General features: G+C 40.5%; 22 protein-coding genes across 24 annotated transcripts in view; 8 read left to right on the plus strand and 14 right to left on the minus strand.

The window, feature by feature from the left end:
• The first annotated feature begins 2964 nt into the window (after nt 1-2964).
• Nucleotides 2965-7164, plus strand: LOC104449806 (agamous-like MADS-box protein AGL12). The gene is made up of 7 exons (XM_010064074.3): nt 2965-3540; nt 3927-4014; nt 4903-4964; nt 5937-6036; nt 6168-6209; nt 6336-6377; nt 6478-7164. The coding sequence occupies exons 1-7, from the start codon at nt 3359-3361 to the stop codon at nt 6580-6582; spliced, it is 621 nt and encodes a 206-aa protein (XP_010062376.1). The 5' UTR covers nt 2965-3358; the 3' UTR covers nt 6583-7164.
• Nucleotides 7165-12484: 5320 nt separating this feature from the next.
• Nucleotides 12485-15136, plus strand: LOC104452011 (GDSL esterase/lipase At1g71691). The gene is made up of 5 exons (XM_018875801.2): nt 12485-12806; nt 13308-13429; nt 14004-14243; nt 14525-14774; nt 14890-15136. The coding sequence occupies exons 1-5, from the start codon at nt 12539-12541 to the stop codon at nt 15108-15110; spliced, it is 1101 nt and encodes a 366-aa protein (XP_018731346.2). The 5' UTR covers nt 12485-12538; the 3' UTR covers nt 15111-15136.
• Nucleotides 15137-15682: 546 nt separating this feature from the next.
• Nucleotides 15683-18392, minus strand: LOC104449807 (GDSL esterase/lipase At1g33811). Its single transcript, XM_010064075.3, has 5 exons — nt 18054-18392; nt 17711-17835; nt 16866-17114; nt 16272-16530; nt 15683-16179 (listed from the first exon to the last, which is right to left on the minus strand). The coding sequence occupies exons 1-5, from the start codon at nt 18361-18363 to the stop codon at nt 15956-15958; spliced, it is 1167 nt and encodes a 388-aa protein (XP_010062377.1). The 5' UTR covers nt 18364-18392; the 3' UTR covers nt 15683-15955.
• Nucleotides 18393-21222: 2830 nt separating this feature from the next.
• LOC104449808 (hypothetical protein) lies at nt 21223-24233 on the plus strand. Its single transcript, XM_010064078.3, has 7 exons — nt 21223-21291; nt 21401-21467; nt 21665-21741; nt 22116-22260; nt 22824-22949; nt 23085-23309; nt 23873-24233. Exons 5-7 carry the CDS (start codon nt 22887-22889, stop codon nt 24041-24043), a joined length of 459 nt encoding a protein of 152 aa, XP_010062380.2. The 5' UTR covers nt 21223-21291; nt 21401-21467; nt 21665-21741; nt 22116-22260; nt 22824-22886; the 3' UTR covers nt 24044-24233.
• Nucleotides 24234-24670: 437 nt separating this feature from the next.
• On the minus strand, nt 24671-27788 carry LOC104449809 (hypothetical protein). The gene is made up of 3 exons (XM_010064079.3): nt 27503-27788; nt 25804-25918; nt 24671-24995 (listed from the first exon to the last, which is right to left on the minus strand). The coding sequence occupies exons 1-3, from the start codon at nt 27725-27727 to the stop codon at nt 24922-24924; spliced, it is 414 nt and encodes a 137-aa protein (XP_010062381.1). The 5' UTR covers nt 27728-27788; the 3' UTR covers nt 24671-24921.
• A 2714-nt stretch (nt 27789-30502) lies between these two features.
• Nucleotides 30503-32098, minus strand: LOC104449810 (glucuronoxylan 4-O-methyltransferase 3). Its single transcript, XM_010064080.3, has 2 exons — nt 31310-32098; nt 30503-31158 (listed from the first exon to the last, which is right to left on the minus strand). The coding sequence occupies exons 1-2, from the start codon at nt 31847-31849 to the stop codon at nt 30775-30777; spliced, it is 924 nt and encodes a 307-aa protein (XP_010062382.2). The 5' UTR covers nt 31850-32098; the 3' UTR covers nt 30503-30774.
• Nucleotides 32099-34222: 2124 nt separating this feature from the next.
• LOC104449812 (hypothetical protein) lies at nt 34223-40460 on the minus strand. 2 transcript variants are annotated; one of them, XM_039316212.1, is made up of 10 exons: nt 39939-40460; nt 39500-39538; nt 39118-39241; nt 38674-38716; nt 37695-37762; nt 36812-36861; nt 35810-35879; nt 35092-35215; nt 34702-34818; nt 34223-34585 (listed from the first exon to the last, which is right to left on the minus strand). In XM_039316212.1, the coding sequence occupies exons 4-10, from the start codon at nt 38698-38700 to the stop codon at nt 34490-34492; spliced, it is 552 nt and encodes a 183-aa protein (XP_039172146.1). In that variant the 5' UTR covers nt 38701-38716; nt 39118-39241; nt 39500-39538; nt 39939-40460; the 3' UTR covers nt 34223-34489. The 2 variants fall into 2 exon arrangements, with proteins under 2 accessions (XP_039172146.1, XP_010062383.2); XM_010064081.3 differs by having other exon boundaries at nt 38674-38735; nt 39939-40455.
• A 4297-nt stretch (nt 40461-44757) lies between these two features.
• Nucleotides 44758-48523, minus strand: LOC104452012 (lysine histidine transporter-like 5). Its single transcript, XM_010066552.2, has 9 exons — nt 48506-48523; nt 47056-47184; nt 46794-46963; nt 46156-46539; nt 45627-46026; nt 45404-45509; nt 45164-45255; nt 44968-45036; nt 44758-44856 (listed from the first exon to the last, which is right to left on the minus strand). Exons 1-9 carry the CDS (start codon nt 48521-48523, stop codon nt 44758-44760), a joined length of 1467 nt encoding a protein of 488 aa, XP_010064854.2.
• Nucleotides 48524-49344: 821 nt separating this feature from the next.
• LOC104449813 (UPF0301 protein MAB_4928c) lies at nt 49345-53959 on the plus strand. The gene is made up of 3 exons (XM_010064082.3): nt 49345-49879; nt 52137-52264; nt 53018-53959. The coding sequence occupies exons 1-3, from the start codon at nt 49621-49623 to the stop codon at nt 53690-53692; spliced, it is 1062 nt and encodes a 353-aa protein (XP_010062384.2). The 5' UTR covers nt 49345-49620; the 3' UTR covers nt 53693-53959.
• A 396-nt stretch (nt 53960-54355) lies between these two features.
• LOC104449814 (probable serine/threonine-protein kinase At1g09600) lies at nt 54356-59057 on the minus strand. Its single transcript, XM_010064083.3, has 8 exons — nt 57905-59057; nt 57298-57582; nt 56560-56877; nt 56184-56411; nt 55815-55915; nt 55524-55635; nt 55159-55446; nt 54356-54831 (listed from the first exon to the last, which is right to left on the minus strand). The coding sequence occupies exons 1-8, from the start codon at nt 58355-58357 to the stop codon at nt 54667-54669; spliced, it is 1950 nt and encodes a 649-aa protein (XP_010062385.2). The 5' UTR covers nt 58358-59057; the 3' UTR covers nt 54356-54666.
• Nucleotides 59058-61646: 2589 nt separating this feature from the next.
• On the plus strand, nt 61647-64329 carry LOC104449815 (11-beta-hydroxysteroid dehydrogenase B). Its single transcript, XM_010064085.2, has 6 exons — nt 61647-61829; nt 62728-62920; nt 63079-63164; nt 63256-63387; nt 63708-63872; nt 64006-64329. Exons 1-6 carry the CDS (start codon nt 61647-61649, stop codon nt 64327-64329), a joined length of 1083 nt encoding a protein of 360 aa, XP_010062387.1.
• Nucleotides 64330-68404: 4075 nt separating this feature from the next.
• Nucleotides 68405-69084, minus strand: LOC104452013 (ethylene-responsive transcription factor ERF020). The gene has a single exon (XM_010066553.3). The coding sequence runs from the start codon at nt 69002-69004 to the stop codon at nt 68537-68539; it is 468 nt and encodes a 155-aa protein (XP_010064855.1). The 5' UTR covers nt 69005-69084; the 3' UTR covers nt 68405-68536.
• A 3465-nt stretch (nt 69085-72549) lies between these two features.
• Nucleotides 72550-75178, minus strand: LOC104449816 (hypothetical protein). The gene is made up of 3 exons (XM_010064086.3): nt 74678-75178; nt 73014-73274; nt 72550-72911 (listed from the first exon to the last, which is right to left on the minus strand). The coding sequence occupies exons 1-3, from the start codon at nt 75104-75106 to the stop codon at nt 72723-72725; spliced, it is 879 nt and encodes a 292-aa protein (XP_010062388.2). The 5' UTR covers nt 75107-75178; the 3' UTR covers nt 72550-72722.
• A 1555-nt stretch (nt 75179-76733) lies between these two features.
• LOC104449817 (tRNA modification GTPase MnmE) lies at nt 76734-82131 on the minus strand. The gene is made up of 10 exons (XM_010064087.3): nt 81675-82131; nt 81255-81556; nt 80403-80541; nt 80128-80249; nt 79781-79984; nt 79106-79165; nt 78118-78256; nt 77613-77731; nt 77246-77470; nt 76734-77114 (listed from the first exon to the last, which is right to left on the minus strand). Exons 1-10 carry the CDS (start codon nt 81856-81858, stop codon nt 76920-76922), a joined length of 1689 nt encoding a protein of 562 aa, XP_010062389.3. The 5' UTR covers nt 81859-82131; the 3' UTR covers nt 76734-76919.
• A 537-nt stretch (nt 82132-82668) lies between these two features.
• LOC104449818 (pentatricopeptide repeat-containing protein At1g71490) lies at nt 82669-86259 on the minus strand. The gene is given in 3 exon segments (XM_010064088.3): nt 82669-83662; nt 83665-85250; nt 86037-86259. Coding segments are annotated over 2 exon segments (2151 nt in total). The 5' UTR covers nt 85193-85250; nt 86037-86259; the 3' UTR covers nt 82669-83039.
• Nucleotides 86260-89771: 3512 nt separating this feature from the next.
• Nucleotides 89772-98865, minus strand: LOC104452014 (protein ABHD11). 2 transcript variants are annotated; one of them, XM_039316008.1, is made up of 13 exons: nt 98471-98865; nt 97710-97841; nt 97563-97589; nt 96592-96682; nt 95298-95341; nt 93918-94016; nt 92376-92433; nt 92234-92286; nt 92012-92113; nt 91628-91693; nt 90867-90985; nt 90359-90530; nt 89772-90223 (listed from the first exon to the last, which is right to left on the minus strand). In XM_039316008.1, exons 1-13 carry the CDS (start codon nt 98585-98587, stop codon nt 90158-90160), a joined length of 1146 nt encoding a protein of 381 aa, XP_039171942.1. In that variant the 5' UTR covers nt 98588-98865; the 3' UTR covers nt 89772-90157. The 2 variants fall into 2 exon arrangements, with proteins under 2 accessions (XP_039171942.1, XP_039171941.1); XM_039316007.1 differs by having other exon boundaries at nt 96592-96689; nt 98471-98609.
• Nucleotides 98866-99914: 1049 nt separating this feature from the next.
• LOC104449819 lies at nt 99915-102545 on the minus strand. Its single transcript, XM_010064090.3, has 5 exons — nt 101965-102545; nt 101462-101576; nt 101276-101357; nt 100965-101016; nt 99915-100380 (listed from the first exon to the last, which is right to left on the minus strand). The coding sequence occupies exons 1-5, from the start codon at nt 102313-102315 to the stop codon at nt 100318-100320; spliced, it is 663 nt and encodes a 220-aa protein (XP_010062392.2). The 5' UTR covers nt 102316-102545; the 3' UTR covers nt 99915-100317.
• A 585-nt stretch (nt 102546-103130) lies between these two features.
• On the minus strand, nt 103131-104568 carry LOC104449820 (ethylene-responsive transcription factor ERF021). Its single transcript, XM_010064091.3, has one exon. The coding sequence runs from the start codon at nt 104442-104444 to the stop codon at nt 103908-103910; it is 537 nt and encodes a 178-aa protein (XP_010062393.1). The 5' UTR covers nt 104445-104568; the 3' UTR covers nt 103131-103907.
• Nucleotides 104569-117925: 13357 nt separating this feature from the next.
• Nucleotides 117926-118809, plus strand: LOC104449822 (ethylene-responsive transcription factor ERF021). The gene has a single exon (XM_010064092.3). The coding sequence runs from the start codon at nt 117992-117994 to the stop codon at nt 118553-118555; it is 564 nt and encodes a 187-aa protein (XP_010062394.1). The 5' UTR covers nt 117926-117991; the 3' UTR covers nt 118556-118809.
• Nucleotides 118810-124307: 5498 nt separating this feature from the next.
• On the plus strand, nt 124308-125140 carry LOC104452015 (ethylene-responsive transcription factor ERF022). Its single transcript, XM_010066555.3, has one exon. It carries the CDS (start codon nt 124328-124330, stop codon nt 124892-124894), a length of 567 nt encoding a protein of 188 aa, XP_010064857.1. The 5' UTR covers nt 124308-124327; the 3' UTR covers nt 124895-125140.
• Nucleotides 125141-129353: 4213 nt separating this feature from the next.
• Nucleotides 129354-131704, plus strand: LOC104449823 (cytochrome c). The gene is made up of 3 exons (XM_010064093.3): nt 129354-129574; nt 130297-130430; nt 131360-131704. Exons 1-3 carry the CDS (start codon nt 129463-129465, stop codon nt 131453-131455), a joined length of 342 nt encoding a protein of 113 aa, XP_010062395.1. The 5' UTR covers nt 129354-129462; the 3' UTR covers nt 131456-131704.
• Nucleotides 131705-132656: 952 nt separating this feature from the next.
• The window catches only part of LOC104449824 (protein phosphatase methylesterase 1), a 7119-nt gene continuing 3119 nt past the window's right edge, over nt 132657-136656 (minus strand). Inside the window, exons 8-12 of the mRNA XM_010064094.3 lie at nt 135802-135896; nt 135628-135678; nt 135062-135142; nt 133847-133997; nt 132657-133165 (exon numbers count right to left, since the gene is read on the minus strand). Coding sequence (XP_010062396.1) covers nt 133136-133165; nt 133847-133997; nt 135062-135142; nt 135628-135678; nt 135802-135896 — 408 coding nt within the window. The 3' untranslated portion in view covers nt 132657-133135. The remainder of the gene's footprint in view (nt 133166-133846; nt 133998-135061; nt 135143-135627; nt 135679-135801; nt 135897-136656) is intronic.

Here is a 136656-nt window from a genome sequence, read left to right on the forward strand (position 1 = left end):
AAGCGAAAGAGGGACGGCAAAGCACCGGTGACGACTTGTTCGAAGATGAGAAAGATGTTAAGAAGGCTGCATTCCTTACGATCAGAAGTGCATCAATAACAACCGTCCGGAGATTGATGCTTCTGAAGTTTCAATCTCAAAGGTTATTTGCGAGCCCCCCGCGATTTGTGCAGCTTATCCAACTTGCGGCTGTCAAGTTTTTCTAATGGGAGAAGATGACGCGAGACGTGTATATTTTCCAAAATTAGGAGAAATGTTAGGATTGTTAGATTGTCCAATCTAAAAACTTAAAATATTAGGTGGAGAGAAATCGCATGAATGTGTGGGACAATATTTGACACCCCCTCATGCGCAAATCGGATTACTCAAGACATGTAAAATTTGATAGAGGAGGATGGACGCACGCATTTGAAATTGATCTAGCTATGATATAATGTTAGACAATCGATAAATTTGTTTGAAAAGTGCTAAGTTTATTGTACAATGGTCAATTTAATCTTAAACATTCAAATTGTGCCAATTTAGTCTTAAATCTTTTTATGATTTATCAATTCAGTCATAAATCTTTTAATTGTGTCAATTTAGTCATAAATTTATATACGATTTACCAATATAATCCTTCTGCCAAATTTTGGCTAGGCATTCACATGGACATCTTTTGCAAATTTTGAATTTTTTTTCTTTTTTTACTTCTTTTTCCTTTTCTTGCCACTAGCCATAGGCAAGGGCTATGCTAGTCGCTAACAGGTAAGGTAAGGGTCACTGCTACCCAAAATTGGCGCTCACCGCCAACCAGGAAAAATGTGAAGAAGGAAAAAAAATAATGAAAAGAAAAGAAAAGATAACAAAAAAAGAAAAAGAATTAAAAAAAATTATTCACACTAGTCATATCATATTGGATGATGGGCATCCACTTCAATGATTGGAACAATTGGCATAATTGAAAGTTTTAAAACTAAATTTGCTAATTATGAAAAGAGTTGGAAGTAAAATAGCATAATTAAAATGTTCATGATTGAATTGGCCGTCAGATAATGGTTTAGGACTTTTTGGACAATAATCACATATTTCTTGTTATTTTCTTTTTCAATAACTACTGTTGTTTTTTCTTTTTCCTTTTCTTTTTTGAATGAAAATTTCATTCATTTATCAAGATCAAACATGAGAGGAAAATAGAAAGCTTTCAAGCAAAGCAGATTACAAAAAGTTGCAAAACAAAACAAAAGCCAAAAAACAATATAGTATAACCTATAGTTATAAGCATGCTCTCAACCCAAAGACCAAAATAATTAACACCGATTACCAGAATCATTAATGATGGGCACACACCAAGATCATTCCCCTAGAAAGTACGACTTGTAGTACATGTCTAGGTTCAACGTCTTTAACTCTATCGCCATACAAAGACAACAAGAACATTGTGTTGAACTACCACTGATTGAACGCCTCTATGTAACTTCCAGGTTTATATCTAGATAGAGAGAGTGAAACTTTCAAATTTAGATCTAGATCTAAAACGGGATAGGAGAGCTTTCACCAAATCTTAGAGAAGTAAAAAAATCATGTCTTGGGCATCCTGCCGGTTGGATTGATGACAATGTTCTCACAAAATTTTCAACTACGAACATCTTCATCAATCACGATGAGCAAAGAAAAGTAATAACAATGAGCTAAAGAAGATGCTAAATTAGGCGAAAAAAGACTTCCAAATTAGATTGAGAGAGAAAAAACAGAAAATCAAAGGCCAAAAAAGGAAAGTAGAGCAAAGTAGCCTCTCAATTTTAGATATTGAAGCTAAGAGCCAACACTTATTTGAGAAACGCTCATTGAGTCTCTTTCACAACAATGCTAGCTGCATCAGTTGCATTGCTTTAGTTTCTCCGTCAAGTCCGCAGCTTCACTTGCTTTCTGAGACCTTTTTGCCAACTCTTCATGGAAAACATACGCCGCCACAGAATTTGCCGCCCTCAGACCTTTTATATTCTGAAATGTTATGGAGTTGGTTTTCTCTTCAGCACATCAAACTGCTTCGATTATATCAGCAGGCTTTTTTTTTTTTTTTTTTTTTTTTTTTTTTTTTTTTCAGATCTCAGTTATCCAAACTTAAGTTGACTTCTTTAACCTATCTTGGGTTTATGATATTTCCGTTGATTCTCCGATTTTTTCAAGATTGTATGTTTATCTCCTTTTGATTGTGCATGTCTTGATTTAATTATCTTACATAGTCATCTAATAAAGCTTATAAATATTCTCTTGCACTCAGATTTACATCAAAATACATAGAAATTCCACAATTTTCTATTCTGCATATTTCTTAACAAGAATAAGAGGTGATTTGTTTCAATTTTGAGTTGTATCCATTTGCACATATAAGATTACGGTCCGCTTTTAACTTATAATTTTATGAGGCTTTTCAGACATATATATAGGTTATGCTCTCTTGTAATTTAGCTTATCGTTTGAACTAATAAAGATTGACGAAGTATTCTCAGTGCGCTTTGTACGTGTACGTTCGTGAGTTGCGACTCGTGCTTCTTGTTCCCACTCCACCATTGGGACAAAATGTGTGCTTAAACAACAAGAAACTTTTATGCATTACACATCATTAAAAAATAAATCATGCCCCTAATGCCTGATAAATTTAGTTGCAATTAGTCATAACCGAGGAGCTCAAATTTCTACCTCAAATCAGAATCCAAAAGCATGGCCGTAATACTCGAATGCGCCATTATTAAATCAGCGACCGCATTCGTCTCACCAGTAAAAGGAATCATTTCATTTCAAGATCGCTAGTATAGAATTGCTTTTTCCAACAAAAGTCATTGACAAAAGGAAAAGGAGGGTTTGTGCTGACTGTTGGGGGGAGGCCTGTGCTGTTGTGCGTTCCAAGTGTTGGCGTGTGGGGGGGAGGATGGGGAGCAGATACATAAGAAGAGGCCAAGAGAGGGAAGAACTTCTCGTTCTTAAACAAAACGAAATTTCTTTCCAGGAAAGAAGAGAGAGAGAGGGCGAGTGATGTGTAAAGGTGGAGGGAGGGAGAGAGAGATGAACATTTATTCTTCTGTTGGTGACAGTGTGTTGGAGAATCAAGGGGTGTGGTATATAAGACAAGAACCTTGTGAAGAAGGTGGTCAGTTTTGTTCCCTGAGTCCAGAAGCAAGGAAGCAACAGTCTTGCTGCAACCAGAAGCTAGTTCAAACTAGTGGAAGGTTGTGGGCGCTTCCAGTGCTTTGTAAAGCCACCCCAAGAAAGCAAAAACCATCGTTGCCCTACCACAAAGTTCGCAGCGTTCGTCGACGAGAGGAGTCTGTTGATTTATCCAAGTGTTGTTTAAAGTAGATCTCCTTTTTCGGTGAACATGGCTCGTGGAAAAGTTCAGATGAAGCGGATCGAGAACCCGGTGCACCGGCAGGTCACCTTCTGCAAGCGCCGCGCGGGGCTCCTCAAAAAGGCCAAGGAGCTCTCCGTTCTCTGTGACGCTGACATCGGCCTCTTCATTTTCTCCCCCCACGGCAAGCTCTATGAGCTGGCCACCAAAGGGTACGTCTGTCTGTCGTCTGTCTGTCTCTCCCTCCCTCTCTTTCTCTCTCTCGATCAATCGAAATTATTAAATTTTCCCATTTGCATTAGCACTAAGTTTGAGATGTACTGACATCACATACTCGCGACAGATATATCCACATGAACACTTACCTCTATGCATAAGCAAGTCTTATACATGAATGCTAACAGAAGAAGATCACCCGTGCAGCGAAAGGGACGTCGTGTCATATTAATGCTCAAAATGGCCGTCGAACCTTTAACCCATGCTTTCATACCGTGTTATAGAACAACATGTGTCGAAATTTTTGAGTTCGCCGATGCTTGGTGTATCGTAAAGCGTATACTTCCTCCAGCTCGCTCAACTTATTTGGGTTTTATTGCAGAACCATGAAGGGGCTGATCGAGAGGTACATGAAGACCACCCAAAGCCAAGCTGCTCTGACCGAGGAAGCCACACCGAGCCAACCACTGGTACGAATGGCTTTCCTCGCACCCTCTTTTTCGATTTTTTTTTTTTTTTTTTGGTCCAGCCCTCTTTTGCCATTTGAAAAGCTCAATATCTATTGAGATGCTAAATTGATCTTTAGATTGATGCGGTCGAGTCCATGAGAATAGGGTCCTATTGTTTAAACACCCAATCACGACCCGCCACCCCACTAGACATGCTCGATATGCTTGGCATTATATTCTCGTTTTCTCCTTCTTTCCAATTCCTCCAAAACATCCCAGCAAAAAGCCCCATTCCCTTCGCGAGACAATAAGTCCAACACGTGTACGACTTCACTCAAACCGCATAAACTCTATGCGAGCTTTATTCACCATTAGAATGAATTTATATAATGCTTCTCTATACACCCACGAGAAATTGGATGACGGCCATAACCAATCTCCCTCTGTCGGCCCGTCTGACGTGACTACAGAGAGAGTGTGTGGGAAGAACGCACCGTTATCTTTGTGAAACGTGGTGCACAAGGAATATTGTCTAATGCTCCACTCAAAAAATTCAAAATCTAGCGAAGATGCCTCTTCTTATCTATCTTGCGGCAACTAGAATATCACTATTGACACACCGCATGTCAAGGAAGGGTATCAAAAAACATTCATATATAATTGTTCTTTATATTCAGCAAATTTTCAGCTTCTTAGAGAACTGGAAATTAGGGCGTCCAATCAAAAACCCACATTTACAAACAATGTCTCCACGAATTCTGCTCGTGGAGTTGTTCCCAGCATCATAAGTACAAATGAAAACGTGTCTTTTCTTTTATTTCGTTCCACGATGCCTCTATAGTTGGTGGCTGTCCAGTTTGACATGCTAATAGTTGCTTATTGCCTTATTCTTCCTATATTAAATTTCAGGATGCCAAAGAAGAGATTAACATATTGAAGCAAGAGATTGAAGCACTTCGAAAGGGTCTCGGGTAATTACATCATCGTTGTTTTCTATGAGTGTGCTTTTTCCGTTGTGCTATTCCAAACACTGAGATTGAAGCGAGGGGAGAGAGTTCCTGGTCTCCACTAGAACTAAGAATAAAAATCATCCATCTAACTCATTTCTCTCTCTATCATAGTAATCTTTACATCTTCAAGAAATCTCAATCCTAGTGAGAGAAAACTTGATTATTTCCCCAATAATGAAAACTTGCTCATATCACGTATGTGTTGATTGTATATGAGTGATTTCTTTTACTTCGTTTAACAGACAAAATTAAAGTTCAATTAACATGAATGCTAAGTATAAGGTCGAATGTGCTCTTAAGTTTGATATAATCCACCATCACTTTCAAAAGGGCCTATCTCTTGTAGGTGAAAATGTTGTACAGACTTAATTTGTGGGTATCGTGGTAGACAGAATCAATTACATCACAGAAACTTTGAAACTGTATTGGGACCTGTGAAACTTTGTAGGACTAAGTGTGATCCACGGAATTCTAAAATGCAATTTATAGAATTATATTGCAATAATTGCTCACTACTTTTTGGTTTTCACAATGAGCAAATATCACTGTTTTGTTTATCTCTCCTTCTTACGATGGAACATGTCGATTGAAGCAAGGATGTGTAGATATTTTTTCAACCAAAGCTTTTAGAGTGTTGTGATCACAAGAAAATTACATCTCTATTATTCATTTTCACAAGAAAGAAAGATAAATAGGTCTTTTCATCAATTACTAGAATATCATGGTACTAGAAACTCAACTTCTTCAACACACTCGATTCTTCTAAGGTCGTTTGACATGTGTATTAACTTATAAACAAAAGAAACACATGGGGTTGTGCATTCAAACTTATCTGCAAGTGTGCATCTATACCTAACTAATCAAACAAATTCGATGCGTTGAGAAAAAAGAGTTTGTCTTGCATACTAAATTGCTAAATGTATATTCACATAGGTACATGTTTGGAGGAGGAGCTGGTAATATGACACTGGACGAGCTAGATGTTCTTGAGAAACAACTCGAGACTTGGATTTATCACACTCGCTCAACAAAGGTACAAAATAGACTTCCCTCAATCTCATTTTGCATAGTGGGGTGTCCTTTAGAACTTCATATTGGACTGATTCGATATTTTCATTGTTTCTTCACTCGTGAAAAATAAATAAAAATAAAAAATCAACCCAGATGGATATCATGTTTCAAGAGATCCAGCTGTTGAGGAACAAGGTTAGCTTTCTAAATCTCCACAGAATAATTTTTATTGAGGAAATTGTGACTCGATTAGTTTATACTTGAAAATGTTTCCATTATTTTTGCCGAAAATTAAAGTTAGTCCCATGTTTGTTTTTGAAGGAAGGGATACTGAAAGCTGCAAATCAGTATCTTCAGGAAAAGGTATATAAAAGTTCAGAAAAAAGTTATCTTGCAAGACCTATTAAATCTTGTGTATTTCAAGAACTTTACCACCCACTAATTATAGTTATTTATTTTGCAGATAGAAGAGAACACCGCCATTACTAACACTGCGCCAATGACCACTAACTATACTTACCCACTAACTATACAGAATGAATTATTTCAAGATCTGCTATTGGTTTAGCAGCTCCTCTAGTGGAGTGGCACTAGCGTTTCTAGCAGTGAAAAGAAGCGTCTGACCGTGCTTGCCCTAAGTGTTTTTGAGCAAATAAGTATTGTTCAAGTGCTGTGTAAGTCCTTGAATTGGCTACTACTCTTTTGTTGGGTCCTTGTCGCCTGGCTTGTATGGGACAATTTGTATTGTACTATTGGTAATGGGTTTGTGCTCTTGGTACTTTTGAATCCTCCGCTACATTATCAGTTCTCTGCATCATAGCGAGAGGGGATCGGATGCATCCAAATCGCGAGACTGGACATGCAATCTGCTTTGAGTAAGGCATTCTACCATCGAAGAGGATGGACACCCTTGTCTTGGTTGGGTTTGGTAAGGTCAGGAATGCAGCTGCTTTTCGAAGACCTAGTTGAGTCAGTGATACTTTCATGTTATTGTCATAATAATGCTTTTGATTTCTCCTTGACCCATCTTAAGTATGCGTCGAATTTTGAACTGGTTTCGGACCGATCATCTGTTATATCCGTCAATAAATAGTGGGGATGTGATATGTATAAATAAGGTTTCTATAAATGCGAGAGCTTAAGGGTCCTATTTATGCATAGGTCCAACCACAGAATGCTCCCGATTAAATTCGAAGTACTTCCCCAAGACTTGCATTTATGTCTTCGTCGAAGCCATTATTTATTCTTGTCCTCGGGACTATAAAACTTCCACTTGGAAAAATTGATTGCATCGAAGACTGTCAAAGTCAGTTGCGTTTCGTTGACTTTTAAGGGGTCCTCAAGACAATCTTCTTGACATTTTCGTCTCGAATTAAGATCGAGACGACAAAAAAGAAACGAAGATTTTAGTGTCGTCACGAAATCAGCTAGACATAGCGATCAAGACGAAATGATCAGCAAATATATAGGATTAATTGCTTTTTTAGACACATTGCCAAGAGATCCTTTTCTAATTTCGTGAATTGAGTAAGATGCACATTGAACTAATCTCGCAAATTTTTTTATATGGATTTTATTTATAAATGTCCCTCAACGCACTTGTTAAGTAACTAATTAAGAAAAATTTGCAGCTTTCAATACAATAACTTATCTTGAGCTTGTAATCAATATTTTACAGATTGCAGTATTTTGAGAAGACATTAAATAGTATCCCGAGCACTCATCAAGTGCCGTTAGATACATCTTTGAGATTCTTCAATTTTCTTATGTTTTGAAAATCTCAAATTTTCTTATGGAGCTTTCTTGAAATGTATGCTTCTTCAATTTTCAAGACTTTTTGGGAAAACATTATTTATGCTTTTGGTTAACTTAACTAGTGATGCAGGAGCAATTTTTTTTTTTTTTTTTAATGAGACCATCGTTATAAATTAAGTATGTTTAATAAGTGTGCTAAAATTTTCGTTAACATAACTTCCTATTTATGTCTAGTGGTGTGAGAGTATGATTCATGTAGTGCCTTTAAGTCACGCACACAAGTATGACATTGATGCTTTTTTCAATCTAGATATAATATTAGGAACTTGTGTGCTGCATTTAATTATATACTACATTAACAATCAATTAATAGTAATTGATTGTATTTTAGATATAACAATTGCATGAAAGTGTGTAAATATCAGTTAGTAAAGTATAATTTCTTCCAAATTTTACATTATTCAAAACGTAAAAATTAGAAGGTCATCACTGCAAAACTAATTCGTAATACCATAAAAGAATAAAAAACACAGCCGTTAAAATGATAAAAGAAAATCAATAATCACGAAATCATTTATGAAAATTCATGCAACATTATTCCAAGTTGACTTTTTTGAAGCTTAGGGTCAAAATCTTCTCTGTCGCCAACAACTTGCAATTTACGAGGCTGACAATTTCGAGGCATAGGCATATCGTCTGACTTATCTCGACAAAGGTTTAAATGTCTGCGGACTCAAAAAATAAAAAGCGTCCTTATCGAATTATAAAAATCAAAAGATGAGGATCCAAATACGATTATTCATAAGGTAATTAATTTTATAACAACTTCTATGGTTACTTTAATTCTATTATTTAGTCCCAACCTATGTGTTACTTAGCAGGCCAATCCCTACCGTAGAGGCATAGAGTATGTTGTAATTGCAATGATGACACAGTAATTAGTTTAATCTCCAAGTTTCTCTCATGCACTTCGAGCACCTCATAAAAAGCTATTTAATCAATCTTAACTTGGATAATCTTCATTCGAAAATTTATCATAATTTTGATGCAGAACAATATGCAAATGCCTTTCTGGAAATAATGAAGCGTCATAAAAGCGGGCGGTCTCACAAATTAAACAGAATCGCGTAATCTTCAAGATTACAAATGAGTTACAATATATCTTTTCATTAATTTGTTATTAGATTTCAAATTTTCTAGTTTATCAATATCTTTTCAATTTTGTTATTAGATTTCAGTTATTTGATTATTATCTAGATGGCGACCTCCTTATAAATAGACGCCTAAGATATTGTAATTCGTACTTCTTTATTCAAAATAAACACAATATTTTGGAATTCTTTCCAAGCTTTGCTTCCTCTACGTCATTTGGTATCAGAGTAGGTTTCTCCTGTGACGATGGCTAATAACGTTAATGTCAATATCCCCGTAGCTGAAGGCCGCAGAAACAAGCCTATTGCACGGGATGAGTTCAATCAATTTGTGGAGCAAACTGAACGAAGGTTTCAAGAATTACTTGTCACCATCCAGCGTTTGTCTACCAACCCCATACCTGGTGTTCTTCCGGCTGAACATGCTTAGGTAGCTCGCGACCCAGAAGCAGCTATGGAACGTGGGGCAAATCCCCGACAGAGGCGACAAGCCTATGTCGAGGACTTTGAAGGAGAAGAAGAGTTCCTGGATCGACCTGTTCGTGGAGGCCATCGGAACCGGGGATATCGACAAGACCCCGAGCAATATCAACTTAAGGTTGACCTTTCGACCTTTGATGGCAATTTGAATATTGAAGACTTTTTGGATTGGCTTTGGGAAGTTGAGAAATTCTTCGATGCTATGGAGATTGAAGAGGATCGCCAAGTAAAATTGGTGGCATACAAATTGAAGGGCGGCACCTCAGCGTGGTGGGAGCAAACGCAACTGACCCAACGTCGACAAGGAAAAGCTCCCATCCAAACATGGAATCGGATGAAGGAAATGTTGAAGGTTTGGTTCCTCTCAACCGATTATGAACAATTATTATTTCAACAATTTCAGAATTGTAAGCAGCTAAGCCGATCAGTCCAAGCTTACATAGAGGAGTTTCTTCGACTTTCCACCCGTAACAACCTGGCTGAGTTAGAGGCACAACAGACCACATTAATGGTTTGCGACTTAATATTCAAGACCGTGTTTCACTACATCGTTTGTTCTCCGTTGAGGATGCTCAAGAGATGGCCCGAAAGGTTGAGATGCAATTAGAGAGAACTAGCCCCATTAATCAAGCCAACAATTATTTTGCTCGAGGATCATCTAGAAAGGGGAGACAACTAGATGTTTTAGAATCCTCCAACCAGCAAACCAACATTATGAATCAAACTCCGAGAAGTATTACTGGGGTGCACAAGGAATCAGTCATTGCAAACAATGTAACGCCAATCAGAATGCCCAAACCCGTACGCTAAGCCACCACCAATCAAATGTTACAAGTGTAATGAACTGGGACATCGTTCGAGTGATTGTCCACGGCGGAAGATGGCCAATGTTGTCGAGCATGACCATGACATATACGAAGATGACTGGATTGAAGAGGAAGAAGTGGAGGATGAAGAGGGCGAGCATGTCAATTGCGTTGTTAGGAGACTATTGCTCACTCCGTGAAGAGAAGACACGCAGCGAAATAGTTTTTTTCGTGCCCATTGTACTGTCAACGGCAAATTTTGCGATGTCCTCATTGACAACGGAAGTTGTGAGAACATAGTGTCCAAGGCTTTGGTGGACTATCTACAACTAAAGACAGAGTAACATCCCTCCCCTTATACAATCGGGTGGATTCATAAAAGGGCCGAACTCAAGGTGACGCAGGTATGTCATTTACCTATTTCAATTGGAAAGTCCTATAAGGACACCATAATTTGTGATGTAGTGGAGATGGATGCATGCCATGTCCTACTGGGACGACCATGGCAATACGACATTGATATCACTCACAAGGCTCAAGAGAATACCTATTCTTTTGTGTGGAAAAAGACGAAGATTATTTTGAAGCCAATGAATAACACTTCTCAAGCCCCAAAGAAGCAAAGTGCAAGAATTATGCTAAACGTCCGTAAACGTGAGGGCATGTATATGATCGTGAAGAAAATCAATGACAATGCCTATGTTGTTGAACTTCCTGGTGACCTCAACATCTCCCCAACATTCAATGTAGCAGACCTATTTGAGTATCATTATCCAGATACTCCTTTTTATGTTAACCATAACTCGAGGTCGAGTTCTTCTGAAGTGGAGGAAATTGAAAAAAAAAAAAAAAAAAACTTATAAAAAATCAAATTAAATAAAAAAGAACAATATGCAAATGCCTTTTTGGAAATAATGGAGCGTCATAAAAGTGGGTGGTCCCACAAATCAAAGAGGATTACATGATCTTCAAAATTACAAATGGGTTACAATATATATTTTCCTTAATTTGTTATTAGATTTCAGATTATCTAGTTTATCAATATCTTTTCAATTTTGTTATTAGATTTCAATTATTTGGTTATTATCTAGATGGCGACCTCCTTATAAATAGACGCTTATGATATTGTAATACACACTTCTTTATTCAAAATAAACACATTTGGAATTCTTTCCAAGCTTTGCTTCCTCTGCGTCAAATTTTCAAACCCGCTAATACTAAATTTGAGATGTTCGTGTGTTTATTCAAATTATTCGATATTTATTAAGTAGAAATAATTAATGTGATTTATTAGCACGAGAGAAAGTGTAATGAATAATCTCGTGAGTGCTTTGAGCACGTTATTCAAAGTCAATTGAGTCCTTATTAGTTTTTGCGAAAAGTGATATTAAGATCGTTGGCTGTGATTTTTCCCTTTAAATTTTGATATACGGAATAAGTCATAGTAGAATCAAAGTAAAACATTTGAGTATATCTCATGCTTTCACAGATCTTTTGTCATCTTGAATATCATTAAATAGGTCGCTTAATCATTGTTTCCCGTGGAAAATGGATCCTAAAGCATCGCTAGACAACTTGAAAATTAAACTTGATTCTCCGGATGCAATGCTTCCGGCATATAGGATGTGGAAATATCTTGCATGCACGGGGCTCGTAACAATCGGGCGAGCACATGTTAGATTAAATTGACTCGTAGCAAGATCCATCCAATCCAAAAGCTTACACGTATAATTGGGCTCGCATTGCTCGAGTGCGCGGATACATTACTAGTTTCATTCACGATTTGGAAGCTCGGGTTGGAGCCGAAGCAGCTGTTTTGACAGGGTCTCGAAACTGGGTTTCCATAACTCTAGGAGAGCTCAAAAGATAGTATATTTGAAGACTACGCAGGAAGTAGAACAATCAGATCCGGAGGTAACTGGTGCTAGCAAGACTGCAATTCGTGGAAAACTACTCTTTACGACTGATGAGGGGTCATCTACTCTTGTCAATTATATTTTGCTAAGATCCTCGAATCATATTGCAAGTACCAGAAAGGACTCCATGCACGCAGGGACATGGATAATCACCATAACCCTTCATTATCTTCCTTCTCTTCTCAGCTTTAAATTCTCAAAACCAGAGAGAGAGAGAGAGAGGGTGGCTAAAACAGTGGGGAGGTAATTACTTTGGGGGAGGGAGGGGAACAGATGAACGCATTTATGTCTCTCTAACCACCACCTTCACCCTTTCGTTATTAGCCCCCCCTTCCTCTCCTCCATCTCTTGCTACACTGCAACATCCTCACCCTCATACGCACAGCGCGCGCACAGAGACACCGCTCACTTCAATAATGGCGACCGCCACAAGATCCGCTCGGTCGTGGAGGGTGGTTTTCGTCATGGTGGCGGCCGTGGTGGTCGGTTTGGCGGCGGGCCAGAGGGCGAGGAGGACGGAGCTGGTGCCGGCGATGTTCATATTCGGGGACTCCCTCATCGACAACGGCAACAACAACAACCTCCCTTCCTTCGCCAAGGCCAACTACTTCCCCTACGGCATCGACTTCAACCGGGGCCCCACCGGCCGCTTCTGCAACGGCTACACCATGGTCGACGAAATAGGTCCCTCCCCGCTCGCTTTCCCTCTCCAGTGTTCATATTTTTGCATGTCTGCTGCATATCGTTTACACGGCGTGGCAAGCCGATCTGCCCTGTCGTCGCGGATTGATGCAAAACGATTGCTGGTTTAGCGCATGCGCCTTCTTCAGAAGGGAACAGGATGTGGTCAACTTAGTGGGATCCCACCAAATCTATCGACTGCGATGGGTGATAAGAATCAACAGATGCAAGAGTAGAGTAACATGGTCCACTTTAGTTGGTGGAAGAACAGGAAAACAACTAGATGGACCCAATGAATCAATTTGTAGAAAACTGTTACAGTAATTAAAACGTATGTTTTCAGGCAGGATGTTATCTAGCTAATATATGACATGCGAATATCTGTGCGAAGGCGTAGATAGAATTAGGTCAGCGTATTAAATGTCAACTTTCATTTTCAAGTATCGTGTATGTACTCAATTATAATGCGGTGTCCTATTTCTTTTGCTATTTGCATGCATGCAGCTGAGCTCGTGGGGCTTCCCCTGATCCCAGCATACTCGGAAGCTTCTGGACAGCAGCTGCTTCATGGAGTCAACTATGCTTCTGCCGCTGCCGGGATCCTCGATATCACCGGCAGAAACTTTGTGAGCGATTCCTAATCTATCTTCAATTGGCTTGAATCCATCTTCATCTGCTTCGCGCTGCATTAATCGTGCTTATATCTTGTGATTTCTAATTTGTTCTCTTCAATTTCTCTCAAGGGGAAAACTCACCACATCAGTCCCCGTGGTCTGCATACTTCACATTGAGCCGCAGAAAATTAAAAAAAGAAAAGAAAAGAAAAATATCACCCTCTTTGTTGAATGACATTCCTTAATCTTGGCTGCATGCATTGCTTTTGTTACGGTGATCTTAATGGATATGATTGCGCTGTTGCTAGAAGTGCTGGTTCATTGATGATATATATAGTCTAATTCACGTTATTCTCACCATAGATGGTTTTTGTAGATAAGCACGCCATTTAGAACTTCTGGAGAAGTTGGTCTGTGCGAAATGCCCCAATTCTGACAGTATTTGCATGTGATGGGTTTCATGTGAATTTCATATGCTTCACCTTAGTGATGTAATTAGTCCATGGAAGTCTGATTCACACATGAAGAAACTGAGAAACTTAGCAAATTAAAAAAAATTGAATGTGCCTCCCTTCATTGTTATCAGGTTGGTCGCATACCCTTTGACCAGCAAATAACCAACTTCCAGAGCACGCTCGATCAGATCACAGATAATCTGGGAGCAGATGATGTGGCTCGGGCTCTCGCTCGGTGCTTGTTCTTTGTGGGAATGGGCAGCAATGACTACTTGAACAACTATCTCATGCCCAATTATGATACCAAAAATCAGTACAATGGCCAACAGTTTGCTGATCTCTTGGTCCAACAGTACACTCGCCAGCTCACTGTAAGAATTTCTTCCCTCTCAAATTTAATCAGTCATCAACATCGTCGTCGGAGATAAGTTCCTTCATTGCACCTGTTCAAATTGCACATTACAATATATTTGAGCACGAGTCTTTTTTTGGGCAAATTCCAAGACCCCTTGCTAGCAAAGAGCTGGAGGAAAAATAAATTATCAGAAAAGCTGGACAGTCCTAAATTTGCACTACAGTAATCCTTTTGCAGCATCAAACTTTATAAGGTTTACGCCAAAATCTGGGTTCTAAAAGGGCCACGTAATTGCAGACCCTGTACAACCTTGGAGCCAGAAAGTTCATAATTGCTGGTATTGGAGAGATGGGGTGCATTCCTAGCATATTGGCACAAAATGAAGCTGGAATCTGTTCAGAAGAAGTTAACAGACTTGTTCAACCCTTCAATGCCAATGTAAAGACGATGATCAACAACCTCAATGTCAACTTGCCGGGTGCCAAATTCATCTACATCGACATTGCTCGCATGTTCCAAGATATCGTCACTAATGCTAGATCTTATGGTATGGGTGCTAAATCTTATCCTATGTAATAAGTTTTTCTTATCTGGCAGTTTAATTTGTATTATGACTTGGTTCAGTTTCCTCATTTAAATTTTTATATCTAACTTTTCTGTAGGATTTAGCGTCGTGGATCGTGGGTGCTGCGGCATCGGGAGGAACAGCGGACAGATCACGTGTCTTCCATTCCAAACACCATGTGCGAACCGAAAGCAGTATGTGTTCTGGGACGCTTTTCACCCAACTGAAGCAGTGAATGTGATTATGGGGAGGAAGGCTTTTAATGGCGATCCTAGCATCGTCTATCCTATTAACATTGAACAGCTTGCTAATCTCTGAAATTGACCTCAGAGAAAGAAGAAACAGATGCGACTTTCTTTTCTTCAAGTTTCTGTTTAGAATTTAGCTGCTGATTGGACAGTGCTTGTGACTGAATCCATTGTCGTTGGACAACGTTGGCTTTAATTCAAACTTTTAGTTATGTCCTAGGCTCTCTCTCTCTTTCCATGATTCACACTACCCGGTTTCTATAACCAGTGCTTTAGAATACTAATTGGAGTATTGGATGCGAATTACCAAGATGAAAGATCCAAATATAATAAGCTCGAATTGATTCTTTGAAGAACTTGCAAAAATGAAATCAGATGACCAAAATAGAAGCAAAAGAACATTTTCAACATTTTGAAGTTTGGCTCTCAGATTAACATATCTTCTCTGCCGACTTTAGAATTTAATGATGCTTGATAACTACGGCATAACCTTCTAGCCCATGTTCTGGTTCCGTACACGTTTCACTTTTTACCGTGAAAGAAGAAAGGTAAGTTCTCTGAAGAAAGTATACAATGCCATTCCAGGATAGTGATCCGCTAAATCTGTTGGTCCAGTGCATTGACTTTGATAGAGTTGGTTCATGTGAAGAAAATGCATCTATTCTTGACAAACATGGCATGTGATATACATACCCGCATGGAAAATCACAAGTAAAGAAAACACAGGAGTCTTAGTTATTGTGAAGGTTCAATTCAGTTGCACAAACAGGGAACAAGTGACAGGTACATTTAGTCAAACATAAGATGGAATAAATCCCGATCTTATTGAAAATCAGAATCTAAAAGCAACTGCATTGAAGCCGAAACCCAATGCTAAGTAAACCCCAAGAGAGACAAGACTCGTTTCAATTGTTTTCATAACTGAGCCAACTGTTGGATGTTGATTGGATAAGTGAAGGATTGGGTTCTGGAGCTGTAGGATGCCTTGGCCAGCATAATGTTGGCAGCTTCAGTGGGATGGAATGCATCCCAGAACAAGTATTTGGTCCGGTTGGTGCAAGCTTGTTGAAGCGGAAGACAAGTTATCTGCCCGTTGTTCCTCCCCACTCCGCAACACCCTTTGTCAATCACCTCAAATCCTGCATATCATCAAGATTAGCTCACGCTAGCAAATTAGCAAAAAGATGTGCTAGGAGAATCTCAGTAAATGATTGATATGCAAGAAAGTTACCGTAGTTTGCTGCACTTTGGCTCAGGTACTTCGTGCTCTCGAAAGAATCCAAGTACACGAATTTAGCTCCAGGTAGCTGACCGTTGTTGAATGCGTCAACCATTTTGCGGAGCCCAGAGTTGAAAAGAACAATTGCATTGTTGATGTTCTCATTGCATCGGCTATTGTTGCCATTATATCTGGCAAGCTGATAAGGTATACAACCGATCTGGCCAACTGCAGTAACAATCACCTTCCGTGCTCCCAAGCCATAGAGTTGCTGAAACAATGTAAAACAGGTGAACCATAGTCTCCATGATAACCCATCATCAAGCAAGTTTTCCCTTTTGGCCAAATCATTAAGCAAATTGAAGCTTGCACAAGAAGGAAAAAAAAAAACTTTATTATAGAGCATTTATCCTATAGCATGCCAAAGAATTACCAACACAACTTTGAAGTGAACATAAATTATAAGATGGAGGAATTGAGTTATTTATTCCCCATTTAAAATTCAAAACAAGAATTTACAGCTGACAGAAGTTAACTTAGTATTGTCAGCCTGTTTGTTTAGAATTCAGATGACCACATTTCAGAAGTGAGAACTCATCGACTTACCGTCAACTGGCGTGAGTAGTCATTAAGCAGAACAGCTGCATAGGCTTTGGCAGTGAATTCTGAACTCGTAGAGTAGAAATTCGGCATGAAATAGTTGTTCAAGTAATCGTTACTCCCCAACCCAGAATAGAAAATGCATTTACTTAGGTAGCTGTTGAGTGCATTGGTGTCTCCTCTAAAGTACCTTCTCATCTGAGCCACTGTATAACCAAAGTTTGCGACCTGTTGGTCCATTGAAGTGTGATCGCCCTGCAAGCAAACCATTCCTTTAGTCAAATATAAAATCCCACCATCTTGTGGTCTGTTTTTGCTGAACTAAGCATTTATTTATGACGTGTGCTAAGAAATTTGAGTTCTTCTGGTGCCTGGATTTCTGTTTGCTGAAATTGACAAGATAGAATGCTCAGTTATGTGAGGTTTTAAATCAAGGAGCAACAAATTATTGGAGGGAAATTTGCGCCGGGACTTCTTTGATCAAAGACACATGCAGTAGACTTCTTTGATCAAAGACACATGCAGTACTATATATCAGAACATGCAACTGCCCAACTTGAAGCATTTGCCTGCCTACGAACCAACAAATTGCTGTGATACATCTTTCTTACATCGGCATATCAATAAAATATTTACACATCATTGTGCATATAATGGACTTGAGTAGAAATTATCTCCTAACTTCTAACCTTTGGTAGGAGGTCTAACCAAACACAGGGTGCAAAACCCCTCCTAATTCCCTGGGGAGACTCAACGTGAATCCATTCTATGTTTTAGACAGCAGCACTGGACTTAGAATAGACGATAATTTATCCAGAAATAACACTTTGAAAAAGCTAAATGGCATGTACCAAATTATTCCCGGTTTCATCCCGTATACCGGCTGCTCCAGAAGCATAGTTCGCTCCCCTCAACAAAGCAGGTCCCCTTGTTCTTGCGTAAGGTGGTACGTAAGTTGGAAATCCAAGTAACTGTGCTGCAAGTTCCCAACCAAAAGCACATATTAGTCGCTCAAATCAACCTCGATGCTAAACAAATCATCGAAGTTCCTACACACGTTTCTTGATAATATCATATTGTGACTGATGCAAGGCTTTTCCTCAGAGAACCATTAAAGTTCAACTTCTTTATCTTCAGAAGAGACTTTTTCATGTGTTTTTACTGGAAGAAAATGGAAATAAAATGAGAGTGTACCTAAAGCATCCACGTAAGTCCTCCCGTTGGTGAAACGGCCCGTCGCACCGAGCGGGAAGTCGATGCCATAAGGCCTGTAGTTCGCCCTCGCAAGCGTGAGAATCTGGTTGTTGTTCCCATTGTCGACGAGGGAATCGCCAAATATGAAGAAACAGGGCACTTGCGGTCCCTGTTGCTGTGAGCAAGCTCTAACTGCCAAAGAGAGAACCAATAAAAACGCAACACTCATGTCTCTCGAATGCTTCATGCTTGGTTTCATTTTCATTCGATCCAAGTATGAGTGCTGAGAGTGACCCAGACGGGCAGGCATTTATAATGCTCTATTTTCGCCCCAATCTGGAGCTCTCGGCTTTTTTTCGCCATGTCTGGTCATCCGATGGGAGCTTTTATTGGTTTCATGTGGAGTAAAGGACAGCGGACTGTGATCTGATCACTCCAGATTGGCGTACTTTTCGGTTGCTGATCACGTATGGCACCAAACTGGCGGTGATACAAGGCACCATCTCGTGATTATGAAAGCTGGAACATCCCATTCGAGGCATAAAAGATCGCTTAACTTGCTGTCAAACAGTTGAAACATTTATGAAACAGAATCGCTTTTGCAGTGTTTCTGCTTTTCATGCGTTGCAGGTGATTTCAGGACAGAATGCGTATGGCCATTAGGCAAATTGCAAAGCAACATTAACTGTGCCTTCAACTCACCAAGCAGCCGTAACCAGTGATATCTGACGAGAGCTAGTCAACAAAGCATCAAAAGTAGCACCAAGCATTTACCACTAGAGCAAGACTTAAATAGTGGCACAAAATCTGGCTTCTTTTCAGAACTCACAGAAGAACGAACTCTCTTAATTCAAGCTGATCGTCTGGGCTTCCATGTGTATATATATATGGCAAGAGTCTTGTGGAAAAGTACTTTGCCAAGTGAGTGATTTTGTTGAAATGCATGCCTCAAAATGTCCATCTAACATGCTTCAATGGCCTCAAAAATGGAAATTCATTTGTTAGTATCGGATTCAGATGAAAGAATATCCAACAATGGATCATGTTAAATCAAGCAAAGGAGAGTTCATTTGATTACAAATAACTTTATTGCAATACTTTGAATAACCAAGATAATCGTCCCTATTTGCCTATCAAATAAGCAAGCTTATTTTAGCAAATCTTACATGGTGTGGTGAATAAGAGCCTTTTTCATCTATACAATTGGATCATGTGAATCTCACGTGAGACCTATATCATTTAATGGATAAGATGAAATGGGCTCACATGTTTCCAAATGAATATAAGTTTTTTTGGTTATTAGGCAAACTAGTCTTTAGGCCAAGATAAAGTTGTAGTTCCAATACTAAGTATGTGACAAATTCCTAGTCTTTTTTTCATTTAACCATGAGAAATTTTCGAAAAAGTATCTCTCTCCGTTAATGGCTTGTCGGCTTATTCTCTGGCTCACGCTCGAGCAGCCTTTCCTGTTGATGTTGACAAAACGGATCGGGCAAGCAGACCACGGGCCTCACTAATTCAATAAGGCCATGCCCGTTTCAGCCCAAAACTGACACGTTTCTTAATCAGTCCAATGTTTTCCCCCCCATAGATCTCATTCTTATTTTACTTCTATAATTTTCACGATAAGAAAAAAGGTTAATTTGACTTTCGAGAACTTATACATGTTGATCTTTGGATTTGCATTTTCTAAAATGTTCTAAATATTCTTAGTATAAAAATTAAAAACTACGAGCTTTGTGGTGGTACTAAAAATCAATTCACGGATTGGTCTTACTAAGCCATAAATTTTGGTCTTACTATACTTGTAACCGAGAATTTCATTAAGTTTAATCATGTAAAAGAAGCTTGTGTCACATCGCATCTCGAGTGAATCGGTCTTGTTAATTATCCTTCAAAGGACTGTAGCATCATCCAACAACAGTACAATAGCATTTTTTTCTTTGGATAATGACACAATTGGTTTATAAGCTCTTAACATATTAAGACTCATTTATTTCGCAGAAAATTACTTTCAGGAAAACATTTTTCGATATTCGTTTTATGGAAAGTGAAATAACCATGGAAAACATTTTCTATCAAAAAAAAAAAAATCTTTTATAAAGGGAAAATATTTTCCTAACTCACTTTCTCTTATCTCATACCCTACTAGCCCCCTTCTTTTTCTTCTCTTCTTTTTTAAAAATTATAATTTTTAGTTATTTTCTTTTTCTTCTTTTCTTTTATTCCTTTTTATTTTTTCCACATTCTTCTTCGACTAGTGACCAACCACAGCTATAACCAACCGCAGATGTGCCTCAAGCTCACCAACCTTAGGCACTACCTAGCTTGGCCTTGCACTCGCCACTCGTCAAATCGGCGAACCATGAGGAGATGAGTTGATCTTAGCCAACGACCGGCCAATGAAGAAAAAGATAAAAAGAAAAAAAGAAAAATAAAAATTAAAAATTAAAAATCGGTTTTAAAAATATAATTAAAAAATATTGAAAAAAAGTACATAGAAAAAAAAAGATCTTCCTTAATAAATAGTGAAACATATTTTCTACTTTATTTTTAGGTTTCAAGCGAATAATGAAAATAATTAGATTTTTTTGGAAAATAATTTTCAATAATTTTTTTTTTATATAATCTAGAAATTAAATTGAACATATATAAAAGTTTAGAGACTATATTAAATAAATAAATAAAAATTGAACAATAATACATATTAATCTAGAAACTAAATTGAACATATATAAAAAGTTTAGAAACTATATTAAATAAATAAATAAATTTGAACAATAATACATATTAAGTTAAAGTTTAAGAATCGTATTAAATAAATTCAAAATTTAGGAACCACACTTAGCAAGGATAGAATTCAGAAGTTATGCTGTTGGTCAATTTTTTTATTCTTTTTTCCCAACACCTAAACGAAATGACAAGTCCGTCGGTATACGGGTGGTGAAGAAATCGTCGTGAAGGGTGAGGGGACGCGACAAAGAGGTCGGTCCTCGAGCTAATCTTTTGCCGTGAGCCTGAGCTTTCGGAGAATCTTTGCGTCCAATTTGGTTTTGGACCACCCCTGCTCCAGAAAACCATCAATCAAGAACAAGGAGGAGGAGGAGGAGGAGGAGGAGGAAGAAAGAATAAGTGATGGAAGCGAGAGTAAGTAGTTGTCCTAGTGGGGAACTGCTTGTTTCTCTTCCTTCTTGTTCTTCTTCTCATCCCTTCGAACCCCATCATCTCACACTCCGAGGTTCTTTCTTTCCCATTCCATACTCTGTTTCTTCCTCTGTACTGCGTTCATGAAATACGATAACATGGCTGTCTTGTTCGTCACTGTTCTGTCCGTTTCCCCTTTGCAGGTTCTCCCTGAATTCATGGGCTAGCTATCAGCTATCCTTTAGGAAGCATTTTAGAGGTCTTGCTGGGGTACCCATCTCTGTCTCTGTCTCTGTCTCTGTCTCTCTCTCCCCGAATCAATGATGCTTGTTTTTGCGTTTTCTGATAAGGACTAGACTAGCCAAACTTGATTCATTTCTCTGCTGTCATCTTTCTTGAGAACCCGAATGTAGATGTTCATTAACTTCCGGTTATAGATTCGACCAGACAATTTTCGTCTGTGGCAGACGTGGAGCTTTCACGTGAGCAAGATATTAAAGAGTCAAGAGTTCACTGAGGAGTGCTCGGTTCACGTGGTCAGAGAGTAAGTGTGAATTCTCAAAAGCATGCTTACACATGAAACTTATAACCAACGGTATCATGTTCTACAAATTGTGCTTCTGTTTGGCAAGTGCAACCAAATGGTCGAATTGTTTAATAAAGAGCATAACGTTCTAGAGATTTCGAGCTAAACAGGAAATCAAATCAAAAGCGTTGAAATGCTGAGTTCCTACTTGCCAAAGTGTTGCCTGTAGTGACTACCAATCATAGTTAAATTCCCTTGATCCTTGGTTAATTATTTTGTGGCTAGCCATAGATCTCCTCCTCTGTAGAGTTGCCCAAAACATGTGCACATTTTTCATGATTAGTGAACTTTACTGGCATATCGGCTGACTATTCATGGTAACACGGTGACAGGGGTGAAACATTGTCTTCAATATCAAAGCAGTATGGGATACCTATCCACCCGATTGTGACGTTGAACAAAAGTATTGTAGACCATGAACTAGTTTATGAAGGGCAGGTCTTAAAGATTCCTCTATCCAAGAGATATGCTGAAAAGGTGAGATAAACCCATAAACTTGACCATACCAGTGGATACTCTGCCATCTTTTATTTCCGAGCAAGATGATCGCTGAAGGTTCTAGATTTTTGCGCCATATGTCTTGTTCCTGCTTACTTCTGTCTCAGCATAATTATCGATAGGTGAAGTTTGATTGTAGGGCTTTCTCGGTCATTTGGTACTATGGATCTGCATCTTTCCAATATTTCATGCTGTATAGGGATCTGGGTATCAAATCTTCAAATTATTCTCTATAATCCAATCCAAGTAGAAGTTGAGTTATGTGAGTGCTCAATTAGCGAACTTGTTCTTATATTGCACACCTTAGTTTATGTAGTAAGGTGCCCCTTTGGACCTGAGCTTTTGTAGTTGGTTCTTCCACAAGAATGTACTAAAAAATCTGTCAATGTAACTCACTGCTTCTATTGCAATCACAAGTTTATTCGTGCTGTTCATTTTATCATGGTATTCAGACCAAGGCCAGCACCATTTGATTTCTATAATCTACTTATATTTGGACCAATGTTTTGCTCCTCAGTACTTATTCATGGCATTTATGTCAGACGGAGAAGAAGAAATTACTCAAAAAGTTTGATATACCACAAAAGCACAGGAACGCATCAAAGATGCTGGATGCCTTCTCACGGCAAAAGAGTTTCACTGTGTTGATATCCCATCAATTACCATATGTAAGTTCAGATTCTTCAGAATCAGTACTTTTGAAGCTCATGCTATTGTAGTTTCTAGAGATTGAGGGCACTTTTTTATCTTGCATATTTTATTCAATGCTATTAATCTCAAATAGCTTGTCATTTCGTTATCAGGCTAAAACCACTGGTTATTTTCTAGTTCTGGTCCCTCTTATAGCGTTTTGCATCAGATGCATAACTAGTGTCCTCTGCACTAGAGTTGCTGGTTATTTGAGGAGGGAAGATAATATAGAGCCAAAGCAACACCATCAGGTCCCTAAAAGTAAGAGATGGAAATCTGCCCTACTTGATGCCAAAGAGCTAGACGTTTCAGATCCTGAGTCTAAATCAGACATTGGTGTAAGTTCTTAATTGATACACATCTTCTGCTTCTAGTAATTTTGGTTTTTCCTGTTCATTAGCTTGTAATTTTGGTTTCCTGTAGAGCTGCTTAATTCTGCGGCCACTGGGGTTGTTAAAATGGAGTTTTGAACTAAGACCATCGTGAGGTCTATGAAATCGAATCATAAAACCGCATTGTGGATTACATTTACAAGCTATCAAGAAGAAGCTAGATATAAATCATTCTATCATTGTAAATGACTCCTGAGAATCGTAATTCAAGCTATATTCACTGATGACAATGTTTGCCTGATTTAATGTTGTGAAAACAAAATGTGGATCCTGTGGGTCATGGACTACTCATTCCAGTATATGTCCAATGTTTATCCGTGAGTGGCTTTCGCTGTATGTCTGTGCGCCAAGCTTGCGCCATATTCCTTTTCCTTTGCTTAACAAAAATATGCGAATTTTGTATTGATTGATCTGCTGATGATCTGTGATGGCAAGATACAAAATATGAACTCCTCTCCTTTTCCTGCTTCCTTCCTGGGCCATGTGGCTCACAACATCATCTTTGGCAGACTTTTGTGCAGTGTCCATCAGAGGATCAAGCTCAGAGTTCTTCTGGGGATACTTTCCAGGCATATGGAAAACTTGAAGAGGACTATCAGAAATTCCTGTCAGAATGTGGGATAAGTAATTCAGGGTACTGGCGAGGAGGTTTGGATGAACGAAGCACTGGAATTCAATAAGGGCTTGCCAATTGTTAATGACTATATGTGTGGATGTGTGCGTGCAACTTCCATCGTACATTATAGTGTTAACGTATTCATCCTTCATATCTGGATGTTCATGCACTTGCAATCTTTCCATATCATTTACCTCTGTCCTGGTTACAGACACAATTTGATATGCTAGCATTTGTTGCACCGTCTTCTATTATTCCTCGAGTATGTAGGAAACTTTTGCTAGAAATTGAAAAAAGCTTGCTAGAGTACTTAGTCCTTACAATGATTTTTCATGCTAGAAAAAAAAATGTAAATGATATATGAAGAGTTGTCTGGGAGCCATTGGAGAAGTAAAACTATCCTTATCTGCAAAGGAGCACCAAGGATTCAATCATCGCTTTGTATTAGCATAAGTTCCCGTGGTTATGATGTGGCATTTATACGACAGTATTGTGTAATCACCAAAATCCTCCATCCATCGACTTTACGTTGCTTTGTGCTTTATGTTTAACAGTTTAAGATAAACTCCTTTAACATCTTAAATAGCCTCCATTTTGTCAAGATGTTTCCCTGGGAAGTCCAAAAGTTTGGCTTCTTGAAATGGGGCATCAGGTCAATGCATCGATGGCATCTTTAGATGTATCATCAATGTTCAGAGATGCTACGAGTTTGCAAATAAAGGGTTTCAGAATTCACAACTTTGAAAAGGTCTGTCAACAAGTCATACAGAAAAGGTACAGATTTTGCATGTGCTTCTTGTCTATTACAAAATTTCACGGATCAAGCTCAGAAAGCTCAAGGACTATTCCTGCTACTTTTGACATCCTGGTTGAAACCTGGGATCAAACCAAAATGTAGGAAGGATGGCTTCAAATTGTGTGATGCATCCTATCACTGTATGTTTAACGAACACGGCGAGCTTTTTCTTCTTGTCCTATACCAAGCGATTTCTGTGCATTCGCAATTCCTTCTGGATCTGTTGGGAGAGAAAAGTACGTCAACTCAACCAAATGGTGAAATCAAGAATTCTAAGGATGAAAAAAAGTCATCCCCAGAAGGAACACATTGATTAAAGCTTCACTATTGAGCTGCTAACTTCCACTTAATGTCGTCACCACCTGAAAATCGAATCAGTTAATGCAGTTTATAGGCCACCATTTGCACTTTGTGTTACATTGGTGGCCCTTTTGCATAAAGAGCAAGAAATACCATATGGTGATTTAGGTGCAGTATTTAGCAGCAACTGGTGACAGGATCTTATTGTTGTTCTAATTCTTGCATCATAAAAAACCTTTCATGTCATGCACATTGCTAAATTACCTCCATCCTGCCATTATTCTAGAGCTATTACCTGATTGGAGTGTAGACAGGTTAGAAGTATCCCGTGACTCTATAGTCAAGACCAATCAAAGGAAGAGGACCGATTTGATAATGCTCCTTTTCTTTAATATGGACAAACATGGAAAAGAAAATGTCTAGAACCACAGGCAATGTAATCCATTATCTATAGAAGGAAGACAATCAGAGATGCCTACATCCTTCATGAATGCTCTGCACTCGATGCACGTCCTACCAGTTTTAAGTGGTTAAAAGAAATTACAGGCGTGATAAGGCTATACACCAAAAGTAAAGTTGTTCAACCTCAAATATCACTTATTAGAACATGTTGTACCTGTATTAAACTCCTTGACAGTAGATATTAGAAATTTATAACTTGCTAGGCTGAAAGCCTTGAACTCGTTGTCTTGACAAGATGAGAAGAGAAAACGTCAGAAACAACGTACCATAGAACTGTGTGAAAATGCGCGTAAAGAAGCTTAGATTCCTGGAGACATTGTATGCCATGGCAGGTGGAAGAGGTTTGACAATGGTATCAATGCTAAATACCCGTTGAAGGAACTGCGAGTACATTAAATGTGATATATCAGAAAGTTATATCGAACGAAACAGAAAAAATCAAAAGAATGCAAATATTTGTGACAAGTAAAATTAGCTCAAATCAAAACAGCAGGAGGGGAAAATGAAAGGGAGATAAGTGACACAGTACATATCATAAATGAAAAAGAGGAAGGGAAGTGTGTGGACTATAACCACGACGCCACCAAAAGGATTTCCCACAAGTGAAGTCAGTTTCGTGGATCGTTTTTCCATTCCATGTCATAGGTGCCGTACCCTCTCCTTAAGAGAAACTATAAACTCACTGACTGAATGATAAGGAAAGCACAACATTTCTGAACTGTACATAAAGGATACATCTCAAAACAATGCCTTAGTTATTAGTGCCATTTTGATGCTTAATTTTATCAAGATAAGCATACTTTTATCTCATCATTACTGTAATGGTGAAATGAATATCAACTTCATACCTACTCAACTGTGATGGAAATGGCACTAATAACCAAAGCATTGTTTTGAGATGTATCCTTTATGTAAATGTACATAAAGGATACATCTTGATAAAATTGAATGATGAGATAAAAGTATGCTTATCTTGATAAAATTAAGCATCGAAATATATAAGTAGGACGTTAAACTGCTTGTCATCATGGGTATTATTTTCCCTTTTCTTCCACTAACCACACTCCTATCTGAAAGAATTGCCACCCCTACCGATAAAACAGACATCAACAGGTGGGAAAACGTACAAATGCCAAGTGAAATTGTGAATGTTTGTGCACATAGACCACACGCATGAAAGACTTCCATCATGCGCCCATATGACATTAACAGCAATTGCATCCATGTAAAGGTTCCATAAACAATCCCAACAAGATAGTAATGAATGCAGAACCTTAGCGTTAGAATTGTAATTCTAATTCTAGCCAATATTAACACTGCTTTACATGGCCCTTTAACAAACAAAAGAACAGTGAATTCCAGTACTGCTTTCAGCAACACTCTGAAGTAGAACGAACTTCAATTAGGGCGACCAACTATCCTCTGACTCACATATTGATTTACAAACCGTAAGTACTCAAGTGATAATTCCTGCAAAGTGTCTAGACTTATCTATTACCCAGAGACCTAGACAGACAGTGGCGAATTTCGCGGTGGAAATTTCACCCCTTTCAACAGCCATCGACCCAAAAACATTCAGCAAGAAAGTACAGCACCAGCTATTCCACCAACGACATTCATGACTCAAAGTAGGTTCAAACGATACGCTCACCATCTATGCAAAAAAACAAGAGTCATTAGACATTCACCTTCCGCCACAGTCACCGACTACTTCAGCCCTCAAGAGAACAGGATGATGCACAAATGAAACGCTCGGATTAAATTCACTAGCGAAAGTGCAAAGCACACTGCATTTCCACTCTCATCTCCCGAAAACCCACGAAACGAACCGAAAAGACCACGCCAGAAAGGCCCGGGATCGCTTCGAACGCGCGCAGCACCGGATTAAACACGCACCATACATACCCCCCACCGACTTCGGTGAATTTCTAGAGCGTAATCGAGGACGACAGGGGAGAAGCGAACCATGAAATTCCGCTGGAAGCTGTATCGGAGCTCGGGGTCGAGAGCGGACTCGTCCTCCTCGTCGGCGTCGCCGGGCCTGCTCTTCTTGCGGGGGACGTGCATGGTCGGCGTCTGCCCGGGCTGGCTCGTGACCCGGAGCTTCGCGTCCTTGAACTTGTCCGACTGGTCGTCATCTTCCACCCTCCACGGAGCTTTCGAGAGCAGCTGCTTCTTCCCCTTGGTCATTCTCCTCCTTCTCCTTCTTCTCCGTCCTCGTGAAACCTGGGGGCGTTCCTCTCGTTATCCAATCTGCTTTTGGGATGAAGGTGGTGAGGTTTTTCACCCTGTTTGGTTGTGGGTGGAGGATATTCGCGCTCGGGAACGGGACACACCCCAAACCGTGGAAAACTCCAAACTAACAGGAAACGGTACGGGCCTACGCAAAAACCTCAGCAAACATGACATCGGTTGACCATGTGGGCTGGCTCTAGTTTGGATGGATCGAAAATAAATCCTATCCAAACCCAATTTAAATCGACTCATTATTGACCCGTGTTTTTATATAATACGATTTTGGATCGAAAAACCTAAGCAAATAATACAACCGTCAGACGTGTGGGCTGGATCAAGTTTGGATGGATCGAAAATAGATCCGATCCATACTCAAGTCCAATTGACCCATTTTATCTGTATTAACCCCTGTTTTTTTAATAATACGATTTTAGTGATTAAGACAAATGAAGACCAATTTTATACCCCATCCAATCTAACCCATTTTATTCTTCTTTCTATTTGAATTAGATGATGAGGGCGGGTGGAGTAGGAGAAGATTGTCAAGCATTTGCATTTTTTGGGTGCTGCCAAGTTATTGATAACTTCGCGGGCCTTAATTTCCTTTCCTGATGCACAAAAATGGAAGGAAATATTGTTATATTGAATTTTTTTGGGCAAAACATTGGTTGGCAGAATAATATTTGGTTTGCATGGGGTGCCTCGGCATGATGTCTTGGTTCTTGATAAATATGGTAAATGAACGAATACAGCTGGGATTGAGGCTAAAAAGACCAAACATAGAGTTCTCCCTTTTGATTTTACATGGATTGACGGTGGGTATGGTCCAAACCCACCAGAACCCATATTTAATTGAACATGACACCCTAGGTTTTAAATTTTAGCTAATCCATATACAATGCAACCCAATAAAATATGAGTTAAAAAGCGACGCCCGAAAAATAGACTACTGAGACATTGTCCGCGCTTGCTGTGAATAGTGTTTTCAAAAGCATGCTATTACTTAATATCGAGTTGGATTCTCATGTGATACATGATTAAAGCCCAATTGAACCGCATGAATTCCATTAAAAAAACAACGATGAACAAGAATCAAACATGCACGCATGCTTTAGGATTGCTCACAACAAACATTACTAAAGAAGAAATTTGAGTGGACAATTTAATTTGTCGAGTTGAGTCGGTGGAGCTAATAACATAAAAACATACTGGGATAATTCACAATTTGTCTTGGACCCATTGTTAGTACTCGCTAATCCATGACGCTTTTTGCCGTCGCACTCGAACTAAAACTGCGGTGAACCATGTACGCAAAGAAGGAGCACCTTCCTCTCTCGTCCAATTTCGGTGAACCATGTCGATGTCTGGAACGGAAACAAACGAGAGACAGCCCATGTTGTCGAAGTGGTACGATGTTATTGGAGAGGCATTCACTGGTGTTGGATCTTGGCCTCAAGAGCTCTCCATGATAGGATATGGTGGGCTCATCTGGCAGTAAAATCGATGGGACTTGGTGCTTTGGATGCGACGCGAGCAATGGTGATAAGGGGACCCAATGGCCGCGCAAACCCTCTCTCTCTCTCTCTCTCTCTCTCGTTTGCCAAACCAAAGACTAATGCTTTCGTCAAGTACTCAATTGTAGTTCCTTCATCTACAAGATATAGATATTGAATCTTAAAATTGAAGCGTGACCAGAATAATAAGACTTGTTGAGGGTTAAAATAGGCTCACAGATTTTTTTTTTTTCATGGATTCGAACAGGTCGAAATGTTGTCTTATTTTTGGTGCCGATGATTGTAAAATGCTCTTGAAATACAAACGGGTTCACTATTGAGAGTGCCCAATATTTGCTGCTTAAAAAAGCATTCATATAACTCAACGTGTCCTTTTTGGTAAAGAAAAAGGAATTTTTTTTTTTTATCAAGAAAGTATTTTGAAATGTCCAAAATAAAAGAAGCACTAAAAAAAGCACTTCTAATTTAAGGAAAATCAAATCTTAAAATAGAATTTGGCTCAATATCATATTGAGTGAAAGGAGATAACTCGTATATAAAAGCATATAAATCTTTTAGTCAATCAATGTTGGATATTTCAATTTATGAAAAGCAAAATTTAAAAATATAGGTCATATCAAAGATGCGCAAACAAATTAGGTTGATATTGCACTTTAAATTTCTCTTCTTCCGTATCGTGATTGATGGTAAATTTTACTTTGGGATGGATTGAACCCTGGAAAAAGAACCACATCAATTTCTTCATATGCACGATCGATTTCTTCATCACCCGCCACCAAATCAAATAATCCCAAGTTAGGTAATGGAAAAAGTAGAAATCTTTTGAATAGACTCGCTCCATCGACGTCCGGATAAAACTTAGAAAATCCTGGTGACAAAATGACATCCCACCCACCTCCCCACCAAAGTACCAAGAAATGATAAAAGCACCGCGGATGACGATGATCGTAGTCGGTAATCCCTCGCTTTAAGTAAACATCGTACGAATTCTATTTGGCATCTGGCTTTGCCATCGACCAACCAACCACATACCAAACTTCTGTGGAACGTCATAATTGGCCCCACCTATTTCTATCCCACACTGGCTAACATTGCGTCCACTTTCTTTTCCTTAACATGCGGCGAAAATCTGTTCATTTAAAATGGGAGAGAACATGTACTAATCTCATCATGCGATTTGTAAAGAAACTTAGAAAAACGGGAAAAGCAAAACTAATTCACTAATCACAGGTCCCCAGAATTCGAATATTTTATAATAAAACTTATTAATGGGAAACAGAAGTCTCTGTCAACGTGTCCTGGCCGCGCGCACGTCCTAAAGTGAAAATAGGGAACGAATTCCCCTCCCGGTAATATAAAATAAAATTACAAATAATATAAAAAGGATTCACAAGTTAAAAAAAAAAAAAAAAATTCTTTCCGTCGTCGCAGATTTCCGTAATTACCCCCAGGAAAATGCAAATGAAAAAGAGAAAAGATTAGCAGATTCTAGGGGCAAAAGGGTCGGCCGGAGCGGGCCTGGTGGCTGGGCACGGTGAAGTGGCGCAACCTGCCCACCTGCTCCGTCAGGTAGCCCTCGCACAGGAAGGCCTTGGAGAAGCGGTCCTCGATGACCCGGTCGACGTCGTGCACGAACACGTCGGTCTCGCCGCTCTCCCGGTTCCGCGCCATGAGGCCCGCCGTGTAGATGGCGCTCATCCTCCCGGGGGCCTCGTCGTGCCACCCGGTGGGCGCGTCCACCATGATCAGGTCCCACTCCACCTCGTACACCTCGCTCGGGAACCCCTTGTGCGCCAGCTCGCACTTGGACGACCTCGGGTCCGTCACCGCCTTGCACTCCTCCTCCTCCCGGAGCTTCATCAGGTTGTCGGCCTGATGCATCATCATCATCATCATCGTACATCGACGATTGTCTTTTGTTAGAAATTGCATCCAAAACAAAGCTGACACAAGGGCGGAAGACTGACGACTACAGGTTTCAGGAAGGACGCAGAAACTGCAGGAAGCACGGTCACTCCGTTACCTGGGTGACTTTGGTGTCGTAGGTGACGTGGAAAGCCTCCAGCGTCGGGAGCTTCTGGGTGATCTGGTGGATCCAGGCCTTGTCCTCCTCCAGGAAGACGGTGCGTCCGCCGTGGTTGAGGGAGGTCCACATGAGGCTGTCGTGGCCGAGGCCGAACACGAGGAAGTTGCACGGCGACTTCTTGGCCAGCACCCGGAGGGAGACGGAGATCTCGTCGTACGTCTGTTGCGGGGTGATGTTGGTGGTGGCGTAGTGGACTAGGGCCTGGGCCAAGGACGGCGGCGTCTTGGTGCACGTCCCGGCGGCGGCGGCGGCGGCGGCGGCTGTGGTCGGGCAGTCGACGGCGGGGGCCGTGTCCTGTGCCTTTGCCTGGACCGTCAGCTCAGTGCTGGACGACGGAACGGGCGAGAGCTGCGGAGAGGAAGGGAAGGTGCTGCGGACGATGAGGAGGAGGAGGAAGAGGAAGAGGAAGCTGAGGAGGATGATCTTGGCGTTGATGGCGAAATGGGTCTTGCTCGTGTTGCCGTTGCTGGAACCCATTTTCCGATGTGCGAAGACGACCCGACTCTGTCTCGAGAATTCGCTTGATGGTGCGTTTGACAGAGGAGAGACCAGAGGACTGCTCTGGTCTTTTGCTTGAAAGTCTGTCTGAAGAAAGAGCTAGCTTTCTCTCACCGAATACCTATAAAGAGCGTGAACCCGCTTCCCTGTTTTTCCTATGGTTTCTGTCTGTTCTGTTCTTTCCTTCCGCAGGACTAAACTAAAGGTAAGTTGATTCGGGGAAAACGGCGTTTGAGTTGGAATTATGCGAACTGAACAGTAATGACCCGTCCGAACCACGGCAATAATACGGGCACACGTGTCTGCGGCTCATAGGATTGGTGGTCCAGCGGCTGTACCCTCCGAAAGCATCGGATGTCGTGTATAGTACGTACACAATAACCCCTACATCATTGCACAACCGCCGACCGGCACCTAGCACCATAAATAAAGATAATTACCATTTGGAAGGCCGATTAACTATCCAAATTCGCGGCGAACAAATAGGTTGTATTTCACAATTGATCTCATGTTCAGTTACTGTCTAAAAAGCGAACCGGGTCAAAATTATTAATAAAGATCCAACCAAGAATGCGCTGATTAGGTGGGTCTTGTTGAAAGTGTGAATACTTATATGTTGCCAAATGGGCAAAGAGAGAATTATATATAAAGTAATGAAACGCGAGCAATCATGTATAGTTCGTGGCGCCGTCTCTCTTGGAGTTGAAGCAAAGATGGAGTTTTCGCGGTCGATGTTGACAGGGAAGCTAACCCGTTCTATGGCGGACGGAACCCGGCTGGTGGATCTGCTACTTGTTGAGTGGAACTCTACTTATTTGGTCTGACCGGCTTGCATTGTTTGTTTATTAGAACGTGAAGCGGTTGGTCTGTCTTTTTTTAATATTGACACGAGTAATGGATTGGAAGTGTTCCCAATCAGGGTGGGATTTGGTTTTAAGCGTTAGTTGAGTTTTCTGAATGATGGGGTGGTTGTGGCCAATTGTTTTCTCATTGTATGAACGGTTGTTGACTTTTTAAATTTATTTTCCTTTGTGATGATCGATGTATTTTATTTTTTATTTTTTTTTGGTAAAGATCGATGTATTTTTTCTTGCCTGAAAGAAAGAATATTTGCAAATCGGCCCCCGGAAGTCCAACGATGCGATGTTCTACCGGAGTGTTTAATAATTGGCGAATTGAAAGCCTAGCTTCTTCAGTTTATTTGAAAACGATTTCACAATCTTAAGATCCGCATAGATTATACGCATAACAAATGTCCTTTCCCCCTTAATCATTGAGATTCTGGTCCCTGAACAGCCTATCTCAATGTTCTTGAAAGGGATGCCGCTTTACACAGTTGAATTTTGGCTGCTTTTGCAATTCAAATTATGGATCTTTTTTTTCTGCTTTCTCTTGAGGATGTGAATAGATAAGAACCATTAGAAGGGTGGTTTTCTCAATCGATCATATTGAATTTGTGGATTCAACCCATTAAACGATGCATCTCCAGTGTAATATTTGAGAGAATAGGTAATTATAATCCTCAAATCACGAGTAGATAGAGTTGCTTGGGTAAAACTTTCTTTTTATTAATGATGTATGCTCTATATTTTTCTAATGAAGAAATGGATGGAGTCACTTAGCTACACATTCTAAATATGAGTAGTTGGGGGGTTCATGCATCACTTCAATTAAATTTTCTGTTTAATCTTATCCGCATGATTAACCAGCATTCGAAAAGGCTGGCATTATACATATTTAAAGACATCTATATCATGCTTAGCTCGCTAGGGTTTGCAATGAGACCATTGGAATGCAACGCATGTGACATCTTTGCCATCTAAGATGGGTTTTTAGGTTTTGACTGCAAGGGGTAATCTGATTTTTTTCACCTTGAATTGTTGTATTAAAAGGTTAAGGTTAATTGTGGTCGTCAAGGCAAGAATTGGAAAAGAATAGGATAAGTGGGATATAAGATCCCCAAAACAGTAAATGTGGGCATATTAATCCTACCAAATGTTTGGTATACTTCAAGATAAGATTTGAGAATAAATAAATAAAAATCGATTAAATTAAAAAGAATTGAAAGTTAGAAAAGTCAATTAGTTATCTAATGTTTGGTACACTTCAAACTAGCTTTCAATATCTTTAGTAACTTCCAATATAAGAAAGTAGCAAATTATATGTGGTTAGAAATTTGTTTTAACCAGTAAATTCCATTGATTAATTATTATATCTCAGATTATACGTGTCTGGTAACTTTCCTATACATATCGTCCGTAGCTTCCTCCGTGAAAGAATAAACGTTTTTAACTTGATACTAACTTTTCAATTACTAGTAATCTTCATAAATCATAAGACAATTAGTAGAACTAAGTTTTCTACAAGTCCCTGTAACAAATAGGTCACATCCGGTTCTCCGGGTCGCGTAATGACAGTCCATACATGTGGGCGCGGCAGCATAGAGATACCCTTTGCCGCCATACAAGCAGTTGGCCTGAGATTTTCTTGACATGTAAGTATATGCATGGAATTATTTGTAGATATCACAAAGGCACATCTGCAGACATGCAGTAACATAGCCAAACGGATGTAAATGTTTGTTCAGATTGCAGGTACATCTATACACTCCTAATCTTGCTAAGCAGCAGAAGAGTATGTCTGGAACAGGTAATCCAGGATCTTCTTGTAGTCACCCATCTTACTGCCTGTGTTGGGATCAATTATGAAAGGCACCTGCAATTTAAGACGTTTGCATTGAGTTTCCTCTTATGGGCTCATTGATGTCAAAATCATAGAATGTAATATGCAGCTGGAAAATGGCATGATCTGTTATCCATGCGCTAACTAACCTCTTTTGATCCGGATAGGTCCATAAGTATCTTTTCCCGTCTAGATCCTTCTCCAACATTTTGCAGGATGTAAGGAAGCTCCAACTCACAAAGCGCCTCACGGACAATTCGAGCATACTGAAGGTGGAACAAAGTACTATTTAGTGGGCAAACAAAGAAGTTAACATGAATGACTAAAAGATTTTCTTTGTTTTCACCGATGATGAAATGAGCTCATTTAGAAAGATGGATAATGCTTCAATACTCTGAAAGCAAGTAGGGACTTCTGTGGTACATCAGGCGATCTACTAAAAATGGATTCCAGGAGTAAGCCGTTTAAACTATAGTTAATAAATTCTGAGTAGGACGTTATCCTTGATATAGACCAGCAAAAGCATCGCATTTTCTTACAGGATTGTTTTCATATGAGAAAAGTTCCAACATTCCTGGCGGTTGGTCTCGTCTTGCCTTTTCCCATAATGTCATTCCTCTACCTGCTCTAAGAATTGTTGGCATCCATCCCGTGAATAATGTGCTGTGTATCAGATAGACAGAAAGAGAGGAGATGAACAAAGTCAACAGACACAATATATTAGTTGTATCATATATTTATGACAGCAAAAAAAAAAAAATAGGCAGTCCAAACTCTCTTAACTTCACGTCATCAACATGATATATGTACACCTCAGACCAATAAGGAATGCACACTCACATTAAAGTCCTAGATTACAACAGCACTTTGTAAACCACTCCCAAAGTTTCCATTCCAAGAGGTTCTCTTATTTTTCACCTAATGAGAATCAAAAAAGGAAAACAAATGCCTCAGAAGACAATGTAATTATTGGGGGAATTACCAAATGTTCTCCTCAAACTCCCGCCAAGTTTCTATTTCTTTGCTTTTACCATTCCATTATATTGCAATTGGTCCTCTATGTTCAAAATTCTACTCTCCTCGAGGTTTCAGAAAAAATAAAAATAAGAATAAGATTCAATTGATGTATGAGTGTTCTTCGTGGTAGATAGAGACAGCATATGGTAGCTTTCAAGTAAATATCAATGTCTTCCTCTAAATGCTAAAACAAGCGAACAACTGATATATGAGTGTTCTCTGAGGTAGACAGAGAGGTACCTTTGAAGTAGCCCAGCACTTGGGTTTTTACCATTGCCATATTTCTCAAATAGATAATTGACTATGTCACCTGTGCAAACACAGAAGGATGTGCCAGAATTTAGAGTGTCTCAAGGCTTCAAAAGGGGGAAAAACCAGTAGCTGTAAATCAACTCAATACTGGCCAAGAAGTTCTAGAAACTACCCAAGTGTCTATTGTTTGTAAACAATTTTATGCACTTTATAGAGCTACAAACAGTAAATTAATGATGACAAACATTTGCAGAATTGATGATAAACATCAGATGGAAATTGTACACCATGGCTCTCCTTGCGGAGGCTGAGTGTCTCTTTTACTTGCTTTTTCCCCAAGCATCTTTGCCGATCCACTTATTTTTCCGTAAAACTAAGACGATTAATTGAAACCAAGAGGGAAGATCCTGGAGTGTGGTTTCAAGCCATACACATGAGATCTCAGAACCAACTAGATTCCCCAAGCATATATTTATAGAGGTCTAGGTATTGAAAGCAATCAATAGAATGGACATATGTGAGTTGTCCCTCAAAGTAGAGATGGAAACTTAAGTAGTTTATGAGTTGCCACCCGGCAACAAGTTTTGTAACTAGTGGCAAGCCCAGTCATCAGCTTCAACGGTTGCACAAATGGGATGAGAAATAGAACAAAAGACAAAAGATAGTTTTAGAATGTTGAGTAGAAATTCTCATCCAGTTCAAAAAAAATCGCAGATGGTCTGGTAAAGATCACACAATGGAAACTATCCAGGACATATGCCATTTCCTCTGACTTCCTTCTCATCTATGATGACCATGGTCCAGAGAAACTAGATCATTCAAGGGTAAGGATCTTTTGCATGACCAAAGATAACTCAGAGTTGAATTTTCACATGTTGCAGGTTTTTTTAATGCAATTATAAAGAAAGAATGACCATTCCATGTAAATGGTAGAACCATGGCAATGGTCCCCTTTAAAAGATTTCCATCGAGTATAACTGTCTGACTTACTGCTTTCATATATTGAGACACCGGTGTTTGGGTCAATCAGGAAAGGAAACCTGCAAAAGGTCAAACTGTAAGGTTGTACAAATAAAATGCGTGGAATAAAAGATGTAATATATTCATCACCTCAAGCAACATTCGGAGTAAATAAGGAAAGATCAGTTCTCAAATGCCAAGGATAATCCACACCACCAGGCTAAAATATCCCACCACTTGGTTGATTTCCATTCTTCACTTACATTCAAATTTAATGGATTAGTTTGCACTTGAGTAGGAATTATAAGGAGTTCTGGATATACACTCCTAGGGAAACTACCTCTAGTCATCATTAGATGCAAATAGCCCCATTCAATACTTTTATGGTTTTGCACATTAAGTTCACAACAACTCTCTTGTTTCCTATTCTCATAAATAAGCCAGACACATGTGAGAGCAGGCATTCTATTGTTCTTTTCTTCTATTTTCTATGTTTGTGACAGTTAGAGTCAGATATTTTTACAATTTACAATACAACTCGGTAAAAATAGAACATTTTGTCAAAGTCTTCTTTGATAATGATTTTCAGTGCATCCTATGGTTCTTCAAAGATCCTTTCATGCTAATTTGCAAGTGCAACAACCACATGGAAAACTCATATTTGCGCTCACAATTGGGACGTAAGTGTTGCAACATAGATAACTGTCTACTTTACAGATGATAATTAAGTTCAGAAACATAAAATCCCTGGGGCCTTGAGAACTAGTTGTCATGTGCACATTCAATGTGGCTCAGAAGTTTTTTTTTGCATATAAATTAAATGCTTTTAGGTCTGATATAAAGATGCCTAAAGAACAATCATCATGCACTTCAGACAAAATGGCTTAGCAACTGTTACAGAGAAGATACGTACTGCTCTTTGCCACCAAGACTTCTGACCAGTTCTCTGTGCCTTACGGACCCTTTTGGGCAAGGATAGACCTAAGTACCCACATGAAGGAGTTAACAACAGGAAACCACACAAGCACGGATCCAAACTAAGCGGGGGCAAACTTAAAAGTTAATGATACATCTTTAAAAATATTACTAATCTAGGCAAAAGTTATTAGGCCTATTTAAAACAAGGATTATATGTACAATAACAAATAGAATTTGTATGTGAACTAATTATTTCTTGATAACAACAAGATTGTCTATAATGGCTCCTAATTATGGGGGCAACAATTATGGAAATCTATAATGATACCTTCTCTTGTACCTTCTCTTAGAATTTCTATGAGGACCAGATTAAAAACTATTCAAATACTTAAGTTACATTACTAGGTCATGGAAAAAAATGCATGGGGGCAATTCCCTCCCATCGCATAGCATGAATACCTTCCTGAAGCCACATCACAATGGTACGTGAACAGACAGGAAAGGTCACATTGGTCCAAGACAACAATGTTCTTCTCTGTCAGGCTTAAAGAAATATAACATGTAAGCCTAACAGTAACGGCATAGATATCAGACCTATCTCAGCAGCTTAAGTTTAACATGATAGTTATATTTTGATTGCTGCTGAATGATATATTTCGAGAGTGAAATATACCTGTTGAAGTATATTTAGTAGTTCTAGAGATTACTTGGTAGTTCCAGATAAGATAGTTAGGATCTCATGACTAATTGTGAATGTCTCTATGCTCTAGGAATAGAGCCTCTATGTAATCTTTCATGAATTCAATTGGCAGAGATGAAGTCATTTGCAATTTCTCTTCCTCTATCTTGTGACCCTAAAATCTTAATAGTATTCAAAAGAATAACATAGAGGTATCTAGACACAAATGAGAACCGCAGATTATAGCAGGAATTAAATCACTAATGAGTAAGGTAACGTTGTTTGCTTTGCTCACCTCGACAGAAAGATCTAGCTCAGTCATGGCCTCACGGACCCTCCTGCAAAAGGGGCATGCCTCTGTTGAATGAAAAATAAGAAAAGAAATGTCGCTAGATCTTTTAATTACATGGCATTAGAAAATAGAATTTGGGGACTAACTTTAAAATATCATCACCTAGCAAAACATGCTATTTTTTCTTCTGAAGAAACAACAAGAGAGAATGATTAAAGGGGCTAATATGGGAGACTCAAAATGGCTAAACATGGCTTAAGGCCTATCCTCTCTCATACACGATTCACTCCTCATCTGACGTATCCACTAAATAAGCTAAGATCTAATTCTCTTGTTGAGAGGAAGTATAGTCCCCATACAGTCTGTCTGCCAACTACAAGAAGAACAAAATCTCCTTCGAGTAACAAGCAGTATATGGTAAAAAGAGCCACTGTTGAAGATCCTTACCAAATTCAAACAATTGCAAAGGCCTAGGAGGACCTGGAACCGTGATTTCACCATCTTTCAAATTAATTACTGATCTTGAACCCCATGGAAGTCTTGCCAAGGTGGATACTGAAGAGGTTGCCACCTAGTACCGCATTACAGGAAAAAGCATTAAAATCCCCGGAAACAAGATTACTCTCTTCTTCACACTACAATAACTGAAACCAAATGATATTCCTCAAGCCTCCAGATTACAAGAGCTCCAAAAAGAACTACGAAGATGATAGTACGACCATACAACCAGATAAAAGGTTCTCCCTCACCCTATTGAGCCAAAGATACCGGTTTTGCATCTATACTACTATCTAATGAACAAACCATTTTCAATGTCTCAAAAGAGTACCTCCAAAGCGTCATTCCTTTGACCGGAGGGATCTCCTCCCTACAAGAAACAAGAAAGTTCGGTCGATGTGGAGAACCATAAGCACAATATAACAGTCAAATATAGCACCCGAACCCAAAAGAGACAAAGAATGCAGCATGCCAAATTAACTACCATAGTGGAAAGAATGATATTGCAAAGGGTATTTTTTTTTAACGCAATACGGGGACCTCTCGGATGCTGAAAGAATAATGGTTCAAATAAAGTTCCAAGATCCTCTTTATCTTAATTAATTATATAAACCTCCCTAAAAATTGGGTCATCACTACCAGTTAGCTGAGCATAAACATTGCTTCCACAGAGCTTTTCGGTAAGCTAGTGATGCCAAGTGCAGACTCTAGGCGCAAGATCAAACGCCATCTAATGACACTGAAACGAAATTGCAGGGCGACGAACTCACGGAAAAGAGCTTGAGCAAGGGACAGAGCACGGACAAGAAGCTGGTCGACGGACCACCGCCACCTTGTGCATTCGGTGCGGAGATAACTGGGTCATCAGAGTCTGCCGATTTCGCTTGGGACCTTGTCTTGGACGAACCCACTTCCCATTTATTGGCGATTCTCGTCGACGGAGATGAATCGACGAGAGCCGTGGGGATAAAGATTGGATCTTTCCCCCGGAAACAGGGGGAGGTGGACCGAGATTCCGAGGAGAGGATAAAGGGTGAGTCCCAGAAGTGAAGGAGAACATGTTCCTAGGCTTGGCGTTTCCCCTCGCCAAGAAAAACCTGAGATAACTCGAAAAGTAAACTGCACATTTCTGGTCCGGTGGGTTGTGTTGCTCTGCTTTCTACGCCATTCGCGGGAGATTTTTTCGTTTCCCTTTGTCGGTTTATCATCCGTTGATTTGACAAAGGAGCTTATTTTCCATTGGCAGGCGAGGGTAAGGAAAATTATAAGTTGAGGGGGTGACATTGTTTTTTCCAAATTTGACAAAAAGCTTCATTTGGCAAGGAAAGGGACAAAAAAATTTCACTAAAAAGCACTTTTTTCGGTCATATGTATACAGGAGTTTGTAGTACTCTAGCTGCACCCTCCTGCCCTTGCCAAAACGACAGTGGGATTCAACACCAGATTTAGGTATATGTAAAGAGGTAATTTCTGACGGTCAATCCCAAAACGTATATGATCCTATGGATTTGCTCACATCCTTAGGAGTGACAAGACCGGAATTTCAACACTAGAGAAATGCAATCCCCAGGAAAAAGTACTGGAGGTGAATTTTGCTATTCACCAGCTCCTGGCTACAGCTTAAGTGATCCCCTCACGCACTTCCTGAATTTTCTGGATGAGCCTGACCGAGATACTTCTGTATAATTCTGACGGCAGTGAGGTCTGTGAATATACCCACCAGCAGAATGACAAACACAGCAGGAATTTTGTCCGTGCGTTGATGTAGAAACAATGCACAAGAAGGGCAGCATTTCATGAGGATCAGAAATAACGATTAAGCTAGCATGGCTAGCAATTGCATGCTGATGTAGTATGATACCGTTTTTGGAATAAAGCCTCTGAGTTGGAAAAGCGACCACATTTCATAGTCCCTGATTGTTGAATGTGTAGGATTGAAATCTTCCAGGGAACTAATTTGACAGGCCTCAGGGCCCAAGTCATCATCGCTATCCCAAGCTGAATGATCAACAGATTGGTGAATATCCTCCAGATCATCCTCTTATATAAGACGAATTCGACACATCTTGACCTTCAAATCCCCATAGCTGCATTCTAAAATGGCATCAATTTCTGTACGCTCTTCTCGGTCAATGACATACAGCTCAACCAGAGGTGATCAGACTTAACAAGAGTTTTGAAGCAGTTATCATAGCCTCTGAGGGTCATGATGTTGTCGTTGATAGCCAGATGACAATTTATACCGCATAGAACAGCTCAAATGGACAAAGCCATTGGTTTGTATTTGTAGACAGCTCAATAGGCAATTTATACCTGCTCCACTTAAATCTCGAGTTCATTTGGCCAGAAGCTATTTCCTCCGAATTGTGCTGAGCAATTCAGGGGAAATAGCTTTTCATCTCGCAATGACTTTCAGATCCAAAGCTGCATAGAGATGGTCTGTAAAGTTCTTTCAAGTGCCTTCTCCTGTAAAGCTAAGAAACACGGCGCATTTGCAGCATCTTGTTGAAGAAGAATGAGATGGAGGAGCACTGTCATTTCTCCTGGAAGCAATACAAGTATAGCAGCTTTTCTATGTATGAAGTATAAAGACTTCGAAGCAATGTCTTATCAGTTAACAATCAGCTGCAACAAAAAAAATCTCTTATAGGGAAAGATGAGATAGCAGTGAGATTCAAGTCATACTATCAGCTTCCAATTTGGCGCCTAGTGAAAATAGACCATGCATATGCACGAATCTTCATCATATTGAATCGTGGCAATTTTATTGGGAAAGTGGAGTATTAATGTAAAGAAAAGTGACCCAAAAGGTGTTTTATTAGAATATAAATTTGAATTATCATGAAAATTGATCTTCTGGAAGTCAAATTATGACTATGATCAAACTTAAGATACAGATTGCTGCATCCAAACAGTGAAGCAACACCAATCCCAGATTCCTTAAAAGAGAATATATAGTACTTTTCTCAAGAAATCCAATCAAAACTCTATTCAATATCAAACATCTCGCCACATTTTCGACATCTAAATGCAACTCATGAGATGTGTGCTTTGGACAGAAGATACAAAAATTCATGGTATTAATGCATAAGCATAGCATAGTTCCGCTTTGACCATCCTTTTAGTTTAGGCAATCCCTTCAAGACAAAGCAATGAGATTGTCAGGGAAATTGGTGGCTTGTTCTACAGAGTCCCCGGCTGTGAAGCTGCTCAGAATCTCAGATGGTCTGGGAGGTGAGGCGTGTGCCTCATAGTCATAGTCACAGTGATAGAACTTGGTGTTATAGATCCTCCAATTTAACATAGCACAAATTCTTGAAGTATGGCAAGGAGAAATTCTTGACCGCAAAAGTTTTTGGCTCTCACATGGAAAAATATATAAAGATTTAATATGACAATAACGAGAATTAGTTTGCAATTCAACGGAATCACAGCCACTGCCGATCATTCAATAAGAATTCAGGCTTTTTCAATGCATCTGAATAGCAACAACTTGGCGAATTCAAGCCAATGAAGACTTGAAACACCGCGAGATCAGATATGATCCTGAAATAAAGTGCGGCCAAGACAAAAGGTAAAGATGATCTTTATGTTCCAGAAAATCACCACCATCTGCGCCAAGGGTCAAGCCTCGAAGGATATCAAAGTCAATCAGTGATATATAAACTTTTCGTTTCACCAGTTGAAAGGGATAGTACTTGGTGGAGCCATCCATGGCCTCACGTCAAGAGTTGAACTTGAAGCATTCAACTGTATAATATCTATCCTATTTTCCTTTTAAATAAAGGGATCGTGCAATGGAGTTGTGAAAGAAAATGGAGGATAATCTTTTAAAATGATGGAAGATGCTCTTCTTCTCCTTCTTCTTTAGCAACCTTTCCGCCATCAAGAAGGTCGCTAACCTTTAACCCCTGTATAGGGTCCGCGCAAACCACAACGTTTTTTATGCAAGTTTTTTTTTTTTTAGGGCGCATGACAACCGTATGCAAGTTTTTCTATTTCTATTTCTAGAAGAGTTTCTAAGTAAAAATAATAACCGTTTGAGTCTTCTCGATATTCGTTTGATAACGACACAAAATTTCTTCATTTCGTAATCAATTAAAAAAATAAAAATAAAAATGATTTAGTAACAAAAAAATAATGAATAAAATAAAATAAAATAAATCATAAATATATATATATCATTTTATTTTAAAATAAAAATATAAAAATAAATTTATTTTATTTATTCTACTTTATTTTATTTTACGAATAAATTTATTTTAAAATGAATGAAAATAAAAAATAAAAATAATTTTATTTGGCAAAACACTCAAGGCAAATAAAAATGATTTATTTTTATTTATCATAAATAAATTATTTTCAATAAATTTAATAAATTTATTTTTAATAAACTAAAAATAAAATGATAAATAAAAATGATTTATTTATTTTAATAAATTCATTTTTATTTTTAATAAAATGAGGAGAGGCGGAGGAAGAGGAGGAGGCAAAGACGTAGAGGAGATGAGGGACCGAAATTAGGTTTAGTGAGAGAAATTATTTCCACATTTTTTTGGCTTAAGATAAATTTTAAAGATTGATAACAATTTTTTCTATTCCGGAAATAGGCAAATTTACAAACGGATTTATCATCCATAATTGCGACTTTTTACCCCTTAGTCTCGATGGTTTAATCAATTCAAATAAAAATTTCTGTCGAGTTGAATAATGGGTGGGGCTATTCCCACATCTTTTTTGGCTTAAGATACACATTTTAAAGTTGATAACAATTTTTTTAGGCAAATTTACCATCCATAATTGCGACTTTTTATCTTGGTTTACTTCAAAATCTTTCATTTTTGCATTCTCCATTGCAACAAGCATGAAGATAAATTTGGAAAGAAAAGGAAAGGAAGATTAAAGACTAAACAATTTTTACGGTTGACCTGTGAAGAAAGTCATTAATGTTCTTCGTGATCACATATGTCATGCTCTCAACATTTTTCCTAATGATAAAACACGAGTTCAAATGGGGAAGAAGCTGTAACCAAGTTTGGACCTCCGTCAAATCCAGAAAAAGCGTGACTGAATGATTCTCTAGCATCTCAAACCAACTGAATAACGCCGTTAGGCGTTGGCAAACTCACGAAAGGAAAGTTGTCTGCTTCACATGGTTTTGGACAAAAAAGACATCTTTTTCTTAACAGTGATTCACCTGTCGTATCAGAAAGATGCCGCAAACTGGACTTGAAAACTTAGCAGAAGTATGGTGAGAGAGAGAGAGAGAGAGGTGGTAATGGTGATTGTCGGTCGATTAGCTCAAGAGGGTCTTGTAGCTCAAGAGGATATGAAAATAGCTCTGCCCCTATATCATTGCGTGTTTTTTGACTGTTGTGCAAGGTAAAAGCACACGACATCGTAGAGCGGCCAGAATACACAAATTTATCAAGCGTTACCGAAACGTTCTCCTGATCATCATGTGAATGGCGAGCACATAGAAAATCAATTGTCTACATTAATAAAAAGTAAGAATACATCCAAAGATATGACCCTGTGAGGACAAACATATTACTAAGCCTTCCGTCCTACACCTACTGTAAAACCCAACTAAGAAAACATTCTATAGGTCTTGGCTGAGAGAATAATCTGTCTCACTCCTCCAATTGGAGCAAGCACTGCTATCAACACTCCGACGATGATCGAAACCTGTCATCAAAACGCACATTAAATAAACAGACGTCGCAAAAAATGCGAGGAGAATCAAATGGAACGTGCATAAAAATGTAAATATCCTTGCTTGAAGCTAAGTGAACATACCCATGATGCTGTCCAGTGGAAGCTCCACCTCCTAGGCCGGTGGACTGCGAGCCACATGATGCACGGTATCTGATTTTAACGTGGAAAAGATAAGAAAAACGAATATCAGTTTAAAAACGTTTTGGATAGTTTTAATGTTTAGAAAGAATTTAATTAAAAGCGCGGATATCGATTCTCATTAAGTCTTCCGACTTACGAAGTAAGAAGTGGACGCGAACACAAGTCCTCCGAAGAATCCCAGAAGTCCCCCGAAAAATGGGATGCACATTCCGATGAACCCAGTTAAAGCTGTCGCCGACACAGAAGAATTCTCGAATGAGACAGATGATTAATCCCTAATAACATCAGAAGATTTCCTTCTGTAATTTAAGGAAAATCTCCCGGATAGATCAGTTGAAGAGCTGAGCATTGAGAGAAGTAATGATGATCTTCTTACCAACGTAGGCAGTGCGAGATATGAGGCGAAGGGGACGTCCCGGCTTGTACTTGTAGTGCTTGACGAGGCATGACTCGATCAGATCGAAAACGGGCATTGCAAAAACCTGAGATGTGAAACCAACAAGTACTGAGTTGCGGTAATTGCACACGGTTTTATATCCTTTTTGCCCAAAGCACAAGTAAATATATTAAAACCAGACATGCTCCTCTGAGAATGGTACCTGATAGCTTCCAAGGACGTGAAGAAACACCATGAAGTTAGCCACGGCAATGAGCCACCTTGGCTTCTCCAGAGAAATAAGGATGTCGTCTTCGACGAGCGACCCGAATGCCCAGAACCCGGAGGCTGCGACCGACAAGTAGCACAGCGCGACAATGACGTAGGCAAAGATCACGCCTTTCCACATCGGCTTCTTCGACGGCTTCTCCGGGGTGGACGGGATCGTGGCCTGGATCTCGAGGACGACGCTGTGCCCGGCGAATGCAAACGCGATGGTCCCGAGTGCGTTCAGCGTGTCGAACACCATGCCGGCCGTCGTGTGGGATCGGACTCCGTACTTGATCCCGTGGTGGTGGTTGGCCCCTCTTACGGTCGAGGCGACAAAGGCCACCATCGAGTAACTGCATGCATGCAAAATTTGGATAAAATAAGGAAGCAAAGTGACAAAGTGCCCGTCTTGAACTCTTTAATCAAAAGATGCAGAACAACTTGTGATGAAATATTTCGTATCTCTATGTTGGTCTTCTTACCAAAGGGACATGACCGCAGCGAGCAGAGAGACTCCCTTCAATGAGTTGAAATTAGGAGTTTGGGAGAGCAAAATTTGCAGGCCAGTGAAGAAGAGTATGTAATACGTCTGTCTGATGTTCGCCATCGCCGGAAATATCAGCTGCAGGCACTTCTTCAGCGATTTCCCTCCCGTCACAGTGTACACGATGTCGGTCGCGACCTGGACAAGCATCTGCTGAGGCATGACGGACCAGTACCCAGCCTTCGAGCCGAAGGCATGCTCGGCCAGCTCGGTGTACCGGTCAAACCGCTTCCCCGGAACCATCTCGTGCATCTCCACGAGTTGCCACAACGTGTAGAAGGTGACCACCCACGAGACGATGATCATGCCGATTCCGGGAATCCTATAAGTTGCGATTAATTAACGAAATTCCACAGATAATATTTTTTTTTACCCTCGACATACTTCAATCAAGCCCAGTGATTGTGCTTTAAATTCATCGAGGGTTTTCATCTTCTCTGATAACGATTAACGGTTGACAGAATTGTTCATATAACTGCTAAGATCTATCTAGGGATGGGATGATCACCGAAGGAGATTATGCTGAGCTTATTTTAAAGTTTAGTAGCTTAGTACATAAACTTGTCAGAAACATACCATCCAATTTGAGACAACGCGAAGGGCAAGCCAAGAACACCAGCACCAACCATCGCAGTGACATTGTGAAAGGCTGAGTGCTTCCAGTTTGCCTTCCTGGATGCTGTCACCGGAAGCCACTCATTCAGATCGTTTCCGTCTTTGTCATCTCCTCCGTTAACGTTGTTTCCCTAAGGAATACAGTTTAGATGAAGCATAAATTTACAGCAATAACAATGTTGAATGATATCGTCACAACCGGCAGAGTGAAAAACAAACGTACTTTAGCTTCATGAGCTTTTTTTAACTCGATATCCATGTTGTAAATTGTCTTGTCGCTTGGAGTAGAAATCAGGGCAGATCCTTCTGCATGAACAAGAGCTTCAATGTCATCTATCTTCACACGATAAAACTGAAAACAAATTTGTCTAGCGTGAAAACCATGCCACAAGAAAAGAAAGTAGCGATCCAAACGCAGTTTTTATTTTTATTTTTTTGAAATTTGCGCATCGACGGCGACGATCAGCAATCAAAATACAAAGAAGAACAAGACAAACAAATTGCACGCCAGCCAAAACAACCACAAGAAATAAAAACTTCTGCAATGCCATTCAGGAAATCAAACGAGTTTCGAGTTGGGAACGAACGATGGCAACCCCTGAAGCACACGAACTAGTCAAGAAGAAATCAAGACACAAAGAAAAACAAGACAAACAAATCACACGCCAGCCAAGACAACCACACGAAATAGAAACTTCTGCAATGCCGTTCAGGAAATCAAACGACTTACGAGTGGAAACGAGCGACGGCGAGCCCCCCGAACCACGCGAACACCAGTCAAGAGCTGCGTGATGCGAGGAGAATCTGCAGGAGATCTGAATCTTACCGCAAGGAAGAGAGGAAAGAAATACCAGCGGGGCTCTGTATATATAGGCGAAGGACAAAAGGTTCGAAACCGACGTTGACGTTTTACTTGTTCAAGTCGAGGTTTTCGTTCCGAATCTCCCTAGATGACGGTTGGTTTTTGATCGTTGGGACTCCTTCCTTCCAATATTAGAAAGATTCCTGGGGTAGGCCTTTCGCTGCTAAAAATCGTGCCCTATTTTATCTCTCTTGTTTTATCTACTCATCTGAAAAATCCTAACGGTTTTGCTGAATCTCGAGCAGCCGTGCTTTTTTCTGCACCTTCCTTATCTTCTCGATGAAAACGTGACGTTTAATGCACGGTGGATGGTTAACTCCTAGCCAAAGATGAAATCGCAAAAGTACTTTGGCTATGGCTGATGAGATTGAACAAAGATGATTAGTCATTCAAATATGATGTTATGCAGCAGATATCCATAGGGCTTTGCTAGCATTAAAGTCTTTAAGTTACTATCAGAATAACGGAATACCGTGAGCAACAAATTTTTTAAGGAGTGGACCCCACAATAATTTTTAATTATTTGTTTTTTGTTTTTTATAGTCCAAAATAAGCTGTTGAAAATAGTCACGCAAGCATTTCTCATACCTATATCCATCTATAGATATAACAAATTTGTATGAGTTAATGCTTGCGCGCTTTATCTAAGTAAGATAAATATTTTAAAACTTAATTTTGGCGTCTCATTGATTTTGTGATTTCGATTATTATATTAAAGGAAATTGGAGAGATCGAGTATAGGATATACCCTTTTTCCACTACGTAGAGGAGAATGTGACTAGAAAATATGGTAATCCAGCGAATGTCATACCTGAATTTGTGCAGGCATGAGCCTTGCAAAAATTAAATTATTTGATTTACGCGATGCGCTGCTAGGGTTTCCTCAGATTGCAAAAGAAGGGCCTCTTGTGTTTGGGCCGCTTCCTGTTGTGTTGGGCCTTATGGCCTTTTGTTCATGCTTTTGTGTTGGGCCTTGTTGCCTGCGTTTTTTGTTTGTGTTGTTCTAGGCCTCCATGTTTCTGTGTCCTGTTACGTTTCCAAGCCTCTTTATTGTTATTTCCTGACAAGGGGGAAAAAAAAAAAAGGCGAAGCGATTTTGTGAAAAAATGGAAACAACTAGACAAAAAGATTATGAAAATTCTCGAACACTTGTGCCACGTTAATCCAAATTGATTCGTATCGTAAATTTATCTTCTATTTTCTTTTGCCTGATATCCCCTTAAATTAATAATTCAGATGATCGACGTATGACATGAATTTGTTGTGGCTACTAAACTTAAATGAGCCTCCAAAAATTATATAGTTTAGGGAAGCTAGATCTAAAGAAAATGAATTGAAGTTGGGAATTGGCTAATTTTGTTCTAAAGGTCTCTGATTATACGTTGCGGGCATACCCGTTTGGAATTTCCTTTGCGAAAAATTAAACAAAAAAACAAAAAACCCAACAAATCTCAATGAGCAAATTTCTTCTGGCCGAAAGAAAGAGTGGAAGATAACATTTCCATTCTTGAAGATATATAAAATAAAAAATAAAAAAAAAAAGAAGCATATTCCATCTCCCTCCATATTCCTCTTTCTCTCTCTGGCCAACGAGAGGTATCGTTTTCATCTGTTTTTGTCGCTCGACAAATCCGTTACTTGATTTTCTCACCCTTCCATTCTCTCTCTCTCTCTCTCTCTTTCTCTCTCTCTTCCTCTCTAGCAGTGACGAATTGTGTATTGCGCTGCACTGGCAGCCCACCGAGAGTCCAACACTTTCCTCCATCGAGCTAGAAGCCTCTCTCTCTCTCTCTCTCTCCTTTCCCCGAGTGAGCTGCAGGAAAACAGCGCAACCCAATCCATCCTCCTCCTCCTCTGTTCCCCCCCGCCCTTTTCTTCTCCGGCCGAGAAAGCAGGGGAAAGAAGAAGAAACGTGGGGAAACAGGCATGGATCTGTGGTCTCTGAACCTCAAGAACGCGAGCGGCAGCCCCTGCCTGCTCCGCACTTCCTTCCGGGAGGTCTGCGGGAAATCCGGGAAGGCCGCCGGCACGAGGGTCCTCGAGATCAGCGCCCTCAAGAAGCGGAGGCCTTCCGGCGCCCCCCGCCCCGTCCTTCACCGATCTCTGGTCGTTCGAGCTCTGGCCAAGAAGAACAACAACAACAGCAACAACAACAACAACAACAACTCCAATTCATCCTCATCGGGTGGGTGTTAAGTTGTCCCCTTTCGAAACTGAATTTTTGTGGGTCGCGGGTTGTTTCGGTGCATCGTTCGATGTGGTTCGCGTTTGTTTGGTTTTCTTGGCGTTTGCGATGGTTCTTGAGCGGGGCTGCCCTCGTCGTCCTTTTTTCGTTTTCATCCGTATGCGTCGTCGAAGTTTGACTTTTTTTTGCTTGTTGGGTCGCCGAGACACTACCGTGAAATCCGTTTGAGGATGGGAAAGAGTATATGATAATCCGTGGGGGCCGTGACGTATGCGGATTCTAAATGCGTCAATTCAAGCTTTGAATTTACTAACTAGTGGATCACTAATTGTGATTAATCAGAAACCTGGAAAAATCTGGAGTAGCTCGCTTGTTTTGATGTCATCCTATGGGTTTCATGTTTATCTTTCGCACTGCATGACTGCATGTTTCGGCTTCAGTTTTCAACTCAAGGACTGCGATGTCATCGGTGCATCGTCATCATGATTATTTTCTTTGGATATACCTGCGGTTGTATTGTAGCTGTCGTGATATGCTGTAACTCGTACATTTGGCAAGCGCATCCTTTATACTTGTAATCCCTTGAAGTTTGGTGAAGCAGCTTCCTTAAAGCAGTTAGCTACGGGCTGCTGCAGCTATGGAGTGCTTGTCAAACACTTTGCAAGTAGCTGCAGAGCCTTTTTCACTCCGTCAACCTCTATGAGAAAATTATATGACTGTCCAAATTGGTACCACAAAATGTCAATTGCTATTATTGGCTCTTAGTACTGTTTAAGTAGGTCAGCTCTTAGTTGGTTTTTCCACGTTCTGGAAATTGCCATGCCTTTAAGCGAAGGATTAGGGATATTCTTTTCTTTCTATTATGTTTTTTCCTCTCGCTTGCATCTGTGTGGAGCCATCTAGATCAAACATAGTAGCTCAGGTGAATTAATTTCTCAGGTTTCATGTTTTGATGCCCTCAGTATGTCCCGGTTTCATCCTGGGGTGTAAGTCCCTTACTGGTAGCCTTCTGTGAGGACATATTAGACATGTATATGCATATCAAGAAGTAAGAATAAAAAGAGTATTGAGGCAACTTTTTTTTTTTTTTGAAAGAATGTATGATTAATTAAAAGCAGATTGCTTTGGAGGATGCTGGATACTGTAGAAATGTGAGAACGGATTGCAACAGTGGTTTTTCTTTTCACTTTGAACTCTCTATCGGGCAGTATCCAATCTCTAGGCTTAGAGGATGATAATTCCAGTGTATTCAATCTGTTAGTACGTGAAAGGATTTGTAGTTTTTTTGTCACCTTTTGAATTGTTATGTCCTAGCACCATGTCCCAAAAGAATCAGGGAGAAGAATGTGTTTGGTGTGTCATTTGCTTAAAGATAGATATATTTTTCTTCAGAATTATTGCTTGGTTGATAAGGTCGTTTATTGGGGCTTAAAAAGCAGCAAAACAATTTTAGTGAAGCCAAATTCTACAACACTAACAATAATGTTGACTTTACTTTCTGTAGGACTTCTTGAAAAGTAGGCTAGGGTAACAGTTGTAAAGACTACAGCTCACTGTCATCATAGTAAGGATAGATTATATTAATAAAAAAATTGAATAATTCTACATAAATTTGATGTAAATTTGCATGCTCTTTTCAACTTGGCTTTCTGTAATCTAAGGATGGAATGTTTCTGTTGCCTGATTAGTTTTTGTTGCCCTCTTGCACAGTCCTTGGGTTTTCTTTTGCTAAAAGATTTTCATTAAGTGGTACTTCAGAGTCCAGGCAGAGAAAGAAAAGACTCAGAATTGAACCTCGATTTTATGCAGTCTGGACTTTTTTTTTTTTTTTTTTTTTGGTGAAGGTAATAATATGCAGTCTGGACTTGTGCCAGACAATTCTCAAGAAGCTTGGTTAAGGAATTTTTTTAAAGCCTTTTTCCTTTAACCATTAGTAATCTCTGTGGAGACAAAAGCTGCATGAACCAATTGTCCTACAACTGTTATTTTTGGCAATGAGGAACAGCCCTAGCTCATGACTGACAACTTTTGATGTTGATCAGGGGTTGTACCTTTTATCAAAGATATTTTGTTTATCATTATACCTTTATCTAATGCAAGTAAGTAAATATTCACTGAGTTCTCCTTTTGGTAATTTGTAACTTAATGGTGATGTGAACTGAAGAAGTACTCAGATTGTAAGTGGAAGAGATGATTTTTCTGATATGCCAAACATAAAAACTTGAGAATTATGGACTTTGTGGTAACTTTGTCACAGGAAATGGCGATCGTTCTACCCCAGATTCTTCTGATGGCAACAGATCCAATGATACCGCTTCTCAGAAGTCTAACCATAAGAATCTGGATTGGAGAGAGTTCAGGGCCAATCTTTTTGCAAGGGAGCAGGTAATGTTCTTTCACTTACTACTATTCTTTATACAGAGACTCAGAAAAGGGACTGCATCTGGGCATGTATGGAGATGTCATCATTAGTCGTAAACAGCTAGATCTCTAAATATCCAATCATGAGTCTATTTTGGTGCTAAAAGGGCCTGCATGCATGATTATCCCGGTCTCACCTGTCTTTTGTTGTATTAAATTACCCTATAAAAGGTTAATACTTGAACTGACTGAATAAGGACAAATGGAGGTGTAGGTGGAGAAAACCTTGTTTGGTTGGACAAAAGTAAATGAAGGTGAATCGCAATAGATGATGAGCTTATTTGAAAGACTTTGTCTATTGCTCAAGTCACAAATGACCTTTACGCCAGAAGTGTGGCAAACATGCCTTTAGAAATTTCTAAGAAAAAAAAGGTGCATTTTGAAATTTCTCGAGAGTGAGATATAGTCACTCTAGTTTCTCTCCAATCTCTCTCTAACTTTGTAGCGAATGTGGGCCCAAGAGATATTTAATTCCTTCTTGAATCCTCTCCTTGACGTTTTCTTTTTACGCCAAGCTAGGGAAAACAAAAAGTCCACCATCCTCTATCAGTCTTGTTTCACTTTCTTGGGCTAAGGTGTGTCAAGCGGGACTTTGAGCAGTTAAAAAATTTGCAAATTCTAGGAAAGAGTTTGACTTAATCCTCCACTGCTGATGGACATTTGCTTCCCTATAATGACTTGGACTGGTGGTTATTTACTTCTTGAAATTATGAACAGGTAGAAAAAGGAGAATCAGAGGCTTACAACAAAGATGAGGGTCATCATGAGTCCAAACCTCTAGGTGTTAAATGGGCACATCCCATTCCAGTACCAGAAACTGGCTGTGTCCTTGTGGCTACGGAAAAGCTTGACGGGGTTCGCACTTTCGAGAGAACAGTCGTTCTCCTTCTCAGATCGGGAACTAGACACCCACAAGAGGGGCCATTTGGAGTAGTCATCAATCGGCCACTTAACAAGAAGATCAAACACATGAACCCCACTAACCTCGATCTCGCCACAACATTCGCTGACTGTTCTTTGCATTTCGGTGGCCCCCTCGAAGCAAGCATGTTTCTACTAAAATCTGGGGAAAAGGCCAAGCTTCCTGGCTTTGAGGAGGTGATTCCTGGTCTATGTTTTGGCGCTCGCAACAATTTGGATGAAGCAGCTGCGCTGGTCAAGAAGGGAGTTCTGAAGCCTCAGGATTTTAGATTCTTTATGGGCTATGCTGGATGGCAGTTTGATCAGTTGAGAGAAGAAATAGAATCTGATTATTGGTATGTCGCTGCATGTAGCTCAAATCTGATCTGTGGTGGTTCATCAAGTTCATCCTCAGGCCTTTGGGAGGAGATCCTGCAGCTAATGGGCGGTCACTATTCAGAGCTTAGCCGGAAGCCTAAGCAAGATATGTAAATACCTGTAGGCTTGAAGTGAATAAGAGAGCTCGAAAACAATTCAGATCTTTGAGTCTTGGAGAAAATAGTATTTAACTCAAATGTACAGTAGTATAGTGTAGGTCTTCCTTTTTCCAACTTTTGTTCCTGGATAGGAACGTGGGTTGTTGATAAAGACATGTTCTTGTTTTCTTTGATTCCATTAATGCACTGTTACTTATCTATTTAGAGAAAGGTGTGCTAGACACATTCTCTTGCAATAACCATGTGCCTTTTATGTGAAAAACTCTAGTAAATTGTCACTTGTTAATGCTTCTCAGCTCAAAGCATTTCGCCAATATCTGTCATGCCTTGCCTTTAGTAATTATATCGAGGGAAACATTACCGCAGCTCATTTTTTTCTTGACTCCTACTCAGAACCGTAAATCTGAGATTGAAACATGAACCAGGAGTTGACAATACTACATGTCAAGAAAGGAAATGGAGAGAGAATACGGCTGAAGTCCCTCGTTTCAAGTTTTTCTCAGTATGCATAACTTGCAAGTTACTCATGAACCATAAAAGTTGCCTCCACTTTTTCCCTACATAAGAGGAGCTTGAAACGATGTTTAAGCTAACCTTGTGCTACAAAACTAGAGTTGGCTTTGGATGGGTGCAATATTACTTAGGTTAAGTTTCGAAGGAAAGAGAATCTTTTTCTCCTTATGGGCTTTCACTTGACGAGAAAAAAAAATCCTTCCTGTTATACACAGCAAGCTTCCTCCCAAGATTTACAGAGTGACACAAAATGCCAAGAGGCCCTTCTTTTCATCCACAAAATAGAGACGAATATACATTGAACAAAAGCTACACTCCCCATATTATACACGTGACACCTTTTTATTTCAGCTTCGTAATGAAGCTCTTGAGTGTTTGTCACAGCTAGGCGTGCTTTCACTGGTATCAGCAGCCCTGTCCTAAGAGAACATTTTCCCTGTCGACACTTCCTCGAGACTAATGGGATTGCCCATACTTGTTGGTCCTGTTCCTGCCCAGACGTGCATTTCGGACAGCCTGCTGGATTTGTCTCTCGTGCTCTTTCAGCATATCATCAATGTTCGCTCCTGGAGGCATCAGCGGTCCTGAATAGTGGATCCTGTTTTTCTTTGGTACATATCCCTAATTTGCAATTGCAGAGGATAAGTTACAAGTTGTAAAGGCAGAGCCTGGAAGTTCTTTGCTAGGAAGAATCACAGCGCATTAATGCGCTTGTCTAACATAACACCATGTGATTCATAGAAACCATCTGAGTACAACCACAAGTCCATGTTGCACTTTCCGTTTTTAGAAGCGTTGGATCAGATATATTATTACTCGCTACACCCCAGGATGCATGTGAATTTCATGACAGTCGCATATATTGTAGTCAATAAACTCAGGTTTTGAATTTCAGGTGATATTTCAAGAATGTGAGTGATTGAGCAGAAAATGCAATTGTGGCTGTACCTGCACCAATTCTTTAGGAGCCCCCTCGTCATTCTTTTTAAGAGATGCATTTGACAAGTCTGCTGTTGCATGGGGAATGACAGACTTCTGCGGCTTCAAATCTGCTTGATTCTTTCTGGAGCTACCCTTGCTGGTCAATGAGGATTCGGTTATGCTGGGGTGAATCATCGAGCTACAATGAGAATAATCATTCGGTCTGTTTACTCTCGGAGGCTCAATTGGGAAACCGGACCCACTATCCTCCTGGGGATTGAATTTATGACTAATGCTTATGTGATTTGACTGTCCCTGCAAATTTCCAAGTTTGCATAGATGAGATATTGAAGAGAACAAAAGAGAATGTGTCATCATGACCTTACTCATACCTGCAAACAAACCTCCCCGTTACCATCAAATTCTGGTGTCGGCAATTTATCATCTCTCGAACCCCTCCTAACAGATTCAGGTCCTCGTCCTTTGACTGCCTCTGCTTTTTGCCTGAACGCAAAATTTAAAAGTCGCCTATAAAAGCCTTCCTTGATCAGGGGAAAAGAGCAGAACATTCTAGAGAGCAATGGAAGCTGACAGCAGTATCCTCAAACGCTGCTAAAAGAAAATTCAAGAGCTACAGAATTGTAGAATTGAAGCCAAAATGGTCTGGGGAGATACTGGCATACCTTCTTGCTTCCGCATTTCGTAGCTTGGCATCGAACTCTTTGCTTGGAGGATACTTTGGCAGACTTGATGTGTCGCATGGAAAGGGTTTTGTCATAAAAAACTGAAATGGAAACTAAACTTTAGAACTTTGGGGGCAAACCAGGAATATAACATCCCATTTTTGCAATCTAAAGCATTTTTAAGTTCCAGTACACTAAGAATAATTGAAAAACATCACCATCACGAAAGAATGAAAACGGTTTCTATATATTCCCCGCCAGTAGAGGTATATGCACATTTACAAGACAACCAAAATGACTCGAGCATATTTCCTTTCCAAATCGTAATGAAATAGCCCGAAAGCCTAGAAAATAATAGCAAGTTATCACCTCACTTTTCAGTGCGGAAGCAGCAGATCCTCTCTCTTTTGGTTCCATTGCAAGGAGTTTTTCTATAAGTGCCAGAGCAGAAGATGGGAAGTCTTTGAATTTCTCGGCGACCCGGCGTTTATGATGTTGCTGAGTTCTGAAGCTAGTTGCTTGTGGAAACCTCGTGTTCTGCCAGTAATCCTCAGAAGGAGAACCACACAACTTGAAAATTTTATGTAGCTGCTCCACCTATGAATGTTTGCAATTTTGTTGGTCAATTTTAAGACGAAATTTAAGTGTTAAGGATTAATCAAAGGAGCAACTATCAAACTGGGAGAGACTTATTTCGCAAGTGTAAATGACACCATAGCACAGAAATCACATTAGGGAGGGCTACCTCAGTTCTTCCAGGCATAATAGGTTCTCCTGCAAACAATTCGGCAAGGATGCAGCCGGTGCTCCATAGATCCACGGCAACTCCATATTTGGTAGCACCAAGCAGCAGCTCAGGTGCCCTATACCAAAGAGTTACCACACGACTGGTCAGTGGCTGCTGCTGGTCAGGCTGAAAAAATGTGGCAAGACCAAAGTCGCCGATTTTGAGGACTCCATCATTGTCGATTAGGAGATTAGAACCCTTAATGTCTCTATGCAAAACACCACGCTTATGGCAGTAATCCAGTCCACGAAGCAGTTGTTGCATATAACATTTAATCTGCAAGATCAGGAGGCAGATCGTAATTAGGCTTCCATGTAATGCAGGAAAGTTCTCTCAGTAATTTTCTCGAAGGAACCGACAGCGCCTATTGGAGTCTTACAGAACTGTCTGGGATAAACAGAAGAAATCTAAGGATTAAACTTTCTAAGCAGTGAAAAATAAAAAGATTGACTGAAATATCGCCGAAAAGACAACCAAGGTCGAACTCTAAGTTCTGTGAGTCAGAAGTTTAAGCTAGAAAACATTATGTGCCTTTCATTCAATTTTGTTTAAGCTCTTCTGATTTGATAGGTTAAAAAGAAGGAAAAGCGTGTCCCCTTAGAGATCAAGTCAGTTAGACTGATGGCGTACCATAATCATACTTTCAATGACTACTACCTTCGACACTTTGGTAATGTTACAGCAGGAGAAACATACCTGAGGCTCACTTAACTTGACGCCAGGCCTGGCAATAAGGCCAGCAAGGTCATGCTCCATATACTCAAACACAAGATACAAGCTGCCTGAAATCCTGGAAGTGACAAGACCCTCAAGCTTCATAATGTTGGGGTGATCAAGTTTCCGCAATATGTTAATTTCCCTAGCCATGAAGCGCACACTCTCGGGATCCATGTTAGCAAATCTCACTTTCTTCATTGCAACAATTTTACCCGTTTCGAGGTCACGAGCCCTGTAAACAGTGCTGTAGGTCCCCTGTCCAATCTACATGAAGAGCATTTCATTCATTCCTTTTATGTAAAAGACAAGGATGAAGCGGAAACAATCAGCTAATTATCCTAGAATCATGAATAAGAGGAATTCAATGTTACTCGAAACAAAATGAATGGTTAACATAATTCCAGCAACTAAAGTTAGTTTAAGAACGTGGTCCCACAAATAGGAATTAATTATCATAATCGTAGCAAATGAGCATTGATGTTCTTTCGTACTGTACAAGGAGAATGTTCACCAGGATCTCTATAATCTATATATCATCGGGAGCCAGGAGCTAAAGCGAAAGAATAAGGCCACAAGAAACACTCACTTGGTTTAACTTCTTGAAGGACTCAGCTTTCCGAGGTACCAATCCTCTAATAGCATCTCCGGCAACCGAAGTAAGCCAAGATGGCCATCCAGCAACAATTTGCTCTCCTTCGATACCGTGAGGCAGACTGACGATCCTCGACATCCCCTGTAGTCCTCCATTTTGTCCTAAATCCATGCTTATTCCTCTCTGATGTCCCCTTGTGGGTCTCTCAACAATCCTGGTTTTCTTTTCTGCTTCTTCTGATGCGGCGTGCACAGAACCCCGATGCACCTGCGAGGAGGCCTTTGACATCGGACGAGACGAGCCATCATTCCCGCCATTTCCCTGTGACTCTATACTCTTGGCACTGGGAGCGACCAACTGGACAGAGGACTTGCTCAATTCCGCAGCCTTCACATCTTCCCCAATCTTTTCGTCGACGACTGCTTCCTTCGAACACAAGCAGCCCATATTTTCACCTCGCTCTCCCGGCCGCCCAACAGATAAATTCTGAACTCACGAAAACGCCCTCTTCCAGGCACCTTTGAATTACGCATATAGAATCTTGTTTCTCTTTCTTGATTGTCCCTGTAAATGACCTGCTTCGTTGGAGGTTATCCCCAGAGCTTTCTGCAGCCTAATTTTATTGAGAAAGAATTTGATGCAACACCCTCAATCCTACCAGATATCTTCAACCGATATCCAGAATGAGGAGGGTGGCGAATGGCAAATATGCAAGGAACCCGGAAACGTTTTTTTCCGGAGACAGAATGAACGGAATGCTGCTTTCAAAATCGCAATATGTTGATGACGTTTTAAACAAAGTGGGTCGACAAGAAACGAGATTTATCTTTCGCAGGCGGAAACAGAGACGACGAGGACGAATGAAGGAGAATAACACGGAATCAACCAGCCCCCTCAAGAACAAGAAGAAGAGGGAGGAAAAGAAAACCAGACCAGAAATCCCGGCTCCGAACACCCAGAAACGAAACGGGGTAAATTTTTCGAGCTGAGTCACATTGAGAGAGGTTCGTTTGATGCGGGAGTTCTGGCCGGTTTTTCTGGGCGGCAGGTTTCTCTGTCTCGGTTTCCTGGTTTTGAAAAGCCGAATGGGAAATCGCTAAAATTCACGAAAAAAACGAAAAAGCAAATACATCCCTGCAAACTTCTTTGAATAGGCAAAACCAGAGGGGAGAGAGAGAGAGAGAGAGAGAGAGGACAGAAATGGAAAATCTCAAAAGAGAAAAAGAGAAAAGGCGGAAAAAAAAAAACAATGGGATTCACAGTTTCTTGATTTCGGAGAAGTATGGTGGGCGACAGGTGCTACAGAGAGAGACGGAGAGAGATGGGTAGAGAAGGGGAGGTGGGTTGGGTGTTGAGAGAAGGCTTCCTAGAAACCCGGGAGGCCATTGGTGTTGAGGTGTAAAGCTGTCCTCTCTCTCTCTCTTCTTCCTCTCTCTCTCTTCTCTCTCTGTGGGTGAAGCATGATACTGGAATTGTCAAACTGCCATAAACAAACCCTCGTTACCAAGAAAGGGAAGTCTCCTCCTCAGTCTCGGAGGAGGGGAATGTTGGTGCGTGGAGTGCCTGAACCTTGCCGGAAGTTCAGATACGCACACAGACGTGCCCTGCACTTTCATGCAGCAAACAAGGAGAAAGACTTCCCCAATATTTTCTCGTTGCGAGAACCAAGTAGTAGTGGGACCCCAAAAGAAAACCAAGTAGGAGTGGGACCAGGACCAGCCCTCGCCAGCGCCACGTGGCAATTCCGTCCTTATGCACATTTTGCCGTGGAGGGCACCCGAGAATGTCTCTAGATCTAATCAAATTCAAAGCCCCTCTCCCTGAAAGAATGTATTAGGCGAGCTAGACGCATGCATATTGAGACCATCTCGACTGTGACAGTTCTTGCATAAACTTTTGGTGGGATTTATCTCATTTGATAGCGTAAAGAGCTCCGATGAAAATTAATAGTAACGGAATCGCATCGTCACAAAATTATTGTGTGCACCTAACGTACATGGATCCCGCGAAGGCAACTGAATGTCAAGATTCACGTGATCAAGGGACCGTCCAAGCCAGCCTGCCTTATTTCGCATGGCAGCCTTATAATCGGTCGTACTTAGGTTGCGTAGAAAACTTACATTGCTAATTGCTAATGACGTGGTGGATTTTTATTGGAGGGAGTGAATAATTTACTATGTTATATTGAAACTCAGGACGTGGGCACACGTTTGCCGCGTTAAGGTTTTATGATAGGTCCACATCTAGTCCTTTTGATTTATTATGCTGGGACAGGTTCAACTATTCTTTTAGCTCCATGAGATCTTATGAGATCTTATATATAGTGAAAAGAAAAAAATTCAAGTAAGTATTTGAAATATTTTCATTTTTTTAAATAAGATTGCGTTTGGTTGTCCGGATTTCTAAACGAGATAGAACTGGATATAATAGGATAAGAAATCCATGAATTTCTTCATATCCCATCAACTAATCATGGTTTAAAATTAGTCTTATTTTAATTAAAGACATAAAGTGTTATCATTTTCTTAAATAAGTGTCTAAAGTAGACCGTATTTCAAATAAGACATAAAATGCTACGTCAATCTCAAAGAAAGGCTTGACGTCTTTGACTAATCGAGGGCACTTCATCATTCTCTTATTATTTTCTTTCTTTTTTTCTTTTTCTTTCTTTCCAAAAACACAAACTAAAAAAAAAAAACAAAGACTAAAATTTAAAAAACAAATAAATATAGGCGGAGAGCGACAGCCCTTCCTCGCCCATGACTATTACCCCCTTGCTAGTGGGACGTCAACCATGACTAGCAACCCTTGTTGACCAAAGGCAAGGGCCTAGTGGCCTGCACCAAGGGTCGTGGCCCTCACCCAAGTTTAGGGGACGACAAGGGACACTGGCCCTTGCTGAGGTGCTTGCAACCCCACCAATGAGAGAGCAATAGCCATAAGCGGGAGGGCTGACCCCAGCCCTCCCTCTCACGCCTTTTTTATTATTATTTTTGTTTTCTTTTTAATTTTTGTTCTTTTTTAGTTTTTTAATGAAAAGAAAAATATAAAATGAAAAAAATGAAAGAAACTATAAAAAAGAAGTAAATGGCGAAAATGCCCTCAATCAACTAATGAGGTCAGATTTTTTTTTAAGACAACATTACACTTTGGACCTTCATTTAAAATAAAGTTTACTCCGTATCCTTATTTGATAAAATGATAATATTTCATACTTTTATTTTGAATTTTCCCTAGTGAAAATTCACATTCAAGTACTTTTGACGTTTACCAAGGAAAAAAAAAGAAGAAAAAATTGACATTGAATGTCAACCTTAACACGAGCTCGATTTGGAGTGTGCATCATCACCCTCCCTCGCTCGTTTCGTCTGAAACGAGAGACGCTCGACTCGAACTCATCCACGGCGAATAAAGAGAGGCGGAGAAGGGAAAGCTCAACACACTCCAGCTCCAGCTCCAGCTCCAGCTCCAGCTCTCGGCATCATCCATCATCATGCAATAACGTCCAAAACTCCCTTACATTCGTCGCAAAGCTAGCTCCTCTCTCAACACGTGTCCCCTTCTGCATGAACACCGTACAGTGGCGTTGCTGCGTGCTGCTTTCCCCCCCCCTCTCTCTCTGTGCTTGACTGCGTCTGGTTTCTGCCTCTCCTCGTTAAGGCTGATCGTTTCCGAGCGGTGTTGATCGAAACCCTCGTTTGTTCCTTCCTCGAGCGTTCGAAGCGTCGAAGCCGTGATGGATCTGGTGAACTCGTTCATGAACTGGGTGGTGCCGCCGGCGAGCATGGTGATGCTGGCCTTCGCGTGGCCCGCTCTGTCTTTTCTCCACGCATGCGAGTGGCTCTACAACACGTACTATAGCGAGGACATGGAGGACAAGGTGGTCATCATCACCGGTGCTTCTTCCGGTATCGGAGAGGTGAGAAAAACAGAGAAGCTTCTGCGAATCGTCATGCCTTCGAGAGAGAGAGAGAGAAAGAGAGCCAGTGTGCTTACTAACACAGAGATGAGCCGGCGTAAGAATGAAAGGATTTAACATAGGCCCAATTGGGATCAGACGAACACTCTTGCGCGGTTCGATGGGAAAATTTGGCTTCTTTCAGATGCTATTATGTGTCAAATTTGAAAGTGTGATGTGTGGCTGCTTTATTTCCACATTCGCATGACCCGGTTACACATGATGAGTGCCCTACTTTTTGCTGAAGTTCGGTGATGTATAGATTGTCCCACAAGACGCTGTGCTCTAGCACATGAGGGATGCTTTAGTGTTATACTACTAGCGAATTCGCAGGACTCTCTGTTGATTATGATCAGAGTAGTTTTCTACAAAAGGGTCATGAATCCTCTAGTCTTAACTGTACCTTCGGTTTACGACATTTCGAGCAGTTTGTTTTGGGCGATAGAGGGGGCCATAGTGGGCCGACAGATGTGGAATATGGTGAGAGCAGCGAGTGCTGCTGTAGGTGCAAATGAGTCGTTGCTAGGTGAATGTAATTTCGCCAGCCCGGCTGCGTATAGCATGTCATCCATTTAGAAACTCTGATGAAGTGTAGAGAATTATGTCATCCATTTAGAAACTCTGATGAAGTGTAGAGAATCGCAAGAGAGGACTACTTATCTGCGTGATAACATTTTGCTGTGTATGCATCAGCGTAGAAGACCCATTGTTCTGGATTTCTTTTGTCCAAGTTCATTCGACTGCTCGGAGTCTTGGCACATGTCCAATCATTTGCTCCAACTTGTTAGCTGCATCATTATTCTTTTTCCTTCCTTCTTGGTAGATTTATATAACTACATGAACTTGACTTTAATCTCAGCAAATTGCTTATGAGTATGCCAAGAGGAGAGCGAATCTTGTGTTGGTAGCACGGAGGGAGTTTAGGCTCATTGGAATCAGTGAGAATGCAAGGCGGATGGGTGCAAAGCATGTCCTGATTATCGCTGCAGATGTCGTCAAAGAAGAGGATTGTCGGAGATTCGTCAATGAGACCATAAGTCTGTACGGGCGTTGTAAGTATCACTTAATTCTAACTTGCGTGTGACTATGGCTAAATGATTTACTTATTTGCTCTGTGACTTGACTTCAGAGAACTCCAAAAACAGAATTGAGCCTTTTTTGTCCTGTCAATTTTATAGCTTGATAGAAATTCTCTTTTAAATCTTTGCAGTGGATCATTTAGTGAATACAGCTAGTCTTGGACATACATTCTACTTTGAAGAAGTAACAGACACATCTGTTTTCCCGCATTTTATGGTATGAATTTCTTGTGCTAGTCGAGTGGGTTTCTGAGAGTACCACCCAATTTTGCTCTAACTAGTGGCAATGTGTCGCTTCATTGTTGCAGGATATAAACTTTTGGGGAAATGTTTATCCAACTTATGTTGCGCTGCCTTATCTACACCAGAGCAATGGGAAGATTGTAGTAAATGCGTCGGTGGAGAACTGGTTACCTCTGCCAAGGATGAGCCTCTATTCTGTGAGTACATTGAGACCAAATATGGCACGTTTGAATACATATTTTCATTCTTCAATGATTTTTTATGGTAAAAATCAAAGTGGTTGTAATTATAGCTGAATGGTGGATCAAATAGTGGATTCTGATTTGGAAAAAAAATCGTTTCATGGGCTATCAGCAAAAATCAATGCCAATCATCACGTGCACTGTGTACGTTATTGCATTTGTACGTTATTTACACTCAATTGGAGAACTTATGTGCTCAATTCATCATCCGACATATACACTCACTAGTATTATAGAACCGCGGTCCTCTACTTTAATTCTACTGTGTTAACTAGGCAGCGAAGGCAGCTCTGGTGAACTTTTATGAGACTCTGAGGTTTGAAGTCAGAGATGAAGTCGGGATAACAATAGCTACGCATGGTTGGATTGGCAGCGAAATGACCAGAGGCAAGTTCATGTTAGAGGAGGGTGCGGAGATGCAATGGAAAGAAGAAAGAGAAGTACGCTCTCCATCTTGATTAATTCTCTGTTCCTGCTTGAATAATTCTCTCATCGGTCACTGCTGACCCAGTCACAAATAGAGAACCATTTTCCCGTCTAGCTTCACAAGTCTTGTCAACTATTTATACGCAGGTGCATGTCAGTGGGGGGCCCGTGGAAGAGTTTGCAAAGTTGATTGTATCGGGCGCTTGCCGAGGAGATCCGTACGTCAAATACCCGAGCTGGTATGACACGTTCCTCCTCTTCAGGGTCTTCGCACCGAACGTGCTCCGGTGGACATTCCGCCTGCTCCTCGCGACGCACGGTGCTCGAAGGACGTCCCTCGTGGGGACGGGGAGGCCCGTCTGGGAGGGGGCAGGGAGGCCGCTTCTGGAGGGCCCTTCGCCGAGGAAGCTGATTGCTAGTCCAGTCACCTCTTCGCAGCTCAGCCCTCAGTACCAGCAAAAAATGGAATGAACGAGGAGGCTCCTCTTGATGACTCTAGTCACGTCTGCAGTGTGTAATTTCACATCATCTTTTCGGATGCCTTTGTTTATCATATCTGCTTGCATTTAGATTCTTGTGGGGGATAATAAACTGAACTGAACTTCAGCTCTGTGCTTTGTTGGGGGAGAAACAATAAGAAAGTTCAGCTGTTCTTTCAGAAAACAAAACTGAACTTAAATTCTGTGCCTATAGTGTCGATCACTGCGGAACTCAGTGCAAGCATTTTCAGAACATTTTCGACAAACCAAATGGATCGGGATCGATCCACGGTGGTGTGACATCCGATTTTTACTTATGCTTTCAAATAAATTAATCAGGCCTTTCATCGACGCATCTATAAGATCGTGCGTTCTCACTCCTGAGATAACTAGATTATTTTGCTGTTCTCAGAGCTGATCACTCTTGAGATAACTAGATTATTTTGGGAAGTAATTATAACTAGATTATTTTGGGAAGTCATTAAGAAATGTTAACGCACACTTGAGAATTTAATCATGAATTACTCAATCGTGCTCATATGTAGAGATCATTATGACATAATTAAAAGTCGATTAGAAATCAGAAATAGGTCGATTCGATTGAGATGTGTAGTTAAACGTGAGTGATTCCACCAAATTGAAAAATTATCATCAATCGGTACTAAATTGATTTTTCTATCGTTTTGGTACCTCGTGTCCGTATTTGAATCATTGAGATTTTCACAACAACCGAGAGTTGATAATGTGTTGAAGAGGTTCATTGTGGCTCGAAGAAAATCGACCACGGGTTATTTGCACTAAAAATTTATAAAAGCTACCTGGTAGCTCAAGTCACGCTAAAATCGTGTTAGATTGAAATTATCCGCGAATTTGAATCTGATTTTAGAAATTGAAAGTTCTATTATATCACGAGTCATTTTAGGAAGATTTTTCTGTAAATCGAGGTTTTGGTGGAAAAAATCATTATAAGGCCGTTTTCAACCGGGAAATTCCGAGAGACGTATTTGATCGCGAAATTGGGATGCAAGTAGGATCAATTGGCAAGGAAAAATACCAATTGGATCGAGAACTCGATGGTTGAATTTTTAAGGGCCGATTTGAGTTGATTCAAGTCAGGATTGAAGTCCAATTTGAGAGAAAATGTTGTGAAATTCGTGTACCCCTTGGACCCAACTCTTTAGACCACTTCAAGCTTCTAGAAGGGGTCTTTGGTCTGGAAAAATAGCTGAGCAAGCCAGCTGGTGGTGGGGACCGAATTGGGGGAACAAAAGGATGAGAAGGAGACATGGTGGCCCACTCCAGCTCAGCCGATCCCCTCTACTTCTCCCCTGCCCATCGACTCCCATTCCCCTCCATCTAAGCTACTATTCGAAGCCCAGAAACCAGAGAGCCAAGCCAGCAAGCCGCCGAAGCAACCCTGCCACCCGTCCGACCGCTTGGAGCCACCACAAACCGCTGCTCATGCCAAGCGTTCCCTGTGCGCCGTCTCGTTCCCTCCCGCGCCCAGCTATGTCGTCCACTGTGGTCTCGCCATCCCCGAGCCATCTCAGGTCGCCATCCCATCGAAGCTCCTACCGCTGCCATGCGCCACCACCTCTGCCTGTCCAAGCCGCAGTAGCCCCACCATGCCATTTCCAACTCAACCGACCACCGATTCCACCTTTCTCAACCCCAACCAGAACCGCACAACAGCGGGTGTCACAGCCACCGTTTTTGGCCCGCTTTGGAGGCTTTCCCAACCCCTTTTGGCGGTTTTCCTTTAAAGTTTGTTGAGCCCTTCCGCGTCCCCGTCGTTTTGATCCGAGCGAATCACTGATTAGTTTAAACTAAATATGAATTAGGTGAATAGTTAGAATATATTAGCAATTTAATTAACTATTATTACATGTTAGGTGGTTAGAGTAATGTAATTAGAGCCTAGACAAGCTCTAGTATTTATCTAGAGTGATTCGAAAAAAATTTGGGCCCATCTTGGCTTTTAATTAGGCTTTACGCCTAAGTGTGCATTTTTAGTGATTAATAATTAATTTTCTTATTTATTTATTTATTTATTTATTTATTTTCCGAAAATTAGATCGGAATAGCCGGTGACTAGAATTTTATACTGATTACATGTGGTATGATATGTTTATTTAATTGACTGTTATTTTGTGCTGATTGAGTGTGATTTGTGATTTTGGGAATTATCCCAAAATTAATTAATTTCAGTAATTAATTAGAAAATCACCAAACGTCAGTTTACAACGCCAGGACTTGTGGACTGTTGAAATTAGTAGGATTTTCAAGTGAGAAAATATTATATTTTGGTTAAGACCGATCGTGTACCCACACACGCGTATTTTTATCGAGTATGCAAAAATGGCAACTTCTGGCGAGCATATTTAGTATACTATATCAGTATATCCGGTAGCTTCTGGCGAGCATATTTAGTATACTATATCAGTATATTTGGCAGCTTCTGGCAAGCATATTTAGTATATTATATCAGTACATTTGGCAGTTTCCGATAAGTTATATTATCTATTATCAGCTTAGAGTGAGCAGTCTTGATTATGATCGAATTTTATATATCGTATTGATTGAGATGACCGGGGAATGGTCTTATTAACATGAAATCGACTAAGTCGATTAATCGATGATGCGATCTGTTTAGTTGAAGTGATTGGATAGTTATTTAAATAGTACTGATTTGTAGGAAAAGACTGAGGTTAAGGTAAGTCATCTGACTCGTGCTTGTGCTTAGGCAGCCTTTAGGACGTATTTTCTTCATAATCAAGTGTTAAGAGGTTAAACTTGCTGAGACATCATTTCATCTCGTTGTGGGATAATATTTCAGGCCTATAGATGGCAGCTCCTCCTGAGCATTTTGGATAGCCGAAGAAGGTCACAGAACAAAGGTCTTACATTCCTTTGCATGGAAGTCCTAAGGGATAGATCTATGAGCTAGTAAAATCCATAGTCTAGGTCGATGCAGGTCTACCCAAAAAGGTGCCCCACCGATATAGATCATGGTACCGCTAGGCTCATGATGGCCATAGAAAGGGTCCCATACCGGAATCTGATACTTTTGTATGTGCTAGAGATTGCTTTTGGGAAAGGCAGAGCAGATCCTCCTAAAGGCTTGGTCGTAGACACGGTAAACTCGGATCTTAAAGACCTCGGAAGTCCGGTGTACTCAGCTACGGGCTCCAATGTTAGTGAAAATGTGGAGCATAAGGAAGATTAATAAATGTTTGAAACCCTCATTGTTTTGTAGACTTTGTTTCTATATATGAGCTTGTATTATATATGACATGGGTTATTATTATTATTATTATTATTATTATTATTATTATTATTATTATTATTATTATTATTATTATTATTATATATATAAGTGTGGTTTGGTTTTGAAAAATTATGACCCTACATTCCTATTTCATCTTGTTATTGTCTAGGGATTATTTATTTGCTTCCGCATGCGTATTAAAATAAATGGATCGGCGACGCGTCCTAAGATATCGTTATTTAATCGATCGCGGAGAGATGGGCACGTGAGGATTAGGGCGTGACAGGCAGAGTGACCGTTATGCTTCAAATATACATCCATGGTCAAATTGTTTTAAGTCAGTTGAACGTGAATACACAGTCAGAAGGCAGAGGAGTTGAATATAGCGATGGTCAGACAATCTATCAGTTTCCATGGGTCGCCATTTCGTTTTCTCGAAACTTTTACGAAGACTTTTCAAGCCTTCACGTGGTCCGAGTTTGGCTCGGTAAAATGGATAAAAAGTGGGGACAGAAATCACAAAAGATGACACCCCTTTATGGGCCCAATAGTGTCCGAATACAACCGTTATCAAAGTCTTCTTCCTGATCGAGATGAGCGTAAAGCTCGGTCTGTATCTGTCGATGACCAGACTGCTTCTGAGTTCATGAACAGTTCGTGAAGAGAATCGCACGATGGATTAGTGTTACTGTCGTCAAAGCTCATCCTACTAGATACAGAAAGTAAGCTCCAGAGCTCATTCTACTAGATACAGAAAGTAAGCTCCATATGAACGTAGCGTTGACATCGCAATGCCATGCTGTTCATGAAATGAGTCTTATCTAATTATTTTCGGTTCCACCAAGCAGTCAGAACACGTCGTAAACTCGCAGTCGAGTAGTGTCGTTCTAAATCTAGTAGTATACACAAGCTAAAATGTGTAAAGGAATGCTCACAGGTAGTCATCCACCGAAATGCTCAAACCATCACCTCCTCCTCTCCCTCCCCGCGTCCCGGAAGAAGCCTCATTCCCTTGCGCACACTCCCAACCGACCTCTGGTCGGTGGCCGGGGCTCGTCCTGTCCGCTTCCTCGTCCGACCTCCTGGCGATGTACCGCGCGTCGACCGCCATGCCGGCGTCCGAGGCGGCCCTCTGCGCCGACCTCGGCGACACGCCGGGCCGCGCGCTGGGCGGCAGCAGCGAGGGGAAGTTGAGCTTGTCGAGGCAGGAGGGCCCGCGGAGGCAGTAGGAGGCGACGTCGTGGGCGACGGCGGCGCCCTCGGGGGAGGTGTAGGAGCCGAGCCAGAGCCGCTCCTGCGTGCCGGGGACCCGGATCTCCGACACCCACTTGCCCCACTTCCTCCGGCGGACCCCGGCGTACTTGGCGTTCCTGGGCTCCTCGGACGACGAGCTGCTCATCCTCGCAAGCTCGCGCGCACACAACCGAGCAAAAATGGCCGGCGCGGCTCTTGCTGCTGCTCCTCCTTCTCGTGCGGGTGCGTGGGGTGTGCTCGTGCGTGTAGATGGTGGGTGAAGTAGGAGCGGAGGAGAGAGCGCTTATGTATAGGTTGAACATGGATGCAAAGTCAGAAGGGCACAGGCATCCCCATAAATGGTCGGAGGATATTCGAGACATGGCAAGAGAGTTACGACCGAAACAGGGTCAAAATTTTCAAAGGTCAAACGTTGAACAGAATGGGGGAAAAGGGGCTTGTCCTTCTGTTTCCTTTCTGGAACGATAGATTTGGGGATGTGGGGGTGGGGAAGGACGGTGGGATTGGCAACTCGTTTGACCAATATCGAGGGGACCAACGAATGGAACGGAAAGATTCGGGTTCGGTCGGGTGGGGGCGGAGTAATTAGTACGACACGACGTGTTGAAGAAATTAAAGGTCGGGGTTTGGAGATTGTGGGGTGGGGCGGGGGGAGGCCGTGGACAGTGTGGAGGTCACGTGGGGTTTCCTTTGATCATAAGAAGGTTTGGCTGACTCTAACGGGCCGGGCCCCAGTGACTTTGTGCGCTCCTTGGAATGAGTCAAGTGGGAAAGTCGGTGACCTTGATACCTGCCTTTTTTTCTTTTGCCAAAATGATTTCCAACATGCGTGTGTATACATATACACACATATTTAAATATATTTACTCTTGTGTGTATTACGCCGTTTATGTTGAATTGGGCAATGAACATATGATTAAAGTTTCATGTGATGAATGATTTTATTATAGAATGAAGTAACGCTCATTTTTTTTTTCTTAACAATCAACCGACTACTCTAGTTAGTAAGGCTAATGGTTAATGTCCTAACGGGTTTTCGGTTTGAGCGTCAGATGAAGAAAATGGTCTATGAGTGATACAATAAGTTATCGTCATACTTTGATTTTGAGGTAGTTTGGATTAAGAGTTAAAAGTGGAATCTCTCCCTTGGATTATAATATTTTAACAATCATTTTTTCTTTCTTCGATTTTTTCCCCCTTAGTTCTCGAGAGATATTGAATTACATAAATTTTGAATGACATTCCTATACTTCGTAATTGACATTGACATTTATCCAGTACATGTTACAAAATACCAATTCCTACTATTATGCTAATTCTCTTATCGAGTTTTTCTTATAATTTACAGACTCATCAATCAGTCATCAAGTAGAACAATCATAAAAACTTATTATTGTGATTTCCTACTTGAATGTGAACTCTTTGGATGAGATCGCTCTTATCACCGAATCAATCTAAGTGCTAATTTCCTATTAATACTATACTAAAATGTTTTTGTGTCATTTCAACATAGTACCTTTTAAAGAGGTCAAAAGCTAAAATGTTTTTTCTTTTGTCTTTTTCTTTCTTCTAAACTCTCCTCTGTAGATAAAACCAAACATGGTTTCAAACATAAGCAGAACAATGCTCTAATTCAAATCAAACCTCAACAACGACTCAACTTCTGCAGATACTCTTTTGGATGTACGTGAATCTGTCCACTCCGTCCTTCTAGAATCCTCTTATTGATCATGGCCAAAGTGGGAGTTAGGTCCGACACGTGATAAAATCTAAACGTGCTATAGGGCACACCATATTATCATATCATATCCACTTGCCACCGTTACCACTACAATAGTCAAGTCAACCGTTGACCATGTCCCATTCCACATGATTTGACACCAGGCCTCGAGAAATCGACGACCTCAGCCCTTATGTCATTTCCGATTCTGACACAAAATTGAAGATGAAATTGCATTTACGTTGACAAAGTTGGATTGACCATCCGACCGGATTTTGAATGGTTGCAAGTTGATCAGCTCCAATCGTGCTCCGGAATTTTTATTTTATTTTTTTATGGCATCGATTTGCATCCGTTCAGTTCTACATCAGAGTAGGTTCGTCTCGAGCTTAGATTGAGTCGATCTCAAATTACTCAACATTCAAGTCTTCCCGGACATTGCGCGTTCCAAACTCTTGTCAAATCAAGTTCGAGTCACCGACTTTTCTCAAGCAACTTGAGTATCATTAAGCGGGATTATCGACCCACCGGCCACCCTTGTTGTAGTTGATTCCGACAGGTGATGAAAATATCGCAGTGCGAACTTTTTAGCTCCGAGTCGTCGGTAAACCCCGTTCATACGCCAATGGACAAGTTAGACTAGTTCAATCTAATTTGGCAACTGGTGGGTTCATTCCCTTTACCCATCTTTGGGTCGGGTGGCAGTTGGTTGTTCGCTGGCCGAGCAAGGGGGTGGCTTCAAAGTCACTGCGTACCAAGTAAGAAGGTGGCGGCTGATAGGTAACTCAATTATTGAATAAAAAATCCGTAGGAGTCATTTCAGCACTTTTTACCACGGGATGCTCCAAGAATTTCATAGCTTTGACTCGTTCCACTTGCCACCACCACCACGACCACCACCAATAGTCGCTAAAACTCAATCACGAACGTCCCTTACGGACAGTATATCGACATTTTCCATGGTCATGCAGATCATCTTCGATATTTAAACACATTGTAAGAAGTAGGAACTCACTCGATTGGGCAATTGCCCCGTGTTCGCAGTGCCTTCTTCACCAGAGGTACTATGCCAATAAATCAATTAAGAAAATATTGTGCGAAACAGAGATCCACCTAATAGGAAACAAGCTTCCAACGAGCCTCTGGCAGTAATGCAATAACCTGATGCCCAACCTAAATATAGTTTTTATTTTTAACATGTCGATATCCACACGACATGTTCTCCCATTCCCCGACTAGTTCTTTCTTCTCAGTCAGGTGGAAATATAGAAAGTGACATCAGGAAGTTCCGCCCCTTGAAGAGTTTTTCCCTTTATTTCTTCTGTCTTGAGCTTTTTAACTACCTGCTCCAGGGGATTTAACACTTTGGGAGACCAGGAAAGATAGGAGAGAAATGGGAGTGGCAGGACAAGATTGAGTACATCAGAATTTTGCCCGGTAAAGGGACTCTTCAGAAGCTAAGGTTAAAAGAAATGGGTCGAGATTGGAATGCCTAGGAACAGGCGAAAAACAGACTTGATTTTGCGATCAGATTTGATTTCATACATTTACCTTTGGATTGTTAATGTTCTGCGTCTTTCCGGATCAGTTTCTGTCTAGACGGATCGACAGGAGTTAGTGGCATTCGTAAAGTTATAACAGCTATTTTAGAAGTATTAGCTGATCAAATTGTCACCTGCAAGAGAGCATAAGCACTCTTTGGATAGAAACACTTTAAAGGATATGTAACTCTATAATCTCTAACGACATTATGCAAATCAGGCATGGCAAAAACAGATGAACACACGGAAAACCTATATGCGTCTTGAGCCATCTAACGTTCTAGAAGGAAGACAGTCAGCATGTGTCTTGAGCCATCTAACGTTCTAAAAGGAAGACAGTCAAGTCTTTGTGCTGCTTGGTTTGGCTAATCAAGACGGCAAGGCAAAGCAATCTTGTTCGCTATCCCCACGTGGATCTTCTAGTACATATTGACATAAAAGAATTAAATCTGTGAACGAGAGCATCAAATTCGGAATGCAGTATACTTGTAAACATCTTTTATGCATCCTGAACAGATTAATGTTCCTAAGGATAAGAAGGATAAGATATAAAAACCCTACTGTTCAGGGACTTCCTTCCCATCCTCAAAAGACTTTGGTTTTTAATTGAAAGCATTTGAAACAGCGTAAAGGAAGTCCAGAAATCCAGTTCCTTTAAGAAGTCCTTTCCCGGTCAGCAGTTCGAAATCCAACAACAAGAGAAAACCGATTACTGCAGCTTTCCCATTTATCAGTTCATTCTTTCCAGTGAAACCAAACCCCCCGGGATCTTCATCAACCACCATCCTCACCTAAATGACATGAAATAGGGATTTCACCAAATGAATCAACAGTACTGGCTGATGCTTCTGCTTCAGGAAAAAAAAAATTTACAGAAAGTTTATATGCCTTACCTCATCCACGTTGACATCCGAAGCAGTAATACCAGGTTGAGCCTTCCCACTAAAGACTATCTCCGCAGATGCATCAGATTTCACATTCCCTTTCATGTTAATGAAAATATTCTCTTCGTCGGTCTTCACAGGATAAACAAAGAGTGTCCTCAAAGCGGGAGTCAATGCTCTAAGTACAGGGTTTTTTGGGTACCAATCCTTGATAGCCCCACTTTGTAGATCAAATGTACTATCGGTTGTTGGACAAATTATACAGCCATCCTGTCAACAAGGAGTTAAAGACTTGTCTTCTCAGGCGATCGATTTTTCAAAACATTCGAAATAACAAATAACAGCATAACAAGAAAATAAGCAGAGAACATAGAGAGAACAAAAAAAATTCCCCGTTATATCCAGGCTCAAATAGAATAATGGTTATTCATTGGGGTGTAAGATTATTATTAGTTAGATGCATTTCAGCGCCAGATTAACATATCTGCTATTGAAAATGTCTGAACAATCCTGTAAATAACAGATGCAGCATCTCGAGATAAAAAAGAAATAAATAGTAAGCCACATGATACTGAAACCTGAAACATGGGAGAAAATTGACTGACACACATTGCTGCTGAGAGGGACAGAAGATTTTGCGGAAACTGGAGAATCAGTCTGCCATCTACCAGAGGTTGTTTTAATTAGATATAAAAGGAATTAGACATGGAGTCTTGTTTGCTGTTAGAAGTACGAAAAATTAGCTGCAGAAATAATGTGTGTGTCTGCTGTAAGTAAGGTTCAAGCTTTAGCAAACAATTTTTTCGATTCCCTAAAGAATTTTAATTAGAAAGAAACAGCACTCGTTATCCCTGACGGTTCACCAAAATGCATTAGTAGTCATGTTTTTTGTTTTCGACTATTTGATGTTTTAATCCCTTAACTACAATTTCTATGCGATCTCGGTCCCTAATCCTCGTTTGGGCAAAATTTAAGTTGGCAACCCTTGCTGCGAACTAGAATCCAAGGGTATTCTGAAGCAACTTTTGGACTGTCCATGTAGACTGCTATCTCAGCTTGGTCACTTGCAAGAGTTGGGACCTAATATCCACTCAAATGAGGATTAAGAGCCAAAATCTTACAAAGCTAGAAGTTTAGAGATAGAACCTAAATCCCTTGACAATTAATGATCAAGTACTAAACCAAAAGAATGTTGAGATTTTTAGGATCATGGACAGGATATTATTTTCCCACCGAACAACACAACAACCAAAAAAAAAAGAAAGATAGAAAAGGGAATTGGACTTGGAGATTATCGACTGCCATTAGTCCTACTCCCATCAGGATTGATTACACAGTAGAAAGAGCTTCATGCCCTCAACACACGAGTTAAACTCCCGGTCGTATTCTTCCTTCATAAGTCCCCCTGAAATTCCAATGCTACAAAAAGTTCCTTAATTTGCACACGAACGCGGGACGAAATTAGCTTTTTCTGCGAATCAGACGAGCATGATGTCATCGTTGTGCTCGTGCTTCGCACATGTGTTGATTCCATTGGGATCTACACTCACGCAATTCCATGGGCATTTCCACAAAATACGACTCCTGACTCACGCCTCGCGCCAAACTGACGAGGCCTATTCCTAGTCGACAAGCCTTATTTGCACATAGAAACCGAGCAGAACCGAAGTTACCTGGGTGAGCTTGGCATTGAGCAATCCTTCGCTGTAAGCGCCCTCGGCGGGCGACCTGTTCTCGATGGCGAACACCCGGTCCTTGTACCACAGCAACAGTATCGTCTCCCCGTCCTGTATGATCACTCTCCGCTCTCCCTTCGGGAGCGCCGCCAGCGGCACCACCGGGACCCAGTTTTCGCTCGACGACGGCGACGGCGAAGAAGAGGAAGGCTCGTTGTCCGCCAAGGAAACCTCCGTCGCCTCGCACGACACCGCTCCCCGACCGCCGGCCGGGGCGATCCTGGGGCGGCTCAGGCGGAGCGAGCGGGCGTGGAGGCGGCCGGAGGCGCGGGAGCAGAGGAAGGGCGACTGCGAAGGGGCGAGGGAGTAGCTGCGGTTGGGGAATGCGGGCGCTAGCGGCGGCGAAGCGGAAGGTGCGGTGGCCATGGAAGCTGCAGAGAGAGAGAGAAAGCGGCGAACTGCGAACTGCGAAGCGCGAAGAGAGAGAGAGAGAGAGATTTCGGTCGCCACAAAAATTTTAATTGATTTTAGTTTGTTTTAGATTTTTGCTTTTTTTTTGGTTTTATTATCGGCGGATAATGAGAGGATGCTGAGAACTGGGGCCCGCTGCGGATGACGGCCGCGGTGGACGCTCGGGATCCTCAATTCCTTTTCTTAATAAGATCCCAAAAAAAATAAAAAATAAAAAAAGAGCCAATTTTTTCTAGATTTTGATTTTGTTAAATAAATTGTACAAATTCAAGGTCCATTGGTACTTTTAACTCTCATGGAGATGCGTATGTCAGGTAAAGCATTCGACAAGGAAAAGAAAAAAAAAAAAAGTAAAGCAATTTCGAATATATTTATAATCACTACAAAACCATAATGACTATTCCAATAATCTAACACGTCTCTATAGCTAGATAGATGGACCCCGAATTCATCATTTTCCCTAAGCCAGGGGTACAACATAGAACTTTAAAAGCCTTCTTGGCAACTTGCCAAACAGTGTTTATTTCTGTTCTTTTGTTCTCAAAATAAATTTAGTAAAATTTTTATTCCTGAGAATAAATTTATTTTTTTGTTCTCGAAAATAGATTTGAAACAGAATCGAAAATAAAAAAATAAAAAATAAAAGTTTACTCTTTGTTCTCGAGAATAATTCTAAAATCAAATCAACCTATTTTTCTTTTTCCTCTTCTTTTTCTTGTTCTTCTTCTCTCTCCTTGTTATTCAAGTGTTGCCGTTATCGCCGCCATTGCCGTCTGCTGCCACTGTCCGCCATTTGCCGTCAACGAGCTCGCCGGTGGCCAAGCGAGCCTCGCCCGGGCCTCCCCCGGCCACCAGCGACTGAGCAAGGCTTGGCCGACAAGGCAAGGCCTTGTCAAGGGCTAGCAACACTGCGGTGAGGTCATCATCCCTCATCTAGTCGATCGTCGATCATCCCAAGGCCCAGCAATCGACCACCTTGAAGAAAAAGAAGAAGGAAAGAAAAAAAGGAAAAAATAATAAAATTACTTTAAAAAAAATATTTGAAATAGGAATTAAAATTTTACTATATATAGAATACATATTTAATTTTGTATTTTAATTTATTATTTAGTATTTATATTATATTTTATTATTTACTATTTAATAAAAATTTGATTAGTTAATATTTGTATTACTTATTATAAATATAATTAATCAATAGAATTTCTATGATTTGATAAAATTTTCTAATGGAATAGAATTCTAAATTAGAATTCTTTTGAAATTGAAAATCAAATATGATTTCTTCGCTCATAAGAAGACAATTATATCGATGAATAGTTTATGAGAATTCAATATCAAAGTTATAAAAGGTAATTAAAAAAGAATTGGAATAGAAATTTTATGCGAAATTGTTCTCAAATGTAATAAAAAAGAATCATTTCTAATAAGAAAATGTCTCCAGGAACACAATGGTTATCAAACGCGAACTTAGCTCCTTACACAAGAAACGCACCAGTCAGTTCTCGAGCCTTAAACACGCACTCCTCAACATTGCTTTTGCTAATTCGAATTGAAGGGTGATATAAATTCAGGACGAGCATGACCAAAGTTCGATGAAAAAGTTGAATTTCACGAGATGACCAACGTATAAGGTGATAGTTTCGATCGAAGGAGAAAGACGCGGAGGACAGAGGCGGAGCGCTTCGCAATTCCCATGCAAAGGAGGGCAACAAGAATCCATTAAGGTTGGTTGGTGGGTATACGCTTTAGATATTGGCGTCCAAATCTATTTACCAATGCAAAACTTGCCAAAAATGTTGGACAAAACTTCTTCAGAAATGTCTTCTCCACTTATCTGACCCAAAGCTAGTGCAGCATCTCTCAAATCGATCGTCCAAAAGTCAAGCGGCAGTTCTTCCCCGATCGACGTCTCCAATCTCTTGAGAGCTTCCTTAGTCCGAACAAGCTGCCCGCATTGCCTCTGTACATAGACAATCCGCTTGCAGTCAAAACGCCATGTCAAGATATAAAAAGGACTCGAAATGGCTCCACAGCATTCAACAGCATTAACAATTTCAGCAAGATCATGTCCCAGAGACATTAGGTGCTAACCTGGTTCACAGTCCACCGACGCCCACCTGCAGGGATCCTGTTGAGACCCACAATCTCTGAAACTGCCCTTTCCAGGTCTTGCACGCCATGACCAGTCAAAGCAGAGGTGAATACATGCTTACTGAAGAAACCACCGTCTGCACCATCCCATTCCAAGTGAACAGATGGGACACGGTCCATTTTGTTGATTACAAGAATAGCCAGAGTTGAGGACCCGCTTGATTTCTGCAGTAGCAAAAGAAGCCGCTTGATCAGCGTCAATAAGACACTCCTGTCTATATAATATGATATTTGATTGAGTCAAGAGACATTGTAGAGAATATGACTGACATTATGACGATGCCATTATTTTTGTTTTTAAGCAGACCTGAATGGATTTAACTCTCTCAAGAAGCTTAGCATCTTCTGAAGTCCATCCATCAACTGCACTTATTACCATGATTACGACATCAGCACCCACAGCGACAGCTTCAGATCTCTCCACTCCTGGAGAAAAGACACAAGAAGACAAAAATTAAGGATGAAATAGCCAGGCATTTGAAATTAATGGCAGCAATACGATATGTTACACTCATGAATAAATATAAAACTCCGAATGCCAAACTTAAGATCAGTAAAATGGGGGTAACATCTGTGTGATTCTGAATTTTGCAGCAATGACCAAAACTCTGACGCATTAATTAGAGTGTGGTTATCCTGTCACCCGAAAGAGGACAAGATGAGGAATTTGATGGTAAGTATGGTAATATACAATTTAGAATCCAATATCATCGCACATATGAAGACTTCTTCGTCACTTCAAAGAATTAGAGTTCGCTAACAAAAACAACTGGGTATTCTATCCTTCAACAATAAAAAAATTGCTCTCTTACCAATTTTCTCCACGACATCGTTAGTTTCCCTGATGCCAGCCGTATCAAGCAGTGTCACTGGAATGCCATATACGGTAATGCCAGCTTCAACCACATCCCGGGTGGTTCCAGCAATTTCTGTGACAATCGCTCTCTCACTCTGCATGCTAAATTTAGACACAGGACTCAAGGATAGGTACCATGGAACAGAAAATGAACAAAAATATCATCCAGAGCAATATCAACTTGAAGTGAAATCTTGTCTCAATATGTGGCATCAATAAATATAAACAAGCTTATGATTACTCGACAAGAATCCCAAAGAGAACGAACTACTAACCAGCATCCTATAAGCTATATGAGGAAAAATTTCCCAAAGAGGAACTGCACTACTAACCAGAATGCTATAAACACGGGACTCGAGGAGGGGTACCATGGAACAAAAAACGAACAAAAAAGTCACCTGGAGCAATATCAACTTGAAGTGAAATCTTGTCTCAATTTGCGGTGTCAATAACGGAGGCATGGTTGCAAATCTAAGCTCTAACATAAAAGCACAGCATTGAGTTTCAGACATTAATCATTCTATGCATGGAAAAGAAACTGGTGCATTGTTTGTTGTTTAGTAATATAGATCTGTCCACAGCTTTAGCAGGATTAAGTAGAGATGATCGTCCCTGACCAACCATATCTGTTGAGGTTACTTTTCCCTGTAATTTCAGTCAAAAGCCTCATCAGATGGAATATGACCAGAAACAGGTTCACAAGAAGGAGTTGGGTTCCTGAAGTAGGTGAAGGCACTGGCAAATTGGTTATTCCTTCTTGAGTTCAAGAAAATTTAAGGAATTTCATCCCTATAATAACCAGACAGGATCAGCAAAGTTAGTCATGTTTGTGTTCTCAATCATGATCTAGCATTACGCCTGAGGCTTCTATTGATAACACCTAAGAATGGGACCAAAAACTAACTTATGGTTGATAAGAAATTATTTGCTTTGCCAAAACATACCTTGCTCCAAGCATTTAGAAGGCTCGATTTCCCAACATTTGGGCAGCCAATAATTGCAATCTGTAGGTAATAATTATAATACAATGAGTAGACAGTTCCAAAGCTTATATATAGACAAAAAGAATATAAAAAAAGACATGCAGGACTATTACTTAAATGAGCAGGAGTTGGAAGAACTATAATTATACTTCTACACAGATCAGCAAAAACCATTTTTAAAACAAACATATATTAATGAAAAGTAAAATCTCTTGCCAAGTGATCAGTCTATGTTTGATTTTAATTAACATTCAAATGATGATTGAGGCAAGTCAAATTGAAGTACAAAAACATACAACATATAATAGCCTTCTCTAAGTATCTAAAACAAATTTCCAAATGATTGCACATAAGGAATGATTCATACAGTTGGTGTACTGGGACATTTTCATGAGTGCGAAGAGAGGGCTTAACGAAACAACAGTTAATAATCTTAACAACCATAAGCTCTAATCAAATGAGCACTAAGATATTAGATCCATCTAACTAGGGCATTGTCATTTGAAAAATGTTATGCCAGAACCATGATTTAATTAGTACTAAGTTCACTTGCAACAACGACATAAAGATTGCACAGTGAAGAGGAACTTATTACACCAGTGTTTCAGCAGCCTTTACTACGTTCTCACTATTTACCTGCAAACCAGATTGAAGAAACTTGTCATAGTTGGCTGTTTCCAAGGCCATCTCAACATCTTTCACCATTGAATGTATGGTATGCACGATTAAATCTAAGTCAAGAGGAGGCATCTCGTCATCAAAATCAAGTCGAGCTTCAATCTCAGTAAGCAATTCAATGCACTGTGATCTTAATTTTTTGACCAGAGAAGAGAAACCGCCCTGCCAAAAGTTACAAATCTTAAATATTTTCAGTCTCAAACTTTATATCTCAATCTAAAGTTTAACAAATACAATTCAATGCATGAGACTGTGACATCTAGCAAAGATGTTGCATGACAGGTTTTCATCTTGAAAAAACATGCCTGAAGTCCAGCTAATGCTGCGTCTGCTGCAACCACCGACTTTGCTGAAATTAGCTTTCCAACGTTTTCGGCCTGGGAGAGGTCTAGGCGGCCATTAAGAAATGCACGGAGAGTGAACTCACCTGGATGGACAAGAAATGTAACTTTTATAACAGTGAAAGCATCTAAAGAGCCTAATAATACCATTCCTGAATTAGCCAAGTCAATATGGTTGATTTGAATGTTTCAGCCATATCATAGTTAATCAAAAAGCATTTAGAAAACAGAAGACTAACCTGGCTCTGCAAGCCTTGCCCCTGCTTCAAGACAGGCCCTCAAAACCCTATGTAGACAAATGTCACTTCCATGACATTGAAGTTCAATGATATCTTCGCGGGTGTAAGACCTTGGAGCTAACATTGGTACAGCCAAAACCTGATTGACATAGTGAGGAATACAAATGTCTGATCAATATTGAACCGCCCTTTTCCAGGAAAAAATGTGAAGTGAGGAGGAGGAAGCTTAAGCGAGCAGGAGGAAGCTTAAGCTATCATATCTTTTTAATTAGTAGAAGCTTAAGCAATAAAATAAGCAGCCTTATAAAATGCACATGATATTCCTCAGTGCCTGTCCATGAGTGGATGCTGCGCAGACTTTATTTCCTTACCCCACTCTCAACGTTCACCAAGTATTACAATGACAATAGCAGCTAAGTTGATGCACTATGTGATGTCAAGGGTCAACCTATCGAGAATGTAGAGCAGACTAACTCTAATGCTACCAATAATATCAGAGGCAGACGCGACACAAACATGATCATACTACCAAGAACTCCAATCCACCATAAAAATGGTGAATGGCATAGAGTGGTCTCACAAAACCTGTGATCCAAACATACTCAGATTACACTTCATGTACACTGCCTAGACAATCGATCAAACCGGAATCATTACAGATGATGCCAACAACAAGCCCCATGAAAAACCAAATAGCTATGCTGTTTGAATCGCAAACCGAAGAAACTTTAACCATGCTAACTTGATTGCAAGCACTAAAATGGACAGTACTCTGCCCTCTAGAATAAACAAAACATACGCTAAAAGCACTATCCTGGTAGAGTTTCATTGAATTGGAGAGAGAGAGTGAACCTCATCAACGACATTCCCATCGGAATCCATAACCAGACCATATTCTACCATATGGCTAGTGGGCCGCCAAGAATTCGACGACAGACTCCTCCTCCTCCTGTTTTTCCTCGCTGGCCGGAAAACCCGACTTGCAATCGCTACGGCGGAAGGACCAGACAACCGCACAATCCCGACCGCGCCAGGCGGACCCCCGACCGAAGTCACGATCGCGGCAATCGTACTCGAACTCTCGACGCGTTCGAACCCATCGACAGCACCGGAGCACCCCACCCGCTCATCGTTGTTCAGGACCAGCGTCCTTTCTGCCGCATTCAATCAAAAAAGGAAGAAAAATCAGCAAAAGAATGAGAAAAAAAAAAAAAAAAAAAAAAAAAAAAAAAAAAGGCGCGGATTGGGATTGGGCATGTGTAAAGATTGCACCTTTCGGGGTGAGATGAAACTTGGGGCGTGTGGAGAAGGCCTTCCGGGGCTGGGAGAGTAGGGAAGAGAGCGGCTTCTGGAACTGGTTCAAGATTGACGAAGCGGCGAACAGATGAGGCGTTAACGGCGGAGATGGTCCGAAGAGATGGGCGACGATGCAGCGGAGAGCTGGAACGAGAGACATTGGGCAATCGCCGGGGCAAGCTAGCCAATCAGTGGGATAGGCGAACTCCCTTAACCGACCATGAGCATCGGCTCCTCCTCCGAATCCCTTTAACCGGAGAAGAGAGAGAGAGAGAGGAATGAACTGGGAACGAGGTGAAACAGAGGCAGCTGACGACTTGAGCGACGGGGAAACTGGGAAATGGGACGAGAGACGGCGGCGGCGGCGGCGACGGCGACGGGCGCTCGACGGATGGCTGGAAGGCGGTGAGGCTCTCTCTGGGAGAAATGCACTAAACAATTATCGTCAGCTCTAGAAATGGACATGGGCCGTGCGTGGCCCACAAACCTGTCGAGTTTAGTGCGCAAAACCCTTCGAGTTTTACTTCGTAACTTGTTGCTCGTAAATCTATACATCTATCTCTATGTTGCTCTGAACTTAACAATTTGAAATTTTTTTTATCCAAATCTTTTCAATTTTTCCACTGTTGGCAAAATTCGATAGAAATAGAGAGATGATTGAAACTCCAAGTCCAAAGGAGAAGAAAACCAACAAGATGCGGCAGTCCGTCATTATTTTAAAACTTTCTTTTCGAGCGAAATTTTTTTTTTTTTTTTTTTTTGGTTTGGGGGTTGGCGTTCTGATTCATCTATCAATCTAAGCGCCCGATGTATCTGGCCAGGAAATTTAAAAAAAAAAAACTAGCGGCTTTTATTTACTCAATAGTTCTAGCTCTACAATCAAATTCAGAAAGTGAAGTACGTTTCACGACTTCGGGGAGTTTCATCCAAACATCAGTGAAAGCTAGGCAACGCTTTTACTTGCCGAACATTGAAATGAAGCTATTAATCATTCCGGGGCCACACACGGTACACAATCTCAAGCTTCTTAATATAGCATCACTTGAGACTGTATAGGAAACCAGCTTGACCTTCAGACGTTAGGAAAAATGGACACTGGACATCAGTTAAGGAGCAACAAGAAGAAAATGTTCCATCTTGTGTTTTACATCCATGTTGAAACCAAGGCATATTCACGATTCTCCCTATACTTGATAATAAACTAATCTCAACGAAGTGCATTGTAGTCATTGCGGTGTCCACGGCAAATATAATTGCAGACTTTTGACAGAACCTTACTACAAAAGAAGAATACACCCCAATACTTCGAACCCATTGACCATTTTCCTGCACGAGTTGACATTAGAAATTTGCAACTTCTGCATTCATGTCCTCATAGTCAATATGACCAGCATCCTTCATTACATCGCTCAACCCCTCCATTAACGGGTAGACCTCACGAGCATGAGGACTTGATGCATCATCCGCAACAAAAGGTGAAACAACAGACCCCGCGTCCAACCAAGCACAACCAGGCGCCTTTTTGACACCCATGTCACGCATGAGAGCCCTCACCACTGCGAGCTTATTCCAGCAACCAGCAGCAGCGTACATGTTAGCTACGAGCACATAGTAACCTGAGTTCTCGGGCCTCATCTCCAACAGTTTTCCTGCTGCCCATTCACCCATCTCTAGATTCCTATGCTTTCGACAAGCTCCTACAAGAGTGGCCCACATGGCAGGAGTGGGTGAATGAGGCATTCGGGAAATAATATCCCTCGCTTTAGATAATAAACCGGCCCTCCCATACAGATCCGCCATGCAAGCATAGTGCTCTAAATGTGGAGTTATCAGATAAACTCTCTGCATATCCTCAAACAACTTTTCACCCTGGATGACCATCCCAGCATGACTACAAGCTGAGAGGACTGCAGCCATCGTTACATGATCTGGTGTGATCTGTGAAGCAACCATTTCTTCAAAAATCTTAATGCAATCCATCCTTCTCCCTGCATCCCATACCCAGCGATCAGCGAAGTATATGTTACCGCGTCCCTCTGTGTCATCATGTCAAATACTTTTTTAGCTTCCAAAACTTCACCTGAGCGTGCATACATGTCCACAAGAGCATTCCATAACAATAAATGGTTCGCAAAACATTCTCGTCGTACAATGTAGCAATGGAACTCCCTACCATGCTGGAGGTTTGCCACTCTAGCACACAGGGGAAGAACGCTCGCAATTGTGACAAAATTTGGTTCAATTCCTGTCAACAGCATTTCTCTAAAAAGCAAGGAGGCTTCCTCAGATCTTTCCATGTGGCAATAGCCAGAAATCATTGAGTTCCACGTAGTGATAGTTTTCTCCTCTGTTGATTGAAACAAAATATAAGCATGCTTTAGGTCGTTGCACCTGGAATACATGGTAATCATAGCACTTTTCACATTATTGAACCCGTGATAGTAACTACGGACAGCAGAGCCATGAATCTCTTTGCCCATCTTCAAGGCCCCTATGTGAGAACATGCTCCCAAACCAATGATCATTGTCACACAATCCAAATGATTGCTGCGAATTCTAATTTGAGAGACCAACTCCAATGCAGCTCGGTAGTTACCCACCGATAAGCAACCCCCAGCAATAGTATTCCAGGTTACACTGGTTAATTCAATACCATCGGCCCACATGCTCTCAAACAGTTTGAATGCTTGCTTCCACTTACCCTTAAATGCATAGGCAGATATAAGGGTATTCCAAGAAACGGCATCCCTCTCTTGCATTTGTTCAAACATGCTGCGGACAACGTCAATCTCTCCAAACCTTCCATACATGGACAGCAATGCATTCTGGACAAACAAGTTCCGACCAAATGGACTATCAGCGATTAATTTATGAACTTCCTTCCCAAAAGCAATATCAGTCTCTTCGCCACAAGCTTTGAGAACGGAAGGGTAAGTGAATTCATTTGCTCTAATTCCCTTACCCAGCATCTCTCTAAAGATGGACATAGCTTCCTTACACAGCCCATTCCTAACATGACAAGAAATGAGAAGATTCCAAGCAAAAGGCCGCGATACATCAGAAGTCCTGACAAGAACACTTGCATTGGAGAGGAGATTGAACGCAGTATAAAAATTAACCAGCCTCGGAACCAGAACAGGGTGATGCTGAAGACCCAAGGAGATGATTTGTGTGTGCAGCTGTTTCCCTTGGAGGAGTAGCTTACGGTTGGTGCACAGGAGCAAAAGAGAAGATGCAGAATGTGGCAGAGAATCCCTAAAGCCAGAGGAAGAAGAAGAAGAGGAGGCATGAAGCCTGATGACAGAGAAGGTCCTAAATGCATTGGACAAGTCACCTTGCTTAATGAAGCCTTCGAGCAACCTCGAAAGAGAATCTATCATCAATTCATCACTCGACGCAGAGTCCAACTCCACCCGTCTCCATTGTTTCGGTATGAACCTTTGGATAATGGACAGAGAGAGGCGTCCTGGAAGTGACGGAGACGGGCAAGGCATACATCATCGACAACATTGCAGTGTCACCAACTTCAAGCAAGGCACTAATGTCACAGACCTAGGGCAATATTGAAAATATAATGAATATTAATTGGGATAGACAGTAGATAGAAAGATTCAATCTCTATCGTAGGATCAAAGGGAGATCTACAGCCATAATTAACAGGATTCACGTATAAATAAGTCGCTTTCCCAAAAATCCAACACAATAAGAACTGATAGAAAATGGAAATCGAATCAAAAGAAGCTAGTTGCTGCACAGTGACGATCTCAAATGACGGCCCGCAGCACTACACGCATGATGCTACTCAATCGCTAACCTATCGAACATACTCCTCAAGGTACTGCATAAGGTCGTTTCTCCAAAACCACATAATAGATTGAGTTCCTGGAGCCACCAAATTCCTAACTATACAAACAGATATTCGGCAAAGATGCAGGCTCGTATGTTTTTAGCTACCAAGGCATCTTTTTCAACTAGAGGAACAAAGAGGGACCGTGGGACGATGATGAGAGCACGCCTCAAGAGCTGCAGCGGACCTGCGCCACTAAGGGTGATCAGTTCCCGGGCAGGAGGCCCCGGAACGGGCGGTATCTCCTATCGATTCATTTCCAGATAGTAACAATTCAAGACCAATCCCCCAAATCAGTCTCCCATCCGTGGACAACATACAGGCAACATACACACGCTCGAGCAGGCGCACGGGATCGTTCTCGGCCATTGTCCGAGCATCAGTCGCCGAAAATGGAAAATTCCCCTTAATCCACAGCAGTTCAAAAAGGCAATGAATCAGATAAACCCAGCCACAAGAATCAATCAATTGCGACGAAAGAAGTTACGTACAGGAGAGGGAAGCGATGGACAGAGGGCGGCGTCCAGCAGCCGCCGCCGCCGCGAGCGAGAGGGACAGAGGGTGGCGTCGAGCCGCCGCCGCTGCCGCCGCGAGCGAGAGGGACCGAGGGCAGTGAGGCGGGAGGCTTGAGGTGGGAGGAGCGAGACTGAGGGCGAGCGACGTGAGGCTGCGAGAGGCGCGAGGCTTGAGCGGACCGCCGACTGAGAGCGGGGCATGCGAAGGGCAATTTAGGGATTTTAGCGTGACCTTATTAGGGTTTCAGTTTTGTTGTACTAATAATAATAATAACAAATAAATAAAATGATCCGATTCAGGTGATCCAGGTGGAGGGGTCTGGAATCAGGGACCCGAATCGATATTGGATCCAAATTTTAGGAATTGGGAATGGTCCAAAATGGTCTGATCATTTTGCCCACCTCTACTTGCCAAAGTCAAATAAGGGTGCGTTTGGTAACATTTATGTTTAAAAATTGTTCAGGAAAAACTATTTCTGTTTTAATGAACAATTTTTAACTAAAAACGCGTTTAATAAACTTGTTCAAAAAATAAAAAAAAAAAATGAACAAAAACACATTTGATAAATTTATATTCTTTTTTTTTTTTTTTAATTTTTTAATATCTTTATTCTTTTTTTTTTTTTTCTTCTTTTGGCCGGTGCCGCCGCCTCCGCCATGGCCGGCGACCGCCGACGAGGGCCGGTGGCCTCACCTAGCCATGGCAAGGCTCGCCAACCCGGCGAGGCCGAGCTGCCGTGGTTGGGCGAGGCTCGGCCTTGCCTTGGCCGGGCGAGCTCGGGCTCTCCCGGATCCGGCGAGGCCGAGCTCGCCCAACCATTGACGAGGCTCGTCCTCGCCAAGCCACCGCCAAGCGGCCCTCAATGGCGTCGCCGATCATGGCCAAGGTGGGTGATCGACCAAAGAAAAAAGAAGAAGAAAAGAAATAAGAGAGAGAAAATTTGTTTCTCTAAATTGTTCCAGAAACAAGAAACAAGTTTTTTTTTGTTTCTTGTTTTGTTCCAAATTTGTTCATGAGAACAAAAAAAAAAATAGATTTGGAACAAAAAAACGCAAACAAACTTCGTTTATTCTTTTTGTTCCCCGGAACAAAAAAACAAAAATTCTGTTCATGAACAAAAAATAAGAATACAAACAAACACTGCCTAAGTGATGCCAAAAAAGATGAAATGTCACACGAAAAGAGAGGAGGTTTCAAGACATCACTGGAGCAAGAAAAAACTTAGAGAGACGCAAATTCTACGTTGGCTTTAGAGAGTCATGATGCTTGATCTCACCAGACTTGCAATATTGATTGATTCCAAAAGAAATTGGAGAATTCTAATGATTCACATAAAGTGCTAGTAATTTACAAAATTTTGCAAATTGAAGAGATGTCACACATTAAATGAGTACAAAACTATATATGTTGTTTATTCTGAATGCTGGTATCGATCTTATTACAGCAAAATAATTTTTTTTTTGGTAACCAAGGACTCCACCACGGACCCCATGCCCGAACGGCTCCTGAGGGCCGGGCCCCTATATCTCGGAGGAGACTAGCCCAGCAACCCACCGTCAAAGCCCCCATTTAAATCGTTAACAATTGCGAGTTTCGAACTCTCGACCTCTACGATGAGGGAGGAACTCTCAACCAACATAGCTACCCACGGATAGATATTACGGCAAAATAATTCAACTCGTCATACTAATTTATTCCCTAATTAAAAAAAAAACACACGACGTAAAATTGTAATATTTTGTTAATCATTATACAAAAATATTGAATATTTAGAGCACGTAGTAATAGGATTCAATAAGAAGGATTAAAGTATAACTCATAGCTTTCCTTCTTGGGTTAATACCCTGAAAAACCCCAAACTGGTACACTTGTGACAAATTTACCCCAAACTATTTTTTTTACCACAAAAAACCCTAAACTGATATATGTTTGACAAATTTACTCCAAACTGGTATACTTGTGACAAATTTACCATTTGTTAATTTTTATTAAATTTTATTCTCAAATTATTAAGTTAAATGACACGTGATAATTGACCAGTATACCAATTTAGGACTTTATGCTCCGTTTGTCACAGTTTACAATTTTTGTGATTTTTTTGTGGTATTAATCCAATTTAGCAAAGGATATATTTGTCACAAATTTACCATTATGGGGTTTTTTGCAGTCAAATAAATTAGTTTGGGGTAAATTTGTTATAAATGTACCAGTTTATGGTTTTTTATAGTCAGTCGGGGTAAATTTGTCACAAGTATACCAGTTTGGGGTTTTTCATGGTAAAAAAAATAGTTTTTGGTAAATTTGTCACAAATGTACCAGTTTGGGGTTTTTCAGGATATTAACCCTTCCTTCTTTTGTTGGATTCTTCGGCCTCGTGTCATCAACTTGGCGTGGAAGAAGTCAACAAGCTAATTTGTATGGAGCTTTCTCCAAAGTAAAATGGTATCTTCCAATTAGAAGTGATTTCTTCAAAGTTATCTTCCAATTTCATATAATTTCAGTTTTTTTTATGGAAATTCCATATATTCTTTTTGGTCATCATTTGATGTCTCAATTTCTTTTGGCAAGAGTGGATGAATATATCACCATCCATGACAATATACAGGAAGAGCATTGGTCAAATATCGTGCGAAAATATGCAATATTCAATTTGTATCTTTGAAAGAAGGTTACAATATTTTTATTTTTCTTTTCCAAGGATGCGTATTAGAATTTCCTTGATTTATTTTCAAAATAATATTATTCAAATATTATCCTTTTCTTTTTTTATGAAAATTTTATTGCCAACAGTTGATTGTTAAAATATTTACATCTATTGATGCTTCAAGTTATTTAATTTTTACAACTTCATAAATTCTAATCCAGATGTATCATTTTTTTATGGTTAATAGGATCTGACTGACGTTAATATGTTTGACATATGTTCTATAGCATTCTAATCAAAACGGCGAAACATTACAGCCTGTGATTTACAGGCCCAATACATTAACATATCACTGAGAACAAATTGAAATTTCAAATTAAAAAGAGCAAGATATAATGTATAAAATTCACAATTAAACTTGGGCACCAAGAGTTTAAAAACTTGTGAAAATACAATCGAATCTTATAATTTTAAGACAATCCATTCTAGTTTTAAAATTTATTAAGTTAGTGCAACCGAATCACTCTATTAAGATGATAACTTCGTTGTAAATCTGCATTTGATTAGACGGTTTGATGTATTGAGTCTGAAATTTACAAGTCAACATCAAAGTGCCCCTCCTAGTAACGATCTCAAGGTAAGTTTCCCAGCTTATACTTAACCAATCACCAACTCGTAATTATTGATTAATCAGTAAGGCTTTGCTGCTTGGTAAGAGGGGATGAACATAAGAAAAATACTTAAAAACTCAAATTTTCCTTTGGAAAAAAAATCCACATTTCATCTAAATTCTCATCCCATCAATTTTTCCTCGTTTCCCCAAAAATCACATAAGTTCCTATGAATAATTACAGGAATTAATAAGTAGCTGTCGGGAAAGGTACACGTCTTTAATTGAGTTCGAAATAGATTCGGGAGCTAACACCGAGGTTATAATCTGGCCATAAAACACGACACAATGCCCGTGACTTCTTTAAAACATTCTAAGAAAGTTCTCCACTATTTTGGGTTATTTATCCTTGAAAATGAGAGAACAGAACATGAAATACAGAGGAGATTCGCAGGATCAAGAAAAAGTTAGGTCCCCGCTTGCGGAGAAAGTTGCTACAAATCCTATAAGCTGAGGATTTCTATTTCCGTGTTTAATTACATCCCTTCTGCGGAATTTCGAGTACCACATCTCGAGCATCGAGATTTTGATTGAACATCAGAAACTCAATGACGAATAGTGAATTTTTACATCTATGGCGCGAGTTTACGCTTTTTCCTCTAGAAACGCAAGGATATATAGAACATTTAGAGAAAAAGGGGGAAGACAGAGATGTGTAATGTATGCTACAGAGGGAATATTTTTATGAGGTCTGGACAAAATTTAAGCAGAGCGGCGTACTAGTAGTCAGAGAAAACTCTATATTGTGCAGTCCGCAAAATGATGGGGACCGGGTGGGGTCTTCATTTCAGCATCTGGAAAGAAGATGAAAGGATCTTGAAGAGGCCATCGGGGTTGTCGGCATGTACCTGGTACCAGCTAGGAATTCAGCTACAAGAACCATTCAAAGCCTCTTCGCATGAGCAAAGGGCAGAGAGGAAGCAAGCGTCGTGATATGATGATGTCCCTGACCAGAATCTAACAGAGGAAGCGACAGAACATACCCAGTGGCCAGCGTCTTCAAGGACATGCATTTCGACTGCTCCGCCTTCATCTGCGGCTAGCTCCTCCGCGGCGCGAATTCTCTGAATGTCTTCGAGTGCCCATCTGTGCAAGCTTCTTTCTGCCTTCAAAAAGTTCACATGCACTCCTCCAGGAACATCTTCTACTATTTCCCTGCATTTGTACAAATCGTCACTGAGCAAAGGGTGGCGGAAGGTTGGAAACCTGACTTATGCGCAAGAATATTTTGGCAGGTGATAAGTGCATCTCCTCTTTCTGGTGTCTCTCTTCTTTTGTATTGAAAGTTAAAACAAGTCAACCACAAGGTTGTGTGAAGCAAACAAAAGACTACTTCGCATGATTGACTGCAATTTATCTCATTGTCACTACGGAACCGGACTGAGTCACCAGTTCTGTTAAACAGATTCATGTTCAACATCCACTAGCATAATGCAACCTGCTAGAGCGATCAGATGGAACCATTATTAGATAATTGAAAGTAGAAGATACCATAAATTGTTTTCTTCATATGATTGATACATTTCAGCAATTCCCTCAAGATCAAAGGCCCAGGAGAAGCTTGTTGGTGAACCAGGGGACTCCGTTGGTCGAAGGTTGGTTACCACCCACTAGACAAAAGGCAACATTAGTCAAAACAAACAAATGTCGCACAAAATTTATAAAAGAAAATCAATGACCTTTGCAGAGAGTGGAAGAAAAATTAAAGTGGAGGAAAGACTTAAAGTGAGGATTATCAACATTGCAGATCACATTAGGATTTACGACACGCCTAAAGATCATCTCAAAGATGAAAATTTGACTGATGTTAGAGGCACATGCATCACAGATGTGGGTAAACTAGCTCACAGATTATTCCCACATATGCATGGAACACAAATAACTATCTGCTACTATAGATATAATTCAGGTGAATATTCGGCAAGCACGTGAATGACAAAAGAAACATATGAGAAACCACACCGATGAAACTGACTCCGGGGAACAAAGAACACAAGAAGAAACCACTAATAAAGGATGTCAAAAGGTTAATATTATGGAGTTCAACATTCAATTAGGAGAGAACAACAGCTTCACCACAATCTTAATTAAGAATGAATGATTTATCAACAACAGTTCAAGATGAACATTTTCAACTCGGCTAATGTTAATTACCATCCTTCAGTGACAACATCATGCAAATCATAAATTTTCTCATCCAGATATCAACTTGTAATATCCAAGCCCAGCAAATTTAATATCTCCAAAATTACCTGAGCAACATCCATAGAAAATCCTTCTCGGATAAGAGCTTCTACTACATCACGCTTCGAGGAAACCTACCCTTGGAAATGGAAAAGATTAGTATATGAATGCCATAGATGAGAGCAAAATAATAAAGGCTCTCAGCAACAAAATTTGTTGGACAAATGATAAAGCCAGACCACATGAGGGATGGTGAACAGCAAAGTCCATCACTAACTTGTTACACACAATAAACGCAAGATCTCCCCTTTCAAGCAAAAAGAGGACCAGCTAATGCCCAGCTGATAACTAGGACAAATCACGACTAATCCCAAATACGACCTAGTAAAGACGCTAAATGCGTCCAAAACACACAACTTATTATTAAATCAACATATCGACCATACACGCACCTCCTTAGGCAGTGTGCTGAGGAAAGAAATTAGCTCAGCTGGATGGTCCTCTTTGTTTCCACCAGGCCGAACTTTTCCTGGAGTAGCATCTAGGACCCAAACCTATAGGGAGAAGATGATGACTTATGATATACATAGAAGAGGAACTCATTATTTTGGCACTGTCAGGGACTTATTACGCTTGAAACTGAAATGCATGCCAACATCCATTAGGATACTTACTCTGACTGGTCGTGCAAGAGGTTTTGCAGCTTGTTCAACCATGCTCAAAGCAACTGCATCATGGTTAAAGATTATAAAGAACTTTGAGAAACGGCAATAAGAGAGAATGATAACAGCTATCATTGCTAATTTAAAAGAGTACCTTTTCCTCCAAAACTGTGACCAATTAAAACCCGGGGTGTTAGCCTAAGCTGTGCGACCTACTTCGTCCAAGAGAAGAAAAGGAGATTAATGCCAGAATAAATGGAAGGCATGGTAAAGATTAAACCATGCACTCATAATTGCAAAATAACCGCTTCATATCATCTGAATTACAAGGTACAGCCAGAAAAGACACTCCAAATTAGTTTATGAAATTGAATCAAACATTGGGGACGTAATCTGGATTTTTTACAGCAGTACTGCTGTTTGAAGTTACATTCAGAACAGAAATGGCAAAACAGACTTCATTGTCGGATTAAATTCAATCAATTGGAATTTAGAGGTCATCAAACTTGATGCTGTTTGTTGCTGAAAAAAGAAAATCTACTTGATTCACTTGAGTATGCATCTTTTTCTCAGGTCATGCCAGTAGGAAAAACCCCTAAAAGTGGATACTCTTTGAATAGCGACTAAAGAAAATAATAGAATGCTACAGATTTTAAATAATGATGTGTCAATATCTGCAAGATATTGTTGAAATGTAATACCAAAATGCATTCTCATTTTCTACAATAATGCGCATTAAACGCTGGACTAATATTTGATAAATGTGAAATACGATGCTTAATGCACATAAAGCTGATGACAAACATTCATTCAGCAGTGCTATGTTCAGTCCAGTCCTTTGACCTTACACAATCGGGATCATAGGGAGATACAAGACATGCAGATTCTCAATAGATAAACTTGATAGTAACAATATTGAACAACTTCATATGACAGACATATAGAATGTATAGAAAGATTATCAAAAGACAAATTGAAAGAGAAAAAGGGACAAAAATTCACCTAAGAGCATATACTACTTGGCCCAAAAAGATGGAGCCACGAGATTAGATACAGCCAGGATGATTGTCACAACAGCAAACAAGAAAAGGTGCCTCGAAGAGAATTTCCACGGAGTAAAAAAAAAAAATAAAAAAAAAAAAAATAATAATAATAATAATAATAATAATAATAATAATAAGAAAAGTGAAGGTAGAATGTAATGGAAAATAGGTGAAACAAGGAGAGGTCTAAAAAGAAAGATAATGCCAAAAAGGAGGAGCAGAATATTAGCAATGAAAATTTTTCCACGGTACCACATCCACTTGAAAAAATCCATGGAAAGGATTCATAAGCAATTGGTGCAGGTTTAACATAAATTGATAGATATTCTTTGGATTACATTCATTATTCCCCTTGATAGGTGCCCATAAACTACTGGTACATCCATCATTCTCATTGATAAGTACCCCAAAGAGTAACTATTTTCAAAAAGCCCATGCTCATCAGGTTTGCATGTCCAGATGTTAGTTGAGTGTAATGTACTCTAGACAAAATGGAATAAGTTTAAAAATGAATACTAAAATAACCAGTGATGTCACAATTCAACAGCAGGCTCATGCAAGTACACATCTTATGTAAATGAATATGCTAGAAAGGGAGAAAAGAGAGATAATCCAAGCATACAGTTCATAATCAATGCTCATGCAATACGCACCAGCTTTAACACGTCAAGGGCAGTTGAGGAAACCGTATGAGGGCCTCGCTTTTTCATCGATGCAGAATCCCCATGGCATCGCAGGTCAACCAAGAGAAACTGTGTTAAAACAAAATTATGCATGAGAATCAAGCATAAACATTTAGAGGTAATGCTACATCTACACTAAGGTTCACAAAACAAAATTATGCATGAGAATCAAGCATAAACATTTAGAGGTAATGCTACATCTACACTAAGGTTCACGAATTCTGGTTTACCAAATGATGATGTGGCCCTTGACATGTCAATTTATGAATGTTGAGTCAGCAAAACAAAGAAATAATTTGAATGGTTATTCAAATTAAAAGAGAAAAAAAAAATTGTTGGAGAAGGTGCACAGTTAATCCACACCCTGGCATTAGCATCTTTCCCAATCGCCCTCAACCGCTCTACACCAAACGATCATCTCCCCCATTAATCAGCACACCGTCAGCTCTGCCTCCTATGGCCCCATCGGGTGCCTCATCTGTCACAACTTTGCGACCATGAACCTTCACTCATGTTGCATTCGATCCTACTCATTACACCATTTTTTACTTTGTGTTTCAGAGAAAAGATCAAGGAAAAGCAAATTAACTACCTAGATTGAAGGGTTTTAGTCATCATCAAGCCAGTTTATCTTATTTAAAGAGGAACTTCTCGAATCCGTCTTCAGATCTTCATCTCCTTCAATTGAAGAAGATGAAGAGCACCATGTTTAGCTAAGTCCAACACACCATGATTTTGGTGGAATTAGACTTTGATAACCCCTTAGCATTGCAAGCACAGCGCCAGCAGAGAGTCTGACAACAAGTCAGGGTTCATGATATAGAAGGTGGAGAAATTAGGCGAACAAGCTCAAACAGAGATGAACAGCTTTGAGCTTAGCGGGATATTTTGCTCAGTTTCCTTTTTCTTGGAAAACTAATTCATAATCTTTTCAATTGGCCCTGTTTGTTTGTTTGCTTACTGAGCATTATTAGTGACATGGCAAGTCTACAAAAGATGCCACCTCATTTAGTATACCAATCTCAGTAGACCTCTGTAGGTGTAGCATTACTCCAACTTACGACAGTCAAAAGAAATCCACACTACATGTTTATTTGTCCTAATTCCTAAGAAGTTCCAAGACAGAGAAGACAAATGAGCTCAAGAAAACCAGCAGCTGCATATCAAAATAATTTTTTCCTATCGCAGTAGAGAGACTATAAAACAAGATTAGTTTTTCTGATAAAAAAGGATGATCTCAAAACTGATTATCATTAAGCTTAAAATTGTAATTGTCGAAAGTGCCTTGCATGTCAGCATAAATATGTTCTAGAAATTGCTCATAATAAAACTAAGAATTGATTCACATGCCTGCCATGTCGGGAATGCTTTGGCTAATCGCCGAGCAAAGCTTCCTGAAACATAAATATAAACCACTTAGATTCAAACTATTGATATGCACATGAAGGCATTAAATACAAAAAATCTTACTATCAATATAAATATAAGGTATCAGATAGAGAATATAGTTGAGCGCCCTTGTTTCCCAAGTTGCACCTTTAACCATTTTTTATGTCAACAAATTTAAGAAACCACAAAAATAAATTACATATACTATCTCACTAAAATGCCGTTTCATCCTTTGTTGATTGTTTCTATAAGGATGGTTTCCTTCTTAAGTCGGAAGTGTAAGAAATTGAGTATGGGTACCATGGGATTAAGAATTCCAATAAAATGCATCACAGAATCAAGTACGTAGATTCAGGACGACTTTGATGACGGAAAATGAAAAGAAGCATAGTATTGTACTACATTCATTAATGCCCTTCATGATTATGGAATATACCAGGTAGAAAGATAAGACTAGGGAGCTCAGTTGTTCAAATGGTGTCAAAAATAAAGGCCCACATGGGAAAAAACAGCAAGCTGTACACTGCATACTGTGCCAAAGGTTTGAGAATCCAAATGAGTTAACAACGAAGAAAGAGTCATCGATTGAGTTTAGGACATTAATCAAGGATAATGAATGATGAAAGAATAACGAAAATCTTGACTTGGAGGGTGAAAAATGCTGTCATTCAGTCCAACCAGGGTTCCCCACGCAGACTGACTTGTTTGCAATGCTAAAGTTGCCATTAGAATCAGTGTTCAGAACTACAATTTTTAAGAAGATGTATCACTAGCGCTTACGCTGCTAGCGTTTTCTCAAATTGATCTATTGATTGGAAGCTTCGAAAGCTCAAATCTAGTGCACAGTTTTACAATCAGAACATGAAGCACGGCATAGTTGTCTGGCTCGTGTTTCCTGGAATAAATGGGGCATAGCTACTGATGGGAAAAAAAATGATGAGCCGTATTCTTCACAAAAATCCTATATGTGACATGACTGAAATGACGTTTGCGGAACTAATGTCCATGCACTTCCCGAATTCACCATTAGAATGTTTCTACGTCCATGTGTGAGACCTGAGTCCACAGTCTTTTCATTGTTGTAAGCAGTCAGAAAAAACTAAGTGATCCTGAAATGTCTGATGCACAGGATATAGTTTTAATCTGCTTAAAGAAAAAATTTCAAAGGATATGTTGTTTGAATATGAAAGTTTATAAATCAAATTAGATAACCTAAACTAAAAACCAAAAATAAACATCAGATTATAGCACCTACCCCAGTTCTTCCTGCAACCTAAAATTCCATGCAGAAGGACAGCTGTTGGAGGATCCGGTAGCGACTTGTCAACAGTGGAACTCCATCTAACCTGGAAACTTAAAAGTCAAAAGCAAAAAATAAGATGTATGGTATGGAAATAACAACTGTTAAAGGTCCACTCAGTAAGCTTCAGTTTAGGTCCAAGGAGCCACAAAAAGTCTCAAGAACTTTGCCTTTAATACATTTTCTTCGATAATTGAAGAAACTGAATCAAGCTTCGGTTTATACTCCTTAGATACTCTAAGCTTGAGCGATCAAAAAATTCAATGCACAATAAAGTCTGACAAACCACCATGTTAATAAAAATCACATGTGCAGTTCTTTTTATAACCAGGAGAAAGCTCATTTGAGATCCTCATACATTGGGAAGCAAATAGCTAACAACAGAAAGGAAACAAACACGCAAATAACATAGTAAGATTCAAGTTTCTCTAAACTGATAGAGTTTTGAGTTTCATTTCACTTAAAACTTTAGGAAGAAACATCTTCAGTAGGGTATGACAATCTGACACCAAATATTCCTTAGAATCTCTGAAGTAGATGAACTCACTCAAAGACAAACAAGTATAGCCGAAACTGTAGCATCTCTCTAAAATAGATGAATTTACTCTTAGACAGACAGACAAAAGTGTCTCGTACTTACTATCTTATATAGAACAATGATTTATATCTCAGTGTAAAAATCAAACATACAAGGAGCAGTAGACAACAATTTGACCTAATGGAAAGTTCTTTACCCAATTCAAAACTAGTGGTAGAGTTGAGCATTTTGCCTCCTAAATTAAAACCTTAAAAAGAATTTAACCACCCCAAATTTTCACTTCTATGGCAGCCCTGAGGCCCCTTACCCACATTATACCTTCCTTCAGCCATGTTAAGCTGCAGAATTCATATTTAGAAAGGAGATCAAGAATTTTCATCTAACTCACCAATGCCCCTTGCACAAGATCATACGCCTGCAAAGAAACATCAGACAAATCAAACTACTGGCGGCGAGACTAATTATCTTGTATTTTGGTTTTTCTTTAGGCCTTCTATCAAGGTACAGTAGAAAACCAATAGAATAGTTTCATTACCAATACTCCAGGAGGCTTGGCCACGTCTCTGCTAGGAGCACGCCTCTCATCCACTAGAGCCATGCAAATATTGGGATATTTAGCTGTCCGCCTTGCAATAGAGGCCAACTGACACTTCTCAAACCTATCGTCCTGCGACATGGGCAAACATAACAACATTTACACAGGTCATCAAAAATCAACAAATACTACACTTTTACAAATCATTACACTCCTATGCAATCGAAGAAGCATCATCATACAGCAGAGAGTGTGGTGGTTCAGGACTAAGGAGGATGATCACCCACATCAAAAGATTTGTCGAAAAAAACTCAGGAAGGAATTCCTTTTGCCGGAATAATCTTAGAGAGAATACACACGAGCGACTTGCCGACAACATCAATGACACGTGCATTTATACATTTGCACACGTCGCTTTCTCGCTTTCTCGCAGTTAATCGGAGGACGACTGCAGTTCCACGGCGCGGTGCAAGACCTCAAGTCCCACTTCGTGCGCGGCAGTAGCAAAGACGGACCGATTGTAAATCTCGAGCGCTTACTACGATGCCAGAGCTGGACAACTTAGACCTCCGTCTCGTTACGAACGCATTGCGAAAAATTCGGGAAGCTAGACAGATGATCAGCGGCCGTCCCGCGCGCGTGCCGTGCCTCTTTCAAACTAATGAAAAGCCAATTCTAGAAGCTCGTAGGCCTCAAACGTCATCCACCGAAAGAAACGCAAAAATGCTCCGCGCTAATGAGAGAAGGGAGGGGGAAGATACCTTGTAGAGAGTGGAGATCCTGGTGACGCCGCGGCATCGAATGTCGGAGCGGCCCGACTTGGCCTCCGCGAGACGGACCGCGCGACCGGAGGCGCTGAGATTGGAGAGGACGGACATTGTCCTAGCGCGCGCGCGATCGCGGCGGCCGCCGGCGGGAGCAGAGATTCGCCGCGGAGGAGATCGATCGGCCGGGGGGGCGCGGAACGGGGGCGGGCGAGGAGAAGGCGGAGGGAGGTGGAGAATTAGGTCTCTGCCTTGCCCGAGCGCGCAGAGAGAGAGAGAGAGTATCGAAGTTGCAGGAGGCGGAGACTCCGAAGCTCCGGGGAGCTGCAAATGGCGTCTCCCTCTCCCTCTCCCTCTCGCGCTCTCTCTCTCTCTCTCTCCGTGTGAAAGGGGCAAGGCGTCCCTTCAATAGGGTCGTCCGTAGCTTTGCTGCGTTAGTGGTTCAACTAGCGCGGCGAGAGGAAATGACCAAGTTGCCCCCTCCTTCCAACTGTCCTGTGCAACGGCCAGCGCAGCGGCTGACGTGGCTCCTGGTTGGCTGCTGAGCTATGTCTATGTCAATACGAACCATTTGCCATCATTTGTACCCTTCAAATTAATTTTCTCCTATCTTCAAAAAGTTAAAAACCAGCACCTTTTCTTTTATAAAATAAAAAACAAATAGGCTATCTCTTTTACATGGAAAACAAACGACATATGAAATACTTAGGAAAATATCACGTTGGGAAAGTATGATTTCATCAAAGCAAATTTGAAGGGTCTTTAATGGTTTCTGACCATAAAGTACTTTTGAGAAGTTCTATTTTATATTTATAAGGAAAGAAGTTGATTTATAAATAATTAACAAAGTAAAAATTGAAAACAAATCTTAAAACTTATCATTTACGTGCTCCTAAGTTTTAAAACTTTATCTCGTCCATTTAAGTCCTAAAATCTGAAACTTCAATACACCTTAAAATCCTTCCATATGAACGGTAGGACTCTATTAGATGAAAAGTTATAACTCTAAGGATTTAGATGCCCAAAAATGGAAATTACATAATATAGTTTCATGTTATTATTCAACAAAAAGTATTGCAAGAAGTGAAGGTTCTGTTTCTCTAATTATTTAGATAAGTCGAGTGAAGGTTGTCATTTTACTTAAGTCAACAAAAAGTTGTGCAAAATGGCAAAGCTTTAAAATGACCAAGCGGCCCGAGAGCAAGAGTTCTTGAAGCCTACCGGGCGCGTGTCTTCATTCATCCATTCAGACCCGACCGTGGGACGCATTTACCGTCTAATGCTGCAGATAAAGCATCAAGGATCCAAAGGTTGGATGTCGGCATATGCTAATTTCACCATTTGACCCATATAGCTTATCTCACCCGACAAGCTTTGAATCTGGGCAAAATTTCAGTTGAGCAGTTCTACCAAGAGCAGCATCATGAACATGACAAAGGGGTCTCGTGAACACGGTCCTCCCCAGAAGAAGGCACATACACCCATCACACGATGCTTACTTATAAACAAGAAAAGTGCTGAGCACTTTTGGAGAATTCATTAGGGCTGTACATGCTCATTTCTAGCTCGTTCTGCATATTTTCATGAGAGGTTTCGTGTGTATTATTTCCGAGTCGCAACAAGTTAACAGTACAACGGAGAACAGCCAGAAAAGCCGCAGAAGTTTTTCTTTTACTGTCTTCCCCAGGAAACACACCTACATATGCTTCTCGACCCAATTCTCCCTTGGCTTTAGAGGGGATTTGCCAGATAAATGCTGTTGAAAAAGCGCCTTTTGATGAGAGAACTGAGCGAGCAAGAGGGGGGATCTATTCATCTTATTGAAGTTCGCCACACTAATTTCCCTATAACCAATCCGCCAGCTGAGGAAATCTCTGAAGCAGCCTCACCAAACCTCTAATTGCAACCTGCAAATGCAAAAACAGTACAGCAATCGACCTCAATGAGGCCTCATCATAGGTAAAACGACTAGATTCCATCAATCAAAAGTGATTCTCTTTAAAGCCAAGCTTAAGAATCTCAGAATGTTATGAACCCATTCTTTTGGAGGCAGTGATCTGGGACGAAGTAAGCAAACCAAATTTTTAAGTGAAGTGTGACCAATTCAGGAATTACGTTGTTATCACAATTTTTTCAATCCATAGTTGTCAACTAAGCCTTTTGACATGCTTAAACATGATCTCCCCTTCTTGATCATATTTCTTTCCAAACTTAAACTTCAAAACCCCAACAGAATCGTCAGATTCTTAAATTTTAGTGTGACAACATGCATGAGAACGCACAAGCATACAGAACTCCTCAAAGACCTGAGAGTCTGGTTAACTTAAGGTTATTGCAAATGCCACAGGCCGATGAATCCCTGGCTTGTTATTAGGTGTCTGTCCCTATGCATCCATCATTCTTCTCTTCTATAATCATTTCCTCTTTACACTTACTTCATTGTCAGGTGAATTTTTGCCACGAGAACACAAGAAATAGCTCAGAAACATACCAAGGCAGTCTCCCCAGGTTTTAATGCAGGTTCGACACTGTCTCTTCCATAGCTGTTCCACAAGGGACGAGTCAGTTCAAGGCCGCATAAAATAAATGCAAGTAAAATAGAGCTGCTACCATGAATTTCTCATTATGGAACACCATTTCTAGAAGCACGTGGAGCGTTTTTTATGGTATTGAGGAAGGAATGATGATATTCCCATCAGATATAGACAATAGAAGGTAACAGACGTTGAATAGTAGGAAATCCACAATTTAACAACTAAGATTAGTACACAGCTATATATAGCTGGAAGGAAGCTTACTCACATAATCTGTCTTTTTCCATCGATGACTTCAAGCCGATAAAAACTGCATCCTTTGCTGAATGGAAAAGGCTTTCCCTTCCACTCTGATGAGAAAGTCTATGGTCAATTGACAAATCGAACCAAACAACAGACAAATGGAATTTTAAGAACTTTTAGAATGTTAATCAAACAAGATGGTTCGAGGTACCTAAATGCCATGTGACGCCTACACCTGAAGAATCCTCCTCGGATATATCATCGATTACAAAGCGGAGATCTGTGCCTATGATATCGTTAAACTTCTTGAAGAAATCCAGGATTGCCTGCACAAACATGGCTATTCAGTGAGCAAATTGAGGATTAGGAAATCCAGCAGACAATGTACATCCCATATGACACCAGTTTCCTGAATCCACTCTTTACAGTAGAGTGAATGCCAATATGCGTGGTCATGGATTCGAATCTCGGAGGATAGCAACTTCCTTTCATAAAATCACTCTAAAGAGCCTCCCGCCTCGGTAATTATTCAGTCGCATTGCCGTGACCCATAGAGATTAATCGGGTGCTCTACGATGCCCAATTAGCATAAAAAGAACAGACATTTTCGAATTCGCGGGGAAGAAAGATATGATTTTTTTAGCTCGTCATAAGTAAATATCTCAGTATGCAATTCCAAATATTCAGAAGCAAGACCAGACAAATCCATCTTACCTCGCGACCCACGAAGGGACGGGGAAAGATGAGGTCCTCGTACACGCACTTGTCGGCGATGAGGCCCTCCACGGCGGAGATGTCCTGACCGTTGATCCCCCCGTAGAACCTCCTGACCACTTCCGCGGCAGAATCCCGCTCTACTTCCGGCGGGGAAGCGACCACCGCCGTCTGACTGTCCGAAATCGAAGCCGACGACGACGACGAGACGCCTCTTCCGGGAGCCCTGCCGTTGGCGGGTCGGAGCGAAATCGAGGGAAGACCGCGCCGACTGGCGGCTGAAGCAATCCGCGACGGAGCAAGCGGTGTCGTCGCCGCCGCCGTCACGCAGGTTCTCATCGCTACGGCCATCGCGTCGATCCACCGACGAGCTCGCTCACCTCATGAACGTCGATCGAAGTCCGTGCAAGGCGAAAGAACGGCAACGGTAGAAACTTTTTTTCCACTGCGAAGCCTCTGCTTTCTGGGGAAATCTCCGATGGCGTGGCGGCGAGACGACGACGACCGCGGTTTGCTTGGTTGCTTGCCAGCCACCAGAAAAGTGGATTGAGTTTACGTGGCGCCCGTTGGAGCCCTATGGGCTCTTCAATGGATTAAAGCTTGTGAATTAGGAATAAATGCATGATTACTTATTAATTTCAAATAAAAATATCTTGAGTTATAAAGAATCAGATATGATTATGCACATGATGATGTTGGGAAGTTTAAGGCGATTTTGGTCAAATAGTTACAGTTAATCATGATGCCATGATGGTAACAATTTTAATGTTGGTTGAACAATAAGTTTTTGGAATTTGGGATTTGATTTTCATCCCGTCATCTATCAATACGTGTATGATTAACCGATAGGTTCTCACCCTTATAAAAAAAGTTCATAAGTATTTGAACTAAGACGGTTTGATATATTCAAGACTCTAAGATAATGACTTTTTGTATTTAAAAATTTGTGATTATTCAAAAAGCTCGATAATTTAAAAAAAAATTATTTATGAGTTTCCCCCAAAAATTTGAAGATGCATATATTTGAGGTCTCAAGGAGTTATGAATAAAATCATATACGGATTTTTTTTCTATTAGAGTTTTTTGATAAATAAGAGATGACGCGTTGCCTTTAGCATAAAATGAGTATAATACAATAAGAAGTAATAAGCAAATACATCGGCGGAAATATATAACAATGGGAACAGAGAAGAATTCGTGGGACAACAATCGCGCCCGACAACAAATGATCCAATCCAATCAAAACAAAAAAAATAAGCGAAAATAAGTTTGACTAAGAACATGACCCATAGACCACCTCGCACAGCTGACTAAGAAAGGTGGTCATACAAGAGAATTTCCCCGCGCACATCACATCACCATCACCGACGCAGCATCGGTACGCCTTGTGCTAAGCAGATAAGGGCGAAAAGAATACACCACATTTCTAATAGTCAATTCGGAAAAATGACACCGCCAGGCGCCTGCTCCACTTTCCACGGCCCCATCCCACCCAGTCTCTGGACAGATGTTAGTCTTGCCTTGGAGATCAGCCTGGAGGGGACCCTACGAAAATCAAAGTGAAACCTGATAGCAAAAGGCAATGGAGTCTTTCCTGGAAGAAGGGTAAAAGCTTTCTACGGAATGAATGAGGAATGGTGAGTTCAAAAAACCAATCACCACGTTTTGCTGTTGCTGTTTTGAATCAGAAGGGGAAAGCACGGGTGCAGAAGACCAGCATTCTCTGTAAGGACTAACTTGAAAGAAGAAGGAAAGAAGAGGAAAAAGGACTTTTGTATTTCTGGGTCGCCTGAGGATAGGTCAAAGTACGTAAGGGAGTAAAAGCGGTCGAAGGTGTTTTTCATGCATGCATGCGGAAGTAATACTAGATTCGTGTGCGTCTGTATAAACTGTAAAGGACGTGTGTAAAAAGGAATTAATTAGTGGTTGAAAAGAATAGCATGTTAGAGATCCCAGAGAGAATCCTCGAAGTCATCCTCTTCGACGTCGTTGTTGGAGCAATCCGGGGCCAGCAGATCCTCCCCCATTTGCATCCACATCTTCGGCGAGTCCAGGGTTGACTCGTTGATCGCCTGGATTTGGCTCGGCGACAGCCTCACTGTGAGTGGAGCCGGATCAGAGCCACCCGAGCCGCCGCTGCCGCCGACGTCCTCGGACTCCGGCGCCGCAGCGGGAGCCATCCTCAGCCGTGCCGCCGCCTCGTGGGCAGCCGCACGGACATCCTCGGGGCTCGAGCCCGCAGGGCGAGGGAGGCTGTCCATCAGCTCCGGGAAGTTGAGCCGCGCGCCGCGGCCCCTGAAGTGCAATGCCGCCACGTCGTAGGCAGCAGCAGCCATCTCGGGCGTCTCGAAGCTCCCGAGCCAGATCCTAGTCTTCGTCCCGGGCTCGCGGACCTCGGACACCCACTTCCCCCATTTCCTCTTCCTCACGCCCCTGTAACCCGACCTGGTGCCGCCACGGCTGCTTCTCCCGTCCTCCATGAACCCAGTACAAACAACTCCCCAAGAAAACCAGAAAAACTTTAGGAAAAAATCAAGTCAAACTTTCGGAAAAAAATCGAGTCTTTTTGAACGAATGAGAATCAAGAATTGGTAAGCGGTGTTCAACGAGGAGTTGCAAGCCAGCTGCGTGCGTATATATAGACGTTGATTGGGGTTTCTGTAACTTTGCACACCTGGGTCTGTGGGTGTTTCATTGGCGAAACGTGGAGCCATTTGCAGGGGAGCGGAGCGAGCTTCCAGGCAGTTTCGGGTAATGGAAGATGATGTTCATCATGGGAATGAAGAAAATACATGGACGTACGTATTCGTCTGCAGTACTGATTACAATCCCCCTCCGCGTTCCGTTTATTCTACGTGTTTATGGAACCACCATCATCTCTCGTTCGATCATAAAAAAATCTCTATGTTCTGGAACAGAGTCGATCGTTCGTCCACCCAAAGTCTGCAGAAAAGAAAGAGATAAAATCCGAGCCGAGATGGAACTTTTCCTGTTCCGTCTCCTGTGCAGAAACGCGGTTTCCCCCAGGAAAAGGCCCCACGCTAAAATCCAAGGATGGATAATCGGGATTACGTCAGAGACGGTGTCACGGCTTTTCGGATTCGCCGAGGACTGTGTTTTTTCTATAGGAATCTTGAACATTGTCAGAGAATTTAGCCGAGAATCTTTTCTTAGAAAATCTATGTATTAATTAATGTATATGGAGCGACCTTAGAATTTGAATTATGACCAAAAGAATGCCGTCTCTTCGGAATTGTACTTTGACGTGACACGCTATTCGACTCTTAAGTTGGGCTCCCCTTTCCCCCGTATTTTGAGACCCCTGTTAATGTGAGTCCAGCTAACGCAACGGGGTGATCATGCCGAAGCTGCAGCAGTGTCATTGGCCAAAATTCTGACTAAAAGTCATTTAAAAAGTCACTTCAATTTTAAATTTTTTAATTATATAAATTTAATCATATGTGTCAATTTAGTGTTAAACATTTTAATTATTTATCAATTTAGTCCTATATATTTTCATAATTTTTTAGTGTAGTCATTCGAACTAATTTTAACCGAATGTTACCGATGTTGCAATCTAGTCAATAATAGACATCTTACGTACTATAGTTGGCACCAACGTGAATTTTTTTTTTCTCTTTTTTGCCATTTTTATTTTTTAATTTCATTTTTCCTTTATTTTGTCCATTGGCCTCAAGTGAGGGTGTCAAGCACCTCACCAGTGCAGAGAAAAAGGGAAAAAAATAAAAAGGAAAAAATCTAAAATTAAAAAAAAAAAAAATCAACGTCAACACCTATCATACCATCCTATATGATTGACTAAACTATAATATTAGTAATTTTTAGTCAAAATTAGTTGAAAAGATTGACTTTTCTAATCGTCAAAAGGTTTGGGATTAGATTTGCACAATCAAAAAATTTAAAACTGAATTGACCGTTGTATAACAGACTTATGACTTTCGGGACAATTGTCCCAATCTTATATTATAGCATATTAACAATCAGAGTTGTGAAAAAGTCGGGGATGACGAAGCTTACGCCATTTACAATAACTACCTAAAGAAGCGGGATTTTAGCATTGGAGTTTTAAACTCGTACAAGAGGACAGGTCGCGAGGAAAAGCATGGTGAGGTACTTTGTTGCAATTGTCAAGGGTATAGAATTGAAAATGAGTTAATTAAGTCAAGAGAAAAATGATGAGAGTTCATCTTGCCAAGTTTTAGAAGTGGAAAACAACAAAAGTTGTACCCGATCATCAGCAATTTTTTATTTTATTTTTTTGGTCGACTCAACAGCTCCTAAAAGCACTAAAATCTTTACATCACTCAAGAATACTGGAACAAAAAAGAAAAATCGAGTGACCTTTGATGGATGGATTAGAACAAATAAATCATTTCTAGTGTCGGTTGTTTTAGTAGGAACATATGAGAAGTTAAATTATGAAGAAAAATATGCTAGAAATTGTGTAAAACAGTACAAAAGGGTTGAAATTGCAAGAAAGGGATGGGCGAGCACTTTTCAATTATTTTTTACCATGCAATTGAAAATTTCCAATCTTCACTTGATTTGGATGTTGAGCAAAGAAAATGCAATGTTTTTTGGGCAGATGCACGATTCAAGAGACTCTTCTAAATACTTTAAAGATACCACTTATTGTACACATAAAAAACGAGATGTCTATTGCTCCATTTGTTAGTGTCGGTCATCGTGGTCAATTAGTTTTGTTAGGATGTGGTTTGCTTGCGGACAAGACAAGTAGCTCTTTCATCTGGCTATTTAAATCTTGGTTAATTGCATGTTAGCATAAGATGCAATTTCCAAAGTATTTCCTTTTGCTTGTCATTGCCTTTGTTTATGGCTTATGGCCTATGAAGTCCTTAGCAAGACCTTAAAAGGTTATGACATCCAGGAAAGATTGGATAAAGATCGGGATCAGGGCCTCGATAAAGATACCTACCCCATTGTCAGACCCGGCTACAACCCCTTCGGGGGTGGGTTGGCAGCTCTAATCCCCGCGACGCCTTCCCCCTTGAAACACGGAAAAATTGTCGCAAAATTAGTGAGTTAATGTCAATATAACTCTTTGCCAATAATCTTCTTCAACCTTCAACCATGGGGAGGGTTTGAGCTAGTCTCATCCTCCCCTCCTTCTATTGTTGATTTCATTTGCATTTTATTGTTCTTTCTTGTTTTTTCTTTTATTTTGATTTAGATTTGGGAACTCTCTTCTCCCCATCTAGTTCTCAATTTGTGATTTTGAACTCTCCAAATCTAGTTCTGGATTTGGTTGTTATTCTCTCTCGATTTAAATATGGGAGTTTAATATATATGCTTTCGGGGATTCGATGCTCATCTGTTTTGTACGTGTATAAATTCTCTGCCTCCAGCTTCAATGATAATGGTGGGAGTTTAGCGTCTTGTTGAATTACAAAGATTTGCTCCTCCACATGTTAGAAATGTGTTTATTTAACTTATTATGGTTATCTCCATACAACGATGGTATAAAGAAAGTTGAACTTAGGTGCACATCGCCAATAGGCAATGTCATGATTATTAGAGAGTGAATTTTCAACAAGTGCTCATCATTGATCAAGACATAAAATATAGTGATCAACGCTAATTTTCTTCGATGAATCCGTTCTTGTCAAACGAGTATGTACTTGATTTTTCTAGTGCTCCATTGATGATCTTTGTGTTTTGAATTTGGCTTTGTTTTTCTTTATTCTTACTCTGTTTCAATTTGCATTATCACGAAGACTGTATTTATGTATTCTTTTGAGTAATGAACGTAATTTTCCTTTAAAAAAAAAATTGTCAATAAGGGCATAAAGTCAACAATAGAAATGGCAGGATAATCGTTCCTCAGTTCCCACAAAGCGAGCGTTTCCTATTCTAATGTTCCCAGGGAAACCGGTTAGGTTGAGCATCCTTGGAAAAACTAGAGGCGGAGGAGCCATGTCTTTTCGAAGACTTAGGACAACTAGCTAATCATTTCCCTTTTTACAGACAAATAATGTATAAACATCTTTATCAAATAGTCACTTGAGACCTTGCAAAGAAAAAGAACAATATAATAAGTCATGATATTGGATTTGTGTATTTATCGGCGGGAGTTGCTATAAAAAAATGATTATTCACTTGCTGGTGTATAGTTTTTACACCCAATACGAACCTGTGCAATTCAACAGCGTTAAGTTTGAAAAAAAAAATTGGTTAGATTATAATCGATCCATCAATCGATAATCATGATCATCTACACTTAAAAAGGTAAATTTACATTTTCAATTCCTAGAAGTGAAAAACAATAGAAGTTGTACCGATCGAAATCACTTTTCTTTTGTTGACTTGACATCCCCTAAAAGCACGACTCTTTACATCACACATCATGCGGGAATACTGGAACCAAAAAGAAAATCGAGTGGCCTTCGACGCATGGATTAGAACAAATAAAAATCAATTCTAATGTCTTTTGTTTTGGTAGGAGCGTATGAGAAATTGAATTTTCAAGATAAAGATGCTAGAAACCGTGTTAAATAGTACAAAAAGGTTGAAATTGCAAGAAAGAGATGGGCAATCACTTTTCAATTATTTCTTGACCATGCAATTGAAAATTTTCAATTTTCACTTGATTTGGATGGTGAGTAGAGACATGTAATGTTTTTTGGGCAGATGCATGATCAAGAAATGCAGACAAATACTTCCAAGATACCACTTATTGGACAAATAAAGATGAGATGTCTTTTGCTCTAATTATCGGTGTCGGTCATCATGGTTGTCAATTAGTTTTGATAGGACGTGGTTTGCTTGCGAACGAGGCAAGTTGCTCTTTCATCTTGATGTTTAGGTCTTAGTTGATTGCATGTTAGGGTATGGCTCAAGCTATTATTATTATTGATCAATGTGGAGCAATAATATGCAATTTCTAAAGTATTTCTTTTGCTCGTCATCGCCTTTCTCTGTGGCCTATAATGCAAAAATTGTCACAAAAATTAGTGAGTTAAGTGAGCATTTCCTATTCTAATGTTCCCAAGGAAACCGGTTAAGTAAGTTCACCTTCCTTCGAAAAACTAGAGGTGGAGAAGCCACCAAAGACTTAGGACAACTAGCTAATCGTTTTCCTTTTTACAAACATATAAACATCTATCGTTACTCGAGACTTGTAAAGAATAAGAACAATATAAATAAGTCATGATATTGGACCTGTGTATTTATTGGTGGGGGTTGCTATTAAAAAAATGATTATCCACTTGCTGCTGCATAATTTTTACACCCAATATGAACCTGGGCAATTCAACAGTGTTGAGTTTGAAAAGAAAAATGCATTAGATTACAATCGATCCATTAATTGATGATAATGATCTTCTAAACTCAATCGTCTCCGTCCAGATGATCGATGCGTCATCAATGTGTTGAAAGGTCTATTTTGGCCAATTTTTGTTTTATTCAAAAAAACATTTCATTCATTTTCACGGCTATACAATAGAGAAAAGCAGTCCAACTGCAAGCTAAGAAAAATTCTAGATAAATTTAAAGCAAAGCAAATAATAGATAAGAAGATAAATCACCGTGACGAGGTTATGAGGAAAAAGGGATGGGAAGAAAAGATTTACCTCAAGCCCTCTTCGAAAGTTGAAGAAGAAAGCCGTGTGAAAACGAGAGAAAGTGGAGAATCCTTGGGAGGAGAGAGAAAAAAAAACGTTAATAGCACTCATTTAATCTGTAGAAGACACTCATTATTAGCACACCAAATCCTAATCTCTGAGATCCCCTCTCTCTCCTCACTAACCTTCACTCTCGATTTGGTGCGCACCAGCTCAGTGACATCTGGCTATCCATCGTGTACCTCAATTGAAATTAGAATGAAATAGAAAAGAGAAAGGCAATATAAAAAGGAAGAATAGGGGGTACATCTCAAACTCAATCGTTGAAATTTTATGCGTGAATTCATCTTTGTTTTTCCTTTTTCTGGTGGAAGTAACTTTGAGAGTAAGTTTAGGTCCTTAGGATTTCAACCCCAGAATCAATAGCGCCACTTGAACCTTTTCGTCTAGTTTAGCCAAAGCACTCATTTAATTTGTAGGAAACTCATGCAAATGCACATCAATTCTTAATCTCCAAAATCCACCCCTCCTTCCTCACTCTCATTTCTCTCCCTTTTCGGTCCACGCCCACTCTGTGATATCTAGCTATCGTATTTCTCAATAAAAAGAAACCACCGCCCCCAAAAAAAAAAGAAGCAATAGGAAAAGGAAGAATAGGGAAATATATCCCAAACTCAATCGTCAAAATTCTATGCGCGCTAATTTGTCCATCCCTTTTTTCCCTTTTCCTTTTTTTCTTTTTTCTGATGGAAGTAACTTTGAAAGTAAGTTTAGGTGCTCTGGATTTCAACCCAGAATCTATAGCAGCAGTACTTGAACCTTTTGGTGTTTCAAAAACTTTCCTGGACGATATCCAGGTGGGTCCCGCTTTTGTCTGGTTGACGATATCCAATGCCTCTGCTACTTACTGAAGAACCTACCAACCACCTTCCCTTTCCTTCGATCCAGAAGCTAAAGAATCGACGGTGACCCGCAGACAAAAGAACAAAAGCTAGAACCGACTATTCTTTCTCGCGGTCCCGCCTCTTCATTTGACTTCCATGTCTCCCGCAACACGCTGGACACGTCGAATCCAGACCTCTCCCAGGTTCGTCGAATCGAAATTCGAACCAACGTTATCTCTTTTGATGGCTTTCTGGATGCGCCGTAGTCGGTAGCGTTTCGAAATCAAGTTTCAATTCCTCCGTTTGCTTTTTGATACTTCTTATCCGGTTTCCGATTTTATAGGGTCTCTTATAAACCTTATATTGCTTCCAGTTAGTACAATTCATGTGTAAGGGCACGGTGGTCGACTCCGATGAACAAAATATATCTATCAACAAAAAGAAGGGTTAAATATCAAAAAAGTCATTAACTTATTACATTGGTACCAATTTAACCTTAAAACTTTCAATTTGATCAATTGTATTTCTAAACGTTTTCACATTTATACTAATTCAATCCATTTAAGCATTTTAGACTGATAATCGCTAACATAAACGTTGACCATCTATGTGGCTGAGCCAACACTACCATTAACATTTTTAATAATATTTTAATAATTTGTTGAGATTTGTATAGACTTTTATTGTTCTTCTTTCCTTTCTTTTTCCTTTCTTTTTCCCTTCATTTCAGCCACTAGGTGGCCCTCACTTAGGCTAGGGATTGCTAGCCCTCACCGACCAAACTGAAGGAAAAAATAAAAAATATTAAAATATTAAAAATAAAGAACAAAAAATAATTGAAATATTATTAAGAAAATTTCCATATTATTATCGGTCGTGCCACGTAAACGGTTAGCATTTACGTTAGAAATTTCTAACCTAAATTGCCAAAACGGGCTATATTGGTACCAAAGTGAAAAAAAGGTTCAAAACTAAATTGGTCCAATCCAAAAAGTTTATCACTAAATTTATACCTATACAATAAATTCACGACTACTCTGGTACTTCTCCCATAGAAAAGATGAAGAAAGGTGATCACCACAACAATGATCTCGTTCGCTGAATCCAAAGCTTATGAAATTCACCGACAGACTCGTGCGATAAATAAAGAAGGTGCGTGATGAAATTGATGGTGCATTACATCGGGAATCCCTATTCCTTGCCAAAAAAGGGGAAAGGGATGGGTTGCCTAGAACGAGAAAGAAGACAATCTGGGTGTCGTGGATCTTCAGTCCCGACCACTCAAGAAGTGAAAAGAACATAAAGGTTTCATCTCAAACCCCTGGAGCCTCTGGTCGCGGAGTTTAATAATTGATCCATTGCTGTAACCCAACAAAGGAAGAAGGAAACATCGTTTAGGACTTATGGGAAGCAGCAAGTTTCCACATACGCCCCCACCAAAAGGAAAGCAGCAGCAACTTTCCACTTCTTTCCATGCCTTCAGCGTTGACCGACAAAGTTCCCACAGTTGACGAGATAGAGTGCGAATCGGGAATTGCCAAGTGTCCCCCAAATCTCATTAGAATACACGATGGGCTAGATTAGTGTGGGCTCGGGTCTACATTGATTGGTTCAATCGCAACCACCCGTCAATGAGGCCCGCATTCGCCCCTCTTTCAGGAAGGCTCCGCCCCCATTTTCTTTTAATTAAGGGGGCCTCCACCACGAAACCATTTGATACTTCTCCAAATAATTTAATCCAAACGTCTCGCAGTGCACATAGTCAAGTCCTAAAGAAGTGCCTCTATTATAATATTGTATTGGGAAAATCATTCAAAAAAAAAAAAATTCTAAATATATTACATTTTTACTAATTTGATCATAAATCTTTCAATTTTGTTAATTGAGTCCTAAATATTTTCACAATTTGCTAATTGTGAAAATGTAAATATATTACATTTTTGCTAATATGGTTCTAAAGAAGTGCCTCTGTTATAATTTTTTTTTGGGAAAATTGTTTAAAAAAATTCTAAATATATTGCATTTTTGCTATTTCGGTCATAAATCTTTTGATTTTGCTAATTGAGTTCTAAATATTTTCATAATTTATCTTGAGTTTCTATGATATCAATTTAATCTGAGATTTAATTTTTACTCATTTGTTTAGATATAAATTGAATCAAAGTGAAATGAATTGAATTTGATACTTTTCCACGTGAGACAATAGTCTTGAAATGTTCTCTTACTAAGCCAATTCCCCTCTTTCAAGGAGTGCTCATGCCAGTATTCCGTCGTAAAACGGAAAACGTTTTCATCATGTAAGAGAGTGCTTATTTGATTGATTGGAATTTTTGTGAATCAACTACGTAGAAAGAGGCAAAAATCTATATGAATAGCACGTCAGAAATTTTTTCCCAAAGAAAACTACGCTAACGGTCACTTTTATTCGTTTAACAACGCGCGGACCCCTAAAGTGCCTTAACTTTAGCCAAAGGGACACTTAAGTATCATAAATTACGAAATGTACACTTAAGTGCCAAAATCGGAGTAAAATGGATCACTTGAGTGCTAATCCGGCCAAAATGTCGACGTGGCACTTTTCCGCGAACCGAGCTCAAAATGACACCGTTTTGCACTTGACATGGCAAAAACAGCGTTGTTTTGGCTGACGTGGCAAAAAAAATAATTAATTAAATTAAATTTATTTAAAATATTTAAAAATAATAATTTAAAAATTAAATTTAGTTAAAATATTTAAAAATTAAATTTAGTTAAAATATTTTAAAATTAAATTTAGTTGAAATATTAAAAATTTAAAATTTAAAAAAAATTTAAAAAAAAAAAAAGTGGGGGAGGTGGCTAAGGGATTAGCCCTTAGCCGCCGCCCCGCCGTCCCCGTCCCGGCCCTTCCCGGCAAACGGGGGGGAGGGTCGGCCGGGTCACCGGGCCCCGGCCGGGGGCGACGACCCGGCCGACCGGCGGCGAGGGCTCCCTCACCCCGGATCGGGTCGAGGGTTGCCCAGCGGCGGATGGCCCTTGGCTGGCGGCCGAGGGCCGTCGACCCTCACCGAATCCGGGCGAGTGCTCGTGGCCCTCGCCCAACCGAGCCAAGGGCCGCCGCCCGCCGGGGTCGCCCCAACGGGCGGCGGCCCTTGGCCCGACCGAGCGAGGATCGCCGACCCTTGCCGGATCTGGGTGAGGGCTCACGACCCTCGGCTCGGTCGGCCGTGGTCGCCGACTCACCCGGCCGGGCCCGGCGACCCCGACAGACCCTCCCCCACCGTCACACGGCCCTTCCGGCGGCGGCGACGAGGGCTAATCCTTGACCACCTCCCCGCTTTCCTTTTTTTTTTTTTTTTTTTAAAATTTAAAATTTAAAATTATTAATTTTTTAATATTTCAACTAAATTTAATTTTAAAATTATTATTTTTAAATATTTTAACTAAATTTAATTTTAAAATTAATTTAATTAATTTTTAAAAAAAAATTTTTTTTTTTGTCGTCGGCCCAAAACGATGCGTTTTGGCCACGTCAACGTGCAAAATGACGTCGTTTTGGGCGCGCTTCACCGGGAAAACGCCATGTTGGCGTTTTGGCCGGAGTGGCACTCAAGTGATCCGTTTTTCTTCGAATGTGGCACTTAAGTGTACCTTTCGTAAGTTATGGCACTTAAGTGTCCCTTTGGCCAAAGTTATGGCACTTGAAGCGTTCTTTTGCCTTCGTTTAACCTTATTTTAGAAGTTCAAGGACTTGGATTTCGTAATTAGAAAAGCTTCAACACTAAATTATCCTTTTGTAATAAGTCCAATTAAGTAGCTTTAATCAATAATTGAAAAGAGATCACTTGTCTATAAATAGCATATGAATGTCATATTCAACTTATGGGAGATCTTTCAACGTCTTTTTTCACGTGCAAGTCGAATTAAGAATGATCTTAACTCGACAAATAGAACGCACGCACATGAAATAAATTGAGACTGAATCTAGCTTTGATACTACATGAAAAAGTTCATCTCAAAATTTTAAATTGAAAAATGGAGAGACATCAAGGTTACGTTTGATCGTCCGGATTTCTAATTGGGATAGGACTAGATAGGATAGGATATGAAATCCTGATATTTTTTTATATCATATTTATTATTTGGTGTATCGCAATATTAAAGTTGGATATATATTAAAGTTGGATTATTCATATTATATCATGTAATGGCCTATCATTGTAAATAAACCTAAATGTTTTTTTTTTTTTTGACCCGAGAACTATCGTACAGCCGGCAACCGACGATGTAAACCCGAGGCACCTAAGTCGCCACCACAGGACCACGAGACGCGGTGAGTCGCGCAATGAGGACACAAGGTTTTGAACTCCTTCCCTTATAGTAAGGGTGCAAAACTCTAACCATCACGGCCACCGCGAGTAGTGGTAAATGAACCTAAATGTTCATAAGCATATATGGTGAAAATCTCTTGTAACACTATTCCTTAATTTATTTTTAATTTATTTTTAATTTTTATATTATTTTCTTTATTATTTCTTTAATCCCCTTTCATCATTCTTTAATAAAATTTTATCAAATAGTAAACTGTACTAACATACCTAAAATGCAAAAATACCTAAAATATATAATAAGTATAACTATATAATTTATAGATTAAATGTTTATTATAAGATATAATTAAAGATGAATATATAAATTATAATTCAAATATTATTTATATTGAAATATAATTTCAATTTGGTTAATTTGAAAAGTTTGTTATTCGAGAAAAATAGTTTTCCTATTATAGACATTAAAATCCTATCTACCTTTATCCCATCTCCTCATGGGATAATTTTATTCGGCCTATATTCCCCTTATATCCGACTTTATCCTGTTCTAAGCGAATACCAAATGTAAAATAGGATAAATCATATCCTATTTCGAATTTTATCTTGATTGCCAAACACAGCCCAATAGTATATAAATTGCATTAAAACTCCATACTAAAGCGATGTGATGTATCTTAACACTATTCACAGCCGGAAATCAGGCGATCCAAAATCATCACATGCTAAGTTGTCTCCATGCTTACATTCTCCACTCATTCTTCTACATAGCCCCTAAATTTGCATTAGTCTTGATGCCACTTGATGATAGCGTGAGAATCATTTCTTGGAGCAATTGTTCATTGTCGACGGCTCTTTCAACCTCCACCGCACGAGCCACCCTTTCCAACAAGGACCATGCCATCTCTCTCTCTCTCTCTCTCATCCCACCGCACGAGCCACCCTTTCAACCTCCACCCCCCCCCTCTTCGTGCGCGTGTACGTGTGTCGGGTGTTGACAATGAGCAAGTTGACGATGATGAGCTCGAACGCGGGGCTAGTATCGCGTTGGCGGAGCAATAGGTAGACAACGATCGAGAGAGAGAGAGAGGGGAAAGATGGTAATAGGCTAATAGCTGAGAGGCTCATGGCGAGTTCATCAGAGGTGGTAATGGCAACATCAAGAGTAATGCAGACCTAATCAATGGGCGGCCCAGGATCTGTGATAAAACAACATCAAATTTATCACGAAAGTGATGGAATGAGCTGATTTGGGCAAGCTAAGGTCAATAGGGCAGAATAGATTGTCTAGACTTGTCAAGCCAATCAAATCCACATTAATTAAATGAGCCGCCAAGCTCCTAATCAACTCTATATGGTGGAACATTTTGCCCATGCCCGAATGTTCAATTAGATTTGTAATAATCAATTGTATAAAATTCATGACTTGAAATCTCTATCATGGTAATCTTGAAGGACTCAACTCACTCCTAATCCAGTGGGACCAGGCAGCGGCACTAATTTTCATCTCACGTTGGATGCATCAAATCACTCGACATCGTGCTTTCGGGGTTGGTAGGATACTAAAGTTTGGCTTCTGCCTCGGGCGACGCGTCGGGGCTTTGAAACTTTCAGCAATATTGTGCAAAGAATCACCGTAATTCTTATTTCAAATCAAAATTAGTCCAAGTCTTGATGAAAAATAAATAATTTGAAAATGATCACTTATATCATTTGTAATAATTAATCAACAGAAAATATTATCATTATCAACAGTAATTTATATTTAAATACTTTTATGGGCGATAAAAATATTTTTCTTTATTAATTTTTCGAAGCGATATAAATGATTATTTTAAATAAATTCATTCATTCATTTTTCGTGAAATAAATAAAATCTAAAAATTACATTGCTATTAAGTTACGGAGGTTAAAAAAAAGGGATCAAATTTGTACATCAAATACGTGGCATGAACATGTCACCGCTCCTATATCTAACTTAATTTTTGTATCGTGATATTAAGGATATGGGAATATGTATCTTCTAGGCAATTAACTTAATAGATCAATCTCGTTAAACTATGCCACATCGCTTATTTACAAGATTTACATGTTTTTTAGATGTTTCCCTTCCTCTATAAATTTAAGATTTTCAATTAGACTTTTTATTACGGTATCAGAATCAAACTCTTTCTCGCAACCCTCCTCTCATTCGTTGAATCCCACTTCTTTACGTATATGTGAAATTGCCACACATATTTCGAGAGAACAACGATGCAACAAGTTAGTGCCGCCACAAGAGGATCGCTCGGATGTTTTGTGGCAAAGTAAAAGTAAACAGAACAGTACTTATTGGGTACAAAATCTTAGATTAAATGGCCATCATCAGCTTCCTAATTGTGGAACGCGTCAACTTTCCAGTAAATTAAGGTTTAAATCCCAAAACTAACGTGAAAGCGTCATAGTCATATGATGTAACTCCATTAGAAAAAAAGAGGAGAGTGACATTGATATTGATATATCATAGAGATAGGGTCGTGTCTCTAGACTCTCTAAAGTGATCTATCTATCTATCTCATGAACCAAAAAAAAGGTTCAGCTGATTAAGTAACCATTAGGATTGGATTTCCCTAACTGGGTCAGAGCGTAGATTCTGGGCCACCTAAGCTCCAAAACCGCGTCCCCAACCCGAACGTCACATCACCCATGTCTAAATTTCCCTCCTTTTCTCTTGTTTTATTTAACTAATTTATCAATTGCGTTTGGGAAATTACGAGGCTCGGAAATGAAAAATGATTAGTCCCTGTTGATCTAGTCTCGATAGTGTTCGCGACAAAATCAGTTATAAGGTCATAAGATATCTGCGCACTAATTCGCTAATTCTTTGCTAATTAAATTTCACGTTATTCGGTTGATTATTATGTAACCATTTATATTTTTGATGCATAGAAATTACCTAACTCCGGTCACGCGGTGTTTATGTTCTTTTCAGTGATTTTCTTTCCATGTTATATAATTAATAATAGCCAGAGCTTAGAAACTTGATAAAGTTAGCAATATCTGATAAGATGATGTTCCCTCCTTTATTTCTGAAGCTACGTGGAAGCTCGCCTCCTCCCTCTCCCCATGCAATATCTCGTCTATAAATACATGCAGCTGGATTACACTCAGTATCTTGTCATGATTAATTCTCTTAATCTTTTGTCATTAGTCAAACCACCGTACCGAGGTTTAACCCTTACTGTCGCACCGGAAAATGGAGGACGCCGGGAGCAGCCGCGGCGGCACCAGCTCTTGCTACAGAGGTGTCCGGAAGCGGAAATGGGGGAAGTGGGTGTCTGAGATCCGCGAGCCCGGGAAGAAGACGAGGATATGGCTCGGCAGCTTCGACACCCCGGAGATGGCCGCCGCTGCCTACGACGTGGCCGCCCTCCACTTCCGGGGCTGCAACGCCTGCCTCAACTTCCCTGCGCAGGCCACCGGCCTCCCCCGCCCAGAGAGCTCGGGTGCCGACGACGTGCGCATGGCGGCTCACGAGGCAGCACTACAGCGGCGGGTGGGGGCAGCTCCCCCCGGCAGCACTGGCGGTGGCGGCAAGTCGGGGGCTCTGAACAAGGCGGCCCCAGTGACTGTGAGCCTCCCGCCTGCCATGATTGCGGCCATCAACGAGTGGCCACTGGATTCGCCGACGATGTGGATGCAAATGGCGGAGGCGCTGGCGGCGCCGGGGCCGTGCTCCACCGCGAGCAACGCTAACGCTCGGGACAAAGAGCTATTCGGGGACGCCCACGCCGAGTGTTTGCTCTGGGAAAGGATATAGCCCTATAGCCCTATAGCCCTATAGCCTTATAGCCCTATATAACTTATGGATAGATCATCTTGCATCTGCAAAAACAGTTAGCAATTTTAATATGGAAGCAGATCGCGGTGTAACATGGAGAGCTCACATACTGATTTAGAGAGATATCTTGAGTCTTTTTTATTTTTTTCCTGTCCAAAGAGATCTCTGAGTTAACCGCAATTGATTTGTACTCGTTTCCCAAGTAATGTTCAATATAGAAAGCACCAATTATAAAATCGAGTCCGTGAGCATGTGTCACTCATGTATGACTCATTTTAAAATGGTGGCGATCCTTTGCTGTATATAACCTCCCCAATGCTCTTGCTACATGACGAAGGAAATTGATATCTTAACATATATGCGGTTGGTCGTCTCGAGATTTGCTGCGCGGGGTGGCCTCGCGGGTCCGAAACATCGGAAAAGCCCATCGGCTGATTCGATGTGGAGGCCTGGATGGAGGATCCGCTTGCCTTGGCGGGCTCGCCGACTTGAAAAAGATCGTGCAAAAGCGTGTCGACTGGACACGTTTTCGGCCCAGGGACTCCCGTTTATTTTTAATTGGAAATCGCCCCCGTCGGAGACATCGTCAACTCGAAAGTGCGTGCCCGCTACTAATCTACCAAAAAACCACTTTTGCTTAATGACGTCATGATGCGTCACCGCGGCGAGAGCTTGCGGTGCCACGCGAGGGAGAGCATTGAATTGGAGGGGGCCCGTGTGGACACGACGACGACATCATCATGAGACCCCGAGAAGGTGAATGATATTGTCGTGACGACTGTAGTGCATGCAACGAAAATGGTGTCCCAGCTGTAAATGCCACGTGGGAGACTACGTGGACGGGTAGGAGGTCGGCACCGCGTGCGCGGGGGTCTTGGTTGTTGGTGACTTCGAGTTCGGGACCGAGTGAGTTGACTCGGGAGTAAACGGGTAGGGAGGTCGGATGGCTTGGGTTCAGGAGACTGGCGATGAAGCGGTCGAGGTCGAGGCCGTCGCCGATGGGCATGACCTCGCCGGCCATGGGCGAGGAGCTGCGGCCCTTGTCTGCCAGTGGGCGAGGCCGGCAAGGGCTGCGGCCTCGCGGTCTCTATCTCTCCAACCGTGCGCGCGTGCGTCAGCGTTGGTTGGCGGTGGCGTCTCCTTTGCCTGAGCGCAACGAGGGTCTTGGCCAGACCGTCTGGCCACCCTCGCCGGTGGCCGGAAGGAGACTCCACCGACCTCCGTTGCCTTTGCAAAAAGTTTTGTTCTTTATTTTAAAGATTTTCTTTGCATATAATGTTTGAAATAGGTTTTTTGTTTAATTTTAAGCCACGTGAGTGTTACGTGGCTGTCATACGTTACACTTACCTGTCGTTTCTAAGGTTTTCACGGGAGGAAAAACCCATAAAAAGCTTGAGACTGCATCTATTATCACGACACATTTATGTCAAATTTTCTTTAAAACCAATAATCTCAAATTGATATTAGAGTGGTACATTTACGTTTCTTGGATTCTGGATTATAAAAACCGTTAAAAATCTTATATGGCGTTGATGTGAGGCTCGCATGACGCCACATCTGAAAAGTTAAAAAGAAAAACTGAAGTTAAAGTTATTGGGCATTCGAAGCTACTGTTCATCCTCTTCAACCTCGCGTTGCTTGGTGAAAGCTCCTCGAACACTCGTTTGTTGATCCCTGCTACCACCTGGACTTCCGAAAGCATTTGTTTGTAGCTGCTAGGCATGGCGGCCACAAGCTTCGAGGTTGGATCTGGCTTCGAAGCTTCCGACCGCCATGGCCACTCAAGCTCGAAGCTTGGCCGAAGTGGATTCTTCATCAACTCCCACATTGTCGGCAGCTGCAACAAAGCTCCCGGAGGTCCAGGTGGTAGTAGGCAACAACAGACAAGCTCCGGAGGAGCTTTGGCTGAGCAATTACGAGGTTGAGGACGACAAATAGTAACTCGCAACATTTTATTTTTCTTTCTAATCACAACGCCATATCGTAACAAAACCCCAACGGAAGGTATATGAATCATGCAGATATTAATTTGGGGCATTTTGCATCACAAAAAAATGCTTATGCAATTTAAGAATTACATTGCACACAATTCAAGAACGACAGCGCACAAATAAAACAGTTCGTGAACCTTAAATGGTATTATCTCTACAGACATTTTACAAAAGGCGTTTAATTGATAAGGTATAGTCAAGAGACATAAAAATCCAAACAATTCAACACTCGCCTTAATTTCATAATATTCTTTTGGTCGAATAAAGTAGAGGATCCACGTGCCTTTTGATCCTATAGTCTCCATAAAAATTTTGCTTAACTTTTGTATAAAACTATTTGACTACTTATTGTTTATAGGTTTTCCCAAAAAGCAAAGTAATTAAAAATGGTCGGTATTTCTATCAGGTCAATGTTGTGTGAATTCTAATTTGCACATTCAATTAGAAGCGAGTGATTCGGTGTAAGTGTACCTCGGACTGAAACCTAAAAGCCAACTCGTCGGAGCCAAATTCCAATTTTTTGAATCTAGAACCTATCTTGCAAACTTTGGAATCGACCTTCTCGGCTCAGTTCGGTTTTAGAGTCTACTCGAAAACCGGTCAATTCCTTTTTTCGTTTCATTTTTGTTATTCCTTGAGAGTGTTATTGAAACTTTGATTCTTCAATTGCACAATGCAAATTCTTTGAGAAGCCTTTGTATTTGTTGGAATCAGACATGGAGCTCAAGCATCTTTGATTCTTCTTGATCGGCCAAGTGATGGATCTAGAGGAAACTAGTGGGCTCAAATGATTGGATTCGCATCAAGGAAATGTAATCAAGTGAGAAAAAAGACCAGCTAGAGGTCGCAATAACAAGAACACAAGATATGACAAGAGTTGGTTGGATATTATCAATCTGGTCTGAATTCTAGAATTTATCGTGAATCAGCACCCGTCCTCAACACGTGATGATTTCGATTTACCGCGAATCAGCGTTCATCCTTACATTCAACGTTAAATATTGACATGTGAAAGATTTTAGTTGCGAAATTGACTATTGGGACGCACGTTATTCACTCACCGGGCGAACCTAGAAGACTTTTTTTACCCTTAATTATTGCTCGGAGGAGGAATCAATCAAAGGCGGCAGCAGAAGAAACACAAAAGGACGCGTGGCTGAATATCGTTGAACCACCGATTTTGATAACATCCTCAAATCCTAGGTTCTCCCAGAAAAAAGACAAAATTCCAGCCTTGCTCCATTAGATTCGACGACGGAACATCCTAGATTACGTCACCGATCGTATTAATTGCAAAAAGGTTTAGAGTTCCACGTGGCGGTATCTCTCGGGGTCGGAGGGGTACCGTGTACGGATGGTGGAGATCACGGTGGGATACGGTCAAGGCGGCGGCGGCCACCCCGGAGCGAACGCGGAAACCGTACCCGGACGAAGGAGGGGGTGGCCCGGTGGGGGCCGGTGGCGGTGGTGGCGGTGCGATTAGCAAATCCCGAGAGTATGTTTAAATTTGGCCCCTTTCTTTCTTCTTTGACAATCGTTGGAAAGGTTCAATTTCAACTTTTTGACTCGAGACTTAGCTTGGCGATGGTGGAGAAATTAACTGGCACACACCATGATCCAGCTGGGCAGTGATTAAACCCCCATTTTTCCTCTTATTTTTTTCCTCCTTGACTCTAAACTAACGGTCCTAATCGCGTGGCTTCGATGTGGGACAGTTCCCAGGGACATTAAAATTTTGGTTAATAGGATTTTTCGTCAACGTGCACTGGTTAGGTTAACTACCGGGGGGGATTAACAGTTCCGATGAGAGGAAAAGACCCTGTAACTCCTTGGATTAACAGGGACTAGCAGGGGGACCGATCACGGGTTCGGTACTCCAACACATGATTCGCATGTCGAAGATCTAAAAGTTCAATTATCCAGGTTTAATCCCGATCTCAAGAAATCTTGATTGGTCTGCTGCAGGTATGTGTATAACTGTCGGGCTTCTCCATCAACACCTGGTGAATAGTTAATGTTTCTTGATATCTTAAACCGAACATTAAGTGTCATCTCATCTTAAATCTTTATTTAGGGCAAAAACAAATATTAGGAATAATACGGGTGGGTGCATAAATTCCAGTTAAGTCAAAAGAGCATTTTCCTCGCGTGTCACGGACATTTGTTTTTGATCTATTCGTGCTATGGAAGACGTCATGTTCGTGGAGGATGGAATCATTGAGACAATAATTGAATTCAAAGAGAAAAATAAATAAGGCAATAAAGATTCCTTTATTTCTTGAAAAATAAATAATTTGAAAGGAAAATTTTCTAAATTTTTTTGGATTGCTTAAAATAATTACTCAATAAAAAAATATTTTTAATATTGACAATAATATATGTAATACTTTCTTAGACTATAAATTGAGCATTTACATTGTGCAAGCACAACTGCATTTAGATACTTATATATTAAATTACTGGTAGATCTATTTATACGTGGTGTGTATAATAACACAAAATACTAATGAAAACTCGTATGCAACACCTGAAACCTTCGAAATATACAAATATAAATATGTAAATTTACATATAATTTTTTGATTTTAAATACGATGAGAAAAGCAAAAAAAAAAAAAACTTTCGTCAATACATTAAAAAAATGGGCAATGAAGGATAATAAATGGGCTAAAAATGTGAAGAATAAACGAGCCCAAGATAGAAAAAAGCATCGTAACACTGGAAATGGAAGATTCTGAGGTCAAACACAACCATAATCGCTTCCCCAATTTGGACACAGCCTGTTTGTTTACAATTACTGAAAAGTAAAATGCATCCTTCTGCCTTCTCGCCAAAATTTGAAATATTATTTAAGTTAATAAAAATTATGAAATAATATATGCAAACCTATTTATCCTTTCATCTTTATAAATCGTGAAAGTTTTAGGTAGTCAAAAGTGTACGGGCAGCAAGATTTACATTAAAATGAAAAGGGCAAAAACGAAAATTGAATCCAATCCCGCCTCGAAGACATTATGAAGGACTTCCTTAAATTGATACCAGCGACTGCATCGCTTTCCATAAATAAACATCACCGCCTGACGATAGTACACGTGGTGCACAAATCCAACCAGTGGGCTCAGGATCTTCGATTCCTTGCGTGTCTTAAACCACTCCATAAACTTTTTTTTCGCAATTGTCTCCTCCCCATCTAGAATGATTTTGACACATCAACAAGACTTTTTCATCATTTGAGGATATTTGCATGACGTTTTTCACATGGCTGTGAAATCAGAAAGACAACCGTAGCTTGACCATGAACCATTCAACCCACCTACTGGGTTAGGGTTTTACTCTCTAAACAACAGTTGACATTTGCATTTTGCATCATTGAATTTTGATGTGGTTTGTAGTAGCGGGTGATGTTTTGGTAGCACGGTTCAACCTGGTCGAAGTCCACTTTTTTTATACGTGGGTTTTTACGAACGTGGCATTTAACGTTAAAAAAACAAAACAAAACAAAACAAAACAAAACAAAACCTAGGAAATGTCAAGAAACTCGAACGCATAACCTCAAAAGAAGTTCGGGTTTCGCCAGCGTGTTCCCACTATGGTGAGTTACGTGGAAGCTCACTACTTGAGGTGACCGGCCTACAGTCTCTTCGCCATGTGAGCAAAGTGCAGAGCTCAAGGCCCTATAAATTCGCCCGGAAAACGAAGTGATCCCGGACCTCAGAGTCGATCCCTTTGACACGCTTCGCTCGTTCTTGAGGCGCGACAGATGAAAGGAATGCAAGCAGGAGGTGATCAGTGCGGCGGAGATAATGATAATGCGCCTTGCGCCGCTCGGTACAAGGGCGTCCGGCGCCGGAAGTGGGGCAAGTGGGTGTCCGAGATCCGCGAGCCCGGCAAAAAGACGCGAATCTGGCTCGGGAGCTATGAGTCGCCGGAGATGGCCGCCGCGGCCTACGACGTGGCGGCGCGGCATCTGAGGGGGCCGGGGGCCGCCCTGAACTTCCCCGAGCTCGTCGAGGCTTTGCCGAAGCCGGCGGGCTCGAGCTCCGAGGCAGTGCAGATGGCGGCCCAGGAGGCGGCATTGAGGTTCAGGAGGGCGGAGGGAGGGCCGGGAGCCAGCGGCGGCGATGGCCACAGCACGGGTAATAGGAGCTCGGGCCCGGCGCGAGTGGGGCTCAGCCCGAGCCAAATCGAAGCCATCAACGAGGCGCCGCTGGATTCGCCGAAGATGTGGATGGAGCTCGGTGCAGGAGCCGATTCGGCCGCGGCTTTCGATCTTGGCGACATGGAGGTCGACCAGTGGGGAATGCTCCAACAATCCATCTGGGATTAGCAAATGATAGAAGCCATTAGCACTAGCAAGCATCGAACTTCGGCAGCCTTTTTCCTTTGATTTTTTTTTTCCGGTCCTTTTTAATAAATCTGACTAGGACAGTGAGAAGTCAACTGTCGCTGAAGATCGGCAGGCCGTCATTTTCAGCACGCCTGCCTATTTATGTAGTTAGGAAACAAGAGTTAATTGAATGATGAACGTCGTCGTTCGGGATTGAACCGTACTCGGATAATGCAGATCTCGATTTAATTGTATGCATGTCCGTTCAGTCATGCAAAGTTGCTGTTGACCTTATTAATGATCAAATGGAATATTAGGGCAAATTTGATCCATCATATAGCCTCCAAATTTAACGCAAGTATATTCATATTGACGGAATCTTCATGTATGTACCTCTCGCCTTAGGTTGTTAGATGACCTCTTGTTCATTAGGAATGTTATGAGTTTGAGTCAAGTTAGCACGGTTTAACATTCAAACTCGACTCAAGTTGTTATAGTAGAATGTAATTAGAGATTGTATCTATCGATCTACGCCAATAATTATTATATTCACTGCCAATGACGTTGTTCGGGTCGGGTCGGGCCAAGTTTGTACCAAGTAAAATTCAAACTCTATTTGACTTAAGTATGCTACAGTCAATGCGTGTCTTGAGCTTGTCAAGCTCAATTTCTCACGCTTGAACTTAGCTTGATAAGTTCTTAATAAACTCAAACCCGACTCAATCAATAAGTAAATCTCAATCTAAACTTGAACTAGATTTGTTCTTTGAGCTCGAGTTGATATATTAGAATGTAATTAGAGATAGTACTGTACCTGTAATTATAATATTCACCGCCAAAAGAGTGTTCGTGAGTTGCTTGCCGCACTCATCTTGCGTATTAACAAGAGAATGGATATCCAAAACCGACGCCGGTGGAATTAGCAATAGCGGTGGACCAAATAGGCCAAATTGAAGGGGACTGTGCTCGGTTACTTCCTAAAAGTAACGGTGCAATTTAGACCATTCATTTTGTTTTGTGCATGATAGGCAACCAGATCACTAAGATGCTGTACAAGACCATCTCTTTTGCATACGTGTATTATTTAAAACAACATATATACTCATCTTCAAGAGAAATAAATTTATGGAGTTATTGACTGCCACGTATCTGGTTGAAGAGGCTGTCACGGCGTGTACGAGGATCCTGAGGCAGAGAGGTGAGGAAGCTGCCGGAGAAGGAATTGTCGTTCAGGTAGAGGGACTTGAGGTTAACGAGAGCGGAGAGGTCGAGGACATTGCCGGAGATGGAGTTGTCCTTGAGGCTGAGGAAGCGAAGCGGGTCAAGCCGGTCTAGTGTCCAACGTCTTGGTCGTGTTCAAGGACTCAAGGACCAGCTTGGGAACACTGTCTTCACTTTGATGTGGATAGAGAGAGGAACCACCGATTTGGGTCATTTTCAGAACATCTTCTTCTCTTTGCAGCAGCACATGCTCTGCTTCTGCTCTCTCGACCACCACTTACTCATAGTCGTAGGTGGGGAAATCAAGAAAACCCTAAAAGCTGCAGTTGCAGAGACGGCGTCTAAGGGTCAGAGTGGAGAGAGCTCCAATGGGACTAGATAACTATCGACAATACCAAGCAAAAAATGGAAGGAAAAGAGAAGGAATAAAAAGCCATAAAAAAAAGAAAAAAGAAAAAAAAGAAACCAACAATCTTTGGGAAACTAGACAAGCAAATTGTCCCGTTTTTTTGGAAAAATGTGAGGTGCAGACTGCACCGTCACTCGTAGAAGAACATCCATACGATAGATTAAAGTTTTTTTTTTTTTTTTTTTGGGGGGGGGGTGGGTGTAATTTTCCCAGTATAAAAGGGACCCACGACACCATGGTTCTAAAAGGAACGATCGGGCTTCGGACGTACAGTGGTCGTTGGATGAGGAAAAGGACTAATTTTGGCCATTGGATTTAGACCGGATTGGGATACTCACGTTCGGCCAGCCCAGCCCAGTCTGTTACCTTAAAGACTCATCTTGCGGGCCCATTAGCTCTGGACCAGCAAGGTGGAAGAGCCCAACGGCCCATTTCTTAAGAAAAGGAAGTTTTTTTTTTTGGTCGAAAAGAAAGAAAAGGAAGTTTGCTCATTGCTTTCTCTGCTGAAATTTAGTACTCTGCCTGTAAACTGTAACAATATTGGAGAAAAGATTATATATCTACATGATCTGCAATATTATAGTAAATAGTTTGAGAGAGTTGCTATTTACTTTGGCTATTTGGCGATTGGTTTTGGAATAAAAGTGCAAGGTATTGGCCGATCAAATATGCACGAATTACGTGAATAAAGGCAATATAAAGAAGAGTGAAAAGAAATTACTTGAACACTGAATGTAAGTGAAATTGATCTAATTTGCTAAAAAATTATTAAAATACCGAAAATAGCATAAAAAGATAGTGAGATTTCCTATTTGTGGGTAAATCGTAAATAAAAAATACACTTGCAAATTATTAACAACAATGCTTTTCCTTCCACCATTTAAAATTTGGTTCCAAAAGTCGCGATTATTAAAGCGTGGTAAAGCTGAAAGTTAGGAATAGTACTGTAATCATGACTAGATCGTTACGAATAACTAAGTTTAATAATATACAAAGTCTTCTTTGTTTTATGGATTCGAAACAGACTAACGGATCATTAAAAGTCCTTACTTTATTCGATTGTTCTATAATAATTAATAAAGTTAAAAATTTCAAAGTTTCATTAATTAAAGAAATTGAAAAATGATCATTTAAATTAAACCCGTTCTTAATGTATATGACTACGGCGTTGATTCGCTCGAAAAGAAATAGAGGATCATATTCGCATCAAGAAAAGTGGAAATGTTGATGCTCATAGATTGATATTAAGAAGATTATTATATGCAAAAGTTGATAGGAAGAGATTTTTTGAAGTGTAATCTAACATATTCGCGAATACAATGGCAAATTTTCCAATCATTTATATAAATAAAGTGAAGTTGGTCGATATAATGATGAATGGATTATTTGTCTTTCGTAAGATCACGAGTTCAATTCACGTTACAAGGAATATCCACATTTGAACGACTTATGTAATGTTGCCTATTTACATTATACCTTTTATGGAAACTTTCAATCTCTAGTAACTAGTATTTTGATGGGATTGTGTCTGCAGTGAAAAGCTTTTTTTTTTTTTTTGCACAAAACTATGGTGACAAGCATGCCAACTTCGGATTTCGAGGCATGTTTGGTGCATAATAGTTATAATTAAATTCGGATATCTTGTAATGAGTTTGAGACTCTTATAATCAAGCTTAGAAGGGATCGTTTGTTGGAGATGACTGGGGAGGGCTGCTTGGGGTCAAGTGACCCCGGAAGACCATTGGCAAAGGCCACTCGAGGTCGAGCGACCTCTGGCAACTCCACCAACCCCTGAAGACCACCGACAAAGGCCACCCGAGGTCATGCGACGCCGTCACGACCTTCAGCGACCCCGGATCTGGGGCGGCGAGGTCGCGCGACGCCGCCTTGACCTCTGGCGACCTAGATTCGGGGCGTCGAGGTTACAAGAGGACCTCGCCGCCCCTGATCTGGGTTGTGGCGGGGTCGCGTGATGCCACCGTGACCTAGATCCGGGGGCGGCGAGGTTGCGCAACCTAGACCTCACTGTGACCCAAATGGTGTGGCGGTCGTGCCATCCCTCGACGACGGTTGTTTGGGCGACAGTTGCATGCGACTACTTGCCCTTCGCCTTCGCTCGCGAAGAAGAAGACGATGAATAGTGAGGGTAAAATCGGAAAAAGAAAAACCAACGAGGATAATTTGTGATTTTTTTTTTTTTTTAACCCTTTGACTCAACATTCTCGGCATGTTGAAAGCTCTAAGCGGCCTCCAACCTGTCTTGAGACTTTCAGCCTTGTGAAAGCTGATATTTTGCAAAGGAATTTTGAAATTTTTTTGCCAAACACCTCATTCTTGACCCAAAGATCTTTGGCGCTTCAAAGTAACTTTGAGAAGTTACTCTCAAATGCATTCTTACTTGTTTTTCAATGCCGTTGAATGAAAATTGAATTGCGAGAACCGCAAGGCCCTCCATCAACTAATGACAAGAGTTTTTATATTTTTTTCAATGCCCTAATTTATCTCTATATATAATGCAAAATCGATCATTCCGAAATGTCGAGCTCCCTCTAAATAAGATGCGAAGCGAGGATTGCCGTCCAAAAATGAAAAAGAAAAAGAAAAGTAGAAGAAGAGCAAGAGGACACGTGGCGATCGGGCGCCGACACGGGAAGGCGCATTTCCAGTTCTGCCCTGGACGGGCGTGCCAAATTTGACGAAGACCCACCGTTCAAGGGGAAAAGGGAGAGAAAAAGGCGGGGTGCGCCACTGAGGACGCGCCACGTGGGAGCGGCCCGTGCGGTCCACAATCCCGCTCTCGGTCTAGACATTTCCACCTGCGCACGACACCGCTTCATTTCTTTTTCTCATTCAGGGCGAGAGAACCCTAGAACACCACGCGAGCGAGAAGCAAGAGAGAGAGCGACAGAGAGAAAGAGAGAGAAGAGAGAGAGCGGCGATGGCGTCCTTCGCTGAAGCTCCACCGGGCAATCCCAAGGTCGGGGAGAAGATCTTCAAGACGAAGTGCGCCCAGTGCCACACCGTCGAGAAAGGCGCTGGCCACAAGCAAGGTTCGCTCTCTCCCTCTCGAGAATCTTCGTCGATTCGTGTTTTTTTTTTTTTTTTTTTTTTGCGTGCGGTTCTGGTTCCCGGGATTATCTCGTTTCCGATGGAGATCCGTGATCTGATTGTCCCGCGCAGGTTCTATTCGTTGGCTCGGTTTGGTTAGATCTGAGCGATTCGTGCTCGTAGGTGGAATGGTTAGATCCGTTTCGGCGGTGCTTAGTTCCTGCGCGGTTTGTGCCTATTGACGTCCGGGGTGAAATGAATCGGGAACGACGGGAAATGGAATTCGCCGATTGGTTTTTCTGGGATTGGATTCTGCGCGCTTGTGTTCTTTTCTGCCCGTGGTTTGGTTTTTGGTTTAGGTTAAGCTGCGAACGATTTTCGAACCGGTGCTTTTTTGTGGCGGCGAATCTGTGTAGTAAAGAATTTCGTGTTGTTCTGGGACGACCGAAAGCTTTTTTGATTGGGTTTCTGTACTTTTCGATGTGCTGTATCTCGGGATCTAGTATTGTAGAGGACGCACATCTTATCGACTGATTATCAGGACATAAGTCTTTGAGGTTAGGTTGTCACCACGCGTGGAGATTTGGGGTCTCTGTTGTTTTTTGTTTCGTTTTCATATGCAGCTTCGTTTTCTGCCTGTCTTGATTTATGTCATTCCGAAGCTTTTTGTCTTTTGGATTTTCTTTATTATCGTTTGTGATGTGCTCATACTCTGGATTTTCAGGGCCCAACCTAAATGGACTGTTTGGTAGGCAGTCCGGCACAACCGCAGGATACTCTTATTCCGCTGCAAATAAGAACATGGCTGTCAACTGGGAGGAGAAGACATTGTACGACTACTTGCTAAACCCCAAGAAGGTACCCATGTTCATACTGATTGTTTAGTTAGCCTCTGCTGCCACATACTCGTGTTGTAGTTTTGCATGTTTGGTTGATGAACATTGATGCCTTTGGAGCTGTCATGCCTAATGCTTTGTACTTATTTGGAAATTTGCATGACTTATAGTACTAATTTATTCTTTGTGAAATCATTTGGGTACTTTTTCTTTTCATACTCCGGTAGCTATACGTTCTCATATGATCTCGGAGAAGGGGGGCCATAAACACAATTTGAGTATAGATATTTGTATAACAGGGGCCAAGAGTGTTATTCTAGCGTAGGAACTATTTTTAAGGGATGCACCGGTGCTCTGAAGCATTTTGAATCGTTTGGTTTGTTATAAGTTCAAAGAGTCCAAAAGTTATGTCTTTATTATGGAGAATGCCAGATTGGAGTTGAAACTTTTAGTTTGTCCTTGTGCACAGCCTATTGTAAAATTGTAGGTTTTTTGGTCATCAGTTGCCAATATTACACTGGCAGCAGTTGTACTGTGAGATGCAATGAGGAAGCCTGAGTTATATTGGATGCTACACCTGACTCTGTCACTATAGATGGTCTATACATGGATAGGGAGACATGATAGGATGATCTCTATTGACTGTCACTTTGACCTGGTTGTTTTGGTAATGCAATTTTGTTAACTACTATGGGCTGGTGCCTATCCTTATGTTATGCCTGTGGACCATAGCCTTGGGACTGTGATGCATGGTTGAACCAGATGTGTTCCTTTTTCTGCATGTGAACTATACAAAGATGCTATAGGTTAATATTATTCTGTTGGGAGTTACTGGATTATATAAATATGTAGGGGTAACTGTGGTGCCATATCTATGTTAGTTGCATTCATCTCCTTTTCATCTCTCTGTATATCTTCTCACTCACGTCTCATTCGTCTGTGTTTCTACAGTACATTCCTGGAACTAAGATGGTTTTCCCTGGACTCAAGAAGCCCCAAGATCGCGCTGACCTGATTGCGTTTTTGAAGCAGTCAACTGCATCTTAAGCGACTAAATGTCATCCCCTGTTCCATTTGATTAATATTGAGATTCCTGTTCAGCCAGAGAGAATGAGGCGTTATTCTTTTCCCTAATAAAGTAGACACTATGTAGGTCTTTGCAAACTCTTGGCTTGGCGAGCATTGCCGAGCTGCATTTTGTTGTTTGCCGTGAGCTGCCAATTGAACCATATACTCCTGAAAACCAGGAATTTTTCAAGGTTTTATTATAAGATCATCTCTCGTATTTATGCTGCATTTCATATGCACAGTGGCTCGATAGGTAGGGTCGGTCTCGTATAAACGTTGGCTTGATTGAGGGAGGCCTAGATAATGCAATTTACATTTAGTCGATAACCAAAAGACGCCTTAAATCTTTTTGGGGGCATTGTGTTTGGCTGAAAAGCCAATTGCTAGCCTGATTGCGAAGTAATTGGCCCTCTCGAGATGGCTTCCTCTCGGTACTCAACATGAGCTGTGATGTTTTTGTTCTTTGGTTTTGAGGATATGGCAGTGAAAATGACCACGAGCGGCCAAATCTTTGGCATGGTCTTGCTTAAAGCTTCTGCACCGGTTTGCTTTGGTCGAATATCGATCTCACGGTTAAAGTCTGTTATGATAACGAACTGCTTAGCATGCTTTGTTAAGCGGCCAAATTTCATGGTTCAATTGCAGACAAGTAAAGAATTTCAGCAGAACTGCGCAAGTTTGTTAAGCGGCCATATCTCTCGGCACTCAAATATATCATGCTAATCAACTGCTAAAATTCAACCTGACCAGAATCATAGATCCGTCGTCTAGAGCGGTCAGCGCTAATGTGGTATGTTCTTGGCAAAGATTTTGATTCTCTAGGAAGGAAAAAAGATTTACATGTAGAATATTTTTTAATGGACAAAGGAAAAGTTTAACCGTGCGAGAACACTGCAATATTCAACCTATCATCTTGATTTGAAGGCCAATAGTTAGCCTGAATGTGTTTGGCTGGTGCCTGATCGAACGTTCGATAACGAGAAAATATCTTCACGTACTTGTTTTTGTATCACATCACGATGACTTCTAGAAATAAAATAGCAAGTCGGAATACAATATCTTGTAAATCCTAGGAAACAATAAATTTCTAGACTCGAAATTTTGCAAGTCTGAACAAGCCTGATATTCTTTAGAAATCACGTCAGTCCAAACCTGAATGGTAGCAAAATATAAGGCTACGTAACAAAAAGAGGACATTGCCATGGCAGCGCAATATCAGTGGAACAGGCAGAGCATATTGTTAAAGCAAGCGATGAGACCAATGAAATCCCCAAACACGGACGCAGTTATCGAACTTCCCGACTAAATACCAAGTAGAGAAGCTCATGCACAGAACATGAGCTAGAAACTGCAGCCTTCATTTACTAGGATTACAAGAACCAGGCACTGACACACTGGAAAAACTCCATGTTTGAATTATTTGAGGCATCTCAAAAAAAAAAAAAAAAAAAAAAACTCCCGGATGTGAGCCATCACTAATGGAGATGAAGTGATGAGACCAGTAATACTGATCTCCTCAGTCTATGCAAGTTAACCTCCAAATGAGCCGCCTTTCCCATTTCCGCCAAAGAACAGAGCGAATAGGAATAAACTCAAGATGAAGCGTGATATGTAGCTCTTTTGTACCACAAGGTTTATTGCACTGAAGGCACTCTCTATTCAAGATTTCCAAGACCGAATCCCTGGGATCTGCAGAAAGTAACAGAAAAATTTTGAGCAAAAAACCTGTTATAATTAATAACTTAATGCACCAAATATACTAATATGGCCATCCCAGGTCGGCTAAAAGTGGCAGTCAATGGTCACTTGAACCCAGGGGACGTCAAGCGATCAGTCAATTCACTTCACTGCATCTCTCTTTGATAATTAAGTCAGATTTGACTTGATTTCAGAGAGATCTAGCTGGGAAATCTGAAATTTTCCCTTTTGTTATACCTAAATTTGGGTTTTTTTTAACATTATAAGGTCAAGTGTCTAGCATGGGTTTGTCCAGACACCGAACTGAACAGAGTACTTCATTAGGTTTCCTGGCCCCAAAAACTGAATCTTCTGACCTGACCAAAACCAAATATCAGTTCAAGTCACAGCTGGGTCAGGTCAGATTTCTGGGCCATGCTAGTAAATTCGATACCACAAGTGACAACAGCATTTACTGCTGACTCTGTGTGAGTCTTCAATAGTTTCTTCTTTTCCTCACAGAGTATTCGATAGATCAAACAAAGTCATCTACTTCACATTGGTTCCTGATTTTCTTTTTCATGAACCATGCAACTAAAACCATGAGGGCCTACTCTGTTGGAGAGAGATTGTAGTAAGAATGCCTTAACTCTGAAAACTGAATGCAGAAAAACGTTCTGCATAGTTATTTACCTGGACACCATGAGGGCCTATTTTGTTGCGAGAGATAAAATTAAGAATCAGGCTAGCGAATTCATCAGGTACATCTTCCTGAATGGCATGGCCAGTATGCCTGACAACCACCATTTGAAACTTTCCTTGCATCTGACCTATTGTAAGAGATCTGTCATCACATCAACTAAAACCTCATCAACATATACCATAAATGAGATTAAGCACACTTAACAACTACAACGAATTTGTCAGGTATAAACAGAGATATAGGTGTATATGGGCTATCAAAAGATAGTAAATAAAGCTGCAAATGATGAAAAGCAATACAAAGAAAAAACCTGCTGTGTTATTAAGCCCACATTGTCAGTTGGAAGAATTATTCATTGAATAGTCTATCCCGATTGGTTAAAGCACTTAATGCTCTAAAAAGCCTTGAGATGATAATGGGTGTGTTTGGTTCAGCTTTCCCAAGGGGCTTTCAGCCTCCAAAGCTCCTTGGGGAAATTCCAAGGGGCTTTTAGTCAAATGCTGGCCTTGGGAAAACAAAAAGTCCAATGCTAATAGTACCAGCTCTGGGCTTTCAGCATTTGATCAAATGCAGAAACTTTTTTATTTTTTTTCAAAACTACTATCATAAATTTTTTAGTTCTTTGGTTTTACCTCTCATTGTTCCAAAACTACCCTTACCTCCACTAGAGTCGGCAAAAAGTTTAATATCTTTTTTTTTAAAAAAAAGAAAGAAAATTGAAATCCAAAAGCCTTTTATAAAAAAAGATTTGCCAAACACTCTTTACACCAAAATAGCTTTGCAATGAATTTTTTTACCAAACACAATTTGCATTTCCCCAAAGCCCTTTAGGCCAAAGATATTTGCATTTCCCCAAGGCCCAATTACAAAGCTGAACCAAATGCAGCCAACATCCCATGCATAGCTGCTTTTACGTGAGTCTAAGGAGCTGTGCCTATTATTATCTATCATCAATAATAGACTTGCTTAACAGTAATATGTACATCTTATCTGCATGCATTGTGTACACTTCACTGGTTATTTTCTTAATCATAACTAGATATTTAATTAAACTGCAACTAAAACATCAAGGAATTAATGAACTTAGAAGCAATAATTACAAGAGAGTTCGTCCAGTGAATACTGTTTTATAAAAGTAAAGAATGTGTAATATAGAAGTTGTGATAGATGTAAAATACTTTCATTAGAAATGCATCAAAACTAACCTATCCAGTCTATCGGTTCCTGCTAAAAGCAAGAGTTTTGGGACTGGGCATGATAAAAAAATTTCTGAAAGGCCTTCATACCTGCAACAGAATTGACAGCCTCACCAACAGATTTTACAAGATTAAACTTCACCACAGGAGCAACACCAGCTAACAAAAATTAATAAGACAAAGTAAAATTGGAGTAAAACTCCATGAGACAAAATTTGACAAGGTAATAAAGTAAAAAAACAAAGGACTATAATTCAGTGTAAACACATCTATCAATATAGTGCTCTACCGATTTAAACTAGAAGATCAAAGTGTTTTTCAGTCAGCCTGCACAGAGATTGCTAATAATGTGTTAACTCTGTTTGAAAACTTATTGAAAGAGCGCTAGAATCAAAGAAGAATAAGAATAGTCTCATATTTACAGGGAAACAGGTGTTACTAATGAAAGAATTCACAATAGGGTATACTCCCTACAGACTTCCATTTGATGACACCAAAAGCACCCACAAGCAATCAACAGGATTAAAACAGTGCTGTAGTGCTACTTCCAACAAGAACTATGGACAAAATCATACCAGCCTCTCCAATATTGTTCTGTTTCTTCAAGCCGTGTTCTGTACATGTAACTGCATAAGAAAATCATAATATGATAATGCTCGTTAGGCTAGGTACTGCATGAGATCTAAGCAGCGGACATTTAAATGGGGTGAACATAATTGAATATACAATTCCAGATGGTTTCACAATACCAGTTCTTTGAGTCGTCATACTTCAAAGTGGTGGGAACCGATACTCGAGCTGACTCGATGTTTCTTAAAGAGCCACCTTTCAGACTCCATTCAATCTATTGAAAGAAAAGTAAAAAAAAAAGGGTACAAATTACCACCCAATGCTGTTAAACTCACTATTTAAATCAGATTGATCTCATGGTTCAAATATGTTGGAATGAGTCAGCTCATTCAAAAACTCAGAGAAGGCAAGATTGAGCTAAAATTGCGTGTTGGGATGTTAAAATTGTCAAAATCATGATTTTGGAAGCGATTCTAACAATATTAGATTTGGGCTTTTTTTAGTTATTTTCATGGGCTAGAGAGTCCAAGCCCCAAAAAGTAAACTATGATCAATGCTATTAAACTCACTATTTGAATCAGATTGATCTCATGGCTCAAATATGTTGGAACGAGTCAGCTCATTCAAAAAACTCAGAGAAGGAAGGATCGAGCTAAAATCGCTTGTTGGGCTGTTGAAAAATCGTCGAAATCATGATTTTGGAAGTGATTCTAACAATATCAGATTTGGGGATTATTTCCCCACTAACGTTCACTGTCATCATTATCATTCTTTTTTCTTGTTCAATATGTTTCAACAGTTTATGTTGGCTCACAAACTTGAATAATACTAAAGTTTCCATGACAATCAGATCCTGGATGTTATATGGTCCAAGAAATATCACATGCAATAAAGTTTTTGATAGTTAATTATTTCTATTTCCAACTTATGCAGCACCTAGATTTCCAATCTTTCCAAGAGACACATCAATAGTTTAAGGCCACAGCTGAAAGAAGTAGGATATATCACAAGTAACTACATGGAAAGAGTTTGAA

This window comes from Eucalyptus grandis, chromosome 6 (assembly GCF_016545825.1).
Source record: "Eucalyptus grandis isolate ANBG69807.140 chromosome 6, ASM1654582v1, whole genome shotgun sequence".
NCBI classification, from domain to species: Eukaryota; Viridiplantae; Streptophyta; class Magnoliopsida; order Myrtales; family Myrtaceae; genus Eucalyptus; species Eucalyptus grandis.

Coding starts and splice junctions, on each gene's coding strand:
- LOC104449820 (XM_010064091.3), bottom strand. CDS start 104,444: ATGGAGGACGGGAGAAGCAGCCGTGGCGGCACCAGGTCGGGTTACAGG.
- LOC104449814 (XM_010064083.3), bottom strand. CDS start 58,357: ATGGGCTGCTTGTGTTCGAAGGAAGCAGTCGTCGACGAAAAGATTGGG. Junction 56,878..57,297: donor TCAAGTTAAGTGAGCCTCAG/GTATGTTTCTCC, acceptor CTGATCTTGCAG/ATTAAATGTTATATGCAACA. Junction 56,412..56,559: donor TTATGCCTGGAAGAACTGAG/GTAGCCCTCCCT, acceptor AAACATTCATAG/GTGGAGCAGCTACATAAAAT.
- LOC104452015 (XM_010066555.3), top strand. CDS start 124,328: ATGAAAGGAATGCAAGCAGGAGGTGATCAGTGCGGCGGAGATAATGAT.
- LOC104449819 (XM_010064090.3), bottom strand. CDS start 102,315: ATGGCCGTAGCGATGAGAACCTGCGTGACGGCGGCGGCGACGACACCG. Junction 101,577..101,964: donor GTCCCTTCGTGGGTCGCGAG/GTAAGATGGATT, acceptor ATGTTTGTGCAG/GCAATCCTGGATTTCTTCAA. Junction 100,381..100,964: donor AACCTGGGGAGACTGCCTTG/GTATGTTTCTGA, acceptor TTGCATTTGCAG/GTTGCAATTAGAGGTTTGGT.
- LOC104449822 (XM_010064092.3), top strand. CDS start 117,992: ATGGAGGACGCCGGGAGCAGCCGCGGCGGCACCAGCTCTTGCTACAGA.
- LOC104452011 (XM_018875801.2), top strand. CDS start 12,539: ATGGCGACCGCCACAAGATCCGCTCGGTCGTGGAGGGTGGTTTTCGTC. Junction 12,807..13,307: donor CACCATGGTCGACGAAATAG/GTCCCTCCCCGC, acceptor GCATGCATGCAG/CTGAGCTCGTGGGGCTTCCC. Junction 14,775..14,889: donor CACTAATGCTAGATCTTATG/GTATGGGTGCTA, acceptor ACTTTTCTGTAG/GATTTAGCGTCGTGGATCGT.
- LOC104449808 (XM_010064078.3), top strand. CDS start 22,887: ATGCTGGATGCCTTCTCACGGCAAAAGAGTTTCACTGTGTTGATATCC. Junction 22,950..23,084: donor TATCCCATCAATTACCATAT/GTAAGTTCAGAT, acceptor TTTCGTTATCAG/GCTAAAACCACTGGTTATTT. Junction 23,310..23,872: donor AGTCTAAATCAGACATTGGT/GTAAGTTCTTAA, acceptor CATCTTTGGCAG/ACTTTTGTGCAGTGTCCATC.
- LOC104449809 (XM_010064079.3), bottom strand. CDS start 27,727: ATGACCAAGGGGAAGAAGCAGCTGCTCTCGAAAGCTCCGTGGAGGGTG. Junction 25,919..27,502: donor GCTTCCAGCGGAATTTCATG/GTTCGCTTCTCC, acceptor ATGTACTCGCAG/TTCCTTCAACGGGTATTTAG. Junction 24,996..25,803: donor CATTTTCACACAGTTCTATG/GTACGTTGTTTC, acceptor CTCTCCCAACAG/ATCCAGAAGGAATTGCGAAT.
- LOC104452013 (XM_010066553.3), bottom strand. CDS start 69,004: ATGAGCAGCTCGTCGTCCGAGGAGCCCAGGAACGCCAAGTACGCCGGG.
- LOC104449812 (XM_039316212.1), bottom strand. CDS start 38,700: ATGACTGAGCTAGATCTTTCTGTCGAG. Junction 36,862..37,694: donor AGTCTTGGTGGCAAAGAGCA/GTACGTATCTTC, acceptor GACCTTTTGCAG/GTTTCCTTTCCTGATTGACC. Junction 35,216..35,809: donor AGTGCTGGGCTACTTCAAAG/GTACCTCTCTGT, acceptor TCTGATACACAG/CACATTATTCACGGGATGGA.
- LOC104449807 (XM_010064075.3), bottom strand. CDS start 18,363: ATGCCTGCCCGTCTGGGTCACTCTCAGCACTCATACTTGGATCGAATG. Junction 16,531..16,865: donor ACTACTCACGCCAGTTGACG/GTAAGTCGATGA, acceptor ACATTGTTTCAG/CAACTCTATGGCTTGGGAGC. Junction 16,180..16,271: donor CCAAAGTGCAGCAAACTACG/GTAACTTTCTTG, acceptor GATGATATGCAG/GATTTGAGGTGATTGACAAA.
- LOC104449806 (XM_010064074.3), top strand. CDS start 3,359: ATGGCTCGTGGAAAAGTTCAGATGAAGCGGATCGAGAACCCGGTGCAC. Junction 4,965..5,936: donor GCACTTCGAAAGGGTCTCGG/GTAATTACATCA, acceptor ATATTCACATAG/GTACATGTTTGGAGGAGGAG. Junction 6,378..6,477: donor ATCAGTATCTTCAGGAAAAG/GTATATAAAAGT, acceptor TTTATTTTGCAG/ATAGAAGAGAACACCGCCAT.
- LOC104452012 (XM_010066552.2), bottom strand. Junction 45,510..45,626: donor ACGTCCTTGGAAGCTATCAG/GTACCATTCTCA, acceptor TTCACATCTCAG/GTTTTTGCAATGCCCGTTTT. Junction 45,037..45,163: donor TCGCGTCCACTTCTTACTTC/GTAAGTCGGAAG, acceptor CGTTAAAATCAG/ATACCGTGCATCATGTGGCT.
- LOC104449813 (XM_010064082.3), top strand. CDS start 49,621: ATGGATCTGTGGTCTCTGAACCTCAAGAACGCGAGCGGCAGCCCCTGC. Junction 49,880..52,136: donor CTCCAATTCATCCTCATCGG/GTGGGTGTTAAG, acceptor ACTTTGTCACAG/GAAATGGCGATCGTTCTACC. Junction 52,265..53,017: donor ATCTTTTTGCAAGGGAGCAG/GTAATGTTCTTT, acceptor AATTATGAACAG/GTAGAAAAAGGAGAATCAGA.
- LOC104449817 (XM_010064087.3), bottom strand. CDS start 81,858: ATGTCTCTCGTTCCAGCTCTCCGCTGCATCGTCGCCCATCTCTTCGGA. Junction 80,250..80,402: donor GGCAAGGCTTGCAGAGCCAG/GTTAGTCTTCTG, acceptor TTGTCCATCCAG/GTGAGTTCACTCTCCGTGCA. Junction 79,166..79,780: donor TTCTTCAATCTGGTTTGCAG/GTAAATAGTGAG, acceptor TATTACCTACAG/ATTGCAATTATTGGCTGCCC.
- LOC104449816 (XM_010064086.3), bottom strand. CDS start 75,106: ATGGCCACCGCACCTTCCGCTTCGCCGCCGCTAGCGCCCGCATTCCCC. Junction 73,275..74,677: donor TCAATGCCAAGCTCACCCAG/GTAACTTCGGTT, acceptor CCTTGTTGACAG/GATGGCTGTATAATTTGTCC. Junction 72,912..73,013: donor CGGATGTCAACGTGGATGAG/GTAAGGCATATA, acceptor CATGTCATTTAG/GTGAGGATGGTGGTTGATGA.
- LOC104449810 (XM_010064080.3), bottom strand. CDS start 31,849: ATGGGTTCCAGCAACGGCAACACGAGCAAGACCCATTTCGCCATCAAC. Junction 31,159..31,309: donor ACGACACCAAAGTCACCCAG/GTAACGGAGTGA, acceptor ATGATGCATCAG/GCCGACAACCTGATGAAGCT.
- LOC104449823 (XM_010064093.3), top strand. CDS start 129,463: ATGGCGTCCTTCGCTGAAGCTCCACCGGGCAATCCCAAGGTCGGGGAG. Junction 129,575..130,296: donor AGGCGCTGGCCACAAGCAAG/GTTCGCTCTCTC, acceptor CTGGATTTTCAG/GGCCCAACCTAAATGGACTG. Junction 130,431..131,359: donor ACTTGCTAAACCCCAAGAAG/GTACCCATGTTC, acceptor GTGTTTCTACAG/TACATTCCTGGAACTAAGAT.
- LOC104452014 (XM_039316008.1), bottom strand. CDS start 98,587: ATGTCCGTCCTCTCCAATCTCAGCGCCTCCGGTCGCGCGGTCCGTCTC. Junction 96,683..97,562: donor ATCTTGTGCAAGGGGCATTG/GTGAGTTAGATG, acceptor TTAAGTTTCCAG/GTTAGATGGAGTTCCACTGT. Junction 91,694..92,011: donor TCAGCACACTGCCTAAGGAG/GTGCGTGTATGG, acceptor TTCCAAGGGTAG/GTTTCCTCGAAGCGTGATGT.
- LOC104449815 (XM_010064085.2), top strand. CDS start 61,647: ATGGATCTGGTGAACTCGTTCATGAACTGGGTGGTGCCGCCGGCGAGC. Junction 62,921..63,078: donor CATAAGTCTGTACGGGCGTT/GTAAGTATCACT, acceptor AAATCTTTGCAG/TGGATCATTTAGTGAATACA. Junction 63,873..64,005: donor AATGGAAAGAAGAAAGAGAA/GTACGCTCTCCA, acceptor ATTTATACGCAG/GTGCATGTCAGTGGGGGGCC.